The following is a 114,902-nucleotide window of genomic DNA, read 5'->3' as shown; positions in this document are numbered from 1 at the left end:
ATTTATGACAGTGACCGATTTTATGCGGGAGCTCTGGTGCATAGTTGCTCAGCCGGACGTGAAATGCATTTACTGTGTATATTTATAAAATGTGAGAATAATTGGTTACCAGTTCGATGAACATTAAAATGCTGGTCAAAGCAGCTTTGCAAATATATCAACAAATGATCTGTTTAAAAATCTATTACAGTTTCTGTGCATCACAGATATTGGTTGTACTAGTTGCAGTATTTTTCTAGAGGGAATGTTTTGCTGAAGTCTAAGACCTTTGGAAAGAAACCCTCAGATATATATAACATATGTTAACATATTGATATAGATTTGGCCGTAATTGTAGTATAGGCCTATAAGGCCATATGTGACTCTTCAGTGATAAACGTTGGCATTGGATTGAAACGTCTTTCTTGAAATTCACACGCCTGTGTGTATGTATCTGCTTGAAATCGATTCAAATGTTGATGGTACTTCTGTGTAAATACAACTTTGAATGATCTATTACATTTTCCACTGGAGAGAAATGTCTGTTGTATAATAAACTGGTTTAGGAGAAAGAATTGAACACTACTGATCAATGTAATTCTTTGTCATTATTATTATTAGAGATTTTTGGTCTCTCTTTAATTCCCTTTAATTCCCAACCCCATCTTATCCTCTACATTTTCAGATACTGTAAAAAATCTGTACTGAAACATGTTTTTTTTAAATAGATCCTGCATTATGAAATGTCTTTATATTCTGATGTTTAAAACCCAATGGGATTCTTTAGTCTTTATATAATTCAAATTAGACCTTCGCACTATTCTTCAAAGAATATGAAAGTTATCCTGAATGTTCCCTAGAATGTGGGCCGTCCCTTGTCTCCCTTCTATTTGTCGCATATCACTGACTTAATATCCGGTGCTCCGCAATACCCTCAGTTTCCTGTTGGAGACACTACGGCAACACGCAACTGCGTAAGTGGTTATGGCCAAACCTTGCAATAACCACCGTATACAACATACGTAGCATTACATTCCACGTTTCTTGGACGCTAATTCATTACGATGACATAAAATAAAATTCATTCATTACCTCGTCCGTGAACATGATGGCCGGTCTCCAGACGCCTCTGGATGGTGAAAACGTGTCCCATAATTCCACTCTCCTACATAACATCATTTATCATTGCTTTTTGTTGTTGTTCTGAAAGTGTGCCATCTAGCAGTCAAAATCTACATATTATGGCTTTAATACGTTCGTATGATGATTTCATTTTGTATTAAGGACACTTTTCGTCATGTTCGCAACACAATGTAAAGATAACTTCACATAAACGTAAATTCGTGACGTAAATGATATTAATAGAATATATAGCTATTTGTTTTTAGTGTAAATCACAACTGTTGCTTTTTGCACTTAGTGCATAGTCAGTGCCTAATTCAACTGGAAAAATGTAGGCTGTATTTGGTGTTAATGTATGCATTTTTAGTGGAATTTCACAGTTCTGATGAAAATGTGATATGACTGTGAAATTCTACTGTGAAAAATATACAGGAATGTTTTTTTAAGGACATGTCAGGATAACAATAGACAACAATTACTGTTATTTAAAGGAAAATGTAATTTTTTTGCAGTAACATATTTAAATAGTTAAAAAGCAGGGAAAATGTAAATTGGATGTCAAAGTTAGCATTTTTATGGAATTTCACAGTTCTGATCAAAATGTCACAATACTGTTAAATTCTACCGTTTTTTTTCTGTAAAAATACATTTATTTTTTCAATGTATGGTTATTGAATAATGTACAGATCTGGTTTCTTTTTTTATTTTAACTAATGCATTTAGTTAATGTTACGAATGGGACCTTATTAAGTGTTAGCATACAGTCCATAATTGAAATGATACTGAATAGGAAAAGCATTTTAACAGTAAACACTTCCCCTTTGATCTGAATAAACAAACCAAAGATAACTGAATGCAAAAGTAGGCCACTTTTTTCCATCTTCATCAGTATGCATAACAAATAGGATGTTTAGGAACACTACAAGATAAGACGACTACACTTGACTGCGATACAAAATGAGAGCGCGATTGTATCACAGACTCTGAGAAGCATCTCAAAATTGAATCTGTATTCCAGAACCGCTAGCTCTCGAGTGCTCCCCTACTTCTGTTAGCCTTTGGACAAAATGCCACTCAGGAGCATGAATGATCAAATCAGCACTAATGACTGTTTCTGCTCAAGTGAGAAGCACTGAGGAGATACAAATGTCAGGCAGGAAATTGAATGGGACATGGAGGAGAAATGCATAAAGTAATTCAATTGGCCATGAAAACATAACTTTTTCAACCTTTGAATGTGAAACACAGACAGAAAATGACCGTTGCCATTTTATGTAGTGTTCAGCATAAATGCATGATCGATGGTTTGATGGAGGGATTCTGAAATTCATCACATGTGCTGCATGTTTAGATGTTAAGTCTAATTCTTTTTTGTGTTGAAGTGCTTCGTGGTTGTTCGCACAATACTGCCAAAGCATCAACACACAACAGCAAGGTCACTCTCTACCTATATGCATCCATGTGTCAACGAATAGGTTGTATGCATAACATCTGTGATAGTACAAATGATGCTTGTGTGTCATACAGTGCTGGATCTTAGCAAGCCAAATATTGACATTACATGTTCACATAAAATGCATGTTTCAAAATAACACTGAAGACAATGGAAAAAGTTTGTTTTATCCAAAGATGATTTCTGTGGCGGAGATACCATGATAGTAGAACATTGCACTGGAATTGTGACCTTGACAAGCTATTTCAACCACAGTTAGATAAACACATGGTGCTATAGATCAGTGACAGAAAATGCTTCAACAATACATGAAGTAAAGATTAGAAAAAGACGTTGGTTCCTATGGGAATACAGTCAAATCAATCACACCGGCCGAATAACGGTGCAAAACGGGAAACTGGAGGCAAATTGGACTGTTGTACGCTTAAAGACTTGCTGTGATGCTATGACCTTAGAAGAATTCATAAATATCATATACGGTCAGTCAAAGTAATCCAAGCCATAGATTGTTTGCTTTGAGTAATGCTTCACAAATATCTGAGATCAATAGGATATCTTCATAGCAGCGGCGTGTTCATGTTGAATGACACATCAAGGACTTTCAAACAAAGACACAGGGGGCGGATACGCTTTCCTAGATCCTATAACTAATGATGGGAGTACCCGATATTAGCATGTTTCAAGGACCAAGTAAATACTACTATCATATTCATATAGTGTAATTTCATAGCTCTGTGTGATAAACAGATTCTCCCGTGAATCAGAAATTGCTAGTTGCAAGTTCAGTTATTTCTTTTAGATTCACAAACATGGTTACTGTGAGTTGTCATTGTGTGGAATAGAGGTAACACTTCAGAACAGGGACCAATTCTCACTATTAACTAGCTGCTTATTAGCATGCATATTATTTGCATATTAGCTGTCTATTAGTACTTATAAAGCACATATTCTGCATGACCATATTCTACATTCCTAATCCTACCCAATACCTAAACCTCAAAAACTACATTACTAACTATAAGTAAGCAACACATTGGAAGTTTATTGAGCCAAAAGTCGTAGTTAGAATTGGACCTAAAAATGAAGTGTGACCGATCTGTTTTTGGGTGAACTATTTATTTTAAGGAAGTAGTTCACCTTCAAAATGGAAATTCTGTCATTATTTGCTAACACTCTTGCCATTTCAAACCTGTATGACTTTCTTTATTCTGCAGAACACAAAAGAAGATATTTTGAAGAATGTTGTTGACAGCCCTCCTTTCACTTGCATAGGTTACAATAGAAGTAAATGGGGGGCCGTGCTGTTCTGTTAGCATCATTTTTCAAAATACATTAATATGGTGTTCCGCAGAAGAAAGAAAGTCATACAGGTTTGAAATGACAAGGGGGCGTATTAATAATGACGCAATTTTTTTTTTGTTTGGAAGGTGAACTATTCCTTTAAAGAAAGAAAAAGGAAATTCTGACATTCGTAGTTGCGTTCTAATTCACTCTATGCATGGTCACTTCCGCGTTTGGGCTCAGTTGTTATCTAGCTTCTGGGGTGCTTACCAATGCGTGCTTACAACCAATGCTTGAACTCATTACTAAAATGATGTATTGATAAAATATATAAAACAGGTATGCAACAAAAGTTAGTATATAATGTAAATATAATATAATTCAACGAAATCGCTAGTTAATCAAAATATGCGAATATGTGAAAAAAGACCAAGCTTGGACGTCGTTTTGTTAGGGGAAAATGCTATTCCAGAAGCCCGCGTAAACCTGAGATATGGGCGGAAATATGTAAGTAGAAGGGTGAATTCGCCCTTAATAAATAGATTTATGAGAAGAATGAGACATACAGGTCTCCATCACTATTATGTTACAGAAAATCTCCTGAAGGGCGAGCGAGACCCACAATGGAGCTCAGGGGACATCTGATGTCAGCCTGTGTTTCTTACAATATCTAAGTACACAACTGCATGAAATATATTACACTGTGCAAGAGATATTTGCATATCTCATGTCAAAATGTTTCCATGTTGTGGCTTTAAGACGAGCCATTCGTTTTGCTTTAGCAATACTATAAACAATAAAGCATACTTTTTCATACAAAATGACAAGCACGTTTTCTGTTGGTTCAAATGAATTAACTACTTATTTGGTCTGGTGTATTCAGAGTTTAAACAGTCTCATTAGTTTGCCCTTAAAGCTTCTCTCTAAGTGCTGCCTCTTTTTGAATGATGAGCAAAACCAAACCACTGTCACCTGCAGTTAAATGCATAGACGGGTAGTATTTTAGAACTATTTTAATACATTTACATATATTAACATTTCTGTACAAAATACAAATGTAAACGCATTTAAAACTGTTTCACATAAGTGAGTAAATATGACATTACTCAATGCCAGGGACATGCGGAATCTTCAGACTTTTTTGTTAATCCTGTGCTAACATTTATGTCCCTGGTATTGAGTGATGTCATATCCCTCTGAAATGGAAATAAAACTTCATCATAATTTCTGTGAGTTGAGTCTATTTATTATCAATGTATTAGTCCATTATATAGGTATTTTTGGGAAAAATGTCAACAATGTCTTTGCCTAAATGTTCAGCTTGCGCTCTTAAACCCAGTGCTACTAGTGAAGAAAGTTAGTCTGGAGCCCTGTAACACAATCTTAAAATGGATAGTTGTATCTGTCAGTTTATGTACAGTGAACAATTGCTATAATACACAATCCATGAGTGCTGTTGAATGTTTTTGTTTATTGTTACTCTAACACAGCTGCGGAAAAAAATAAGAGACCATTTCAAAATTATTTTCAGTTTTCTGAATTTACTATTTATAGGTATGTTTAGGTAAAATTATAATTTTTGTTTCATCCTATGAACTACTAACAACATTCCCCCCAAATATTAAAATAAAATATTGTTTCTATTTGCATTTATTTGCAGAAAATGAAAACCGGAGAAAAAGATCAAAATAACAGAAAAGATGCATGTATAAAAGATGTATTTTTCAGACCTCAAATACTGCAAAGAAAACAAGTTGATATTCACTTTTAAGCAAAACGGCAGTAATATTTGTACACGGATTTAGGAAAAGTTCAAAAACAATATTTGTAGGTATATGATCAGCTTCACACATTTTGTATGTGTCTTGTCATAAGTACTTTACATTGATGTTGGATCCAGACTGGAATGGCCACAATACGTCTAGAAATGTTGAATAAATGAAAACTTAGAATGGTCTCTTAATGTTTTCCGTGGCCACATAAGTAAAAGTGAGTAGAATGATGTTGCATGAGTTGCTCCTATTTGTGAGAATCTTTATTCATTCAGCCCGACCTGAGCAGATGGTGTTTGTGTGTGTCACCGGATGCTTGCTTTTCATTAAAGAACAAGAGGTCAGTGTTCATTCAATTCAGGCTTTAAACGTGGACAGAGTGAAATTTATCTCGAGTCAAGCTTCTTAATTAGAGCTGGGTCAGAGATGTGTGGCCACAGAGGTTGAGCTTTGAGTTTCTTTCACAACTGATGTGTTCAGCTTGACTCGGCTCCAAATATGAGAACCAACTGTGGATGATTAAAAGACATCATTTATGAGCATATTCCATATGTTGAATGCAATCAATTTTTTATTTAATCTACAAAAATACATGTTATAAAGAGAAATGTAATTCATTAATTGAAAGTCGTTATTTCTGAGTTGTAAGTAAAAAGTTTATTATGCTGAATTCGAAAAACACATACTTTTTTAACCATTAAACTCACAAAAAATGTAAAAGATTTACACACATTTATAAATATCGGTTTTATTACATGTACGCAGAAATGACAAGTTACTGGCACAACACAGAGCTCAAAACAGCAGTTTAACATTACAGTTACTAAAAATGTGTCTTCCAAAACTTCAGAGGTTTACATCTTTTATGACTAACCCATCATTGCTTCATCCCACCTTTCCTGTGCTTCTGAAACTTCTAAAAAAAATTGTGTGAACATTTTAACAGTTTTTCTTCATTTGCAATATCGTAATTAATGCTTAAACTTTACTTGAGCTAAATATATAAAGTCATTTATGCTACATGAAAAGTTTTCAAAATGAGATGAATAATAAATATAATTTTTCAAAAATCATGTTTTAATGATGTTATCATGTTTTCATATCGCGGCTTAAATCAAAACAAACCGATAACAAAAAAAACTATTTAAATCTCAGTTTGGAAATAAACTCTTTAAATATTACCACAATAATTATCCCCACAGAATTGTGCAAGATTGTTTTAAAAGGTGGGGGGAAACAAAAATGGTAGCTGCGTTATCAATTATATTTCTCTGGATTATTCACTTTTTACAAACAAACATCTGATTGTATTACAATGCAGCAAAAGTACAATTAAGACAAATTGCATGCAAAACTAGATTAGGGTTAAAACATAGCAGTGTGCACTTGATTTATAGCCTTATGTTTAGATGCATGAAGCCTTCCCATGGGACTACGTGATTAATAGACTCGTCCTCAGAAGATTCACATCAACCCTGCCTACTTTCAGTACTCTCTTCCCACACTGTATTTGATTAAAGTTACTGATATACTACTCCTATTTCATCTAGACTGACAACAGCGGAAGTTTCTAATGTTTGGTTATAAGATTCAGTGCACAACTGGTCAGAAGGACAATGGCTGACTGCTTATCAATATTATATACGTATATAGATAATTCAATATTAAAGTCGGTGGTCTTATTGTTAGACCATGTGAGTTTTTTTATATGCACTCCTGCTACATTTTTTTTCTACTGTTGAGACGTTTTCCTGACAAGATACTCAGTAGTACAGTTTTGTTCTGTTCTCAATGAGCAGATCGCCTCTCACCTGAACGTGCCGTGTTTTTTTGTTCATACACAGTCACACATCGCCACGGGCAGGTTATCAGCTGCGATCTCTTGTTTTCTCTGAGAGAAGTGGTTTATTGTAGGGTCAGTGAGAATGAAATATTGCCGGATCCTGTACATCTGTGACACGTGATTCGATCCGTGATACTGCTTTAAATTGCCCAACATACAGACAGAAAGAGAGAGAGAGATAAAGAATTATATAGTGAAAGAGAGTGAATTCATGTAAGATTCATAGATTCATGTATTATAGAGAATGCCCTGTTGTAGATCAAAAATATAACTTCCAGGACTGATGTTGTTAGTGAGAGCAAATCTTTTACTGGAAACTATGTTCTGTAACGTTAGCAACAATTCCAGCATCACATTAATACAATGCTTCACGTGTAATGTTCTTATCGTGAATGCTTATTATGTTGTTTGAATTATGTGTACAAGTTTCCAAACAGACTTTCGTTTTTATCATTCCATTATTTAACATCGCTTTTATGTGATTATTAAAGTGGCCAGAATATTTTATTGTCTCTATGAAGTCTCAACTGTGATTTGTGAGATTCACTTCAGAGATGGATAATTGATGAGTGGATTATTTTGGGTAATGGATGTATGAATTATTGACATAATTCTCTCGGTCTGTAATAAAAGCTGTCAGAACTCTCTCTATACTACATCAGGTCACGTCCTCGATAGAAACTTTGATTTTATTGAGTTAAGGGACAGAACTTGGAGCGATACATTACATGATAATGCCAGACCTAATTAGATGAACTGGGGTAAAGAGATTTTATAATGAAGCCTTCTGGCTTTTATTTGTCCTTTATCTTACAAAAAGCTCAAATATGTCAGTCTGTACTTGTAAGTAACACCATTTAGGATTCAAGGTCACAAAATTGTTAAAGGTCCAGTGTATTGCTTTAGCGACATCTAGAGGTGAGGTTGTGAATCGCAACCAACGGCTCACTCCACCTCTCCCTTTCGAAGCATTATATGGCAGCTGACACAGCACTTCGATTCCGTAACGTTTACGCTTCTTTGCCGAAGGAGATAACGTAGTTACGAAACGTGCAGTTTGTAGGGTTACTATAGAAACAACAACATGGTGAATTCCATGCAAGGGGTGTATGTAAAATAGCTCATTCTAAGGTAATAAGAACATAACACTTCATTATGTAAGGTCTTTATACACCTCTGAAGACATAATTAAGTTATATATTAAATAGCATTTCTGTCAATAGATCATCCAAAAAATACACATTGGGCCTTTAAAGATTCATTAAAAGTTTAAATAATCACTGCATTAGAATATACACATTTATAATAAAGAAAGCACGATCCACAAATCCAAGCTGCTGCATGATGGGAAAGTTTGCAGCGCTCGTCCAATGCATAAGCAACACAAAGCTTTCCGCTGTCCTTCGTGATTACAGATGAGCGAAGGACAGACTGGTTTTCGCCTCATTCCCAGAATTCTCTCTCCCGCTATCTTTTTCTCCGGCAACAAACGTGTAGCTCAGAAAACGCTTCTGCTTTCCACTCCGTGATTGGATTTTGAGTCACAGCAGACGTTGCTGTCACTGCCCTCAGTCTGGCGCTTTACTTACCTTCTGGAGCAGCGTCTCATTTTAGCAGTTTCTCTGTTCTCTTTGTTTTTGGATGATGATCAGTTTAAAGGGCTTGGATGACTAATGTTATTTTATCGTATATTGGCCATTTGAAAGTTTTGATTGTTACTTCGAAATCATGTTTGATTGAGGAGGAAGCATAAAATGCCAAAATCTTAGGCCACCATTAGCGTTGGTTGTTGTAGCATGTTGTTTTTATGACCATGCTTCCTGCCATTGCTGAAGTTTTAGTGGAGGAAACTAAAAATATTTGCATATAGAAACTAAATAGATAAGTAGATACAAAAATTATGAAACCATTTATGAAAAAGATTGCAGAGCCGGTTTTCTGTTATTTTGACCTGTTTCTGCAGTTTTCATTTTCTGCAAATAAATGCAAATAGAAACAATATTTTTATTTGAAATTCTGGAGAAATATTGTTACACCGTGTCTACACCGGACGCAACCTGTGTGACGCGACATTAGAAAAGCACTAGAAACCATTATCATTTTTTATTCTGTCCACAATGGATGCAGTGCGGCACGTTTCCACTTCTTTGCCGAAGACAAACCCATTAGAACAAACCCTGTGTCGTGTTACGCCGGTCGTCTCCGGTGTAGACAATTTAGAAAATTTTCATTTTATCTAAATACATACCTGCAAATAGTAAAATCAGAAAATAATTTTGATATGGTCTTCCACAGATGTATTTTTTAATAGTGCATATGAATTAATTATTTTAATTTAACTATATGTATTAAAACATTTGTACTCATGTTGCATTGTTTTACTTGGGGTATGAACTGAAGCAAAACATTACAACACATGATGTTTATAAAGACATTGCTCAGGAAAATTACTACAAAATATTACCACAGAGGACGATCAACAAATATTTATTTCCTGCAAGCTTTTAATTTCCTATGCATTTTTCTGCATATTTGAATTAGATGTATATTGCCTGATTTACTGTAACTGTACTTTTTGCCAAAAAAGTCTTAAAAAAAGTTAAGTGTTTTGTCTCATATTTTGATCGTTTAATCAAAATCGAATTGAATAAAAACATATGTTGTACAAATATAACCACTATTGTGTATAAACATTTTAGATTAAGAGTCAAGAGGCATTTGCTCGGAAAACTACCTTTAGGAATTCCTATACATTCTCATAGAAAACATTGTATAATTCACATCAATCAGCATGGCTGGAGGTAAAGGTAAGTATACAAAGAGCGCCTGGTTTGCATTGGAGATTAAAAGACAATTGAGGTATTAGCTTTTGTCTACACTAATTCTTGGGTGGTTTATACCTATTACCATCGGAAAGCTAGACAAATAGAGATAGATGTTGGCATATTTCTTCACGGATATTTAATTCGATTGTGTATTGTAATGACCTGCACCCCTGCACTGTGGTCTTTGGCTTGTACCTTCTCACTGTTATCCTTGTCTTTGGCCAAATTGTCTCTCATATCCAGTGTGTTCATTGGTTGGCAGAACATTAGAGGGACGTTGAAGATCGCTGAAATCTTTCCAGAGGACCCGCCTGCTGTCCTGCCATCCCTCCGGCCAATGGGACGCCCTGGGACAATCTGTTCTGCCGGGTCAGATTTGGCACAGACACCCAAGTGTGGTTGTGTTGATACAGCTTGGTCATCGTCCTGATGGCTATTTATATCTTCTCCCCAGTCACTCTGGTTTTCAGAAAAAAAGGACATTGTAAGGTCAAAACGTCTTTCAGCAGATTTTCTGAACAGCTGCTGTATTTCTAAAACATGACGAAACATCCGTCCTTGGCCTGGTTTCTATGTGTCTATGCGTCATAGATTTACGGAGATTCGATGAACTAAGGCTCTCCATTCACAGACTTCCATTCAAGAATGCTTTGGAGAGGCTGTGCACTTAAATGGTGAAGATTAAAGTTCTGTGTGCATTAGTGGGTCAAGATCCTGGCATCCACGTATGTTTTCAATTACATGTCAAAAGCCTGCTTGATACACTTATTCAGTGTGAGATGTTTTCAATGGACACAGTATATACAATACCCAGAAATGTTTGGTCCTGATCCTGTAAATTAGTCTGGGCTTCATTGTTCCTCAGTGATCAGTGATGGGAGGAATATGGATGGGAGGTCTGGTTATTGTGGGATCCCACTGGATCTGTGGTCAGGAGCACAGATAGCATCAGGAAGATTCTTCTATATTATGTGTCAGCTCAACTCGCACCATAAATCATTAAAATGCTCTTGAACAATACATTACAGTTTAATTATACATCAACATAACATCAGATGCCAACAAATGTGCATTAAAAATGGTAGAGTGCTGCCAAGTGTAATGATAATGAGTCTACGCATAAAGAGCCAACACTTCAATGTCATGTTTGGTTAGATGATCTGGTCACATGTCATTTAGAAGTGTTTCCTCTCACAACATGAGCTCTGGATGTTACACTTTAGTTCCTGGTTGAGCATGCGTAAAATCGCTGATTATAAGTTGAGTTTGTGGACAGTATTGGCTAAGGAAAGCTAATTACGCTGCTCGGGCAGACAGAGAAGAATAATAGCAGGCTTGATAAAGTGGCTTTTAATGACTTTGGCACAAGAACCCTTGAACGCTAAGTTGCACTGCAGGGCCTCTCCACCAAACCTGCTCTGTGTTGAAGTACATCCCATACCCATAATTCTTAACTATTGTTTGAGTCATTTAGTGAAATATAACTAGCTGAAGTTAATCTGTCAGATGTATTTTCATCCAGGAAACAAGAGTGGGTTTCCGTCGTTAATCTCATGAATGATTTTTTACAGCATGCGTGACAACAGCGTATGTTATTATAATGAGGTTGTGCCTTTAGAATTGTCTTGTGTCTTTAGAGAACATTTTTACATGAATGTGGCACATGTCCATTTAGTAAAATTGTATGATTTATAACAAAAATTAGGACCCCTTAGCCTTAGGGCCGCATTTCAAATTTTGAATAGAAAATATATGTAAAGTTGTGCTTGCCCCAGTGGTGACAACATTGAATAACATGCCACAAAGAATGGCTTGTTATCTAGTACTGTTTCATAGGATTCGTTGTGTAAATGCATCAAAAGTGAAATGCACCAAACGTGTTTTATTAAATAAACGGAGCAAACAAAAATCCTTTCTCCTGACCCGATGGACAGCTCTATCAGCAAGTGTTCAATATTCCTGTATTTGCTTCAGAAGCCTGCAAATACACCCAATTGAAGCTGTGACTCGGGGAAAGCAGTTTTCATTGATTTTGATACAGGGCCACAGCTGACCGTGCACTTTTCCAGGACAGCCAAAGGCCAAGCCCGCAGCGTAAATATGCCACAGACAGCTCAGGGCTAGTTTCCTCTTTTCCGAAAGGTGCTTTGAGAGCGCAAAACGTGAAATGCTCAGCAACTCAGTGCCGTCAGTGGTTGTATTTCAAGTTCATTTTGAAAATATGTAAAACGGAAAACTTAACAAAACTAAGGATGGTACCAAAAGATGGTGCCCATAAAGTAAAACAAATAAGAAAGTTTGAACTGAGCATCTGGCATATCTAGCGGGGCAACAAAAGGTATCTAGTATGTTAACACTTTTCCCTCTCTGTCTCTAGATCTCTCTCTGCCCCTCAGCATTGCTTGTTTACATGCCGACTTGCTACCGTTGTTTTTTTGTGGTCTGATTTGACACAGAATTTTCTGTTCTCATTATGTATTAATGAGCATCTGGAGTTGTATTGGAGAGCATGGCACGCGTGACTGTGGACATTATGCTTTAATGAAAAACACTGTTCCTGCATCGGAAATGAGAACAAGTCTGGCCATGACCACCGCTACTGTTTTTGGGCTACAGAAGTCAATGTGCAGATTGTTCCAGCAATCTTTAAATGGTGTTGTATGGCTGGGCATGAAGACAATTCTACAGGATCTGATGTGAGGATGTGTCTGAAGTGGGCATGTAAAAAAGAAATACGTTTTGACGGAAATTACCATTTTTAGTCTGGATGGATCTCTACGCATTATGTGGATGCAAGGGCACATTGGTTATGCTGCCAGGGTTCGGTTACCAGCATTCTTCAACATATCGTCTTTGTGTTCAGAATTTTCAGAATTTTACTGTTTTGGACTGGTTTTTATGTATTTTTAAAATGCAATGCTGCGACTCATCTGCCAGAAATGTTTGTTTTTTTAACCAGATTTCTTCTTTAACAGTTTATTTTTGAATTACGATCAAACAAATTACAGAAAAAGACAAAACATTTACCAGAAAAATGGGGGAAATTATTTAATATCTCCTCTATTTTTACAGGGGAAAAATATTTTACAGTGTATTTCCGTTTTTTTACATATTTGTTTTATTACAGTGAACCTGTATATAAGTCATTCATCTGTAGAACACAAAGATGTTTTAAGCCAATGTTGTTTACAGTAGGCACTAACATTCTTCAATTGACTGACTGTTAACATCAATACCAACCACTGTGTTGCAGGAGCTGTCTACTCAGAAAATCAGACTTGTGTGGATGATCCCTCTGACTTTCCAAGCACATATCTATGCGTCTGTGTCTTCATCTCTGGAGAAGAGATTATTCAGATGTAACATTTGTCCAGGCCGATGTGACGGCGCCGGCGATCGATGTATCGTCTCAGTCGAGGCTGCAGTCTCTCTTGGCACCTGGTCAAAAGGCGGAAAATAACCTTTCACTTTAAGTGAGGGTCAGGTACACTCCTTCATGACAGAAAAGCACGTCTGTGTCTCATCTCCTGCTCTCCCAGTAAAAAAGAGATTGAAGAAATTACAACCGACCGCTCTGATTCAATAGACTTGTTGAGAAAGTAATACAATAAGCACTTTTTAAATAGATATCGTAAAATTAAGATTTAACAAAATTTGTTTTAATCTAGTTTCGCCAAATATAGCCAAACAGCAAATCTTATCATGTAAATTACAGATGTTTAAGAACATCTTTCGGCTTTATGAGTTTTGAATAATAAGATCACATTGATCATCTGGTTTTGTTGTACTTGCATTTCTTATTTATGATTCGCATTAACAGGGATTAAATGCACTGCCTCGCTTTGTGTCCCCCATGATAAACTGATATTTACCATCCTCACCGGACACTGCTGCGTTTCCTCAAAAATGAATTGCATAAGTAATGAACAATATTAAACCCTCTGTGCTTCCACAATTAAGAGTAATGACGTTTAAAGGCATGTTCATGCTCTTGAAGACGAATTGAATTACTTCCACTTCCTCCTACTGCCTGAGGTGAGGGCCAGGATGTTTCCAAGGAGATGATGATTAGCATTAGCAGTAGTAGACTCGCAGGTCTCGGGCCTTTACGCAGATGGGACCTGACGCAAATGACTTCAATTACATGATAAATGTATCGTGTCTGAGCGTCACAAGTGCCTTACATTACACAGAGACAGGCAAGCAGAAGAAATGCTCTCGGAAATATTTTATTATAATAGAAATGAAATGATTGAATAACGAAATTATTCAAATGACAAACTATTTCATTATTAAAAATCTGTGTTGAGAATCTGCACCATAATTGTCAGCTAACCACTCAGTGCCCAATATAAGAAATGTCGGTTAAAAACAAACAACTTTCATTTTTGACTTTTAGTATTAAAGGATAAAAATGGAGTGAATGTATACACCATACACCTTTCTTGTGGCTTTTTCGGCTTTCAGTATGTATATTGCTGGCAGAAATGTGACAAAAAGCCTTAAAAGCCAGTACATATCCGCAGACTTTCCTCTAAATAAATACCTGATAAATAACTTATATAAATATGCAAAGAAATATATTTTGCCCCGGTTTCACAGACAAGGCTTAAGACTAGTCCCAGACTAAAATGAATTTTTAGCTGTCTTAACTGAAAATAACTTGCCCTGACATATCTTAAAATATATCATTGCCATTGTTTTGTTTCAAGATGCACTTCAGTAATGTTTTTTTCTACAGCATTTTAATAAAAGCAACATAAATAGCCTAAATTAACTAAGGCATAGTCCCGGTTTAGGCTAAGCCTTGTCTATGAAACTAGGCCTTTGTGTTTATAATTCCTTAAAGGTGCTTAACTTCTATTGACTGTTTCATCAATACTGTATAGGCTTATTTCAATTCAGATTAACCTCAGAATGTCTAAAATGCTCAAGTTGAGGCTAAAGCGATGATTTTTGACAAGAGACACAGCTCTTTCATAAGCTCAAAGAGAAAGAATCTAGTCCCTTATAAATAAATAAATATTCTTTAAATGATTACATTATTTTAAGAGCCATCTCTCAATGTTCATCCCAGATCTGTTCAGTGATCTGCATTCATTCTTCGTAATTTTGGTGGGAGGTTGTCCTCCGGTCGTCCACTGGACATGGGTAATGCGTTGAGGTTTGGCCCTGGAACCGAAGCAGGCGTTAGGAGCAGTCTATGATGCTCCAGTTCTCCTGTTGACCGGGTGTGGGCTTCTGAACCCATCTTTAGAGCCTTTAACTGGAGCAGATTTTCCGGCTCCTCTCGGCCCAACAATGATCCGAGTCTCTGAACCCTGAGAGGCAGGTCTCCCGTGCTTGAGGCCTTTTCCGTTGGCTGAGTGATTCCAGGTTTGAGGACCTCTTTTCCATTCTTGGAGCTCATCCGCTGGAGCTTGTTGGGAAATTTGGACCCCGCCTCTTCAGCATGAGGATTCCCATCTAAAGAGAAGATCCGTTCTCGCCGACTGCGCCCGTCGATCATCGCAGGGGAGAGAAGAGGGCCAGGGGAGGGGAGGGATGACTTCTCATCTTGCTCTTTTACACTGTATGGGGGCGTGGGCACCTCAAACGTATTGTGGAACTGCGAGTAGTCAACCCTGAAGAAACCCTCCTCTAGTGACATGACAGGGAGGAAGCGGTGACCCCACAGCACCTCGTCCTCTGTGTAAGATGTTCGTGCCTGACACGTCATGCCTGAAAAAGGTGGACAGAATGATTTTACAGTGATGGAAAAACTTGAAATTCTTGCTTTAACCCTTTAACGTTGCACACATCATACTGTAAAAGTACTAACTCAAATCTAATCACATATATGTATAAAATAGAACTCATTGATGAAAGAAAAATATTTTATTTTATTAGTTATTTTATTAAACATCTTTAAACGGACTTTCATAAAACAAATAGTAGAGCAAAAAGCAAAAATGTTGTGAAATGTTCTAGTTTTCACAAGATTCTTCTTAAAAGAATCACACCTTTTACGGTCTTGATTTAATCTCTATATGATACTAACCTGTAGTTTCCACAATGCCTTCCAAAATTACAACAATCTCAAACTGCTCGTTCATGAGGGAGCGCTGGGACAGGTCGAAAAATGGGCTCTTGGAATTGATCTCATGACATATCGTCAGGGGTGAGACAAGAAAGAGCTGGTCGGCACCTGTTCCAAATCCCACATCCAATTCCCTCTGATCCAGTGGGAGAAATTCTCCTTCGGGGGTTTGACGGGACTAAAGCAAACAGAGAAGTTGTTAAATTGATCACAAAATTACATTTAGTCACACTTACAATTTAGTTCTTAATTTATATGAATTCAGTCTAATTCATTTCAAGAGGACGGTATCAGACTGTGTAGTTTTATATAAAGTCTGCCTTGAACCAGGAATTGAAAAACTTACTTAAACCTGAAAATAAACTAAAATCTACTTGTTCAACTAAAAATTTTGAGATTATCAGTATAACATTTTACTTTGGGTTGTACATGTATATAAATATATATATATATATATATATATATATATATATATATATATGTGACGAATAAATGCTTAAAACAAAAGAACATCATTTACAATGGATTCAAAACTTTTAATGTTATGTGGCCCAAACTTAACATCCAGTAGACCTCCACAATGAATCAATAACTGTTGAATAGTTGTATTTAATGTAATACAGTTAATATACAATAAAAAAATTTTTATTAATATTAATATAAATTTTATATCAAATAAATTGTTATTTATCTCACAGGACAAATATGTTGTCATGTTTTTGCTTCTTTGGCGAAGGAGATAACATATTTATAAAACACGCTCTGTAGAGGAGTTTGTCTGTTTAGGGCTATTGTAGAAACAACATGTCGAATTCCATGCAGAGGGTGTATGTAGATAGAAATAGCTCATTCTAAGGTCATAAAAACATAATGCTTCATTATGTAAGGTCTTTATACATCTCTGAACACATAATTATGTATATTATATTAATTTATTATTAATAATATTAATGTCATTTCTGTCAATAGATCCTCCAAAAAACTTACACAACGGCCGACGTGTTTTTTCAATTGTTTTCAACGGAAACACAGCGCTTTAAAAAAAAGCCAAGTTGATGGTGCTATACGTTTTTCACACGATCAGCGCCGGCGTTCGACCTGAACAATGCTCAACTTTGGGCAGAACGCTGTGTAAATGGGCAGAAAGCTGTGTAAATGCCTCGGAGGACACTAAAAGTTTAACTAGAATTGGCAAATAAAACGCCACTATACTTCTAAGTTCAGCTGTTTACATAAAGCACACATTTTAACCAATAAAAAACATTCTAATTCTTCTTTCAAAACTTCTAATATTCCATGAAGTCGCAGATGAAGAGTATCATGTCACACCATAGACCAGTGCCATCACTGCCTGACATAACATGTCACCCACCCGCCCACAGACTGATGTAGGGTCATCTGGACACATTTACGCAACATATCCCACTGAGGAATGATGTTGACTTTTTATGTGTAATATACATACCAAAATCATTTAAAGACCATTTTTATTATCGCAATGCTGTATCTGCCTTACACCCATGCTTGTGTTTCTATACTAACATTAAAGATCGGTGTTGTCAGAGCCGGGTTTTCCGTGTGTGCCCAAGGCTACAGATGGTGAAACAGACTGAGAGCTTCTATCACAGTGGTGTTCCCAGCAAAAGGGTGAGATTCTTCACAAGTAGATGTAGTGCTCGCGTGCTGCCACCATCACACACACAAATCTTCTTATTCTAAGAAAATTTTAAAAACCCCCAGTGTAAAACCGGTGCTTTTGACTTTTTCTTGCATGCAAGATTTAACTACTACAGTTCTACTTCATACAAAAATTAAAGCCCAGTTTGAAAATCCATTTTCACTGATATTCAGCCAAAAAACGATAAATGGGAAAATCTTGCAAATGTAATTTCGACATGAGCCCGATCAGATCTACTAAAGGCAAAGTGTGTCAAACTTAGCAACAGCAGGCATATCAAAGCCAACGGCATGAGTTTAAAAAACAGTGTTTTTTGACAGTAAAACAAAACTGCTCTTTTCCATACCACAGCTGACCACTTTCAATGTTGCTTAAAGAGCAGCGTTGATATTTGATCTTATTTTGTGTTACACAGATGAATGTCATATGGTTTTATACAGATAGTGTTAAGTGCCTGTTCTCAATTGGAAAGTTATGGGGGAAGAGGAGGCTTTAGAAACCCTGGAGTTCTGGGGAAAAACAGAAAGCTAAGAGATTAATATTAATATAATCATTCCCACGGCTCAGCGTGAAAAATCCCTTGTGATGTTTGACCATTCCTGTCAAAGCCTTATAGAAAAAGCTATAGAAAGCTCTGTCATTATGTCCATGAAGTTCCAGGGATCACATGCGCAATACAGTTTTAAAATTTGACTAAAAATGTGTCGAATAAAATATGCCAGAACAACAAAAACATAAAGTTGCATATATTTTAAAGCTTGTGTTTTGCATGTATAAATGAACATGGCTGTGACTGTTAACAACAATTTAAACGTTTCTGGCGTTCTGTATTGGACAGTAACAGATAAGCGGCAGAGAGGAGAGGAAGGTGCGTCCGTAGTAAACCATCCGTCATTCTGCGCTCGCTGCAATGCGCCTGCTGAGTTCCACTGCTGTCAGTGGTGCATGGTGAGAACCATGTGTCAATCATGATCTCCCTTTCTCAGAACACAACCATCACACTTTTGCTGTGATCAGCCCTATAAATCCCAACCTTTCTTCACAATTCCAGAAGTACTCTCTCCATTTAACCTGAGCATCTATTTCCTTTCTTTCCTACCTATACTGTGAATTATTCGTCTCTTATGTTATGGTTACTGGTGAACTGCTGGTGACTATTGATATTTTTCAGACTGTTTCATTTGAGATTCTTCTGTTTAGACTCACAATCTTGTACTTAAATTAATTGCAAAATGAAATACATTCTAATGGGATAACGCCTTTTTAAATATGTTGCTTTCTTTTAAAACTGGATTCAGATAATGGATAGATATCCTGAGATTGTAAATGACACATATATACGCACAGAACATATGAACATCTTTGCTCTTTTAATGGCCAGGCAATGTGACATTGGACCTTAAAAGTGCCAAAAAGTCTCTTATGTTATCTTTGAACTATAACACTCCACTTCTTTGTGCATCCACAATCGAAGAGTTGATTCTGACAGTTCAGAACAATTGGAAATCTGCTTTGTGTCCAAGAAGCATACACTTTACCACAAGGCTTCCCGTGGGAATCCATTAAATGAGAATGGGAATCTTTCCAAATTATTTATGCAGGTCCTTAGTTCTTTGTTCAAGGAGCAGATAAGATCTCTATGCAAATCAGAGTTTGCTGAGATCGCATTGTGTCATATGAGCAAAGGCATTGACCAGTTGCCTGGTTTATAGTATTCTGTGCTTTGTATAAATCAATGACCCCCCCCCCTTCCTTGTGAAGCATCAGTAAATCTACTATTGCCTGTCCCGCTGAGAATCGGTTAACTTGACTGAAATTTTTAACAGAGGGAACAATGTTTTAGATGGGATCTTCTCATAAAGCACCTTCGTTTCTGTTTTTCTCGTATTGTCTCTACTGGGATTTAAATATGCCGTGTTGTTTAAAGTGAGCTACCTTGATGAGCTTGCACCTGATTTGTGCCGAAACCATGTGGCTGTTCCTGAGATTCCCGATCCTAAACATGAGGCACAGCTTCCCGTCCCGTTGTGAGATGACCGCGTCCTGGCTGAACATGAGCGTCTCTGCGCGCTTCTTGGGCTGTGACATCTTTATGAACATACAGCCGATGAGAAACGCGTCCACGATCGAGCCCAAGAGGGACTGGAACAGGAAAAGTATGATGCCCTCTGGGCACTTCTCCGTTATGTATCTGTACCCGTAGCCTATGGTCGCCTCGGTCTCAATGAAGAACAGAAAAGCGGAGGGGAAGTTGTAAACGTTGGCGACGCACGGCGTGTACGACTCGTCGTGGCCATTCCCGAGGTCTCCGCGGATGTACGCGATGATCCACCACATAGATGCCATTATGAGCCAAGCGACCGTATACGTTAAGAGAAAAATGAGCAGGTTCCAACGCCACTTTAAGTCCACGAGCGTGGTGAAGAGGTCGGAGAGGTACCTGCTGGTCTCCCCGCCAAGGTTACCGTGCTGGACGTTGCAGCGTCCGTTTTTCTCCACAAATCGCTGGCGCTTTCTTTTAGCCGGGGCAGAAAACGACATATCCCGGTTGGTGTTCACCACCTGATAGTCATCGCCGAATTTCCTTCTGATCGTAGACATGACGAGACAAACGCAATTGTCAGATAAACGCACGCGTAAAATGTCTTGATTTTCACGCCAGTCTATTTACGCATTGCATTAAATAATCCACGCGTTCCATAGATGTTGCGAGAACTTCCTTGATCGGTAACTTCACTTGCAGCATTTGAGTTTAGATTATTTCTGTTGTGCGCAAATTATTCCGACGCAGGGATGTAAAAAAAGTAAAAAAATAATAAGTGCTCCAATGCATTTCCCGCAACTTCTGTGACGCGCACCAGCCTCCTCAGCATCTCCAGCTTGAGGTTACATCTCTACCCAGCTCCATAGATTCTAGTGTAGATAAACTGCGGCACTGTCTGTACATCTCTAAGGACGCTTGTACTGCCTATACGCTGTGTGAGAAAGGCAGGGGTTGGGCAAATGTGCTTGTGCGTCTCCGACACATTGCATAGCAGTAGTGTGGGGGAAAACGTGTATTGTTGGTGTGAAAACTTGCACTACAGTGCCATCTGCTGAAGGCCTATCGATCGTAACACCAGCTCCAGGTGATATAATATTGGCTAAGAAAAGACACACCCCTCAAAATCAAATACAGAAAGGTATAAAACAATAACGTGTATAAGGCACAAAAACAACATATAGAGAATAATTAAATGCCATAACAATTATTAATGCTAAATTATTAAACAATGTAATATCAACCTATAATTTTCTAACTAGTTTAGGGTTTGTTTTCGATTTGAAATCTAAAAGGAAATCAGGGAAGTTTAATTCAAGTATTAAAGCATGTTTTTAAACAAATAGATCTAGATTGGATGTACGGAGGATTGCTTTTTGAGGCATTTCTTATGGTCTTTTTTGAAAAATCACAAGTAATGACAGGAGTCATTGGATATATTGGCATTTTAAATTATGATGGTTAAACCTTTCAAAGAGTTTCTTTGAAAATGCACTGTTAAATTTTTTGTTTTATTTTAAAGTTCCATATTGTGTATTTTCAATAATTGTTCTAATTAAGATCAATGTACACTTAAGAATTTTTACTATAGTAAAGAGACAGCAATGTGTGTTAAAGGGTTAATACATTACCGAACCGGGTCCAACTATTATGTTTAATGGTTACTGTGACTGATGTTTCCATATTGTAGAAATCATGTTTGTTTAGATGTGACCGATATGATATTTTGCATATTTGAGTCGATTCGGGTCTATTGACAGGTATTGACATTTAAGGTTATCGACAAGCATGCCAATAAGAGTTAACCTATTAATTAAAATAGGTAGAAACAACATCTTGATGAGTCTTTGCGTTTGTATTTATTGTTTGTTGAGTAATTAATTTTTTTTTAGGTAAAATATTTATTTCCATTATATGAACGAGCCTATAGCCCGGGGGAAATAAGCAATGGCCTACATAAAAGATGTGCTAGCAATTCAAAAAGATCGCAGATGCTCAGGCACAATCCGCATTTGCATAGTGGCCCCCTGCTTGACTAGTCCTGCTTGTATCCGTCTGTCTCCTCTCACGACCCGTCCGCTCTCAACCCATAATTCCCAGCGTCGACACAACATGGAAGAAGCCAACAGCTGCAAGAGAACAATGTTTTGGCTGTAAAATAACTTAAGGACCCGAACGCCGGAATTCATTTGAACGCTACGAGTGGGCCGTGGTCATGTACAGGTAAGTGCTATTGTATTTTGTCGTATCTTTTTCTTTCAAGAGTTTGCAAAGAAACGCGTTTATGCCCGACTGAAAGCTCCAAAGAAATCACAGCCGCTGGAGCGAGAGATGCGTTCACCGTGAGCATCATTGTTTCAGGGGCACGCACCATTGCTTAAGAACGGAGCGTTTAGAGGCACTTTGACCGCATCGTTTTCTTTCTCTTATATGACTTACACGTATAGTAGTCTCAGCGTGCTTGCTACATCGCATTTATCGTCGTATATTCTCGGCGGATTGTGTTACTGTGCGCGGGCTATAATTAGTGATGGTGTGCGCAATGAATGGTAACAATATATCACCCCGTGTTCAGTGCAAGCACGGGACGCGAGAAACCACAACGCCGCAGTCGTGATCAAAAACTACGTTTACGCGTCTACGGAGCTCGAATTGTATCCGACGTGTTGTAATGTTAGCGCACAAGAGCGTCGCGTGCGGGCTGTTAGCTGTGGCTCTTTCATCTGCATGCTACCGCTGGCTAGCACCGCGCATCACTCCGTTCAATAAACCACTTTTCGTACGAGTTTTACTTTGATTTACATTTACGCCGCGCGGACGCGCAGTCGTTTCCACGTTTAACTTTACGTCGATACGTTGGTTTTGAAATCTGATTTAAGTGTTCTTGCCCCGCTGCTTGGCGAGTTAGCCGTTAGCCGCTAATGGAGTCATTTAGACGGAGATGTGTTTGGTAATTGTGATGAACGACTAGATTAGCCGGATTTGGTAAAACGGGATCAATTTTACCTAGTTTAGGCCCCAGATAAGCGGAAAGGGCGGGCGTGAAGAGTTAGAACTCGAGTATAAACGTGCCCGAACTTGATTTTATTGGGTAAAACAACACTTATCAAAAGATTGAGACATATCAACACGACCAAGCAGCTTGCCAATAACGTTAGCTGATCACAATAGAGAACAATGCTGCGGGACCAACAAAACCAGGGCCGTCTTTATCCCACATGAGGGCTATTTTAACTGTATTTTAAGAGTGTGCATCGCAAATGAACAGTTTTTGTGTTTACTAAACGCACAACCTCAATTATTACTATTTTTGCAAGTCCTAGTAATCGAATGTTGCTAAGGTTAGCTAGTTCATCGAAAAGGATTGATGCAGTTTCCCGTAAGTTAATGATTTATTTGTTTTCTTTCAGTCGTTTTTTAAAACGTATAAATAAAGCCAAACCTATTTTGTGTTATTTTAGCCATTTGTGTTAGTTCTGTCTTTGACTGGAATATGCTGAAATGTTGTTCTGATGTTTAAACTTGTGTTAGCATCATCCTTTAAAAACAACTTTAGTATTTTAGTGTGATTTCGGAGAGTCTGTGATTTTCAGAGTCTAGAAAGATTTTATTTTGTAAATAGGCCAAGGCTTGTTATAGTGTTGACTATTGAATCTGTGATAGACCTTAATTATCATGACAAAGCTTGCCAAGATAATGTATGAACTCCTGCCATTTTGGAAGATATCTGCATATACTAGTGACTTAAAATGAGTGGCAGAGTGTTTTTAAGGTTATCAGTAAGGAGGGTAAACTGTCTTTATGACCCAAGAAGTGTTGAAACGTGCTTTTTTTATCCTTTACGATAACCATCGAAATGCAAGAATTGTGGTATATGTACACAGTGTAAATCGTAGTAGCATTGCAATCGAAATGACACAATTAGCTGGTTTTAATACATCAATTGTAGGAATGAATTATATTTGTTCATCATTTAAAACGAACAATTACCGTAATTTATAATGTTTTTGTTCTTGAATAAACACTCATATTTTCTTCTTCATAGCTTATTTCGTCATCTGAGCTGAACAAACTTTGGCCTTGAAGACCCAAGCATGAGTATTATCCAGGACAAGCTAGGCAATGAGTTTTTGCGGAACGGAGGCATGGACCCCAATTTCCCCCCAAACATGATTATGTTTAGCCATTTACCTCCGGTGACCAGTTTCACGCGGCTGACTTCTCAGGCCTCCATGGCCGATCTGCCCCAGGAGATGGTCCTGAAGAAAGAGCGTGACTCTCCTGATCATGGTGGCTTTCTCCATAGTATGGGTATCAAACAGGAGAAGCTCAGCGAGCTGGACTACCGCCTCCCGATGTATGCGACAGGAACAGGAACAACAGGAGGGAAAAGCACTGATATGCTGGACATGTCACTTGGCAACCACCAAAATATGCTTCTGCATGACCTAAGCCTTACCAATGTAAGTTTAGTCAAATTAGAAATGTGTTCATTTTAATGTATACTATAATCTAAAAAGGTGATTCTCAAACGTTTTTGTTGTAAGGCCCCCTTTTGTAGGGTGCATCGCTTTGCGGCCCCCCACATAAAGACATAATCATAAACAGAATTTTTGTTAAACTAAAAACACATTTTTTGGAATACAATGCCTCAACGTCTGTTCTTTTGGTTGGTGGGTTTTATTTTTCTATGTTTGATGCATAACATTTATTAATATTTCATTAAATACCATCAAATCTGTGGCCCCCTGGATCAATCTTGGGGCCTCCAGTTTGAGAACCACTGCACTTAAACATATTGTAGTCTTACACAGTGTCTACACCGGATGCGACTCAACGCACGACTTGTTCTAACGGGATTGTTCGTTGCATCCAGTGTGGACAAAATTAAATATTATAATGGGTTCTAATGCGTTCTTTTATATTTTTATTACGTTGCATCGCACCGCGCCACATCCATTGTAGACACGGTGTAACAAATGCAGAATCTTACTGAATTTCCATTATTATTTTTAAATGCCATTTGCATTAAAATAATTTATTAAATGGTCTTGGTTTTCTCAGCTTGCCTCTAATCCGTCTTTAGTTTCATCGAAAGTTTAATTTAATTCTTCTTTAGCAGTTCTCTGGCAGACTGGGGAAAGACCCAAAAGAATCTGGAACTAGAAGAGGGAGGAAGACAAATGGAGAAGGACTAGAGGGCAAATCCAGAAGGAAACAGGGAGACTCCGCAAAGGTTTTTTTATTTGTTTTTATTGGTAACTTCGTTGTTAAAAAATATATTATATTTAAAATGAAAAAAAAAAACGAATTTATTATTAAGCTAGATTGTTTTGTCATAGTTGGCATCATAAATGAGATCTTGGGATATTAACCATAATGATTACATTTTTTTCTAGTGAATGCAGATGTTTTAACGTCTCTGTATTTTTCTTTACTGTTTTAGTCACTCATGCTGGATGGGGATCCTGGGCCTCTTTCTCCCAACTCTAAACCACACATTTGCGAGCACTGCAATGCAGCCTTTCGCAGTTCTTATCACCTGCGCAGACACGTGCTCATTCACACAGGTGAGAAGCTTTTACTGCCTGCTGCATTACAGCAGAGAGATTTAATCCAGGAGCATCTCGTAAACTCAGGCTTCAATCTAATGTGGTAAATGCTGTATTTGTTTTTTGATCACGCAGGTGAAAGGCCTTTCAGGTGTAGTCAGTGTAACATGAGCTTCATTCAGAAGTATCTGCTGCAGCGGCATGAGAAAATCCACAGTGGTAAGACTTAAGTTTGTGTTCATGGTGACGAAAATGGAAGTTTGCTTTAAATATGTAGATGGTGCTGAAATGTTTTTCCATTGCGTTACAGGAGAGAAACCATTCAGCTGCGACCAGTGCAACATGCGCTTTATTCAGAAGTATCACATGGAGAGACACAAAAGGACACACAGTGGGGAAAAGCCATATAAATGTGACACCTGTCTACAGGTAAGTCCTAGCAGATGAGCCATATTTACAGCAATACTGGGCTGTAATAACACCAATTCACAATATGATATGAAACAAAAGTGAGCTAAATGTTTATGCACTATGCAAGGAATGCTGTGTTGTGCTCTCTGTGTATTTCTTTTTAACGTCACAGCAAAGGAATAATATACACCTACAATTAACAGCTTTCTACAACTTTTACAAACTAATATTCTTAAAGGGTCATATGGTGTGAATATGTGTTTTTCTGTGTCTTTGGTGTGTTATAAGTTGCCCATGCATGTATTAGACACGTAAAATTCCCCAAATGAAAATGTCGGAATAAAAGATGCATTCTATCCAAATGTGAATGCACACGCAGACTTCATTGAAACGCATCGTGTAACCACACTCCTACAAATCTACGTCAGGTTGTGGTATGATTTGACAAATACCTCCTAAATGTTTGCGCAAGTAAGGTGTGCGTACCTGTCAGTACAATTGCTTTCGAACCTGGTTTTCCAAATATGGTAAGAACAGTACATTTCCTTTACACACTTGCAGTATTCAACCAATCACTACGCACTGGTTAACTGGCCAATCATAGCACACCTTGCTTTTCACAGCAAGGAGCTTTGTAAAAGATCTGAGCGTTTCAGAGAGGCGGGACAACGGGGAGACACAAAAATACACAGTGTGTGCAATATACAGCGTTTTAAACCTAAAATCGTGTATACACATTGCATTAAATCTAAAACAAATGATAATATTTGTTTTGCCTCTGGTGTCTGTCGCACCTCTTGAGATTAGAGAGTAAGATTGTACACTTCACAGCTCTTTCTAGCTAATATCCGTTATGGCTCTGTTTTTTGTAATTTCTGCCTTGACTGCACCAAACAGCTAACACCAAACAGTCACAGTGTGCCGCTTTGTCTTATTTGATGCATTTATACAGGCTTGTCGTTAAAGCATGCTTAGATATTTTTGAATTGTCAACTGTGTACAAGACAATAGACAAAGAAAAACCAAAACTACAAATCATCTCTACTGTTATACTGTCAGCATAACAATTTTTTTCTCCTGAGCTCTGCATGCACAGGAGACAAAAGGGTCCACTAGGTAACAACACTGTTGGCTGTACTTTGAACATGCGTCGAACGTCTTGGTTTCAATGTCAAATGTGATTTAAAAAACTTGCATGAACACTTGCTTGATGGGATAAAGCGGCTACTTACCCACTTAGGGAAACACCAGTGCCCCACCACGCAAGAGGGGCAAGTCCAAAAGCATGTTTAAGCTTTCTATTAAATATGGAACTTACCTGTGTTGGTAATGATAATCAATATTGTTGTGTACACAGTGTGATGAGAAATGTAAACATTTGACTAGAGAAAATAAAGAATCGGTTAAGCTGCTAGCCATTTGGCAAGACCTGGAAGATGTTACTTCAAACAGAATCAAGCGTAATGTAAAGGTCTATTTGCGTTTAAACAATTCAAATTTTGTGTCAACTTTTTTTGTCATTTCAGACCATCTAGTAGAACACACAATTGTTTTTTCAGAATATTTAATTTTTTGCCAATACCAGTACATGTAACGGTAATGAGCTTTAGCAGAAAATGCAGTAAAATACAAAAATTATATTTTTTGTTATTCTTTGCTTGAGGTAAAGAACAGTTTTCTTTCTCATTTGTTATGTTACTAAATTGTTTTATATTTAAAATCATTATTGCCATGATGTTTCAGTATTCTCGAGAAAATGACCCACCTATGCCATGAGACGGAAAATGCATGAAAAAAAAACGTGATCTGACCTGAAACTTCTCTTTCTTGACCTGCAGTATTTCTCACGAACGGATCGATTACTGAAGCACAAGAGAACTTGTGGAGAAGCCATAAAGAAAGGTCTGGACCCAGATATGCTAGATCTTGGAGATGGAGACATGGGAGAAAGCAGCTACTTACTCACTCAGGGAAACACCAGTGCACCACCACGCAAGAGGGGCAAGTCCAAAAGCGCCAATGAGGGTGGAGAGCGACGAAGAAAGAAAGCTGCGGGAGGAGGAGGGGCGCAGATGACGCGAGGACTCGGCCCACAGGACTATGCGGTGGACATCTCAGGTGGATCAGGGCCGTCTTCGTCAGGTGGTCTGGCTGAGACCAGCAATGACCATCAAGATGGACACACACCCAAGCTTGTCTTCAAGAAAGGTGGACGCAAGGGAATGGGCAAGGGTCCGACGTCTATGGATGAGGCCCATCAAGCCTCTGGTCTTCATGAACAGAAGCCAGGCACTCTGGACATGTCTGGATCTGGAAGTATGGACAGTCTTGGCATTCTCCAAAATGCCGGTGGCCCCAAACAGGGAGGCACCAGCAGCAACTATGATGATGCCATGCAGTTTTTGAAAAAGAGGCGCTACTTGAATGCTGCTAACAGCGGTGGTGCTGGAATCGACTTCAGCTCCATCCACCTTCCACAGCCAACGGTCATCCAAGGAGGTATAGGAGAACCCACGTTGGCCTTGCTTGACACGTCACCGTTGGTAAGTATCGACAAGCATGACAAGTCAGGGATCCCAGATGAAGTGCTGCAGAGCTTGCTGGACCACTACACCCACAAATCCGATAGCTCACACCATGATGTGACGTTTGATCTGCAAGATTCACACCATGTGGAATTGCAGCCGGCCTCAGCAACACCTGAACTGGTACAGGATGACTGTTCCCCCGGTGGCCCTGGTGACAAGAGTGGGGTGATGAACGAGTACTCAAAGTTTTTGCTGCAGACCCTGGAGAGAACAAGCCATAGCAGTAGCTTCGTTTTGGGTCCATCTGGCCCCTTCCCAACCCTTCTGTCATCTAGTAACAGCCCTGCAAGCACTCTCTTCACAGATAAGAACATCTACACCGCCTCCCCGCTGGACTGTGGATATGGACAGCCTGTATCCTCTCCTCTTGCACCTTCCTCCTCGTCACTAACCAAGTCTCATTTTGCAATGCTGGTAGGCTCTCCGTCACCATCCCACGCCTCACCCTCCTCCCAACAAGGCTTTCATCTCAGTAGCCTCGAACCAGCAACACACCAGCAGCTTACCCCATCTCAAGAGCTTACTGACCAGCTAGAGAAGCAGCACTCCCCGCAATACCCTCTCACAACTCAGGAGCTAACCAATGGCGGCAGCCAGAAAGACCAGCAGTCCAAGAACGGCACCTCTTCGGCCAACAGAAACGGCACCGGTGGCAGCTCTTCCAACGGCTCCATCTACTCCATGGCCCAACCTCATAACCTTACCACGTTGGAGTCCTCTAAGGAAGTAGACATGCGTGCCACCTACCAGATCGAGAACTTCGCCCAAGCCTTCGGCTCCCAATTCAAGTCCGGTCACCGGACCCCGCTAGGCTACGGCGGGGAAGTCGACCACAGAATACAACGGACTCCCGTTTCAGAATTCTCAGGGTATACTAGTCTGCTAGCAGATGTCAGTGAGCCAGCTAGCTCAGGATCCAAAACCCCCACAAGCCAAAGCTACAGGTAAGGGTATAGGTAGCTCGCCTAACCCTGTTTTGTGGAATGAGGACTTCAATGCTTCCTCCTCCTCACCGAGTATAACTTTAATTATTACACTGCCATTAAATGTTAATAGAGGACTTTACCAGGGAAGGTCTGCAAGACCTCTAATGCAATTTCTCTTATTCTTTTTAATGTATTTTAGTCATTTGTTTTATTAGTGTAGTGGATGTAAGAATAGATTTGAAAGGAACTTTTAGACCGAATTAGGCTAGCTAAAGGACTCGACTTTTCCGAAACCTGTATGTCTTAGCCATCATAATCCAGTTGTAAGATTAAGTTAATAATGAACGTCAGGGAGCGGCCCAGTATTCAATGGCAAAAAATGTATTGTCTGTTACAAAAATCAAAAGTATTACTCAGGAAAAAACAGTAACTTTTTTTAATGTGGTGTTCGAGCACCCTTTTTTTACATGTGTACTTTGAAACGACAGCTTTGTTTTTGAAATTCCTTGAAGACAATTTGGAATTCAGCTTTTGACACTGGTTACTCTTTCCACTACTTTGCGGAGCTAACGGTACTTCTTAATGTGAAAACACTTGCATACTTTCACTAACGGCCATGTAAAGAAAACGTACTGGTAGTCAAGTAGGCAAATAGGAACATTTGAGAATCTGTAGATATTTATTTGTAGCTACATGGAACTACATAACTATTGTCTCAGGGTGAGCAGTAATTCTTAATACCCTTTAAACTTTCCTTTTTGTCCGCTGATATGGTTTTTATGTCTCAAGGAATCAAATAAGCACTTTGATACACCATGAAAAGCAAGAATTCAGATTCAGGACACATAAAACTGTTATTTTTTGATGAAGAAAGCTGTGATTTTAAAAAGCGGGGGAGGGAACGGCGGGTTTGCCGATCAATAAAGGGCATTGGATCCTTTGGATGTTCATTGGGGATATAGTCTTGTTCCTGTAATTGAAAATACTGTTATTGAATGCCACTTTTTATTGTTGTGGTCCTCAGGCTAACAAAAGTACCCTTCCAGAGCATAATAGTGCTTTGGAAGTGTTATTACAACTGTTTGGATCGAGTAGCAACAATTGGACTTCTACCTCTTACCGCGTCATTTTGAATTAATGCCAGTGAAAATTGCAAGCTTCCCTTTTAAATTGTTGCAGGGAGCAGAGCCCACTTCTGAAACGGACGAAAGGACCTGAACCTGTGGTGTTTTAAGTTTTAAATATTGTTTGATTTCGATTGAGGAACGAAGCCGATTACAGAGACTTCACGATGAAACGAGGTGTTTTCCTCTCAATGCAATTTTGATGCCCTTGGAAAGTGGTGGGCAGCTATGTCTTCCACTTGCTGTGGATTGTGGCCCAATGTGAGGTCCTTCAGTGGTCCTACCCTGTTTTTTCCCCTTTGCCTTTACAGAGTCCTGTCACAGAGAAATGCCGTTGCTGTGACTGTCATATGAACAAAGTCTGAATGCTGCACTCCAAACTCGTTCCATGCTTTTATAGAAAAGAAAAAAAAAAGAGAGAGAGTGGTGTGAAGAATAGGATTGACCTTAATATACCTCATATCATTGTAAAAATGAGAAACCAGGGACGTGTGTATCATGTAGTGGGAATATTGTAGTTTATTGTATTGTATTGTGTCAGCTTATTGTGTAGTCATATAATACCACCTTAGTTTACAGTTTAAGCTGATATGATGGAATACAGGCGTAATGCTTTTTTGTCTGTTAAGCGGTGATGCCAAGCAGTGTTTCTTTGTAGAATAATCCCTAGAATTTCATGATTTTGTCCGTTTTCCTATTTGTTTTTGTTACATACCATGTGTTTTGATATGATTTCTAGGAAGACATTGTTTACAATAATCTACAAAAACACTACAATGTTTTTGTTATGTTTTTTGTTTCTGATATGCATGACATGAAGTTGTTTTGTTTTGTTTATGGCTTTCCCCTGATCACCATTGCACCAAAAGTTTGTAGCATATGCATCCCCGACTTCAGTCTCGTTTCTGTGACAGGGCTGTACATGTCAGATGACTTTATAAATGATTAGGTAAGCCAATAAAAACCTTTTGTTATAAAAAAATCTCATTTGGTATTCTTTTGCATTGTTTGTAAAGGGCTCGCATTGGGTTCAATGGCAACTTAAGTGAAACTTTAGTTATTTTTAAGAAAATGCAGTATAAGAAATTATGCCATTATGATTATTAGCCAAACTTTTTAATGTAAATCTGAAGTCACCTTCAGAATTCAAAAAGACATTGGAACTATTGTGGAGATGACAAATTGAAAACAGTCCTGTTAAGCGTTATGTAGATTTGCTTCCTAAAAAACATATATTTCTTTCTCTACTATTGCCAATGTATCAATTAAAGCCAATGCATTCCACTTCCATGGATATCTGATGTAATGGTATTTACTGAACCTTTGTGTTCTGTTTACCACCAGGTGGCCACATCGAGTCATGTTTCACACAATATAAGGACCACCATATTCCACATTATTTATCACAAGTTGTCAGATATCGATGTATAAACGAGAACCCCAAACACGGATTTTAACATAAATACTGAGTGTAGTTTGATTTATCGATTATTTAATACTGTATCCTATCTGAACGTACATTGTTTTATTTCGTACAGCTTGCACTGGAATTAACGTTTCAACCTGTGTACTTATAGGCCGGGTTTCAGACACCGCTTGGCCTTGGCTAGAACTATGCCTTAGTTACATTAAGATTTTGTGTGTCCCTTTATAAAAATACCCAATAAGAATACATAACTAAATAACCACAAAACAATGGCTCGGATATATTTTTAAGTTATATTCAGTTAAGACGTGTCATACATTTTAGTCTGGGACTAGCCTTGAGTCTGTGAATTCTGGCAATACTGTACTAACTCTATGACGAAGTTGTAGTGACCTGTTCGTGTTTCCGTTGACACATTTATTGAAACAAATGGTGGTACAAAGTGCTTTGTTTGATAAGTCAACACAGGGACTTTTTATTGTTGCTTGGAAACGGAGAGAGAAGTTCCTTATTTAGCAGAAATGATTAATCTAAATCAATTGTTTTGTTAATTTTTCTTATTTCTATTTCATGTCAAATGTAAATGTAGACTAAATCTTTTGTATTACGACCAATTATCTACATTAACATCGACCCATACAACTTTTGGCTATAAACAAATGTTCCTTGTTGTCTGTACAAAAATGCGTAGGGTATTTATGTCAGGTAACTGGAGTCAGTGACTGCCGGAACTTCAAGCAACAGGACACTGTATTTCCAGTAAGTCATGCTCGTGGACTGGTCACAAGGATGACTTTAAACCCTTATTTAATCACATTTAATTTGACTGACTTGGTTTTTATTGAAAATTACAACAAAACTTGTGTTGATTAAAAAATGACTATTTAAGATACTAAGTATACTACATGGATACATTCTATTCTGATTTCCGGCTTGATCTTAAACAAAAACTAAAATCTCATTGAACTACTGTTGCTGATGCCAGTTTTCAGGGTTGGCATCCTCAAGGCCATGATCGATTGTGACATCAGACTCAACCAAGATTAGGAGATAATGTCCTTGTGATGCACATTGACCATTCAGAGGAGGGACAAAGTGCATTCAAATGTATACGAATAAACCACTCAATCTTTTATGATTTCTGCCCTGCCTTTTGTGACTTAAGCTGTCATATGGCTTTATTTGAATAGCCTATCACCATAGAACTTGAAGCAAACAAGAAGGACATTTTTTGTGTTTATTTTGTACAATATAACCCCTAAATATCTGTTTTCATAAAAAATATATTTTGTATTGCCACATTATGTTGTTTCCAATACTGCCCCCAACATAATAACGTAATGTTATATTAAAGCAAATAGTTATTGTTGTCTCTTAGATCTAATGTTTAATTTGATGGTGGTGCTAACGACTTATTGACTATAGTAAATTAATGGGTAATGGAATAAGTGATTTATCAGGTGCTGTCCGGTTCATGTTTAACTCTTAACAAAAGAATTTGGTATCAAAGTTCCCCAAATTAAGCTGTAATATCTTTATCTCATGCAGCCTAAAGTGTTTATTTTTAGAATTGAAGGGCATGACAATAATATAATAATAATAAAATGTTACCTCTGCATTTTTAAATATGTATTTTAAATTGTCTTAATGTTTTATGTGTACTTCTATATATCAAAATATGATATTTATAATTCAATAATAACATTGATTCCGGGTTCAGTAGATTTCTATCTTACCTGTATGATCTGTCCTGGAGGCGTGGCTTTGAGCTTTGTTATTAAGCTTTGCGAAATTCTAAAGCAGACAGAGGGCAACGAGAAACAAGCCTTCAACTACCCCTTATTTCTTTTTTACCACTTACCACGCAAAATAATCTAAGGACTATCTGAAAATCCCAAAATGCGCATACTTTTGTGTTTTTGCTTGGTGGCTGTGTCGGCTGGACAACTGGGTGAGTTTCTCACGTCTAATATTTAAAATAACATGTAACATTAATCTAAACAAAAAAAAAAACATTAGCCTACAGTTCGTTGTGAATGTTTTTTTGACATCTGTGAATGTTTTTTGACAACATTGATGTTTTAGGTGGTCCATTTAGAAATTGTTAATTACTAAACCAACATTACACAACAATGTGGCATAGGGTGTGGATTTAGGCCTGCTAGTGTTGATTTTACAGTATTGTGAAGATGAGCAGATGTTCGGTTATTATTTTATTGGGTCTTTGACATAAGTCATGAGAACCCTCTCTGTTTATCCAGAAGGTGGCATTAAAGGACCCACGTGTACTGTGGGAACTAGCGTGTCCAAAGGCTCAGACTTCCCAAAGAAAGATTAACCATGGTTTATTACAGTCAAAGTGTAGTAACCGTTTGAAGAGTTCATTAGAAAAAAAACAATGTCTTTTACTGTGCTTTCCAGTTCGTGGTTACAATGTATGGTCTTTTTTACACTGAAGACGGCTTATTTTTTATCTTTCTTTGTATTTTTAAGAGAAATAAAATTATACTTTTTACTAAACTCAACCTTCATGTAATGCTGACTGCTGTGTAACACAGAAGGTACATTTCTGAAGAAAGTTGACCATACTTTCCATATAATGAAAGATGATTAAGGACAGATTTGAGGCCTCATTTATAAAGCGTGCACGATTTGGATCGTGGAGGGAGTGTACGCAAAAACAGTCTTGACGTGGAAAAGTGCGAGTACCACGTCAGGATCTGCGCAGATGTGCCACGGGTTTATTTATCTTTTATATCAACTAGACATCTGTACACAATTTCAAGATCCTTTGCGATTTCACAACTAAAAGAGAAAAGTACAACCGCTTTCTGTGAATCACACGTACGTTGGCCTACTTTGAGAAATGATCGTAATATCTAATTTACGACGATATCTACACAACATTTTATAAATGAGCCCCCTGGTTCCGGCACTGTGGTTGACATCCTTAGGAGATTATCAACAACTGGAATATTGCTCTGTTTTACATAAATATCACATGAGTTTTTGCACCAGTTGTCTGGGCTTCTTTTACAATACTGTCATGGTGCTTCTTTAAACATTTTTAATACTTGGAGTACATTATATGAAACGGATAACAACAATAGCTGATCTGGAAAAGAATGTAATCCAGTAAACTGTTTGAACAGCCACAGTACGGAAAAATCATTACAGTTTCGGCAATACCTGTTTTATTACAGGTGTCGGTTAACCTTGTGAGTGGGAAATGACATGATGTACTTTGTTATCTTCGTCATGAGACATCATATTAAACATTTATTGCTTTCAAAGTCCTTAGGCCTTATTTCCTCATCAACAATTTGCCTACTGCCAACTGAAATGACTTGGACATAGCATCGTAATTATGTCCTTAAATTCTACAACTTTCTCGACTAAATTGTCTGTAGGATCAAGTTTTCCATGTTTATTCTGTCACTCATAAATAATGGTGTGGTTTATGACCATCCCTTCTTGGAAATAAACTTTTGGGAAAGTAAGAGATAACGTCAGAAAAACAACATCGGTGTATTTGATATTTTGTTTGTCCAGATTTGGCAGTGGGAATGTTCCCTGCTGTTTAAGTGATAGTAAATTAGAGCATGCTTATTTTACACTTCCCGTACCTACAATCTGTATTTATTTTTGATAGTTCTTTTTGGTATCAACCTGAATTAAGATTGATATTTTCTTATTGTTTAATTGTTTAATAAGTGGATATGGATTGCCACATACTTGCAACGTTCCATAACAAAAAGTTTTCGTTACAGCTAATGATCAGAACAGCACGGCCACTATCCCTCCTTCCACCATAACTGTCACCACAACTACAGCAACTACAGTTGCCAGTACGCCTCCCACCACAGCTGCCAGTACGCCTACCATGACCACAGCTGCCAGTACGGCTGCCACCACAGCTGCCAGTACGCCTCCCACCACAGCTGCCAGTACGCCTACCATGACCACAGCTGCCAGTACGGCTGCCACCACAGCTGCCAGTACGGCTGCCACCACAGCTGCCAGTACGGCTGCCACCACAGCTGCCAGTACGCCTACCATGACCACAGCTGCCAGTACGCCTCCCACCACAGCTGCCAGTACGCCTACCATGACCACAGCTGCCAGTACGGCTGCCACCACAGCTGCCAGTACACCTGTAACCACACCTGCCTCCACGCCTGTAGCCACACCTGCCACTACACCTGTAACCACTCCTGCCACCACGCCTGTAACCACACCTGTTACCACTCCTGCCACCACAAAAGGTACCAAAACATCAAAATCAACAACTTCTTTTACTTTATGAAGTACAGACTAAAGGTCTATGATTGCATTTAATTCATTATTTTGACGTCTACATTTTTTGAAAATATGTTTCATCATCGACTTAAGCAGAATTACAATTTATTAAACACCAGGTACAACATTCCCCCACAACCTCACTCATTCTCTTTAAGTAAATTAGATCCTTCCATCTATCATGACCAAATAATATATAAGTAAACACTCAAAACTTTAGCTGGAGAGGATCCTGTAATGACTCCTGTAGTTTTAACATAAGGGATGTTTTAATAACCAGATTGCTTATTGATTGTGAAGGACCATGCACTCCAAATCCTTGTATTGGAAACGGAATCTGTGAAAAGCGCGATGGGGAAAATTTCGTTTGCACCTGTCAGTTTGGGCTCACTTACGATAACACCAGCGGCTGTATTCCAGGTATGACCAGTCCACATTTGTGACATCAATGCATCAGCAATAAAACACAGACTACATGAATATGCATAAAACAAGCACAATGCGATATCACATAAATCAATAACATGTATATATGTATCCTTTGCAGCAAAGGTATTCCCTGGTAATTTAATTTTTAATAAAGATTTTCAAGATGATATGGCTGACAAGACATCTAAATTGTTTAGAGAAACAGCTGAAAATATCCAGAAACAGGTGAGATTAAATTTCCTTTCAAGTGTTATTAGTACATCTGTACAAAAAAAGCACATTATTGCATGGGTAATAGTTTATGTTGTTTTTTGTTCCTGACTGAAATATAGCTCCGTGATGTTCTCCAAGCTGATGCTAGCTACCTTTATTCGATTGTATTGAGTTTGAAGTGAGTCACAGTTTTTCGAATTAGACAATATTTCTTATGAAATGAATTGTGCTGTATACGTGTAATTTTCCTTTATATAATGTCCACCCATACAGACGGGGCAGTATTGTTGCAGAAGTGCAGAATTTCTACAGCGTTTTATCAGATGCCACAACAGAATCCGTTGGAAACCTGATTACACAAGCAACAGAAGATGGCAAAATAGCAGATGCATCATATGAAAGTACGCACTAGTTACGAGCTTTTACACCACGTCTTGCTTTCACAGTTTCCTTTTAGGCAATATAAAGAATCATCTAATGTAAAATCGACTCGTTTTCTCAATTCACAGAAAAGTCGGTGTGTGATTTAGGTTCCTGTGATAATACCACCACTACTTGTAACGGTGATGGTATTGCAGAATGTACCTGCCGTGACGGGTACATCAAGTCAGAATTCACAACTCGGATCTGCGTTTGTAAGTGTTCTAAATGTTACTCATTTTCCCTTGTATTCTTTTTACTGTATTGTCCAGACATTCAGTGATTCTCATCACTTGTCTGTTGCTTTACAGCTTGTCCCTATGGGGAAAAATTTGTTGGTCCAGACACCTGTAAAAAGTAAGCAAATGCATTATTCCTCACATGGATTCTTTATATTTTTACGTAAAATAAGGTCTTGTGAGAAATATTTGCTAAAATGATCATGAAAAATGTATAAATAATAAGAACTGTGTGATATGTCTTGCAAAATGCCCTTGTACATAGTGAATCTACTTTTGAGTACACTAAAAAAATGTCTAACATCCTAGGTTTCCCTAATATAACAACTTTGTCCCACAACCTGTGATGTGGCCCAATAGGGTCCTCGGTGGTATAACTTAATTTTCATATACGTTATCTTCTTCGGCGAAGAAGTGAAAATGTGACATCCTCTTAGCTCTGTGTCAGCCGCCATAGTGCTTCGAAAGGGGGGGTGGAGTGAGCCGTTGGTTGCAATTCGCGATCTCACTGCAAGATGCTGCTAAATTTCATACACTGGACCCTTAAAGACTTTTTTGTTACTAAAATACAATAAATGTAATATATTGTACTGTAAGAATATTGCACATTTACAGTCAAACAGCATGTCAGTTTAGTGGTTGCACAGCGTCAATTACAGTGATGTGGTTTCTTTCAGGTGTGATTTTGGCTTTTCAGGACTCAACTGCAAGGACCGTAAGTAGCCACGAACTGTTATGTCTTCATCATCATCTGAGTCAGTCTACATTTAGTTTCTTATATCTAAGATGCAGGTTCTCATTACAGCTTACCTGTTGGTTGTGGTTGTGGTGTCCTGCGTGTTGGGCACATTGATGATCGCATTTGGTGTGGCACTCATAGTCGTGAGCAGCAGGTAAAAATCCACCATATGTATCTTATTTATGTCAAGTGACATCCATATACACACACACTTTGGATACATGTAATACACATATTTGTTTCTAAATCTATGTATTTTTCAAGGAAACAAAAAGTCAACAGCTCCCAGTCCAAGGAAGATTTCAGTGTTGAAATGCATAAACCTGCTGGAGTTCCCAGGATCCCCCGGGTCAACCCTACTTCAGACTGGCAGCCTGCAAATATGGAAGTTTTCAATAGTGGGAGCACTGAGGCACTGGTGACCAAAAGCCTGCGAGACAACAAAGCGGTATGATTACAGCTAAAATTCGACTGCAGTTGTGGTTCAGCTGTTGGCTTGCTAAAAATTCTGAATTGTTTCGATTGTTAGTAATCAAATATATCTATGTATGTTTTTTAGCGCTACGCTACCTATGATAATGACAGTGATGACGGGAGGCAGAAGAATCATGAACCTTCAGTGTACGGCGGGGTCAGAGTTATGGAAAATGGTTTAAGAGGCAACCAAAACCCATACGATCGGCAAGATGAGAACAGAATGCGCAGATATTAGCTGCATGGGTTAGATCCTTGTTCCTCTACCTTTTTCACACAAAAGGCTGAATTGCATTTATGTCAATTATGAAACACACATTACACTTTAATAAATGTTTTTTCATATTAATGATTTAGAAACATAATTCAGATTTTCTCTGTATATTTACATGTACACTTATGGTATTAACAACTCATGGCCCGGTTTCACAGAAAAGGCTTAGCTTAAGCCAGGACTAGACCTTAGTTAAACTAGGATATTTATGGCACATTACTGGTGTGAATCTTGAGACAAAACAATGGCACTGACATATTTTAAGATATGTCAAGGCAAGTTATTTTCAGGTTAGACAGGTCAAGCATTCATTTTAGTCTGGGATTAGTCTCAAGCCTTGTCTGTGAAACCGGGAAGTGAAGTTTAGCTCATGTGTATTGCCTTTGTATATATGTTTTTGTTTGAAATATTTAAGTATCATTGAGCGGTGAGCGGTTTAAAAATGAATCACAGCTAATTTTCTGTCTTTTGATACAGACCTACAAATGTGCAAGCAGTGATTTTTGTTTGTTTATTACATTAACACAACCATTAAAAATAGTTTTTTCTTATTTGTGAAATGTGTTTGGATTTTATTTGTTTTTGAATGTGCTCAAAAACAAGTGCTTTGGCTGAAACTCAGGTTGGCTATAGATTCAACTCATAATCATACATTTTCATAATTATTGTTCTTGGTAAGAAGTCAAATGTAGTTAAAATATTGAAACTGTTTGTAATTTTAAATTTAGTTTTTGCTATCTCTATGCAACATTATCTTTTATCAATAAACTAAAGTTTACCCAAAATAACAAAGTTGTAATCATTTACTCACCCTCATGAAGTTCCAAACATACGTGACATTCTTTCATTGATACAAAAGACAAAATGATCAAAATGCCGATTGCATCTTGCACTTTTTGGTAGGTGAATTCCAGGAGAATGTGTAAAATTGTATACACTTGATCAGGAATTAACACAATTTCCGTAATGTTTTATAGTAGTAATCTAAGTGTGTGGAGTTTGGTTTATTTATGTTTAGCAGAAGTTCAATTCTTTCAAAAAACACAATTTAAAGAATCTTGCTGTATAATATATTAGCAAAGAAAAGCAAAGTAAAAATATAAGCAACACAAAATAAAAATAAAATTGCTTTTATTTTTACTTTGAATATATATGTAAATACAATGTGTCAAAATTATTCAACCCCTAGGTAAATACGATCAAGGAAGGCTTTGAAAATTAATTCCAACTTCCAGGGTTCAGCATGGAAAAAGAGTGGAGAAAACTGAAGAGGAGAAGCACCAACATGTAGCCGAGAATCTGAAGGGTCTTGAATAATTCTCTATTAAGAAATTGTCAGGGTCCAAACATATTAGGCATTAAAGGTGAAGACTCAGAGCTGTTCTCTTGGCAAAAATAAGAGGTTGTAAAAGAGGTTGAACAATTATGAGCAAACTGTATTAGAGAAAAAAACTTTTATTTCACAATGACATGCCACTATTTTAAATTCTTATCCTACAGTGAAAAGTTAGATTTTTGTAACATTTTTCAAGAAAAGATTCGAAGGATTAACAATGCAGATTTATTTTAACATCCTTCCTTGATCATATTTACGTTAATTTAATAAATTAAGAGATCATTCCAAATTCCATTGTGTCCATTCCAGTCCAGTGTCGGATGAATTTCAACAAAGTCAAACCCAAGAAGTGTCAAAGTCATCCAACAGCAATGTGAAAGACTGACGGCATGACAAAAACTTTGATAAGATAAGTCAAGGTTATCAAATAATATTGTTATGTAACTTTTCCTTAATACATGTATAAATATTACTGTTGCTTAACAGTGAATATAAACGTTTGCATATAAACTTTTCTTTGCAGTATTTAAGGTCTGAAAAAATATAGAACAACTTTTTCTCCGATCTTGACCTGTTTCTCAAGTTTTTATTTTCTGCAAATAAATGTAAACAGGAACATAATTTAAAATTTGGGAGACATATTGGTTGTAGTTTACAGAATGAAACAAAAATGAGAAGTTTACCTAAACACATACTGTGCCTAGCAAATGCAGAAAAAGCTAATTGGAAATGGGTTTGAAATATTCTTTCACGGCTGTGTAGTGAAACAAACATTTTGGCATCCAATACAAAGCCAACAAAGAGCTTTATGATGTTAAATAGATCTTTAGCTGTGACATTACAGTCTGTAGCAACTGAGACAACTTAATAATTTTGTCAAATTTAAACCTGTCTAGTTTAAGCACTTGGTTGTGTTCCTCTAACAGTTACAAGACCTTACCAATAAAAAACAAAAAGGATGGTTCGCAGTTACATGAACATGACATTGAAGTATTTTTTGCTGATGTTGACAGGTTTAACTAGTAAAAGTTAATCTTAGATGAAATTCATAAGGAAACAGGGCTCATAAAGGGCTGTGCCTTAGTGTCCTACATCCAGTCGCTGTTTATTTTAAGAGAGAAGCCCATCATAGAGCTTTTGGGTCCAGAGTCAATCTCACTGCGGATGGAACGCTGAAACTCAAGAAACAAAGGAAGAGATTTATTCCCTTTCCATGGCCAGTTTTCATAGACTGTGCAAGAATTGTGATAAAAACACAAAAATGGACCGATTAAATGTCTATGTTGTGGCAGTGCTATGTTTAATCTGTGGACCCTGCTTTGTTCAAGGTATGTGTTCTTTTTTCTCTTTTTTATCAAGTTTTACGCTTGAGAATTGGGAGTCATAGTTTAGTTTAACATTATCATGTGCATTGATGCATTGAGTTTTTTTAATGCCAATAATTTTATTTATACAATATTCAATGGTCTGAGATTTCTTACATCGTTTACCTTACATTAAAGAAATGATTTGGTCTTGATGATTATATACTATCCAAGTGTAAAATAAACAACCGAAAGTAGAGGGATGCTCTCATTTAGAACAATGTCATTCAGTGAGTATTAGCCCATTTTGGATCAATCATATTCATTCAATACAAATGAAAAATGGTTACTGAGTAAGAAATATCTCTGCAGAAACTAAAAATGTAGAAAAAGAATCTCAAAAAATGTGAAGTTTTATGCTAAACATTTTATTAGTGATCACATGAGGAAAGTTCAGGTCTTCTACACAGTAGCTCCCAAAAGTCATAAACAAAGTAACTTATTGATGATTATTTCTTGCAGAAGTGAAAATTATTTCTTAACAGCCCAATAAACTCGGCTCATTTGAGTCATTAGGATTTACTGGAAAAACCAACCTGTAATCTGTTATACTACCACATTTAAAAAACACAATCACAATCCTCCGTAAATGGTTTCTAATAATGAACACTGTCTTTAAACACTGCATTATCTTGACATTGGGCACACAGCTCATTTGTCAAAAAACGAGAACAAGCTATGTTTTGTCAAATGAAAACAATGTCAAATGAAACTGATCATTTTCTGAACAGGTCGGTGTGCCAGTGATCAGTTCCAGTGCAATAACGGCCAATGTATCGATCGAGATTGGAGGTGTGATGGAACAAAGGATTGTGCAGATGACTCTGATGAACTAAACTGTCGTAAGTAGCTCTCATGACTGACCGCTGACTCACTGGATCGACCAAGAAATCTTAAAAATTCTTCTCCACATTGGATTTTTAGCACTGTCCACCTGTAGCTCTCAGCAGTTCAAGTGCTTGACGGGTGGAGAGTGTGTCCCTCTGGCATTTGTATGTGATGGGGAGGCAGACTGCACTGACGGTTCAGATGAGCAAAGAGCATGTGGTACGTCTTAATGTCATAAAGGACCCTATTTATTCATTTAGGGGATAGTTATTTGTAGCATGACCCTGCTGTTTGCTTTTTTAGGCGGTCAGACGTGCAGCTCAGACCAGTTCACCTGTCAAGAAGGGCAGTGCATTCCCAGACAATACAGATGTGACCACGTATCAGACTGTGTGGACAACTCGGATGAGAATAACTGCCGTAAGATCATCTTTCTATTGTTAAAAAGGGTCATTTATAATGTATGTGTTTTTATTATAAATAAATGATCATCATTCCGTGGGGTTTGCATTTTCAATGTGTTCGAAACTGTTACATTTCACGGCAGATTACTTTTATTACATCAGATAAAATAAAAAATGTACATATTTAATAGGTCTCAAAACAACAAATAAGGGATTTGTGTCACTTATACTTTTAAAAATGGCCATGGGATTGCATTGTTCGATTTTGGCAGTATTATTTGAACTATAATCTAAATTTCAAAAACTAAAATTGATTGCAAACAGCCATGTAATGAATGCCATAAAAGCCTTAAGCAATATTATCTTTACAAGACCAAAAATGCATGACTTCAACATTTATTCAGCATGAATCAGGATGAATCAGTAACAGAATGACAAGTAATAACCACTTGGGAACATTCTGTAAAGATCTCGAATCATCAGGGTTTGCCAATAAAACACCAGTGTATGACATTTCCTGCTCTTGAATCCAGATTACCCATCATGCACAGAGAAGACGTGTGCTAATGGTGCGTGCTACAACAACTCTCAGCATTGTGATGGGACGCTAGATTGTAGAGACGGTTCTGATGAATCCAACTGTAGTGAGTGCAAAGATTTTTTCATTTTTCAAATAATTCTTGACACTTCTTGTCACATTCTATGTGGTTTGCTTCTGAAACAGCAAGCTATTGTCAGCCGCACCACTTTCAATGCACGAATGGATACTGTATCCCGATGACCTTCATCTGTGATCACTGGGATGATTGTGGGGACAACAGTGATGAGAAAGACTGTGGTGGGTCTTCTTTATCTCACTTAATTTACTGATATTGTACTTTTACAGTATTTGCTTTTGTACAGGGTTGCATCTACCTTAAAGGAACAGTTCACCCAACAAATCTTAATTTTCTCACCCTCAAGTTGTTTCTAAATCTGTATAAACGTCTTTGTTCTGATGAACACAGGGAAATATATTTGATATGAAAATGCTTGTAAGCCACCAGTTCTTGGCCACCATTGACTACCATAGTAGGTACATTTGCTTTATTCATTTCTTTGTTCCGTTGAACACAAAAGAAGATATTTTGAAGAATGCAGGAAAGCATTTTTCCCTCTTTGGTAGTCAATGGTGTCCAAGAACTGATTGGTTACAACATTCTTCCAAATATCTTTCATTAAACAGATATGAAACATTGGGTTAGTAAGGGTGAGTAAATTATGAGATTTTTGGTGAGGTGAAATGTGTTTTTAAAAATAAAATGGGTATTTCAATTCAAAATTAAATAATTTAACCCAGGTTTCCCAAGATGGTGAAGTTTTTGAACTTTTTTGAAACTTTTTGAAAGTTTGCAAAGAAAAACAGGGCATCACACAATGCGATAAAATCTGCAGACTAATAATCTGGGCAAAAACTTTGCAAAAGTCTTGTAGTGTGTTCAAGCCTGAAAGAGTGACATTTAACAGGTTGACGCCACATTACTGTGTTGTCTTGTTTCTCAGAGTATCGGACCTGTGGCGGGTCAGAGTTCTCCTGCAGTAATGGACGCTGCATGCCTCAGGAATGGGTGTGTGATGGCATCAACGACTGTGGAGACTTTAGTGATGAGAACGGTTGTGGTGAGATATCGATGCCTATCAAAGACAAACCAATCAAGTGCAAATACAGATTCAGTAAAAATCGGATTGTGAGAATTGTTGGACTTGTTTATGCTAAGGGTTTGTCATTCTTTCAGACCCAAGTGTCCGAGATTGTTATCCTGGAGAGTGGCCCTGTCCTGGCTCTTCAATGTGTGTGCCCATAAACAAAGTGTGTGACACTAAACCTGACTGCCCTGGTGGAACAGATGAGACTAACACTACAGCACAGCTAACCTGCGGTAAAAGTTGATTTTCACTCACTAATAAATAATAATAACAAACTTTAACCATGAATGAAAAATAACCATTTTCAAAAGTGTATATTTGATGATAATGAATGGTTCGTCAAATCAATCCTGATCAAATTTTACTAGACACTCACGTGTAATGCGTTCGATTTTTTATGGTTTCATGTTCTAAACTTCAGCTGCTTGTGTCTGAGTTACATTTTATTGCAGCAAAAAATGTGCTGATGATGTTTGATGATACTCTCATATCATGTTTTGCATGTGACCATGTCAACTTAACTGCCTCACCTGCAGGTTTAAACCAATGCTCTGCTCTCAGCTGTGAGTACCGCTGTCATCCCAGCCCCCAGGGCGGAGCCTGCTACTGTCCCGATGGCTTTACAGTGGCCAATGACAGCCGTTCCTGTGTGGGTGGGTAAAGATCAGGTGTTCCTTTAAAACATTAAAGCACAATTCAGATGACTTTTTATTACAAAATCATAAAGTTTTGGCATACGATATAACTAGGTCAATACGGTGTTTTATTCACAAGTTTATGTTCTGTTAAATGTTGAATATAACAAAAATGGCATTTAGTGACTTTATCGTTTTAATTATCAAATATTTTGGTCAACATTTGTGTTGTTATACAGTATTACTTATTATATTTAAACAATAAAAAACTCCAAGCTGCAATTTTCCAAAAAGAATTTCAGATATTCACTATAACAATAATGTGTCTTCTTGCATATACAGAAAATTACCTTGCATTTATTAGATTGGAATAAATCTAGCCTTCTGACAGATGTAGCACATATATGGTTTATCCTCAGACTATGATGACTGTAATATTTGGGGAATCTGTGATCACTTCTGTGAGGATCGACCAGGCACACATCACTGCAGCTGTGCTGATGGATATTTCCTAGAGCGAGGCCATGTTTGCAAAGCCAATATCTCCGGTAAAAAGAAACCTAAATGCTTGTTATGTGCTCAATGTGTCAGAGGTGTTTTATCCTTTATATCTGAATGTATTTTATAAGTGCCTTAAACTGTTTGAGTTTAATATTTATATACAGACATACAAGTTCCTTTAAAGAGAAAAGTGACATTTCTGTCATCATTTACTCACCCTCTTGTCATTTCAAACCTAAACTTTCTTCTGCACAATACAATAGACAATATTTTGAAGAATGTTGGCAACCAAACATGGCACCCATTGACTTGCATTGGTTTTGTGTCCATACAATAGAAGTGAATGGGTACCACCGTTGTTCACCGTTGTACATTCTTCAAAATATCTTCTTTTGTTTTCTGCCGAAGAAAGATATTCATAACAGTTTGAAATGACATGAGGGTGAACTTTCGCTTCAACATCGCAATGAATTAAATTCAAACCATACTCTAAACATGTTTTTTTGTGAATGAGACGTTTGTAAAAAGTGTTCCCAGTTGTTTTTGTAATAACTATTATTTAATTAGAAAAAATATAATGATGTGTAAAGGCAGACATTTTAGTTTTTCAGTAATGCACCTTTGTTGTAACATGTCTCGCTTGCTCCTCATAGTGGGTTTACCACAGTTGATCTTCACTGATGGACGTGATATTAAGATGGCAGACATACACGGGAGGTTTGTTAGACTTTTGGTCCAATCAGATGGCAAAGGTTACGCTGTGGGCGTCGGTTACAACTGGCACAGTCAACGGATCTTCTGGACAGACACCAATTCTCAGAAGGTGTCCTTTGGTTTATGTGCAAAATGACTACAGACATGCATGGGAATAAAAAGATATTCACAAAAATATCTTTATTCAGATTTACTCCATAAACTACAATGGTGAGGATAAGAAGGAGGTTCTCTCTGAAGCCGTGCACAGTGCGCAGAACCTGGCTGTGGACTGGGTCAACTTCAAGCTCTACTTTGTGGAGCAACGGGTCGAGAGGATTGAAGCTTGTGATTATGAAGGGGGGAACCGTGTCACCCTGATTGCAGAAAATCTGGTGAGCCCTCATGGGCTCGCTCTGGACCCAACAGTGGGGTGAGTATGTGTGTCTATGTAAAGGATAATAGGGCATTTCCGTGTTTTCTGTCCTGAGACTGATTTATAATCAATGTCATTCTCCAGGTATATGTTCTTCACAGACTCTGGCTTTAACACGGATGATGTTAAACTGGAACGTGCCTTCATGGATGGAAGTAACCGGTTTGACCTGGTTAAGACCCGACTTGGTTCTCCTACCGGAATTACCCTGGATTTGGTTACTAAGAGGGTTTATTGGACAGACAACCATTTTAACCTAGTCGAGACAGTCACTTATAGTGGCCTGGACAGGTATTCTGCCAATAGGATGCTTTAAAAATATTTTGATAGGTTAAACCAAATCAGTTGTTTTTAGAAGAGATTTACATTAATGATTTTATATATATCAAATCCGCTACTAGGAAAGTAGTGCTGAATGGAGGTCACCAGGTTCCCCACCCCTTTGGGATTTCAGTATTTGAGGACCATGCCTTTTTCACCGACTGGGTCAAGATGGGTGTGATTCGGACCAATCGCTTTAATGGCAGTGACCCCACTTTTCTCTACCGCTCTACTAATAGACCTGGACAAATTGTGGTCTCGCATCCGGTCCTGCAGCCCACTGGTAAAGTTTTATGATAAAAGCAAAATATACAAATATCCCCTAACACAATTTGACTTATCTGGTTTGGCCCAAAACTTCTCTAAAATCAGACAACAAATGCGTTTAACTAGCCTTGGAGAACATCTGAATTTAGGCTGGTTTAAGATGGCTATTACTTTACCAAAAGTTTTAACTAAGTTTTCCTTTTTCTTATATTCTGTAAATTACTTCATAGTAGTGAGTATTATGTAAGTATACTTAATAAATACAGTATATCATAACTGCTCATTCTTCTGACTGTAGTGAGAAGTCCATGTGGCAAACACAATGGCGGGTGTGAGCAAATTTGCCTTCTGAGTCATCGCACAGACAACGATGGGCTGGGTTACCGTTGCAAGTGTCGCCTTGGATACGACCTGCAGTCTGACGACCACAGCTGCTTTAGTGAGTTTCAGAGCTGGCCAGCACCACATACAGTAGTGAGCAAAAGTGATGTCTGGTGTCCCTATTCTGAACCATGTTTGTTTTAAATGCTTTTAAATTCTTTCTAAAAGACCTTACACAATGAAGTGTTTTGTTTTGAAAACCTTATATTTCTATATACATACAACGCGGCTCCCCTTGCATGGAATTCACCATGTTGTTTCTACAGTAGCCCTAAATAGACAAATTGCTCTAGAACATGTTTCCTAAATATATTAACACCTTCGGCAAAGAAGCAAAAACGTGACAACATTTTAGTTCTGTCTGTGTCAACTACGGTCAAAAGGGAGGGGTGGAGTGAACCATTGCTTGCATTTTGCAACCTCACCACTAGATGCCCCAAATTTCATATACTGGACCTTTAACTTTACATAGTTGGATATCACTTTTGGCCAGGACTGCATATTGTTTGTTTGTTAGTTTACTATAACTGTCAAATGTGTATAATTTAATGAATCTATTCAAACATATCCTCTGTATCTCTCACTTTCAGAGATCACAGATTATTTACTGGTGTCTAGTGCCACAGCAGTTAGAGGGATCCCTCTTAATGTGTCCTCTCAGGAGGATGTAACACTGCCATTGGCTGGTCTGTCCGGAAGCTTCTCTGGCTCTGCTGTGGAGTATGACGGGTCTGAAGAGACCGTGTTCTACAATGACCGCACGCGACAACTCATTTACCAATCACCCATCGATGGCACCAGTGAGTTATTTTTCTCTAAAAATACAAAACAACTATTGAACTGATTACTTCTCTCACTTATCAAAGTGAGAGTAGTACAGATGTGTTTATAAATTGTCCTTAAAACAACCTCTATTTTATTCTGTGATATTTTAGATCAAAAGATTATCACAGGTTACAGAGTAGGCTCTGTGGAATCAATGGCATATGACTGGACTTCAAAGATCCTCTTCTGGACATCCAGCTCGTATCGCACCGTCTCAGCTTTTAAAATAAGTGATGGATCCAGAAGAGACATTGTTAAGAACCTGATTTATCCCCGGGGTATTGCTGTGCATCCTAGTGCAGGGTAAGAAAGATCAAGGGCATGATCAGGAATTCATAACACCGTTGATTCCAAACCATTATCTCTCTCAAAAAAGTATTGATGACACTACAGTTTAATGCACCACACAGGTATTGTACAGGTTTTGGTCCCTTCCAATCCTAGGATGAATACAATCTCTCAATACCGCCAACTAACAACCATGGCTTGTGGCTATGATGCAAATAAAGCTATTGGCTATTTAAATCTACGCCTTTGATATGCCAGCTAGAACTCAGTTTCAATATAAAAATGTCAGCGCAGGGAATAAGACTGTCCTTGTGGTTTCCCCAATGGCATGCCAGTGAATTGGAGATGCTAAATTGCCCTTAAGTGTGTATGGGTGTGGGTATAACTGTGATCATTACTAAATACTGATTCTCACATATACCCAGGGAAGGTAAATGTTTTTTTGTATGCCAAATATATGAAGTAATAAAAAAAGTTATTGGTCAAATTCATCTTTAACGTCGTTTATTTGTGATCCTCTTATTTGGCCAATAAATAACATTCAAAATATAACTGTAGGGAGGCAGAAGATTTTGTAACCATTGTGGATCTTAAGGCAAACTTGTAAATGGTGCTGAATTGTTTAAATTATCATTTGTGTAGTATCAACATGATATTGATAATCATGGATGTTTAAAATAACGGTTATTGTCAATACCGGCATATTGTGACACCCCAACTTTAGATGCGAGTCAGCATTTGTTTTAGATTTGCAGTACTACACATCTCTATTATGTTCTTTCAGATACCTCTTTTGGTCGGATTGGTATCGTCCAGCTGTGATCACCAGGGCATATACAGACGGAAGCAATGCTGTTCCTCTGATCAACACTACACTTGGGTGGCCTAATGGACTTGCCGTAGATTACCTGTAAGGAAGACCTCCCGCATTATCATCTTCTAGTATTATAATCTCAATTATGCATTTTTGTTACTTAATTTTGACACATCAAGAGAGTTAGTTTGGTTTTCAGAAATGAGCTTGTGAAGAAAGTTTTGTTCATGCTCTACAGAATGGATAGGTTGTATTGGGTTGATGCACAGCTGGATCGGATCGAACACGTGAGCATTGATGGCATGGATCGCCAGGCATTTTCCAGTGTCGGACAAATCACTCACCCGTTCTCGCTTACGATACACTCAGGTCAGCCTCATTACGGTGCTCATTGGTTATCGGATAAATGTGGAAAGAAATGTGATTCTAAGACAAATGGATTATGTTTATATATGAAGATATGTAATGTTTTACTCTATTTACTTGTCAATGATTGATCTGTTTCTGCTGTTTGTTAGATCATCTATTTGTGTCAGACTGGAGGACAAATGCTGTGTTCCGTATGAGGAAGAGGGATGGTGGAGAAAATATCATACTCAGAAAGGGCATTACGGGCATAATGAATATCAAGGCTTATTCAGCAAATATTCAGGGCTGTAAGTGTTAGAATGCCCCTCCTAAACTAATGTGTTTGTTTAACTTTATTAAACTCAGGAAAGTTTCAATGTTTTTCATTCCTGAATAAATTGATGAAAAACGATTTAAGTTTGATATCTGACTAAATCTGAGCACAGTTTGGATCATTGTTGTGATCTATGTATGTAGTGTAAGTAATGTATGTAAATATCAATGTTCTCTATTTCTGTCTTGATAAAACTATAGGTTGCAAGCTCAAATAATTTTTGCTTTGTTTACCTCTATTGCATCAGTATTCAAAAGCAGATGCAACTTAATTCCAAACGGCCGCTGCAGTCACTTCTGTTTCCCAACACCCGCGTCCAACCGTGTGTGCGGCTGTCCCTACGGCATGAAGCTGCAGGAAAACCATCAAGACTGTGAAAAAGATGACAATGAGCCTCCACCAGATAATAACTGTGGAGATTACTCCTTTCCCTGTGATGAGGGCCACTGTGTACCTAATTCATATCGCTGTGATGGTGTTAATGACTGCATCGACAAGACAGATGAATCCAACTGCACAGAGCCAGGTGTGTGTATAGTACATAGAGGGGTTAGGACCACTAGAACACAGTGGACCATATTTGGGGAGGCATGCATCACAAAATTTTTAACAAAAGTGCAAATGTAGGAATAAGCTAAGACATTTGTGGATGAGAGTGGGATCGTCCTTTGATAAAACATTGGAATATGATTGGCTACACGAGAAAACTCTACAGAATGAAAAAATTCTTGCATTTAGACTGTTGTTTTAAAACAAGCTAAATGTATGTATGTACATCTTTGAAATGTTCTTTTGATCAAATAAAATCTTATTAGGGGCAACCTGCTCCCCATATGCCTTCACCTGTGGAAACAAGCACTGCATCCCAGCTAGATGGCGCTGTGATGGACATGACGATTGTGGTGATGGGTCGGATGAAGATAACTGCCCCACACGTGGACCAACCACCTGCTCATCACACCTCTTCCCTTGCACCAATGGAAACTGTATCCCAAAAGCATGGGTGTGCGATGCCTTCAATGACTGTGGTGATGGGTCTGACGAGAGAGACTGCAGTAAGTTATGCACTTTAACATTTTGAAATAAAATCTAATATACAAATCTCAACAGCACATACTTAATCAAATCATTACTTAGGCCTGGGACACACTAGACAATTTGCACATCTTAACATTAATATTTAACTTTTATTTAACAATTTAAACGTTATTATATTCAGAACGAACACACTTGACAGTTTGACCGTTGTTCTGACAATTTATGCTACCCTATCAAATTTTGCTACCGCCATACAAAAAGGACTAACGCTGAAGTTACCCCTCCGCCAACCCCATAACAACACGAGGGTTGCAAAATTAGATGGGTAGCATAAATCGACAAAACACCAGATCGCGATTTCACAGTGGCGTGAGAAACTCGTGTGATTAAATGTGACTTCTGAAGAAAAAAAAAAATATGGAGGATGATCAACGTTATATAGGAACATTAAAAACATTATAGGACATTCATTGTGAGGAGACTCGTACCTTTTGCTATTTTTTTATTTAATTTCTCAATATACTCCACTTTCAAAAAGTTTGAAACAGCATTACTGTTGCTTTAAAGTGATAACGTTAGTTCACCCTAAAAGGAAAATTCTTTCATGAATAACTCGCGTTCTAGTTGTTCCAAACATGTATTCATTTCTTTGTGAACGTTTGGATGAATGCTTTTTTTAAAACAGTTCTTGGACCCCATTGACAACTACAGTAGAAAAAATGACAATGGTAGTCAAAAGTGCCCCAAAACCGTTTGCTGTCCTAGCTTCTTCAAAATAATCTTGTTTTGTGTTCAACAGAACAAAAATATATTTTTTCCATGCTAGTCTGGGTAGTCAACGGGGTCCAAGAACTGTTTTTTAAAAAGCATTCTTCCAAATATTTTCTTTGTGTTCATCAGAACCAACAAATTAATACATTTTTGCAACAACTTGAAGGTGAGTAATTGATGACAGAATTTTTTGTTTTGGGTGAACTATGCCTAGTGTCATTAGTTGATCGATGATATGTTAATAACCACGGCTCTGCTACCACTGGCTTATCTAGATGCAACTACAACCTGCCAGCCTGGCTTCTTTCTTTGTCCTGATCATCGCTGTATTTATGGGTCATATGTTTGTGATGGAGACCAGGACTGTTTGGATGGCTCTGATGAGAAAGACTGTGGTAAGATGTGGAAACATTCACATCTAATGTATTGGTATTTTCTCTAGACATCTACTTAATCAGCAAATTGTTTTTTGTTCTGGGTAGAATACTCATGTGGTAACTGGGAGTTTGCATGTGCCAGTGGAGACCAGTGTGTGAGTCAGAACTACCGCTGTGATGGTGTTTATGACTGCAGGGACCACTCAGATGAAAGTGGCTGTCGTAAGTCACATGTGTCCCCTTTCAGTCTTGAATTTAAGATTTTCCTAATATAAAAATTAAGATTTTTTTGTGTCTGACCAAGGGTCTCTCAGGGGTTTAACCTTTTTTTTTAAATAAGGGCTATCTGAAGGTATAATAGATAGATTCATCTTTGTGTGTATATTAGCCACTATGTTATGAATTCATTTAGAGTTAATTTAGGTGAACACTAATAGTTTATCACATACACAGCCACACGTGGGCCCGGCCTCTGCCATGACAATGAGTTCCAGTGCCAGGTCGACGGATTCTGTATTCCAAAAGTGTGGGAATGTGATGGCCATCCGGACTGTGAAGACGGCTCTGACGAACACAATGGCTGCCCGCCACGCACCTGCAGATCCACAGACTTCCAGTGTGCCAATGGAAACTGCATTCCACAGAGCTGGGTTTGTGACAGTGATGACGATTGCAGGGATTTGAGCGATGAAACAAACTGTCCCAATCCTCCATTCAGCTGCCCGTCTGGTAAGTGGTTGTGTCCCACAGACCAGGTGTGTATCACCGAGGCTCAGGTGTGCGATGGCCAGAGAGACTGTCCCAATGGAGCCGACGAATCTCCCCTTTGCAGTGAGTTCTGATGCTGGAGAATCAGATTTGTTCAATAAGCTTTATTCTAAACATCTTCCATTTAACATCTGTCTTACTTTAAAAACGTTTAGATGGAGATGACTGTCAGGTGAATAACGGGGGCTGCAGTCACGGTTGTATTCAGGGTCCGTTTGGAGCTCTGTGCACCTGTGAACCAGGATTCCAGCTGTTGAATGACTCAAAGACCTGCGATGACATAAACGAGTGTCTGATCCCTGGTTTCTGTAGCCAAACCTGCTACAATGAACGCGGCTCTTTCCGATGCTCATGTCACCACGGATATCAGCTGGAGCCTGATGGACGTACATGTAAAGCCATCTGTAAGCGACATCCCCATCACTTATATTTTAAATATTTAAAAGTATATTGCTCGTATGAATTTTTATTCATGTAGCCAAGAACCTAATGTCTCTGTTTATGAATGGAATCCGCTGCAGTCCCAGGTGACGCTTTACTTCTGGTGGCCAGACGCAGCCAGCTTATCGCTAACCGCATCAAGTTTAGGCCACAAATCATCCAGCCCATAGCCAGCGGTGTGAGCATCGTCACTGTAGATTTTGACAGTGTCACCAAGAGGGTCTACTGGGGTGATGCATACTACAACATGATCTACAGTTCATTCCAGAATGGCACAGACATAAAACAGGTAAGTAGTAAAAAGAAACATAGATTGCCTTTTGGAGTCTCTGTCTATTTTTAAAGATATCCTTGGTTAACTCATTCTTTGATGCTGGTATATTAGGTGTTTCCATCAGGTCGTATGGTACCTGAAACTATAGCAGTGGATTGGGTGGGTCGAAACATTTACTGGACCGACTCTGTCATGGAGAACATTGAAGTATCCACTCTAGACGGTCGCTTCCGGAAAGTCCTGATCGCACAGAATATCACCAGGCCACGAGGATTAGCTCTAGACCCCCGCAACCAGTAGGAAAATCATTTGTGTTTATATAATATGTGGCATGTATATTGAAATATTCAAACATACATTCATATATTTAGGAAATATGTGTATTATATATTAATCTTAATATAAGTTATATTATATATATAAATGTATATACAAATGTATACATTTTTATGTAAATTGTTGTTATATATACACATGAATATACACATGAGTGTGTTGCATATATATATATAGATATAGATAGATAGATAGATAGATAGATAGATAGATAGATAGATAGATAGATAGATCATGGTCACGGTTAATTGCAACTAATCACGTTTTTTTATCATCTTACAAATTAAGTGGATAGTAATGAATGATTTTAGTGAGTTTTGTATTATATCTTACCACAAAATGCAACGCACTGTAACACAAATAACAACATTTTCCAATGTTTTCTTCTCAGTACAAATCTTTTGTTCTGGTCGGATTGGGGTCAGAACCCCCGTATAGAACAGGCTAGTATGGATGGGTTTGGAAGAAGAGCTATTGTGACTAGTAAGATTTACTGGCCTAATGGCCTTACCCTGGATTACCCAACTAGAAGAATATACTTTGCTGATGCCTACTTGAAATATATTGACTACTGCGACTATGATGGCAAAAACCGGCAACAGGTCTTTGCAAGTGACTTGGTAAGCGTTCCCAGCTACAGGCTGTTTCAAGTCATATGAGTAATTTATGACATGCTTCACATTTTCACGTTTAGTCATAGGATTTATTTAAAGATTTATTTAAATCTATATTTTACTTAATAATAAATTATTAAAATATCAATCATATTAAATGGTTTTCTTATATACCCATAACAGAAACATGTAGTGAAAAGGGAGCAGACATTAAGTTTTCATTTCTGTGTTTGCAGGTTCTTCAGCAACCACACGGGATAACCATCTTTGAGGACAATGTCTACTGGACTGACCGTTACACAAGTCAAATCATGATGACTAACAAATTTCATGGAGGAAACACCACCATCCTTATGTCCGGTGTATACCAGGGCATGGGCATCACCATAGATCACGCTGTAAAGCAGCCTTCAGGTCAGATCTCCAAATGGATTGCTGATAAAACAAACACGTTGCTTTTCATGACTGTAAATAAAGAGTGTTGTCTTCTATACAGCCCTGAACCCCTGTGAAAACCATCCGTGTAGTCAGCTGTGTCTGCTGTCAACCTTAAGACCTCGATACTACAACTGCGCCTGCCAGTCTGGATGGAACCTTGATAGTGATGGCCGCACTTGTACTAAAGGTCATGACAAGCTTCAAAATGTAGTGTTTAATCATAGTGTGCTATTGTAGTATATTTGAAGCTAATATTTTGAGCCATGAGAACATTCATGTCAATCTCCTGATTTCTCATATATTTGTCATTTGATGTCATTTTTAATCCTAGATGAAACACCTTTCCTGATGGTTGTTAGGGATACAGTCATCATGGGAATCCCTCTTAACCCCAATGACACAACCAACAATGCAATGGCACCAATTTCAGGCATTACACAGGGTCGAGATATTGATTTTGATGACCAAGAGCAGTTTGTCTATTGGGTGCAAGGCACAGTGAGTAAACCCATCGTTATGTTATTTTTGAATAAGCCTATAATATAATTCAAGTTAGAAAGAACATACAGTAAGGGAGTGTGAATTTGGAATGTTGTGCATCGCCAATACAAATTGTACAAACTGGTCAAAAGTTTCTGTTTCTGTTAATTATGAAATTAAGGGCTAAATTTGTGTTTTTAGGGTTCTATTTATAGGACTAAGACAGATGGGACAAACCGAACTCAGTTTGCACCAGCTGCTATCATTGGTTCCCCCTCTGGTCTCGCATTTGATTGGATTACTCGAATCATGTATTACACCAATCCTTCTACCAATAGCATTGAGGTGAGAACAATTTGTCAAGTCAAATAAAATCCTATTTAGTATATGAATTACAGTTTGAAGAAGCATTTTGTTTTTATTCTCCTTTAGGTTATTAGGGTTGATGGATCGCAACATTACAGGAAAACTATCATCACGAATACAGGAAAACCAGAGGGAGCTGGAGAACCAATAGGAATCACTCTTGATCCAGCCAGAGGGTACAAATTATTTATTCTTGTACCGTATGTTTGTCCTTTGACAACTGTCTTTGTATAATAACGAATGGTCATCTACAGGAAACTGTTCTGGACAGACAGAGGAACAGGCAGTGGTGTTCCACCGAAGGTGGCGAGTGCAGACATGGATGGTAGTAACCTTAAAAACCTCTACACAGGAAACATGGGCAACATTGAGTTCCTCGCTGCAGATATTGCTGCCAGGAAGCTCTACTGGGGTGTCCCTCAAACTGGGATGGTGAGAACTGTACACTTACAGTACATATAAGATGTTCCACATGCGGTCAAATCAAATGTATACCTTCCCACATTTGCTTTGTTCTTGTAGACACCAAACCCAACCACACTGGCATTTGATACAAATATGTCTTGCTTTATTAATATGTCTTACTTTTTATAGCCAATATGGTCACTCACATTTTACTTTTTGATTGTCAGATTGAGTGTGGAACCATGGATGGAGTGAGCAGGGTGACTGTTGTAAGTGGGTTATCTCACCCCTGGGGAATTACTGTCTACCAAAACTTCCTCTACTACACTGATCTTGACTATGAAGTCATTGAGAGAGTGGACAAGAACACTGGCGCAGACATGGTGGTGATGAGGAGTGGCATGGCTGGGGTGCGGGCACTTAAAGTCCATGCCAGAGATAGTGAGTGAATCATTGCAGTACTTAATTTAATGCCTACAGGAAAGAAAAATCACACGAGAAAAATTTGAAACGTATTTGAGAAATACAAATTTCTTAAAGGCAAATTTGAAGAAAAGTCTGAAGTTGAATCCTCTAGATTTTCCTGTTTTAATATAAACATGTTCTATTCACCATTAATCCATAAACTCCAGACTCTGGTGGAACCACTAATGCTTGCAGCACAAACAACGGTGGCTGTCCCCACCTGTGTCTCCCTAAACCTGATGGACAGAAGACGTGTGCCTGCACCACAGGTTTTTTCCCATCTCAGGACGGCTCCCAATGTGAGCAGTATGAATCTTACGCTGTGGTGTCCTCTTCGAAATTTATCCGCGGATTCCACATCAACAGCTCTGACCACTCTGAGGCCATGGTTCCTGTGGGAGCCAGTGAGTATTTCTTTTAATGTTCAACTGCTTGATCCTCAATCAATATTTCATATAGCATGAAAGAACCTACACAATACCAGGCATGAAATAAAATTCCTGGCAAGCATTTCTCCCTGTTATTATAGTTACCCATTTTGATTTCCATTTATGTAATTTGAATAGCCATAAGATAATAGAAATAATATATATTTTTAATAATAATAATAATATGAAATAATTCCTAATATAATAACACTAAAACATGTGATTCTTTTTAACATTCTGTTGATCATTTATGGGGGCGGGATTAAAATAAATAAAAACTAGGCTTATTCTTCATAAATCCCCCTTCTGGAAATCCAGTTTAAATGTGCATTTTTGTCGAAGACTAGTGTTAATCCCTGTGTGGGAAACTGCACCATTGTAACACTGTCACACGAAACTGGAGTAGGGTGAATGAATGTAATATAAAAAGTGAACTCAGGAACGATCTTCCAAACATGATAGGGTGAAAACGAATAAATCCAAAACATCCAGGGAACAAACAGAGAACAGCAAAAAAAAATCCATGGAACAAAACAGGCTAATTCAATGGGTAACAAATCTTCCACGGAAATATACGTACAACCAGACCAAGAACAATAGTCAAGTGAGAATACATATAGTGTCCTTGTTATAGTGTGCAGGTGTTACAGTCAATGATGACTGACATGAGGGATCATGGGAAAAGGACCCACAACACCCATAATGTATTATGTGCTATTATTTCTTAGGTACTTACTCCATTATTGGCCCGTTGGACATGCATATTGCCTCTGGGTTTCTGTACTGGATTGATAACAGCACCTACTCATCCTACAGAGGAATTTACAGGGCCAAAACAGACGGTTCCCGCTATTCTTCCATCATATCTCAAGTGGGCACAGGAACGATTCAGGGCTTGGCCATAGATTGGATCGCAGGTAAATTACTCAATCAATCAAATTAATTGATTGATTTTATAACTGGAGTGCTTTCAAATTTTTGAGTGTGTATATATGATATATATCATTTTTTCCGTCAGGGAACTTGTATTTCACTAATGCATTCACAACTCAGACATACCTCGAGGTGTTATGCTTGAACACCAGCAATCGACTTATCCTGCTCAAGAGTTCAGATAATCGTCCGCAAGATCTTGCTGTCAGCCCCAAACTGCGTCTCCTGTTTTGGACTGATGCTGGCCAATCACCCAAGATCGAGCGTGCTCTTTTAGATGGTACTAATCGTACTATTCTTGCCTCTGAAAGCCTTTCATCCCCCCGAGGGCTTACAGTTGACTACACCAATGACTTCCTGTACTGGGTGGATGACACACTGGACATGTTCTCCCGCATGGCACCCGATGGTACTCAGCGCGAGATTGTGCGGTATGGCAGTCGCTACCCAGCCCCATACAGTGTTGCCATCTTTGGCAACTTCATGTTATGGGTCGATCGCAAGCTTGGCAAATTATTCCAAGCCAGCAAGCTCCCTGGAAACACAGACACTCCTGAAGTCATCCGTGATGGCATTGCAGATCTGACAGATGTTGCAGTGTTTGACAGTCATGTTCAGCCCACCAGTGCCAACCAAGTGGGTTTCAACCCATGCCAGGAGGACAATGGGCGATGTGCTCAGATATGCTTTGCGATACCAGAACAGCAGCAGGCCAAATGTGCCTGTGCCCATGGATCTCTGCTCAACAATGGAGTCTCTTGTGGCTTTGGCCTTGATGAGTTCCTCTTTTTCACCACGGATTACACCCTTGACAGCATCAGGCTAGACCCGGAGGACCACAGCACCCCATTTCCTACATTCTTCCTCGGCTATGGTGTCGTGGCCACAGAGTTTGATTTCCAGGACAAGAGAGTGTTCTTTACCCAGCATGTGGGCATTGGAAGGAGCAAAATTGGATACATCACAACCACCAGCACCACAAGCCCTCCAATCACCATAGCCAGTGGTAGAGTGGTCTCAAGTTTTTACATCTTCTGAGTTATGCTTTAACAAGCCAACAGAATTTTGTTTTAGTTTTTCCGTGTTTTTCACAGATCTGGATGATCCTGAAGGTCTAGCCTATGACTGGATCCACAAGCGTCTTTATTTCACCGATTATTATAATCGGAGCGTACAGGCTATCAGTATAGATGGTCAAAACCGCTCCTTCATTGCTCATGCTGACCGCCCCAGAGCTATTGTAGTGGATCCCTGCTATGGGTAACCTTTTGAAGTTTTTTTTACCCTTTTGTATCTAAAAATAAGTTTCAGAAGTAAAAAAAACTGAATTTTCTTTCTTAGATACTTTTACTGGACAGACTGGGGATACCCTGCTAAAATTGAACGAGCCACACTTGGTGGAAACTTCCGGATCCCTATTGTAAACACAAGCCTTTCACAACCTAATGCTCTGTCTTTGGATTACGAGGAGCGACTGCTGTATTGGGCTGATTCAACACTGTGAGTTTAGACTTAAAATTTTGATATACGTGTTTTACATATCACAGTATCAGTTCTGATATTGAAAATCCACTCACATTTGATTTTCTCTGTTCCACAGGGACAGGATTGAGCGTGTTTCTTTGACCGGAGCAAACAGGGAGGTCATTATTACTCTGACGCAGTACCCCTTTTCTGTGACCGTATTCCAGCAGGACATCTATTGGACAGACTGGAACACCCAGGCCGTATACCGTGCAAACAAGGATGACGGCTCTGTGGTGTTAATGATGACTACTGATATGCAATATAGACCCAATGACATCCACGTCTTCTCTGGAAGCAAGCAGGAGAGCTGCTCCAGCCCCTGTCAGCTTTTTAACGGAGGCTGCAGTCATGTTTGTGTACCAGGTCAGTCTGAGACCCAAGTGTACGAACTAGTCATCAGTTATATAATTCAAGTTATAGATATCAATTGACTGCCAAGAAACTTACAGTGACAATTATGGATTTGTCGAATAAGTGTTAATTATAAAACCAAATAAAAATGGCAGAGAATGAAAACAATTTTAAAACAACATCTGTTACAAAAGTAATGCGAAACCATTTTTCCAGGTCCAGTTGGCCCGGAGTGTCAGTGTCCCAGCACTGGTAACTGGTATCTGGCCAACAACGGAAAAGACTGTATCCATGACAATGGGCAGCGCTGCCATCCGGACCAGTTCACCTGTCTGGACGGAGACTGCTTGTCCCAGCGCTGGAAGTGTGATGGCTATAAAGACTGCAAGGATGGGTCAGATGAGCTCGAAAGAGTTTGTGGTGAGCATTTTATTATATGTATAGTTTTTTCCCTTTATAGATAAAGAATAATGATTTTACACTGAAGTAATTACACCAAATGCAATGTGGTAATACAATAAAAATTATAGAAATTAAATAAAATATTAAAGTAATTCATTGCAGGTTTGTCCTTGTGACATTTCTGTACATTATACTCTACTACATATGTTTACATAGAGAGAAAAAAAATAAGTTGGTTTGATGACCTAATTGTAAAACTACTAAATACCCTATATGTCCCTTATAGCTTTCCATACTTGCTCACCCACTGATTTCACCTGTGATAATGGTGGCTGTGTGCCTCTGCACTATGTGTGTGACTACACAAATGACTGTGGAGATAACAGCGACGAGGTCGGCTGTCCCTTCCCCACCTGTAACCCCATCACAGAGTTTACCTGTGCTAACGGACGCTGCATCAGCGCTGCGTTTGTGTGTGATGGATTCAATGACTGCAGAGACAACGGCACCACTGATGAGATTAACTGCCGTGAGTGACAACAACATCTACATCAATGATCTGTAAAAGATTCTCTTAAACGAATAGTATAACCCAATTTTTTTTTCATTTATCCATCCTCATGATTGTTCCAAATCCATATGACTTGCTTACATATGTGAAGTAAAGATGTTTTGGGTAATAAAATTGGGCACAGATCTCATTCTCAGCAGCCTACTTCAATTTTAAAACATTTTTCTTTATTTTTAGCGGACAGAACCTGTGCGCCTGGCTGGATAAAATGTGACAACACCAACATCTGCATTCATCCATCCAACTTGTGTGATGGCTATAACAACTGTGGGGATAACAGCGATGAAAATCCACTTTTCTGTGGTGAGTCTCACAGGAGTCAAATGTTGCCTCCAGATTTGCTTCAATGATGTGTAGTAATAGTTATGCTTGATACCGTGAAATGCTTGAAATGTGGAATAACATGATGATATGATTTTCTGTTCTGTTTATGGTCAATAGGTGGCCGGACTTGCTCTCCAAATGAATTCGGCTGTGACGATGGCAAATGCATTCCTCAGTCATGGGTGTGTGATCGCATCCCAGATTGTTTGGATGATAGAGATGAGCCCCCCACATGTGGTAGGTATCGAACCCCTTTAAGGCCGTGTTCACACTTGACTTCTTTTTGAAAAGAAAAAGTAGACAATGACGCTTAAAAAAAGAAAAAACTCACAGCGGTGTGGCTACAAATAGCAGCTGGCAATGTTTAAAGTTAGCGTTTGTGCACCAATGCAGCCTAGAGAGACAGGTTTCATTGGCAGCGCAACAGAAGTCTATTTGAATTATAACCAGAGAGCGTCTTTGCAATAACCATATTTAAAAACTACAATACAAATTTCTCTCTAGAAATTAATTCAGAAGTTATTGAAAGTGAAAATTAAACTTACATTTATACCAAACTATGCTCCAACAGGGCGTTTCGGCATCCATTAAATTTTTTCGAGCTTGAGCCTTCTCAACCGATCACGTTCCTCCCATGTTGTCATGGAAACGACAGGTCTCTATCATTGGTTAACTTTGAAATTGGTCATTGGTTAACTTGACGTAGCATGTTTTTCTTTTAAGATCTTTTTCAACCTCAAAAGAAACTGGCATTTTTATTTTAAAACACGGTTTACTCCATAGGATTAAAATGTAAAACAGACGCTAGAAGCTTCAAGAAAGAATTCAAGAGTGAACATGGAGACAGAATCGGATTTTCATGAAATTCATGTATTTCTCTATTTATTTATTTATTGCTTAAGATTATGGGACAAGTATACCAGGTGTAAAGGAAACTTTCTTTTTTTTACAGACTATCATGCTTCAACATGTAGCCCACAGCAGTTCGGATGTGCAAATGGACACTGCATACAGAAATCTTTGATATGTGATGGCAACAATGACTGTGGAGACAACAGTGATGAGGCCCCAGAACTACAATGCGGTAAGAGCTGACATTCATTTTCTAGGTATGCAGTATACAATACCACAATACTTTCCCTTAATGAAATGAATGTATTTTGGTATTATTTGAAAGCGTACTATAATTTTGAATATTTTAGGAACGAGGACCTGCAGCCCCGGTGAGTTCACGTGTCCCATTTGGAATCCCGGTTCTCCACGTTGTGTCCCGCTGAGCTTTGTGTGTGACAGTGAGAAGGACTGCGTAGATGCTGCAGATGAGCTACAGAACTGCCCAAATCGCACCTGCCACATGAACGAGTTTGCATGTGCCAATGGTCTCTGCATTCTGGTACCCTTTCAGTACGTCCCTCCTACTCAAACCATACAAAATAATGACACATCTGTGTTTTCTCAGTGTTGGAATTGTGTTGGGGAAGAGAAGTGTCATAAACACTCTTAGTTTTGAGAATCAATAATTTGCAAATTTGCTCAATTAGGTAAAATTAGAAATTCAAATTCGAGGAAAATGTTTTGTTCCTTTGGCTCCTTTTTATGCATATACGGGAGCACCAGACAGCTTTCCTCAATTTAAACACAGATTTCAACCAGACAACCAATCAATTCAACCAGTTAACTGTGCATCTAACATTACAGCTGTGACCGTGTGAATGACTGCGGAGACGGCAGCGATGAGATCGGCTGTGTGTATGACACCTGCTCCAGTCATGAGTTCACCTGCCAGAATGGAGTGTGTATCCCATCTGCGTTTGTATGCGACGGAGACGCAGACTGTCGGGACGGCTCCGATGAACTGGAAGGACTGTGCAGTAGCCCTGAACCCACCTGCGCACCCGGACAATTCCGGTGCCAATCTGGGGAATGCATAGAGAATTCCAAGGTCTGCGACCAGCAGAGGGATTGTTCGGACAACAGTGATGAGAAGGGCTGTGGTAAGATATGTTTGAATAAGATATTTTGAGTAAGATATGTTAGGTAAGATATTTTGAGGAATGTTGGTACCCGAACAACGGTGGTCCCTATTGACTTGCATTGGTTTTGTGTCCGTTCAGGAATAAATGAGTGCATCAATCCAGCCCTGCACCAGTGTGCTCACAGCTGCACAGACACTCCGACGGGTTACTACTGCTCCTGCAGAGACGGCTACCGACTCATGCCAGATGGCAAGGCCTGCGAAGACATTGACGAATGCAAAGAGACGCCGCAAGTATGCAGTCAGGTGTGCGAGAATGCAGTGGGCTCCTTCTACTGCAAGTGCGCCCCGGGATACCTGCGTGAGCCCGACGGTCGTACCTGCAGGCAGAACAGCGGGATCTCCCCGTACCTCCTCTATAGCAACCGCTACTACATCCGTAACCTGACTGCAGATGGATCTTCATTGTCAGTGGTGCTGCAGGGTCTTTCTAACGCCGTAGCTCTCGATTTTGATACCTATGAGAAGCGTTTATACTGGCTGGATGTCGGCATGATGCGCATCGAGGGGATGAATTTAGATGGAACGGGAAGGGAGGTCATCATAAAGCATGACCTGACTGGAGCAGAGGGTCTGGCTGTGGACTGGGTGGGCCGGTAAGTTCATCAGGATCATAAAATCATCCATTTCACAGGCGATTAGGCTTCCTGAATGCTCAAAGGTCTATTGATTTTTTTTGTCAGAGCAGAGTCTCCCAACGTATATGCCTTGGGTCATGACCCCTGTGAGCCATACGTTCTATTGACAGGATTTATAGCTGATGCTTAGATCTACACATAAAATATAATTTTTATCTGGGTCTTAAAATTTTAAGTAAAATGTTGGCAATGGATGCAAAGCTGGGCTTAATTTAAGCCAGTTGCCACCAAAAAAAAAACTAAAAGCATCACTAACTAAACTGTCTGCTTGCACATATTTGTGTAACGTTTACATTTAGTATAATTACTTAAATAATTAAATCAAATAAAAAATTTATTTGATTTTTTAAAAATAAAAATACAGTATAACATATTACAGGTTAATGTATGGATTCATGTTTCATCTCCTGCAGGAAGCTGTATTGGGCGGATGGAAATATTGGTGCCATTCATGTTTCTGAACTTGACGGACGTTACCGGAAGAAGCTCCTTAAAGATTGTGTTGACGCCAACTCTACATACTGCTTTGCCAATCCTCGGGCTGTTGCTGTTAACCCTAAATACGGGTATGCAAAGCAACATGTGTTTGTTGGGTTGTACATGTAGTATTTTACAGACGCAATTCCTAAATGTTCTCTTTTTGTCCGGGTCAGATGGCTGTATTGGACAGACTGGGGTCGGGCACCTTTCATTGGCAGGGCTGGCATGGATGGAACTAGTGCATCAGCAATAATCACTGCAAAACTAGTGTGGCCAAATGCCCTGACTATCGACTACACCACCAACAAGATCTTCTTTGCTGATGCCCACCTTAATTTCCTCGAGTAAGATTGTATCCTCGAGTTATAAATGTTAATTTTTTATTTCTATTTTACTCTTTAGTTTCAATTAGTTTTTCACTTCAAATGTCTATTTTATACACTTTTTAGTGCTTTGTAACAACACTGGTAATATCAAATACTGCTATCACCCGTTTCCTGCAAAATCAGACTCTCCACATCATTCAGAACTCAATATGAAGCAAAATACATTTTTCAGCAAAGGCTTAGTGTCTGAAAGATACAATTCCACTACTGTCATTCAGATGATTGTTTTCTGATTCTAATAGTTACGCCGATATGGATGGACAAAACCGACACAGGGCCATTCCTGGCTCCCTGCCTCATGTTTTCGCTTTGACCTTGTTTGAAGATTCAGTGTTCTGGACCGATTGGAACACTCATACAGTAGAAAAGGCCCACAAGTACAGTGGCGCTGACCGCGTTATCATGAGCAACAACACACACCGCCCTAATGACATCCACATCTACCATCCCTACAGACAGCCGCGCAGTAAGGCGATGTATCATCATATGATTACAGTTTCCTGTAGTTGCATGGTGCTAGCCATGCGTCATCGATTTTTAAAGATGATAAAATGTGTATACATTTCTTGATTTTAAAAATACATACAAATCTTTCTTTAGGTGAGAATCCCTGCAATGGGCATGACCTGACCTGCAGTCACCTATGTCTGATTGGGCCGGGCGGCACAAGTGCCAGATGTGAGTGTCCCGATCATTTTATTGGTTTGGCTATTGGCTTTAGGATCCAGTGTGTGGCCGACTGCTCCAGCACCCAGTTCCGCTGTGGCGACAATGAGAAGTACGTTCTTTTATTATCTTTGAGTGATGAATTTGATGTGGATGAACTTGTGTATAAGAATCTTCCTCTGTCGTGTGTCTTCTCACTCTGTCCGTTCATCACCAGGTGTATTCCCATATGGTGGAAGTGTGACGGTCAGTCAGACTGTGGGGATGGCTCTGATGAGCCTCAGACCTGTCCTCAGCGTAACTGCCCGATCGGACGCTTCCAGTGTCAGGATGGGAACTGCACTTACCCGTTCTTACTGTGTGACGGACACATGGACTGCCATGATGGATCTGATGAAGACGCAGCACTCTGCAGTATGCCACACTTATATCAGCTGTATCAAATGCGTTCTATAAAATGGGTGAAATTTAGTTTTTAAAACAAGACATGAATTTGTATCCTCAGATTATCCATCAGTCCTGTTAAGCATCATATTATTCTCTTTTTAAAAGAAAAATGTAGTAGAGTTAAAATCACGTTATCCATTAAAACAACTAGATTTTATTCTTTACATTCTTTACATCCTACACATCTTGTAATCCAGGTGACTACCGTTGCTCTGAGAATCAGTTCCAGTGTAAAAACAAGCTCTGCATCCCTATATCCTGGCACTGTGACGGTATACAGGACTGTGCAGACGGCAGCGATGAGGAAGCCGAGAGCTGCGCAGCGAAGACCTGCAAACCCGGACAGTTCCAGTGTAAAAACGGGCGCTGCATTCCACCGAGCTACGTGTGCGATGCTCAGGATGACTGTGGGGATAATTCAGATGAGCCGTACGATGTGTGCAGTGAGTTCTCCAAGAGATCACTTATAATAAACATTTAGCCTCATGAATGCACTCTAGAACAGGCACTTTTGTGTTCTGGGGAAGAAAAAGTCATACAGTAAATGAGCGATCAATGTCAGAACTGTTTGATACATTCCGTTAAGACTATCTCAAACTTTAGATGTTGGACATTTTTCTCCTTTTTTAGTGGGTCCAGACCATAAGTGTGATGCCGATACAGAGTTCTCCTGCAAGACAAACTATCGCTGTATACCTCAGTGGGCTGTATGTGACGGTACCAATGACTGCATAGACAACAGTGATGAGCAGGGCTGCCGTAAGTCCTCTCTAATGTTTATTAATAAAGGATTCACATGAGGTTTTGAAGCAAACCCCGCTCCTATAAGATGCAATCTTGTTCTCCGGTATTGAATAGTGAGTGGGAAATATGACTTTGTAACTTCTGTTGCATACTTCAAAGTGATAGTTCACCCAAAAATGACAATTCTATCATCATTAACTCACCCTCTTGTCATTTCAAACCTCTACGACTTTCTTTCCTCCGCAGAACACAAAAGAAGATATTTTGAAGAAAGTTGGTAACTAAACAGCACTGGCCCCCATTCACTTCTGTAGAGGGTATGCATTGACGTCACTTTCCCACGTGAACATGTCGGGACACACCCTGGGACACGCTCCCCTGGGTGGCAAAACACCCAGCAAAATGGCTGAGGAGAATAGGAAAAACAAAGAAACCGGGACTAAAACACGATTTATTTTGCTGAAATTACAAGCAGCTGTTATCCTTACGATTTCCCTACGACTTACAAAGGAATCAGGTGCGCCTGGAAACTGAAATGTTGCACGGAATTGCGTTTCCTGATGTTGTAAGCAGTCATTTTTCGGAGTGTTTTGCGCCCCCGCATGCTCATGAGGTAAAGTGACAATACGTCCATACCCTCTATTGTATACCCTACCAATGCGAAGTGAATGGGGGCCAGTTATCTACATTCTTCAAAATATCTTCTTTTGTGTTCTGTGGAGGAAAGAAAGGTTTGAAATGACAAGAGGGCGAGTAAATAATGACAGAATTTGTATTTTGGGGTGAACTATCCCTTTAATGTCATTTGTAAATAGATGCAGTGCAGTGGATTACAAATACAATATATTGTTTTATCATACCTCCAGAATATGATTAGCAATATTTGACCACATAAAAATACTGTATTAGAATACTACTATATTAACTGTAGCTTACTGCAGTATATTATTCTGTAATGCTGTAGTAAATTGATCAATTGTGGTAAATGTATTATTTCGTATACTTACTTATACATATTTACCATAGTAACTATACCACTACTGTAGTAAGTGGGTTATTGTAGAATGTGCAGTAACCCTCACAATATTCTGAATGTAGATGAGTTGACCTGTGACCCTCTGGGTGATTTCCGCTGCGATAATCACCGCTGTGTGCCCATTCGCTGGCGTTGTGATGGCAACGATGACTGCGGAGATGGTTCTGATGAGCGAAACTGTGGTGAGTAATACTTTTTCAACATTCAATATCTCTCAATAATGTCCAAATCTCTTCTCATAGTCAGGCAAGACATATTTAGTGAGGGTGTTCATTTCTTGCAGAACCCAGACCCTGTTCAGAGAGCGAGTATCGCTGTGACAACCAGCAGTGCATTACAGGAGCTTGGGTTTGTGATCATGACAACGACTGCGGAGACAACTCAGATGAGCGGGACTGCGGTGAGTTATCGTGAAATCAGATCATTTAACCTGTGAGAACTTGTGACAATGAGAATTCAAATGGATGTATTGTCATTCTAGATTTGCTTACCTGTCGTCCTGGGACATTCCAGTGTACATCTGGACATTGTATTCCAGAAGCTCTTAGATGTGATGGCCTTCCCGACTGCTTGGACTTCTCTGATGAGTCCACATGCCGTGAGTATGCTGGGCTCGAACTATATGACTGTTTAAAATTCTTATTGAAGTTGTTTCTGACTTTCTGTATGCCCAACAGCAACCCGCTATCCCGGAGGACGATGGTGTCCATCATACCAGTTTCAGTGTGACAACAAAGTGTGCGTGAACCAGCAGTGGGTGTGTGATGGCTTCAACGATTGTGGAGACAGTTCAGATGAACAACTCAACCTATGCTGTAAGACACTATTGCAAAAACACATTGAAATCATTAGACTCTATATGATACATTATCAGTCATTAGGTCTTAAAGTGATGGGTCACCCAAAAATTGAATTCCTTCATCTTTTACTCGCTTTCAAGTCATTTACTGTAAATATTGTATATGACTCTTTATTCTGTGGAACACAAAAGAAGTTCTTTTTAGAAATGTCTCTGTGGGTTTGTGTCCATACAATGGAAGTCAATGGGGTTCAATATTGTTAGGTGACCAGCGTTCTTCAAAATGTATTTTTAGGGGTTGTACAAAAGAAAGGTAGTCATACAGGTTTGGAATGACATGAATGTAAATGAAATGTCATTTTTGGTATTTTCAGCAGTTAAACAATCGAACTATCAATGTTATTACTGCATGTACCGTATATCAATGCAAAGCTGTTTTGTGAACAGGGAACATCACATGTGAGATGCCGACCAAGTTCCGCTGCGACAATGGCCACTGCATTTACAGCGGTCTCATGTGCAACAAGAAAGACGACTGTAGAGATGGAAGTGATGAAAAAGAGGACCTCTGTAAGAGATTTATACATTACTTTAAACTACAACAGAAATTGAACTCTTGAATTCATAAACTATAGAATTTGACTTAAAGGCATTCAGTTCAGGCAAATGTGTCTATAACCAGGTCAAGAGCCCACCCTTGCTCCCTGCACACCCAATGAGTTTAAATGCAGTAATGGCCACTGTGTGCCTCTGCCTTACGTCTGTGACCACAACAACAACTGTGGAGATCTTACTGATGAGCTGGGCTGCAGTAAGTCTAACCAATGCTACATTGTAACCTTCACTTTGCTGATGTGGATTGTTGTGCTATGTGCTCATGAAACTTGCAGTACTTTTAAGTGTCACGTAGTTGATCGGTGATTGTTTTCAGATTTTGGCCATGACCGCAACTGCGATGAGAAGTTATGCCAGCATGAGTGTACAAACCTAAATGGCACAGGATTCATCTGCTCTTGTAGACCAGGATATGCTGTGGATCAGGACAACACCTTCCGCTGCAATGGTAAAGCACTCCATGTTGGCTAAACAATTTAACAACTTTAACATAACAATAGAGAACATTGTCTGATGGGTGTTCTGTTGCTTGGCACAATTCTTGTTTACTTCTGAAATAATGTCATCTGTTGAGCAGAAACGTGTATCTCCAAAACCTCAACCTTGCGGGAAATTGATTTTGTAATAATTGTGCTATTTGTTGTCGAAGTTGTCAAGCTATTTTTGACAATGTTCCGTGGTTATATATTTGCAAATCCCACAAATACGTGAAGACTGGCCAATAGTAATAATGATTCATGATACATTTAAATAATGTAATATGGAGATACAAGGTTAAAATAATTAAAGGTAAAAACTATTTATGAGCATACAAATCATTTTTTTTATTTCTATGGGTCAGGGGTTATTCTACAGTATATCCTATTCTATTTTCTACATCATGAGAGCCCTGAAATACAATTAACAGAAAATTGGATGTGAATGTGAATAACTCTCTCTACAGTACATTAGACATCAGCAATTTCAATGTGACCCATGCATGCTGGAATATTAATAAACCTTTATGTCTACTATTCTAATATTGTGACTCTTATTGAGTTCCTGTGTTTTTTCTCTCTTCAGATATAGATGAGTGTTTAGAGTATGGCACATGTCCACAGGTCTGCAAGAACACCAAAGGCAGCTATGACTGCGAATGTGCTCAGGGCTACAGGAAAGTGGGCTCAGGAAGTCAGTGTGAGGCTGAAGGTAGGAACAAACAATTGCTAAGCATGCATTTTGCACAGTTCATAAGAAATAATTCACCCACAAATGAAAATTGTGTTTTCCAAACCCGTATGACTGACGAATGTACTAGCCACTCTTTCTTGTAAAAGTTTATAGGAACTTGGACTGTCAAGATCAAAAAAATGAAATGTTTTTCTAAATATTTTATACATATGTTATTATAAAACATTAAAAAACTTGTGTGCTCTGTTAAAGGTTTGAAGGTGTACAATCTTTGTGTAAACTTGACAGGGGAGAGCGTGATTTTAACTAAAGATGGACGTTGATTCGTTCCCTAAACAAAGCTACAGAAAACTGCTTTTAACATGCTTTTCCTTTAGTGTTTATTCACTTTCATTATATATACACCTGTGCATATACAGTCATAAGTATTCAATAAAAAGTTCAATATTTCTTCTTTTGAATAAGAAAGTTAAAATGGTTTGAAAAGACATGAAGATAATTTGTCATGTGAGTCTGGAAAGAGTAAATTGTGACAGAATGTATAAATGAAAAGTACACATATTTTTTCTGCTCTTGTCTTCGAGGTCCTGGACCGCTGCTTGTGTTGCCAGAGAACATCCGTATCCGTCGCTTTAACCTCCAGACAGAGGAGTATCATGACTTTCTGCAGGAAGAGGAACGCATCGTGGCTCTGGACTATGACTGGGACCATAACAACACTGGACTCAGTGAGTGCTCTCTATCAACAAATATTATTAAGCTATCATTCATTAGAAAATCACAAATCAGTGACGTATTATAAATGCCGTTGGTATATTTCAAGTAATGTATCTTTTGTTCTTAATGTGGTATCTGTCTGTGTGTGTTAGGTGTGGTGTATTTTACAGTAGAAGGAAAGGGTGCGACACCTGGTGCTATCAAAAGAGCATATCTGCCAGCTGTGGACGATCACAGTAATAACATTGCTGCTGCTGTGAACCTGGACATCAAGTACATCACTAAGCCTTATGGGATTGCAGTGGACTGGGTTGGCAGGTAGAGCATTATTTTTATGGGTAAATTTCTACTGGACCTTAATGAGTCACCCTAAAAAAAACCTGTCATAATATTTTTGCAGAAATCTTTACTGGGCCGATGCCCAGCTCAAACGTCTGGAGGTGGCTATGCTAGATGGACGTTACAGGAAGCATCTAATTAAAACTGATCTTGGAGAACCAAATTCTGTGGCCGTTAACCCACGACTGGGGTGCGTCTTATTTGTTTGTGGTATGTTTTAGTTGGCCTACATAGACATGTGCTGCAGATCATAAGCTTGTGTGCTGTGGTGCAGAATGCTCTACTGGAGTGACAATGGTCCCACGCCCCGCATCGAGGCCTCCTGGCTGGATGGCCAGCAGAGGAGGGTTCTGGTGGAAAATGCTTTGGGTTGGCCTACAGGTTTATCCATCGACTACACTAACAACGACCGCATCTATTGGTCGGATGCGAAAGAGAGTCATATCGAGTCTGTGCTGCCAGATGGACAGGGCAGACGCACCGCAGTTTACATAGGTGAGGTTTTGATTGGTTTAGCAAAATGGTTAGTCCAATCAGAATGTCTAATGGGACCGTTACAGAATTCCAGATTAACCAGCCTAACTAGCTACATGATCAGTTTATAAGTTAATAATTAAAAAAACATTTGTACCTTTTATCAATTTCCTGTCTCAGATGTGAGAAACCCTTTCAGTGTGGATGTGTTCGAGGACCACGTCTACTGGAGCACACAGGAAAAAGGCGAAGTGTTCAGACAGGACAAATTTGGCAAAGGTGCCAAAACCAAACTTCTGATAGCAGGACCCTGGCTCACCCAGATCAATGTCTACCAGCAGCAGAAATACAACTCCATAGCCAGTGGGTAACCCCAGTTAACCAAAACATTAGGACCTCCATATGAATCCAGTCAATATTCAAACTTAACTTTTCACGGATGAAGTAAAGATAATATATAAATAATATTTTATACATATGAATATATGTATATATACTGTGTATATATATATATACACATACATATACACACACACAAAACACACATATAGTATATATAAAAATACAATGTAACATTATTTCAACCAAATGTTGACATTTTATTCTTGGTTGAAACCATAAAGACATTTTACTTACATTAAATGTGTTTTCTATGGTTATAAAATAATTTTGATAGGGACATCTTAACGTCTTTCATACACACACACACACACACACACACACAGACAGACAGACAGACAGATAGATATGTACACACACACACACATATATACGTACTTGTGTGTGTATATGTATATGCGTTTGTATTATAAGGGTATTCTGACTGGTAGTAACTGTTTCTCCCTTCACAGTGAAGAACCCTTGTAAGGGCACATGCAGTCACCTGTGTTTGCTGAGGCCGGGAGGCTACACCTGTGCCTGCCCAGAAGGCACCAACTTATATCCCGGTAGCAGCACTGAATGTGACGCAGGTGCCTTTAATATCTTTTATCTCTGTATTTATAACACATCTTAAGATATGACCATGGGTATTTGATCTATTGAAACATTACTGACATCAGATTCCTGGTTTCAGTAATAAGAGTCCAGGGCAGTTCGATTCCATACATTGATAAGGTGCCTTCAATTGAGTGTTTATTCATACCTTTTGTTTTGTTTAGGGGTTGAGCCTGAACCCACCATGCCCCCTCCGTGCCAATGTGTGAATGGCGGAACATGTTATTTTGATGACAATAAGGCGCTCTGCATGTAAGCTTGTGATGATATATTGTTATGTGTTCGTACCACACGTGTTCAAAGGTTACAAGGATGAGTGTACGGATGGATGCATTTATGGATATCGTAATGTTTACTCTTAATTCCTACCCCATAGTTGCCCCTCTGACTGGAAAGGAGATTTCTGTGAAACCAGTGTTTATGGTGTGGTGTCAACCTCAGGTATAATAATGCCAACAGCCAATCACCTGCAATATACCTGAACATTGTACTTACTATGTAACTTCTGCATGAGTTTTAAGGTTTCTTTGTATGTAAGGCCAAACAAACATTAGCATGTGGTTTTACTGTAAGTCAGCTAGTAGTACATGGCACTTGCAAAAGCAATGTCATTGGTTTTGTTTCCTAGGAAATGCACACACTGTTCAAACTATAGGTGGCTTTGGATCAAAAGCAATAATGTAAATGTCCATGTTATTCTTTTTTCATCCACAGTGGCTATTGCTCTTGGAGTGACAGCGGCTGTGGCGGTTTTCCTTGGATGTTTAATATATTCTGCCCAGAAGAAATCAAAAATAATAAATGTTCTTTATAACATCAACCTACCTGTCAGAATGCCAAACTTCAGTAGACCTAGTTTCTGGTGAGATTAAAGAATTTTACTTAACCCTGGTGTGGTGTTCAGGAAGGTGGGACCCTTTTTTCAAATTACATATTTTTTATTTTATTCTCACACATTTATTATTATTTATTAAAATGTTTCACACATATTATAGATTTTTCTTTTGAACACATTTTAACAAAAAATGGTTGGCATCAAATATCAAATAATAATATAACATATTAAAATATAATGTTTGTTGTAATTGGGAAAAGTAAACGTCTGTAAAGTATTTTTACACCATTTGTATCAACATGATAACTGAATAATGCTGTGGGTCCACTGGACTTGCAAACATTGGCTAAGTAAGAAATCCTGAAACACCATACAAGGGTTAAACAGAAGACACAATCTGCAGTGAAACACATGAAGAGTAGAGCATGTTAAACCTGTTACTGTTGTTTAATATAATTAGGGCCAAATTCTCCGACTCACCTGAATCCGAACAACATAACTTCACAAAAGAGGTTTGTATTTACCATGTCGTTCATATGTTATAATGGCTATATGTTATGTTATTGCATAAATAAAGTGAACAATCCGATATTATTATGCATTGCAGGTATATGCGCATTACAATATACAGTATAGGCATATTAATGCAATGTTTTTCTTTTGACACGTCAGAATGTGTCACACCTATTCGAAGGTCTGCGATTCTTAATAAGTCCAGCTTTTGTTCTGTGGTCAACTGCAGGAGTCCAGCACATCGATAGAAGTAGAGGGAGCAGGAAAGAGTTTTGAGAATCCAGCATACAACACTGAAGAGGGAACACAAGACTCTCCTGCTGCTCCAACTGCTGTTGCAACTACATTCAGTAACGGCCCCGCCAATGTATGTCTGTCACTGCTCTCTAGTGGAAAGAACGTGTCATGCCTTTTCATTTGTATTTAGAGAAATAGTGTACAACAGTTTTTTTATTATTTAAACTCAAAAAAAGACAGTGCTGCTCTTTTTAATATAACAAAAGTCAACAAGCGATAGTGTCATGTAAGCAAGAGTGAGTGCAGTGTTGTACGTATGGATACACTTTTTGGGAAAAACTTTTTTTTGTGTTTATTGAACGTGTGCATTAAATATTTTCTTCTAGTTGTCATTTCTCAAAAAGTGTTTTTTTATATTTCAGGAGAGTGTTGAAAACCCAGTCTATGTTGCTAAGATGAGCTCTGTGACTCGGCCAAACGATTCTGTAACCTCTGTCAAAGCAGATGTCACCCCAGTCAACAGTGAGCCTGATAAGGTTAGCCATGGTCACACTCAGCCAATGACACATGATTTCTTTTCCTGGAAATGATATGACTTGCTGTATGAAGACCTTTCAATTCAGCCTATCAGTCAGATAGCACAGGGAACACTGGTGACCATCATCTTTTATCATCATCTTCACATTCACACATATGACTCTTTCTTCTGTCGAAACACAAAATACATTTTTTTCAAAAATGTCTTTGTAGATTTTTGTCAAATAATGGAAGCGGGGGAGAGGTTTGGTTTCCAGCATCTATTTAAATGTCTTTTCTTGTGTTCTGCAGAAGAAATTCACACATGTTTGGAATAACATGAGGGTGAATACATTTATTTCTTAATACAATTCTTATTTGGGTGAACTATCCTAAGTTTAATTCTTACAAAATCCTTATTAGAATCTCTTAAGAATGTCAGTTCAGTGCAAATGCTATAATAAAAGAACTCCCTAAACACACCCACACACCAGTAGTTATTGCTCACTACATAAGATGTGACAGAAAAAGAGATGTACAGTACAATATGTGGGAGAGGAAGACACAGAGGAGTAAGAGAGACATCAGTAACAAGCTTACACAGTACATAGGTGTGTTGTGTGGTTGTGATCTGATCAATAAACTGATTATGATGCTTTCGTTATTCTTTTACACAGGTTGATAGTTCACAGCTACAGTCTGACGTGGGTACAGATGATACATTTACTAACCCCTTGTACATGGTAAGATAATCATTGATTGTAAAAGAGGCTTGATTGAATGTGTCAAACAGTGTCACTTCCATTTTTATAATATATTATACTATAATATGAATATATATATATATATATATATATATATATATATATATATATATACACACACATACACACACACACACACATATATATAGCTAATTTTTAGTAACTGTTACAGCGTCCAGTGCGGACAACATTTTTTATCATAATGGGTTCTAATGTCTTTTGTGGCATTGCGCCAGTCGCGTCCGGTGTTATTTTAAACTGTTGTTTTGAGCTCAGTGTTATTATGACCTTGTCATTTCTTCATACTAGTGATAACAAATTTATAAATTTATAAAAGTTTATTGTAGGCTAAGCAATATTTACCTCCTGGAACGGATTTCTTAGGATCATTATTATAAGTTATTATTTATGAAAGCATTTTTAACCTTAAACAAGTCGTCCATTTTTTATCAAAATAATCCAATTAACATGTCCAATTGTAGTTATACATGCTATTTCACATTACATTCGACAACGCATGTATCTCTTTAGTCCCGCGATTTCAATGTCTGAAAAGGCTGATCAGCGCCCTATTTTGGTTTCATTTTGAAAAGTGGGGGAGCAGTTGTCCTAAAATGTATTTGGCGCTTGGCCAGCCATGTTGACATCTCTTAAAAAGCAAGAGATGAATGTTGCCACACAATGAAAGCTATAACAGTGTACAGCGAAGGAGGGGCTGCTTTTAAAGGCTCATCCATGGCACCCTCAAGGCCTTAGATTGAAGAGAAATGGTGGACAGGGAATAAAGGACTAGAGAGACCTTGAAACCTTGATGAAATGATCGAGTGATTTGGAGAGGTGGAGTCACCTATTCAGTTGAACACACTGTAGGCATAAAGGGAATTGTTCGTGTCCTCAATGGAATACATCAATTGTATGCACAAAAAGGAAATCAAATTTGTTTTGATTGTTGCAATTTGCTGTGGTTATGTTCTTTGAATATGATACTGTAAGCTATCAGAGTTTTTTCATAACATATCGGTTCACCTATTTTCTGTGGTTCAGATATGTCAGTTGAGACATGAGCTGTCATTATCAAAATACATTGCATTAGACTAATGAAAGGTCAGGCCCTCGGCTGCTTAAAATATAACATTGACACAGATCTAGGTGTGTTTTGCTCCATCGAGGCCTGAGAGTAGATTGATTTTTGCAAATGCAGATTCACACTGCGGTTCGGTCTGTGTAAGGTGACATGGCGATTTCTTCCCCTTGGCTCAATTTACTCAATTAATAGCACCGAAGCTTGTTACAATGCCGTTTATGTAGTGATAGATGCAAAAGTGTGGCACTGTATACATTTAAGGAAGGAAAAGTGTTTCGTTTCCTAAAAGTGTCTTAATGTAAAGAAAGGCAGCTAATACAGATTTCTTGTGTTGCTTCTTTGCAGGATTCATCAGGCACAGGCAGTCAGGGAGAGTCTACAATCTGAAGACCATTTGAGATCATTTTACAGGACTGGGTCTGTCGCTTTAGCAGCTGAGACGTATGGCTGGTAAAGGATGGCTGCAGCATATTCTTTGTTGGCAAACACTCAAACATTCATCCTGTGATACTTCAGATGTATTCTCAATTGTTTTCAAATTGTTATATAATGTCATATATACATATATATATATATATATATATTTACGTTTATGATGAATTTGATATTCTTCTATTTCTATTTTGTTTATATTAATGAAGTATAATTGTAAAGTGGGTGAATTTCATAGGTTCTTTATAAAAATTCTGAAAATGACAATCGCACTGACCCTGCTATAGTTCAGATTTAAAACCCTCAACCTAAACTTGGATATTCAGATTTTTCTTGCTTTGTTTCATGAATATTCTTGTGTAAATGCCTGTTATACTGTTATACTATGTTGTACTTTGTGTTGTCGCTTTTTGTTGTTCCTTTATCATTTAAAAAAACAATAAAACATTTGAAAATACGAACCTAAGACCCTGTTTTCTTTGCGCAGATACAGAAGGTGCTTCCAAATCGCGCACTTAAAGTGATAATAATAAAAAATTAACAATTCTGTCATCATTCACATCATTTCTCTTTTGTTGTTTCAAGCCTGTATGACTTTCTTGCTTCAGCAGGACACAAAAGTTAAAAATGTTAACTGGAGCCCATTCACTTGGTTTTGTCTCTATACAATAGAAGTGAATAATATCGACTTTCTTCAAAATATCTTTTGAAATGACAAGAGGGTGAGTAAACGATTACATAATTTTCAGTTCTGTATGAACTGTCACTTTAAGCACTATTCCTACACCATTTTCTAGTGTGTAGTTGTAGTTTGTAGAAGTATGTTCACACTCACTTTCAAGTCCAAAACAAAGTGCACCTTAAGTACTTGGATGATGCACGTATTCAACCGAAAATATGAAGTCTGGAACACTGGACACTTCACGCACTCAATGGACTTGGGAGTGATGGGCTATTAGCTGCTGCACGAGCAAAGTTCTCCTGTGGAATCTTATGGTGACTGAGGTCATTTGGACAACGTACAAATAGATTTTTATTGAAACACATTATGTTGTCATAATTTACATTTGCCCTGGTCTAGGAATCCACTTCTAAGTGAATGGGTACCGCCATCATTGGGTAACCAGCATTCTTCAAAATATCTTTTGCGTTCTGCAGAAGAAAGTCGTACAGGTTTGGGTGAGTAAATTGTGACAGAATTTACATTTCTAGATGAACTATGCCTTTGCATAGTGTATAGTATGTCATTTGAGATCCCAATGTGCATCATTTTATGAGGCTAAAACTTCTATTCATCCAAAAGAACTGTGGTAAAGTTTCCAACTGCATTTATGTTTATTTTCTGGTGTCCATGCTCAGTTTGCCCACTCAAGACATCCTACTTCTATTGTCTTGTAAAGGTTAAGAAAGCCATAGGACAGAAAACACAACTTGTGTTTGATTCACGCATTTGATGGAACCGAAGCAGTATACTTTATAGAGCCAAGCTGAAACTGCCTATCAGCTCCTGGCATATCCGAGCAAGCATCATTAGATGAGAGAGAGAGGAAGAGGAGCAGTGGGGGATGGTGATCGAGCAAGGGATTGAGGGAGGGCTGAAGATTGTGTGTGTATGTGAGCGAGAGAGAGAGAGAGGGAGAGGGAGAGAGGGAGAGAGGGGGAAGGGAGTGAACGAGACATACTAGCAGAGAATCGAGTCAGTGTAGCAGGTATTGCCACAGAGATGCCAAGGGTATCTCCGTGTAAGCGGAAATACTCTCTCGCTCACACACATGCACAGTGAAAGGTAAGCGATCCAGGGGCGTTCTCTTGTTTGCATGGGTTGATGTGTAAGGGGGGTTGGGGGCCGGGTGATGTGGGGCGTTGGGGTGAAGGATTCGATACTTGAAGGGTTTCAGCATCCAGTAATGCTTTTTCTTTTGGCCACGTCCAGTGCCAGACCCCTTGGGGGAGACTCTGGGATGCACATCTACTGGGATAAGATAGATACAGATGCTGGGTATCACTTAACATTCCTCAGATCCCCTTTAGTTTCTCACAGTGATGTTGCTGTTTTATTTGAGATTGATGAAGATGTGATGCTGTGTTTTAGAGTTCTGCAGACAGCTTCTTTTTATCCCTCAGGAGCTTCTCTTTCTTCTGAGTCTTGGGGAGTCTTGAACGTCTTGCTGTGCACCTGTGATTTGTCTTATGTCATGACTGCGTGCATGTCATTTTCTGAATACCCTGTGAGGACCAGCCAAATATGTCTGAATGCACAACATTTTAAGTAAATATTCGGGGATATAAAACATAATTTTCTCTTCAAGAGTCAATTGAAACTTTCAAAGAAAAGCAAACAAGTGTACATGCATGCATGCTTCTATACGTCAACTAATCATTCGGCTTGTATGCATATATTATGACTCATATTGTGATGAGCTTTGTTTTGATGTGTAGTTTTCCGATAATCTGAAGTTGGTTGCATTTGGCGGTATCCCTTAGATCTCACTGACTGCTGCTAATGCCATTTACAAAATTATGCTCCCAACAGATTTTTATTTGATGTCAATGCTTGCATTCAACCATCTACAGTATGTATCCTATACACACATACACAAAAGGTAAAGATAGAGGCAGAGTTGTTATTACTAATGGTGGTGTTTAGCAGTGTATGATGGTAGAGAGGACAGATGGTGGCAGAAGGATGGCCAAATGACCTTGTCCCCAGCGGGGCATGTTTTCAGCCTTACATGAATTACTCTGTGAGGGCAAGGACTGGGTAGAAGACCCACTGTTTTATTAAAAAGAGAGGGGATGAAATTCGCACAAAGAGCTGATTAAAATGTCTAGTTTGACACATCCGGACGCGTGAAGACACTCGCTGTCATGCAATGTTTTTCAAGTAATCCCACGAGTATTGTAGAGTGAGGAAGGCTATGCCTCACATTGTTGTGAACACACAACCCAGTCTCAAGGCAGTTCGTGGCATAGGCACGACATTTGGCATCTATTGATTCAAATTTCCTCCTTTCTTTCGTGTCACTCAGCACCTATGAAAGATACCGCATATTAAAATAAGGTAGACTGTAAGTCGTGCTGACTGACACGAACAAAAGGGGGAAATTCGTGTCACGAACACAAATGAATCGATTATAATTCGGGACAATGTTTTGGAACACAGCTTTAGTCTCTGACGATGAATGCATTGTTTTTAGTTGGTTTGTGCCTGGCTGCTCGCATTCATAACCGTTGAGTTTTGTGTGTTAGACATGACCAGTTTATGGCCAGTCTTACTGTCCTCAAGGGTTATTTTTTAGCTCTAGGATTTAGTGTGAACATAAACTGCCCGTATAAAGTGCCCGTCGAAAGATACGTGTCCAGCAGATTTGCTATATTCGTGTTTGTTTTGTTTTTTTGGTTGCATAAACATTTTTGTAGCTTTGTTATGTCTGACCCAGATCGCAATCCATCTGGCTTACGTCTGCAAGACATAGTTTGCTCATCTGCAATACGTCTCAGAGACGTCTGAACGTCTGTATTACGTCTGCTAAAGATCTGGAGATCTGGAAGCATCTGCTGTGTAAAAACATCTGCTAAACATCTTAGAAAGAGCAACTTTACATCCATTCTAAATCATAAACATCTTACAGACATCTTCTAGATGTCTATATGACGTCTGACAGCTGACATCTCCGAGACGTATTGCTGAACAAGTATTTTTGTATGGAAAACCCTGCATAGCGTGCCTTAAACCGAATTTCTTTGTGCCATTACCATATGTTAAACAAGTGTGTCCAAGTGTGGAGATGTAGCTGAGGTGAACTTCTGAAATTCTCAAGGTGACCGTTAACCGCTTAACTCGAATGACTGTAATGTGATTCCTTTTCTTATGTGGGTGCAGGTGAGATAGATGACATTTCAAACAGCAAGCTGGGCTGTAAAGTAGCAGTGAGAGACGCCTGATCTGAGCATATGTCTGGTGAGAATCCTCCCAACGCATCTGCAGAATGAGATGAAGAGAGACAAAATCCTGTGTAATCTTTCCATGTAGCACGTCATAATCAGAGAGAAAGAGAAAATGAGAGATGCTTCTGTATTTTTTCGAGAGAATCAGGATGGATTAAACGGCTTTCAGAAAACCAAAAGTCCTGGTAAGGCTGCAGCTGGTCTGGTACAAGCTGTACCAAATTTGAACACCATAACACCCTTCAAAAATGTACCACACATACGGTATCAGGGTTTAAACTCCATGTGTGAAATTTGCCAACTTTAGAACGCATCTCTGTTTCACAGAATGTACGCCATTTTTAAAAAGCTAAGATCTAAACTTTGGGCCTGTATATGAATGAAAAATCTTCCGCCGGCTTTGAATTACACCTAGAATATTTTCTTCATATATATTCTTTGTTTTTAAGTTTCCAAAATAAAATTACAAATGTTTTTCATAATGTTCTCCTTTTTCAAGTGTTGACAGATGCTTTTTCTAAATATTCACAGTTAAGGGAATCACATTGCATTATGTGCAGTGTTTATGGCCATTTGGCTGTATTGATGTGCAGACAGGAAGAATTATTACATTAGCTCCACACAATACTAACAGTCCTACTGAAAAAGCATCACTTTCAGATGGACAAAGTCTGACCAAAAAAGAAACAGGTTCAAAGGAATTTATAAATAACTGTCCTGTCATTTTGCTCCATCTCTTGGGATGAAAGGATGTGACAAAGTATTGATTGTTGTTGCCATGAGATTAGTTTCCGCGGGACTCTTTTAGGGGGTTAGGTGATCATGTTTCTACTTACTTCACTAATTTTCTCAGATCTAGTGCCTATACCCTATTGAAGACGGATGTTTTCTTTTTATCTACTTGATATTGATGCAACATTTTATACTGTGATCTAACATTAATAAATGATGTGAAATGAATTGCCATTTTTAAGATGTCTTTAATTTTCTTTTGATAACGTTTTATTAATGAACCTCACTATACTGTACAACCAGAAATATAATATGTAATGTAAATATGAAATGTAAATAAATGCATTTTAATGAAAGTTTTTTACATGATTTGCCAAATGAATTTAGTGTGGACCATTACTATTAAATTAATATTTGTTATTTACTACACTTGCAGATGATTAAAAAAGAATCAGCCAAGGGGGTTCCTAATGCCGTTTTGTGCAAAAACATTTTTACTTTTTTTGTGGATAACAGGTCTTTCAGAAGAACCTGCATTCTGAGTGACCTAAGAGAAAAGAATCATTTTCCAGCATCTCCGACTGTCTCATGAGCAGCCATGCCTGTTCTATCACCTGTCACAGGTGGGTACTTCATACAGCAGTCTTGATGCTATCATTTAATCCCTTTCAGCATAACACTACAACCTCAAGACTGCATTATTCTACTTGCTGCAGGTTTACATGAGATGCTAGCGCTCCTCACCTCTCAGCTTCACCCAGAAGCAAACCATAAGGAGGACCTGGTCTTTCTCAGAGAGGCCTTCAGTGAAAGGAGCCTCAGCTATTTAATGAAAGTATGTAATGCATGATGACTATATATACAGTGCCCTCCACAATTATTGGCACCCGTGATGTTAATACTTTGTACAACCCCCTTTTGCCAACAAGACAGCACTTAATCTCCTGTCTGCAACATTTCACAAGATTGGAGAACACAGAGAGAGGGATCTTTGACCATTCTTCTTTGCACAATCTTTCTAGATCATCCAGTGTCCTGGGTCCTCTCTTCTGCACTCTCCTCTTTAGCTCGCCCCACAGGTTTTCGATTGGGTTGAGTTCTGGGGACTGAGATGGCCATGGGAGGACCTTGAGTTTGTGACTGCTGAACCATTTTTGTGTAGATTTTGCCGCATGTTTTGGATCATTATCCTGCTGAAAGACCCAATACCGTCCCATCTTCAGCTTTCTGGCAGAGGCCATCAGGTTTTTAGCAGTTTTTACCTGGTAGTTCAAAGCGTTCATAATGCCATGCACCCTAACAAGGTTCCCAGGGCCTTTGGAAGAGAAAGAGGCCCACAGCATCACTGATCCTCCACCATACTTTACGGTGGACATGAGGTGCTTTTCGGCATACTCATCTTTTGTTTTACGCCAGACCAACTTAGTGTTTGTTGCCAAAAAGCTCAATCTTAGTCTCATCTGACCAAAGCATGTTTGTTGCCATGTTTGTTGTTTGTTGCCAAAAAGCTCAATCTTAGTCTCATCTGACCAAAGCACACGATCCCAGTTGAAGTCCCAGTGCCGCTTAGCAAACTCCAGACGTTTACGTTTGTGAGTGTTAGTGAGAAAAGGCTTTTTCCTTGCATGCCTCCCAAACAGCTTGTTGGCATGTAGAGAGCGTCTGATGGTTGTTTTGATGACTTTGTGACCACAAGATGCCACTCTTTGATGCAATTCTGTGACAGTGAGCTTAGGACTTTTTTTACTTCTCTTACCATCCACCTCACTGTGCGTTGTGGCAAGATAAACTTGGGACCTCTTCCAGCCTTGTTTGTCACTGTTCCAGTTGTTTAAAACTTCTTAATGATTCCTCTGAAACGGGGAAGTTAAAGCGAGTGGCTATTTTCTTGTAGCCATTGCCTGACTTATGAAGGTCGACACACATCTGCCTTACTTGAATGGTGTATTCTCTTGTCTTTGCCATGTTGACAAATGGGTAAGAGAATTAGGCCTCAGTGTCACGTCATATTTATACCCCAGGGAAACAGGAAGTCATGAATTACTAATTAAAAGTTCCTAGATACCCTGACCAACTTCAGCAAATACAGAAAAATATATATTTAAAAAAACAGTTACATTTTTCAGCGGAATTGTTAGAGGTGCCAATAATTGTGGGACACATAATTTCATGTTTTTTTTTCTAAATGTGTGATTTTGTTTTTACCACCAAAGTAATGTACTTATATGAAAGGTTGGATGTTTATCTTTTTTTTGCATACGGTTTCTATGTTGTAGACGTCCACGACCACATCTTAAACAGGGGTGCCAATAATTGTGGAGGGCACTGTAGCTGCTGTCATTCTGAAACCTTGTATCTCCATATTTCATGATTGTTTTTCTAGAAATCCTTATTATTCATGTTTGTGACTAACCGTGTGTCCGAAATCACCTTCTTCCCTACTATATAGTGGGCGAAAATGAGTATGAGTCACAAGTAGTATGTCCGAAACCGCAGTATCCACAAACAATAGGCGAGAAATATCCGTCGAGATTTGTGAGTGTGCATCAGATGGACACTTCTCTGTCCCATGATGCCACGGGAGCTGAGCAATGGTCAAATTTCAAATAAAAAATCAGAAATCCAGCATATCTAAAGTAAACAAATATGTGATTTTCTCTTTTAACTACTAGTTTCTGATGGCATATTGCACACGGTCATGTCTTTATTTAAAACGTGAACACTTCAATTTTCTAAACAATTCTGATATTCTGGCCGTTTTTCGCAGATCCATGAACGATTGAGGCAGTTTCAGCTCCAAAGCCCGATCCCCGTGCTCCACAGCGCCTCCTGTTTAGCGGAGGACGTAAGTGTGTTTGCCCTCTTACTGCAAACGTTGACAATTTATTTGACATGTATAATTGAAAGTATTGTTACTGATAATTCTTGCTGTGGTGACACCAAATCTTTGGTCGTCACAACATTGATCTTGTGGTTTGATTGACAGGTTTCAGAGGAGCTACAGAATGGACCACTGGATGAAGATGAGAGAGAATTATTAACACTTCTGACCGCTCCACATGTGAAGGTTCAAATCTCACATAGTTTATAAAAACATAATTTACATAATATTTTTTTAATTAATCAACATTTGTAGAAATGACTAAATGCAATCCGTAAAAGATTTTGTTCATTGTTCCTGTACAAAGTTCCTGATAGCTAACTAAGCAACTGTAAAATGTTACATTCATTTGAAATATGTATTTTTATCTGTATTTAATTGATAGCATGACTAGACAGAGTCAAAAGCCTATATTAGACATGTATTAGATTTTTTTATATATTTTTCAGCAGAAATGCATACATTTTACACACATATACAGTATGTACAGCTTTTCTTCCACATCACTAATAAAGTAGTGTGACAACTATTGTTGTAACTTTTCTCCTCTTATGACCCACCAGGCAGTGCTAACGGTACATGACACTGTGGCACAGAAAAACTTTGACCCTGTGCTCCCCCCACTGCCAGATGATCTAGATGATGAATTAGAGGAAGAATCTGTGAAAATTGTCCGGTTGGTGAAGAACAAGGAGCCTCTTGTGAGTTTCATCATAAGACATTGGTTTCTGCAGTAGTTCACCCAAAATATAAAATTCTGTCATCATTTACATACATTTTCCTATTGCACTAATATTTTCATAATCTTTTGATTTGCAGTTTTATTAAGTCATTGACTGTGATAAATGTAGTCTGCTGTAGCATGTTGTTTTGTGTTTTTAGGGTGCGACTATCCGCAGGGATGAGGTTACTGGAGCGGTGGTAGTTGCTAGAATCATGAGGGGCGGGGCAGCAGACCGCAGTGGTAAGTGACAGCCTGGACACTCCCCCTTTCCGCATAATCGTCTCATGTGAGTTTTTTCACTGTGGTTAGACAGAAAAGACAGATTTGGTGTAACATAATCTGTGATGACACAGATAGAGAGCATGTAAGTCAAAAACTGTGAAAGATAATGTCATTCTTTATTGTATGAGAAGGAAAACATGGGAGATATAGTGACTAGTGTCACACAAATATTGATTCTTTAAGAATCGCTAAAAATATACAAAACAAAAAATACATTTTAAAAAGCAATGAGCGAGACTGTACTCAGAGCAGAATCATGATTTTGTTGATATTAATAGCGTTGTCCAGCAGGATATTTAATAACAAGCAAAATATTGACTAAAATCCTTGAGATAATGCTTTGCTGGGGATTACAGATTACACTGGAAATATACAAAGATGGATTTTATGTTGCAATGGAAATCTGACTCTTTATGAAAACTGATTTATGATTGTATTGAATGACACTTAAAGGGATAGTTCACCCAAAACATGACATCATCAAAAAAGACATAGTTTACTCACCCTTTAGTTGTTCCAAACTTCTATACATTTATTTGTGTGGTTGAACACTAAGAAAGATATTTGGAAGAATGTTAGCAACTGACAGTTCTGGGACACCATTGACTACCATAGTAGGAAACATAATTGTGTTATATTTTTGTTCTGTGGAAATTTGTTGAACACAATAGAAGATTTAGGAAAGCATTTAGGAATTTAGGAAAGCAAAGCATGTGAAATGGATGCTGGACCCCAATATGTTTTGAATACACTGTGATTTATGTTGCCTGAACGCTCCTTTAGGTCTGGTGCATGTTGGAGATGAGCTCAGGGAAGTCAATGGAAATCTAATCATACACAAACGTCCTGAGGAGATCAGCCAGATTCTGGTGTGTGCACGATTCGTCCTTACTTTCACAAAAGCTGAGTCATTCCCGAACATACTTTATCAACAAAAAGAACTTTTGTGATTAAATGTCCTTGCTGTTTATTGTCTCGCTGGGATGCAGTCTCAATCTCAAGGCTCGATCACCCTGAAGATAATCCCTGCCATTAAAGAGGAGGACAAATTCAAAGAGAGTAAGGTGAATACAATTCCAGTTTTCAGTCCATTGGAGAGACAAAAAATAGATAAATAATTAGCACAGTGACTAAAATTGTGAAGCAACAGCATTTGCAAATTATTTTATGTTTATATTAAGGTCTATTTAAGAGCCTTGTTTGATTACACACCATTTGAAGACAAAGCCACGCCGTGTCAGGAGGCGGGACTACCTTTCGAGCGTGGAGACATCCTGCAGGTGGTTAGCCAGGATGACCCAACATGGTGGCAGGCCAAACGGGTGGGAGACAGCAACCTGCGTGCTGGACTTATTCCTTCAAAACAGTTCCAGGAGAGGTACGATAATGTCAACATGGTCATCAACAATTATTGTTTGGTTACTGTCACCAGCCCATTGACACACACATCTCAACGTGTGTCCAGATCTTGGAAGATAGATACTTACATTAACATGTTTTGTCACTACCTCTTACATCTTCAGGCGACTGCTGTATAGAATGAAAATGGGAACTTACCAGAGCCCAAAATCACCCAGAGCAGCACCATGTAAGTTCTCAGAAGCTACTGCTTGAGGTCACCCACTACCTACAGTAGCTAATGATACGTTTGAGTTAAAACACATTATATGCAAATGCAGCTATTATTGACCAGACAACTAGAAAATAACACAGTGTGATAAACCTTTCGAAAGAGAAATCAGGAAATGGGGGAACTTGTTGGTAGTTGGTACATCTTAAAACAACAATTCCCTGCGTTTTAGGTTTTGACGTAATCTAACAATAAAAAACTATTTAAATGTGCTTGTCAAGTTTATATTCATTAAGATTAGATTTAGTTTTTCTGAAAAACAGCAAATTTGTACAAACAAGGTTTCAAAATGACAGTGATGATATTTTACTGTACTCACTAATGACAATAGGCTACTTGTTGCAGAATTCCTTATTTATTCGCCTTTCATATATATTAGTGTTTCAGCTGTTGTGTTTGTTTCCTCATTATGCTTTCCCCAGGTGATCAGACTTGTGATAAAGGTTAGTGATTTTGACAAAATGCAGTCGAAAAAAATTATCGAGTCATAGGTTCTCAAATGTATCTGTAAATGGGTCAATGCCATGACATTTTCTTTATTTCTGATGCTTCTATCTAGAAATACATTAGAATGTGTTTCATACATTTTTTTCAGACAAGGTTTGTTGATTAGAATAACTTAGTTTTTTGTTCATTATTCTTTACTATATACTCATGCACTGTGTATATATTTCTTTATTTTGAATTATTTTGAATTGTCCCAAAGCAAAAATGTCTAGATGGTGTAAACGATCAACTTAAGAAGTAAATCCTTTATTATTATTTATTATTCTTATATTATTTATGCTTTTTGACTTTTGTTTACAAATATTCTCACATTTTAAAAAGTTTTTGTTTATCAAATTTAAGTCATTGTTAAAATGACTGTTGTGTTACGTTAAAAAGTAACACAACATGTTGTCCCAGAAATAAGACGAAATAAAAGATGTATTCAGTTAAGGACAACACATTAATGAATGAAATGTGTTGTTTAAACACACCTGTTTATAGAGTGGTACAGCTTATCCTAAAAATATCAGATATATTGACCTTATTTTTAAGACAACGAAAGAAGTCGCCTTTGAATTTTTTATGTATTTATTTATTCAAATGTACATTTATTAAAGGATGTGTTCATATACTTTTATTATACACAAATACACATAAAACCAACATCAAAAATGAGGATTTTCAGCATTCATTGCCATTGACCAAATGCACTTGCTGGGTGACCATCCTAAAATCATGACTAGAAAATGAATGAAACCAGTACAGTGTTTAAACTGCCTGCATACAGTAAAAAAGAAGAATACAAGAGTTCAAGACTTGTGATTGCCGTTGTGGTTTGGCTGCGCTTTCTAGTAATTCTGACCCCTCCTGTAAAATATCCTTGTGAAATATTTCCCACCACCCCACTGATTGTCCTCTCCTTGCTGTACCCCTTCCTGCCATCTCTTCTGTTCTCCCTGACCCAACCCACCCACCAGAAGACTGTAATAGTGAGGGCAGTGGAAGTGGACACCACATCGGTGAGAGCGTGCTTTAAATGTCTCTTGGTTTTATTGTGCACTTGACTGCGTAACACATGGGCTTGGCGCATCGTAAGATGCCATGGGTCATTCTCATAGTGACAGCTCGTTGCTCTGCTGCTGGCCTCCGACATTTTTTTTATGCGTGCTTTAGGTCTTTTGGGTTTTAAAAGAGTGATGCTCTTTTATGTTTGTGGAACTTATTGTATTACTGCTGTAGTCAGGGGACTATTGCATCAGGCGAATGGCTTATGAAGGCTTTGGCATGGCTGACTGCTTGCAATGCTCTTTGTAGAGTAATGTTGGATGTGTGATGGTCTAACATTAGTTGTAGTTTCTCCAAAGTGGAAGGCGGTGGCACCATCCTGTGGCCATGCTTTTTCCTGGGAATTTTACTCAGGTACCACATTTTTTGCTTTATTTATAGATGCTGCTTTATTTACGCTTTGGATACAATGCAAAAATCAGATATACAGTATTTTTTGTACACTGCAGAAAAATCCAGCTGGGGTGCCAGAAATTAGCCATAAAATAATATGTTTTCCCTGTTGATCTTGTAAATTTGCTATCTTTTTCTGTAATTTTAAGTTTTTTGACTGTATTTTAAAAAATACAAAATAGTTTTTTAAAAGGCGCTAAAATTCCATAAAATATATTTTCTTCCATTATACGTGGGAACACATCTCGGTTACGACTGTAATCTCCGTTCCCTGATGGAGGGAACAGGACTGACTGGGGTTTGATCTTGAGAACCTATCATCTCAGAGAGGAATTTAAAAACGCCAATGGGCTTGGCATATGGCACATGCAAGGCAGTCTCCACCCTTTACATATGGGTATAAAAGATGGCGGCGGTCATCCATTCACCCTTTGGGCTGAGGAACCAGCGAGGTATCTCTCGGTCGCTGCAGCGGGTCGGGAAAGTGTTGTGGAATGAAGACCTTCAGTCGGTCTCTCGACTTTGTGCTGAGAGACTGACTAGGGATCTACCTCTACACGCCACGGCGCAGAGCCGTGTCACGACCTCAAGCGAAGCGACAGTGACTAGACTAGTGAGTCACAAGTGAGCGCTACTGCGAGACGTAATCTCCCAGTGGAATCAGTAGTGGTCATACTGAGAAGCCTGTATTGACAGACACGTAAAACTGGGTAAACACTGCTCTCCTCGTTGAAGAGTGTGTTACGGAGGCCACAACCTACTACAAGGGGAGGTTACATGTGGAGACACTAACATGGTCTCACCAGTGGGGTAATAACATGTGAGAAAATGTGTCTGCGAATAGGGTGACAAACCCAGGTGGGATAACCACCGGCGGGGAGGTCTCAGATTCACTATTAGGGAAATCAGGAGTGAGGAATACAATGGGGCAATATCCCTAGTATCGGGGTCCACCTGAGCAGGGGTGATTCTACCAATACTGGACTCGGTTTCAACAGAACGCAACGCCGGTCTGTTTACCAAAAATGCCAATGCTAGTGATGGATGGGATGCCTGAACTTTGCCCTAAGGGGGGGGTAGTAGGGAGGCTATATAGCGCGCTAGACTCACTGGAAAAGGGGAGAAGGCACTTTCGCAGACGTACCGCAGATTACACCTGTTGATGATGCCATGTGCCCCAGGAGTCTGTCTGATCAACCTCAGACAGTTCAGCACTGACTGTGCATGCTCGTGGGTGAGACGTGCTGACATACGGACAGAGTCTAGTTCCATACCGAGATAAGAGGAACTCTGCGTAGGGGAGAGCCTGCTCTTTTCCATGTTAACCCGAAGGGAGGATAGAGACGTGAAAGTACGTGTCCTTCAGGTCGATTGCCACGGACCAATCCTGGTGACGAACTGACATCCTGAACGGCTGCTTGTGCAGGTGCTTGTTCAGGAGGCGCAGATCCAAAATGGGGCGCAGCAAAACCCAGAAGACATCTCGGTTAGGAGGACGGGTTCGATTGCACCTTTCCCTGGAAGGGCGACAACCTCCTCACAAAACACGGGGGCATTCTTTCCTTATACCATGGTGTAGAGAATGCCCCAAAACTTGGGCGGGTGCCTGGCGAACTGGGTCGCGTAACCGAGACGGAACTTCCTCTCTAGCCTGTGTGACGGGCTGTTGCGCTGCCAAGTGCCCATGAACCGTGACAGCGGAACCAGAGGGACTATCTGCTTCATTGTGCCCTGGGGGGCTGGTTTGGTGGCTGACAGTGCGGTGCTGGGAAGCAGGTTCCGAAGAACCAAGGATGAATGAATGACCGCCGCCAACTTCCTTTTATTACCGTATGTACGGAGCAGAGACTGGCATGCGTGTGCCATTCGCCAAGCCCATTGTCGTTTTTAAATTCCTCTCTGAGATGATGAGGTTCTCAAGATCAAACCCCAGTCAGTCTTTCAACACAACGTCGAGAGGCCGACGGAAGGGGAACTACAGTATACTTTTAGTAATATTTTGAATAGCATTTATTTTATATTTTTTGTTTTATATATGAAGAGTTTGCTTCCAAAATGAAATAACTAAAATCATGTTTTTTTTGTGCAGTCCAATTAATATCAATCCAACTGAAGTTGGTTTGTTTTGATTTGAGCCATAATAAAGAAAATACCTTTGGATGACCCTAACATACACAATAAAACATGATAATAAAAGAAATTCATCTCATTTTGGAACCAAACACTTCATATGTTTTTTGTTAATTTAAGTTTAATTTAAAACAATTTTACAACACTTGGAATTTTATTATTATTTATCACATTATTTTTATGTTGATATTTATATGCTATTTAAGTTTTATTAAGCTTTTTAATTTATTTTAGGTATTTTTTTCACTTAATAATTTAAGTTCCATCTACTTAAACTCATTTTAGATTGTATATGTACAGTATTTGGTGTCAATAAACAGAAATGTTGGGAAAGTCTTAATTCAGTAAACTTAAATAACTTTTGCTTACAGTGTGTGGTTAATTGCTTGATTTTTATATAAAATCAGCAACCAAAAGATTCTTTTTGTGTCTTGGTTCAGTATGAGGCATTTCAATTCTGGAGGACCCATCACTTTCCACTTTTGCTTATGTGATTCTGTCATCCTCTGTATTTCCACTGTATTTTCTGTTCACATGAATCTATCTAATCTTTCACAGCTGGTCTCAGGAGAAGTTTCAGGCTAAGCCGCAAGGATCATCAGGGTTCAACAGCAGAGTCTCGTCCAGAGTCAGGAGAGACTGAGTTTTTCATATATGAAGAGGTGACTTTATATCAGATGAGACCTCACGATAAACCGAGACTTGTGGTGCTAATAGGTAAGCTCAACACAGCACAATATACATCTTCATTTTGTTTGCCTTTGTGCTTCAGTTTTGCTTTCTTCCCCTACTGCAGGTTCTCTTGGTGCTCGAATCAATGAGCTGAAGCAGAAGGTGGTTGCTGAGAATCCTCATCGGTATGGCGTTGCTGTCCCACGTGAGTTACATTTCTCTCTGTTTATGTTAGAGAAATCTTTCATCAGCTTTTATTCTCTCCCTTTGTGCCTTCTGCAAGGTTAGTCATGATCAAAGGAATAAAGCAATGTTTAAATTTAGTGTAGTACTAGTATATTATATATTTTTTGTTCCATGGGATAGGGATTAGTAAGAGGTCAGAAATACTGATCTAACATATAATTTTTTAATAAAAGTATAAGTAAACCCATTGATCACCATGCATTTTGAGCAAGACGAGGACGGGTGTTTTATTGCACTCTAAACATTTTTGCCGTAGTTATGCAGCTAGTTGCCAGTAACTTACTGTAGATTTATATTTATCTAATTTATTGGCAACAGTTTGTTCAAAGATAAATAAATATTAAACATGAACAAGTCTTTATCATTTCAGAAAAAACTATCAAATAACAGCCTCATGCAAAGCATTCTGGGAACCAAATATCCACATAACCTTTTTCTGTTTTCTTTTCAAATTTTGATTCTGCTTTGCATGAGGCTATTATTTATATTTGTTTTCTGTAAGGATAAAGACTTGTTAGTGTTTAATGATAATTTATCTTTGAACACACTGTTGCCAGTAAATTACATAACTGTCAAGCTACAGTAAGGTACTGTAAAACAGCTGCCTGTAATACTGTCATTTCTACAGAAATTATTTTCAATTTTGTTCAAAATGTTTGATGAAACCGTCTTATATTCCCTGATACTATCCAATATGAATCTTTTTTTATAGTTTTTTTATTGCTGTAAATCGCTTTGGATAACAGCTTCAGCTAAATGCATATCTGTAAAGAAACGCACTTTAAAGTCTGAACTGCATGTCATATATCAAATATCAAAAATCACTACAGTACTGTAGATTTTTTTCACAAAACTGCACTGCTTATTGGTATAATACTTACTGTTTTTAACAGATACAACAAGATCCAGGAAGAGCCACGAGAAGGAGGGCATTGAATATCACTTCATCTCTAAGCAGGCCTTTGAGGCTGACGTCCAATCTAACACGTGGGTTACATTTATAAAGAAAATGTTTTTATCTAATGCCTAATGCACCATTTTTTTTAATGCTTATCGATTCATATACGCCATACATTTTCATGGCTGTTATTGTGACTTGATTTACAACCACATACGTGTAACAACCACATACTCTGCATATTCAGGTTTATTGAATATGGTGAATATAAGAATAATCAATATGGGACGAGTCTTGGGGCGATACGGAGTGTCCTGGCGAGAAATAAAGTGTGTCTGGTGGACGTTCAACCTGAGGTAAATGTTACACTTCTGTTATTTACAATTCTCTTGCGGTTATTATCTATATATGTTTTTCTGAATGGGGAGCCTTGGCCTGTTAGCGGGCCTTCAGTTGACTGATATTTTAAAATTAGACAAAAGATTTGTGTTGAAGATATTGCTTTCTTGAGAGAGGCTTTAATGAAACAGCAGATAAAGTACTAGATAAACCAGCGGAGAATATAAGCAAAAATGTAAGATATCGGTGTTGGTGTGGTCTCTCTTCTTGGTTCTTTGTTGTGAACATATTTGATAACTTTTACACTTTGGCTATTTTATGAACTTCATTCCCAGGCCCTGAAAATTCTCCGTACACCAGAGTTTAAGCCCTACGTAATCTTTGTAAAGCCTTATGTTCCCGAGACTCGCCAACAACGCACCACATCACCTGGAAGGGATGACAGCCGACACATCATAGTGAGACAAATATTACCAATAGTACAGTACACCTATGTAATTAATATTGTATAAAATCGCACATTAAACAACATTCTGTTTTTGTGTTTTACTTCCTGTCCTGTTGTTAAAAGGATGAAGACCTGCAGGATATGAGGCAGTCAGCCGAACAGATGGACCAACAATATGGCCATCTAGTGGACAGGGTCCTGATAAAACAGGACTCCGCCAGTGCCTGTGTGAAGCTGAGGAATATTCTGGAACGACTTGAGAGGGAGTCACAGTGGGTGCCTGTCAGCTGGGTCCGATCTTGATCTTCATCGCTTCCCGTAATTATTCTTGCATATGGTGTAATGGAACTATAAAAAGTACCTCTCTGCCTCTATCTGAGTTTGTTGTTTGTCTGTTATTGTTTCATTCTCTTCAACTGAAGTAAGAAAAAGCGAGATAAAAGTGTCAAAGTGGGACGTCCTGGCGGTTTGTTGTTCTGCTGTACTAGTGAAGACTTCAATTTATATTTTGCATGGAAGAAGCTTGACAGGAAATCCAATAGGTTTTGCTTCTAAATGATGGAAAAATGTAGCTGGTCTGGCAGACGTCCTTATTTTTATATAAATATCATGATGCAAGACTGCTCGGCGGCAGGTGTCCAAGCTGAGGTTATGTTTACATCAGGCAAACCGTCTAGTGTGAAGGTCTTTTGTTTTGTTGTCTTATGCTGACTGTGTATATTTAGATGAGGTAGATGAGGAAAGTATTGTAAAATAGCATTCTGTATATTTGCAAATAATTTCAGTGTTTTTTCCCCCGTGTAAAATAAAAGGCAATATTTCATATTTGGACACAGCCTCTCATTATATGGTTGTAATTGTCAGTGTTTTGTATATCAAGTTGACGACTGATGTATGTCTGTATGATGGAGTTCATTACGCAATTGCTACATTGATGTCAAAAAGCATAAAGGCATGATAACATCAGTAGGCCCATATAAAGTGTTGTTCAAAATATTATGAATGTTGTTTGAAATGTAAGGAATGTGTACCATTTAGAATATATGGAATATTTTTGAATGTAAATTGTTATAATAAACGATACTTTAACACTGTGTTTATTGTTTTCAAATAAGTTAGTAAATAATATATAGTAAAACATTTATACTTGTATGACTGCATACAGTTAAATTACTTTTTAGTCGTCCGGTTAGATTACATGCTGCTAATACAGCCACCCAGCAGCAGATGGTAGTAGTAGTCTACATGACTCATTAGTAGGTGATTGTTTAAACCTCTCATGTGTCACCAATATCTAATCCTGTGATCAATTCACAAATCATTACAAAAATATATTTGTCAATTTATCGTTGGATTTAAAAGAAAGATGAAAGCAAGATATAAGGATATTTTGTTTGTGATTTTTTTCACCCTCCCATTAAATAGTTCAAAGATGTGTAATTTTCCCACCCTGTCATGACTGACATGTGTTATATATGTCAAGCCATGACAGGGTGGGAAAATTACAGTTGAATCAGGAAAAATGAAGAACTCTTTGCAAGCTCTTGCATGTTTTGCACTCTGTTTTACTTAAGACATGTTAGCATATCTGCAGATATGAAGCAAAAAACACTCACACCCTCTTTTGTTTAAACCGCATCAGGAAATCATCCATAATCAACTCCGCTCACTAAAAAAACAATAGCTATTGAAAAACATTCCAAAGTTCATCAAAAATAACAAAATCTTTACAAGCATTATACATAAGCATGTTTATCAGTCTCGTGCATTTTAATAAAAACATATTTTTAGGGTTACAAAACACCTGACTTTAATGAAAAGCAAGGATTTTATTATGGAGATGAAAGAATTGCCCAACCCTTCTATTAGCATGTTGATAATATAAACATGATTTGTGTGATGTAGGCCTGTTATAGCCTTCTGCTGCTAGAGACATCTGTGGCTAAACTGCAACCTTTACTTCCTGTTTTGCAAGTGGCGTTAATGGACCAACAGTTACCACTCAAGAAATGTCCACTCTTGAGAGTGTTCTGTATGTTTAGATTTAGACAGATTTAGCAAGCTACCTCAAGGGAGAGGGGGCATTATAAAAAGGTGAGACATAATTTGTCCAGACCTCAATTATATGCGTATCTTGACATTGAACACAATGCATTTTTTATTTTTGGTCATTTTAATTCAAGAATCAAGAAAAGATTTTAGTTAACATATGCTAAAATAAACATGTGCTATAACATATGTTGCTCATTGTTAGTTCGCTAATGCATTAATGTTAATAAATGACACCTTAAAGTTATACTGTATATTATTAGCATCTTTTTATTAGCCTCTAGTCTAGTCTGGTCTAGTCTAGTTCATAGCAAACCCATACAGTTATCCAAAATATATGACCAACCATCCTTGCCTTTGACCCAAGATACGCTGGGATAGGCTCCAGCACTCCCTTATATTACACAGGATAAGAAGTACAGATAATATATAGGATTAACCATACAGTAATTGTATTTTGCAGATGCAAATTGCTTTTAAAAATTATATAACAGTATTTGCCATGAATAGAATATCATAAAGTTTGAAGTTAGCTGGATCAAAATAAAGTTTCAAATGTTCGGGACAGGTTCATTTATGGTACATGTCACATTCATTTCATCAGCCATATTTCAGTACATAGCACTAAAATATATTTTTGTAAATAATGGGAAAAGAGTCATTGTGACTATTTAGCAACAAGCATCACATCATGATTAAATTAAGATGTGTATTAGGGTATGTCATTTTTACATGCATTTATATAATATAGCATATTAATAAAATGATTATTATAAGTATTATTATTACTTCTACTATTATTATTATTTGTATTATTAATTAACAATTATTATTATATTGCAATCATATTATTATTATTTATATTATGTAAAAATGACATGCCCTAATACAAATCTTGATTTTATCATGATGTGATGAACAGTCATAATGACTCTTTTCCCAAAATAGTGCCATGTACTATAATATTAATACAAATATTATGATTCATTGGTGAATTGAGTACCCATGAAATTTTCATTAACTTACTGAATAGGAAAACATATTCAATGGAAAATACATTTACAGTTTTACAGATTTCAATTGCTGTACCTTGTTAGACGTTCTAATGGTTAACTGACTAATGTAGGTCACATTACTCAACAGGCGAATGACATTGCAACATGCAATTGATTGTATACTGAAACAGCTGTAGGGTATGACTGCAGAATCATTCATGTTTAATCTCCAAAACGTACGGATAGACATAATCCATATATTTTACAAATATCCTAATATTATTTCTCTGAACATATTTGTTACTGTATATTTAATACTATATTTAGAATCAATAGGTTTTTAACAGTGTGTAAATGTTTATATGCTTGAAAGTGTTTGCTGTCTCCCTACAACAAACACAGGCCTATTTTATGTCTGCATTTGCATGAATATTGACATTATGGCCCATTATGCCACAGTTTTGATAAAGATTTATTTCAGTACATATGTCAGTAGGCATTCAAATAATCATTCAAAGTCATATTTAAAAGCGGATTATAAAAACTACAATGAGACATAAGTCGTTTATCGCAGAAATGACTTTTTGAAACTGTGTTAAACATATGGCAGCTCCTGCAGCGTCTACACACAGGCAGTCCTTCATCGTCTGCCCCGCCTCCCTATGAGCTACTGCTCGCACGCGCTCCACGAATGATCTTGTCCTGTGCACCGATTGGTCGAGGTCCTCACGTTCCTGGCCTCCCATTGGCCGTCACGACGCGTTACCGTTAACCAATGCGCTCAAGGCTTGACGTACCGGCTGGACGCGCTTGACTTTTGCAGAGCAGCTGGACTGCGAAGGGGGCGTGCCGCACGGATCGACTGCTCTTCAACGGGCTTCTCCTTTATGATGTTTGAAACGCGTTTTAAATGACATTTTAAGGCACGTTTGGAAAACCTGCGCTTGTTCCAACTATAGCAGAGCAAACTGTGTCTTTTTGGAAAAAATACAACGTTCTCCCAATGAATTGCACCAGGTAAGATTACTTAGTGCGTCACATTCGAGAGAGAGAGAGAGAGAGAGAGAGCTCTGTAACCGTATAGAAAGATAAATAATGTCTTTTCAATATCAGTTTATATTTAAATGTTCTGAGTTATTATGTAGGCGTGTTTTATATGTGGAAATGTAAGTGTTTGAATGTGGTTGCTTGATAAACAACTATTGCAGAGAATGGAAATCCACGTTTCTTAAAGATTAGAGTTTCAAATAAAAGAAATGGTCAATATTACATATCAAGATCACAAGATGCTATATAGTTATTTATAGTTATCGTTGTCTTAAGAAATGTTGTATATTGCATTTTTGCCTCATAGCTGTTTTGTCCTAGTTCTTAATGCAAGAATAAATTAAGGTTTTCATATAATGGTATTGTTTATTCATTGTGTCAGTTCAAGGCTAAGTCTTTTTAAGGTGCTGTCACCCTATTCTCTTCGCTTCGGTCTAATTGGTCATTACAGTGTTGTTCATTGTTCTCTGTATTACAGGGTTTTCCATATCCTGAACCCAAGGCCAATGCCAGGTCCAATTATGCCTGTTGATGTGGCCATGAGAATCTGTCTGGCACACTCGCCGCCACTTCACAATTTCCTCAGTTCATATGAGGACTACAAGTCCAGGAACCTGGTCAAACAGTACAAACCTCTGAGATCCTGCATCAGCTCCAGGACAGAAGCGGACACCGCCAACTTAGAATGGAAGAGTCCCAAAATCAAAGCTAAGAAAAAAGTGGTTTTTGCCGATTCCAAAGGCTTGTCATTAACGGCCGTCCATATGTTCAAGGAATTTGAGGAAGACGTATTAGACCTGCAGTTTGAGTTATCAGACCTAGAGAATGCCATTGTAGGCATGAAGGTCGAGAAAGATAAGAGTTTTGCTTTGGACTTCCCTCCACCTGCCGCAGACTACTTGGACTTCAGGAATCGTCTAAAGAAAAACCTGGTGTGTTTAGAAAACTGTATAATTCAAGAGCGTTCGCTCACCGGCACAGTGAAAGTTCCCAATGTAAGTTATGAGAAGGACGTCAATGCGCGAATAACATTTGATTCATGGAAAAGTTACACTGACATTCCTTGCACTTATATGAATAACGTTTATGGTTGTGAAGACGTTGACACTTTCTCATTTTCAATTGACCTGCCAAGTTTTGTGCACCAGGATGAGCAGGTAGAGTTCTGCATATCCTACAGAGCTCACGGTATGACTCACTGGGACAATAATGATGGGAAGAATTACAGGTTGGTACACGCTGAGAATGAGCCTGGTCAGTCCAACCAGGTCGCGCAGAATACGAAAGATTTTAAGAACCAAGCTAAACGGTCAGAAATGGAGTTTGATCAGTTTGGAAGCCCGAGGACTTCCAGTGGCTTCTTCCCCGAGTGGCAGAGCTGGGGCCATATTGGGAACAACACCCCCTACTGGTAACAGTTCAAGGCCCAGATGAACTGATGACATTTTGGAAGCACATTATAGTAGAGCACCTGATTGTTTGCAGAGCTGATCTGATTTGTAGTCAGCTGCACATTTAAAAAAAGTCAGACAAGTAAAAATATTAAATAATGTCATCAAAACAAAGGGCCTTTTTGGCCACATCATTTTTGCTGGAAGCTTTCGGAGATACACACTTAGATGTAGGGCTTCAGAATAATGCAAAATTTGAGACTAACTATGTTAACACTAAATGATAGCAATTATTGAAATTAAAAAATATTTTTTTTTATTTTCAAGATAAAACATTTTTCCTAACATAGATGCCTTCCTATGTGATTTTCTGTCATTGTCAGTTTAACTGTAATATAGTGGCATCATTTTTTTTATATTTACAAAAATCCTTGTTTAAAGTGAACAGCTTGCTCCTCTTTATATTCTTCACAGTACTATTTTGATACCTTGAAGGATAATTATTTTGATGGAAAGCATCAGTCTTATTACTGAAGTCACTGAATTTTGGGAATCCTGCTTGAGATATGTGACAAGATATGAATAATTTAAGTCATCCTTAAGAATTGGAGGAACCAGCACTGCATTTATTTTTTCCCAGATTATAAAGTGTAATCTTCTGGTATGATATGAGATTGCTTCATGTTGAAGTTTGTGTATCTCATTTCATACTACCACTTCATTGGTCACTTTCTTGCAAATGTAGTAAGCATGATGCGCTATAAGATAGTCTGTGAGAACTAATAATGCCCATTAAGTGCTTAATTCCTACTCCTGAACTTCCATATTTTCCTACGTCTGTTCTGCAGTGTCTTTTCCTACAACATGTTGCTGCTATGGGTTTGTGAGTGCCTGTGTTTTCTGCTTCGTGGTTTATGACGTGTGAGGAAATTTTCAGTGTGTTTGGATGATAAACAATGAGGGACTTTGGATATAACTTGGCAATGAATAGATGGTGAGGAAATGTGGCAGAGAAATATAGTATAAAACAAGAGTGTTTGTCGGCTTTTTCATGCTTTTTGTGCTGCAATAGAAAAGCAGGTTGAGGTTGATAGTTGAAAGTGATTGTGAACTGTGATGAACTTCGCTAGCTGCTGTAATTGTTGAGAGGGATAATGTAGGTTGAATGTAAAAATGGTTTTGCACAACCATGGTGTGAACATAAATATTTTTTACTTCTGCAAAGATAGCTGTTTGTTCAGAAGAATGTTGTACTTTTTTCTGTGTTCCTTTTAGAAATAAAACCTAATGTTTCTAAAAGAGCGTGATGGTGCATTTTTGTTTTCTGAAAAATGGGAAATATGAATACTGTTGTTAAACTTCACATCAGCACCATCTTATTTCATCTTATCAAAATTAGAATTGGCCATGTCGACAATTATTTTCAATTCTTTATACACAATCAAGTCGTTTAGCAATTCATGCACATGCATTTCCACTAGCAAACAATGCAAGTCCGAAACAGCATCCAGAATTTGGTGTCTGATGTATCTGAATGCATGTTTATTCTTGATGTCAAAAAAGTTAAACTAAGTTCTTAAGCAGATAACAACAAAATGATAGAAGCTATGTCGTCACCCCCAAAAAGTTACTGGATTGAACCAAACTGGAAACAAGAGGCAAACCATTATTCCACAATCAATGTATTGTTTTCAGTGTAATGAACGCTGGATGCAATTCTTCTGAGAGTAAACATTGGCATAAACTAAAAAGAAGTTTAGAAATATCCCAAAGGCCCTTCAGTCCGAAACTGGCAGAATGTGAGGCATTACAACCTCCTTCCATGGAAGAACCACAGCAAGCCTGACCTCTGCTTTTAAACCAAACCAGTTACAGTTCCAAAATGACACACAAAATGTTAAACAAGATGAAAGATTGAGTGTAATGGTTAAATGACAGCTGGGCTGTGCTTTGATGGCATCAACATCTAGCAATATCTAGAGCAATGCAGACCCAACAAAGTCTGTAGATCAGTATAAGCCACCTATCTCAGACGGTCATAGACGGTCACATCGGTTAACCTCAAGGCGCTTAAGGGGTATTATTTTCTAAATCTGTTGTGATTGTGAGTGACTAGAGATCTACTCACTAAATAAACATTACTGAGGTGATCGTATACCTGGTAATATGAAGTGAAAAGTATATGCATAGTCGTAGTTTTTGCGTGCTGATAAAGATATGAAGCAAATGAGTTTTGGAACAACCAATATTTATTTCACATTGTTGTTGGGTAATTTATATCAGACATCATGACATAAAGTTGAAATAAAGCAATGTCAATTTATTTCATTTTTAAATGTATTCAACTTTGAACTTATTCCAAAAAATGCATGTAAAACATTAAGTATTGTCTTGTTTAAACATGAATATGAACTAGTATGTAACGTCATATGTATATATCATTAATTTCTAATATTGCACACTTTCATTGCATGAATAATTTACATGAGATGAACAACAAAAGTCAGATGATTTGCCTTGCAATCGCTTAAAAAGTGTTCTTGTATATGGAAACGTTTTTAGCATTTTGCATTGGCGGGTTTGGTGTAAACACAGAAAACTCATCCAAATATCTCAGAACAGTGTGTGCGAATAGGTGACTAGAACCTAACAAACAAAAATCTTGACCTCTCCCACAATCTTTCTTACCATACATCTGTAGCAGGTCTAAACTCTAAACACTGAATGCTTTCAGATGTTGAGATGCTCAAATATGGAAGCATTGTGCCTCTCTGATTAAACATGACAAATTGGCAGAAAAGCAGCTGATTAAAATTCCAGCTTTTATCAAGCTTTTATGAAATGGTCTACCCCATAATAAATTAAAGAACAAGTTCATTGCTGCAAAGAGAGGATACCATAAAATACCATTTAATTTTCAGATCAATGGCAATGCACAAGTCTATAGCTATGAATTTGGTAACCTCTTTGGTCAGTAAATGGACAATGTGCAAATTTAACTCTTCCAAAAAAATCAGTTGATAAGAAGTAATATTTGTATATTAGTGATCTACAATATTCTGGCATGGGAAGCAATGCATTATATATATATATAAATATAATTTATGTGTACATACATACAGTTTATACACAAAACAACATGTCACACAAATTGAAAGTTGGGTTGGGGGGGCTCTAAAGTAAATGTTTTTCTTCCCATCAGTGATCTAGAATGAGCTTCTCATTAATCTAAAGCAGCATATGACCTTTGGAAAGAACTCAAGAATTTCCACTCCCTGCCAAACTTCACGGATCAAGCCTAGGCTGGAGGATACTGAACCTTATATTACTCTGTACTTAAAATTCCCATACGTATATCATTCACTGATTGGTCTGGATGAGTATTTGCGCAGGAAGAATTGTAGAACAGTGCTATTCTTATCTCCTGAATTCAGTCCTTTTCTGTTTTTCATGTTGGCAAGAGCACTAAATGTCAAGCATAGTTTGTGATGCATAGAGATTCAAATCAAAGAATCCAAATGGATGCTGCACATTGGGGGTGGTTGAGTGCCCCGAAAAGTATATAAATGTAACAAATGATTAGTTATTAGGGCCGACAGTGCCACCAACACAAAACAGAAAGGCCCATGTTTACCCTACATCTCTATATACAGTAGATCATACAGAGGCTTCAAAGTGATTCAAAGAGTGTCTTAGGTCTGAGCAATATTACTTTGATCTGTAATCAGACTAAGAGATTAGCCAGATCTTCAGAAAACTGAGATAGGATTTCTCAGACATAAAGAAAACATATATTTTTTTTGGGAGAAAATTTGTCACAGAATGTTCACAGAAAGAGAAAAGACAATCATCTTTAACATGTACCTAAAAATAGTACAAATAATACATAATGTTTTTCACACAGCTTTATATAGTATATGGAGTACTTTTCATGCACTGGCATGATGTATGCTATAATTTTCTGTTATCAAACCTACATTTATGCATGAAAGTGTATCTAAGTTTAGTTAGTGTGTAAGTTTAAGATTACGCCGGTGATTTCACAGTGAGCAAGTCGTTTCTTCATCTTACACACAAAGTTGATCTAAAAATGCATTGGCCTGTCCTGAATAATGACAGGGTATTATTACATCATGATTTTTAACAATGAAGGGTTATTGTGGAGCAAAACTGAAATTTTACACTAAGTTATATAATAAAGCACATGCATTGCTGAGATCAAATCACATCTATGCAATACAGCCACTTTTGCTTGTGTCACATTGCTCCAGTGTTATTATTTTTCATATATCTTTTTATAAAAGGGATATATTATATATTGTACAATATCAATATTTATTACATTCTCATAGTGTTATTAGTGTTTGTATTCTTAAAATATTTTGAGATACAAGTCATCTTTTACGAACGCTTTAGATTACTGGCCGCTATGTACTGCATAATTAAACACAATTTACAGCGTGACTGTTGTTAATTCTAACAATAATGTACCTCTTCAGTACATATCTGTGGGAATAGAGAATCAGGAATTATTAAGTCAATTAATTAATATTAATTAAGTACGGGGTTCTAATTGTATTATTATAGCAAACATGAAATAATGTGAAATTATGTGTTCAGTTTTTACGCAAGCAAAACCGCACTAATGAAGCAGGCAGACTGTCTGTCAACTAAATTTGACTTTTTATGTTTTGACGCTAGGATACATTTTTATTTGATTGATTTTCGGATTATTGGTCACAATCATTTATTTTAATTAAGAGTATTATGAGTTATTTTGATGAGTTTCAATGTGTAAAATGAGCAAAAGCAATGTTGATCTATTGAGACTATGATCAAGTCTTTCAAGATTGATTTATATGGAATGCAGATACCTCATAAATGTTGTTTTTATTTTCCTTATTCTTACCCCTTTATTCCCCAAACTTTAAATATTGTGCAACTTTATTAACAGATACAGTATTGACGTGAGTGATAGTTGGAATCAGCTATGCGCACCGGTCCCGCATCTCACGGAGGAGATCGGGAGCTTAAGAGGACAAGCGGCAGGACTGTTGATGAGAGAGGACCGGGCCCGGACATGTGTTACGTTGTGTTAATGTTTTATGGCCGGCAGTCTACCGTGAGGTGGCTGCCGGTCTTTTACTTCCATGTTCGTTTATTTGATTTAATTAAAGTTTGTTAAATGTTCACCGGTTCCCGCCTCCTTCCTTCCCTTTTGTGAAACTTCATTACAAGTATGTACTGTAGAGGTACATTATTATTACAATTAGTTACGCCGTAAATCCTGTTTAATTATGCGGTACATTGCGGGTCGTAATGTAAAGTGTTACATCACATTACATTAAAGTCTTATATGTAAAGGATAATGACAGCTTCTTTTGCATGTATTCATTTAGCATCAAGTGAATCTGCACATGAGAGATCAGACACTGCTGTATAGGAAGAGATTAAATATGACACATGACTGTGGGCAGGGCCTGTTGAAGTAGGACATAAACAGAGATTATCATGGCCAGTGTTTATCTCTGTAATGTGAAGCAGGTCTATTGTTGGACACTCAAAACACAGAACAATTCGATGCCGGTCACGTTCTTCACGTAAAAGATTCATGTTGCAGTTAAAGTGAAGTGTTTAATTTTTGCTCATCTGAGATATTGATAACCATTTAAAAGCATACAGATGGTGCCTTTTGACCTAATACACTTTACAGTATGTGTAGCCGATATGAAGGTAGGGTTTTTCCTTTTCTTCCTTTTTTTAATGTATGTCCCTTCCCAGCCTCCTATGGTCAGCCAACTATCGTACCCTTTATATTACAACGTTGTTTACAGCACATGAACCATTCCCTTTACGGGATTTTGTGTGACAGTGAGTTTGGCAAGAAGTATGTTTTGGGGTTTTTGTTTGAAGTGTATCATGAGTTTGGAGCTTGTATTTCATTTACTCTTTGTTTTTGTTTTTTTGAATGGTTATGTGCACAGGCCGAAATTGTGTCTGGGGGGTTGGCAATGGCCAATTGTATCTGTTGAGGGGGGAATCAATTTGTTATAAGTCTGTAACAACATTCAATAAAAGAAAGGAAGGAGGCGGGAACCAGCGAACGTAAAACAAGCTTTAATTAAATAAACAAACAATAAAACAAACTTAAAATGCCGGAAGCTTCATCAGGGTAGACTGCCAGCCATACAAACATAATAAAACACAACATAAACTCCAGGCCTGGTCCTCTCTCACTGACGGTCCGGTTGCTCGTCCTCTTATGCTCCCGATCTCCTCCGTGATACAAGACCGGTCTCGAATCCCGGCTCTCCGTGGCCTACAGTGCCAAATGTGGAACAGTCCTTGAGGAAATCTCTAAAACTTCACCTATCAGCAATATCTGCGCATGGAAATCCCAGAGAAACCTTTATGAAATTGGACTTACAGAATCAAAGTTGATCAAAATCTCTAGGCAGTTTTTACTCTTCTTACTTGAAACCAAATCGACACGATTTAATATAATATTATTTCCCACCCCCCCTATAGAGGATGTATGAAATGAGTTCATAACTCTCATAGCAGGGCATGATGAAAAACAGATTGTTTCTTCACAGGCACAAACGAAAGATTGTGAAAGTGCCGAGCCACAGTAATCTTTCGGAGATGGGACGGAAATTGAAAAATACAGTGTTCAAAGTCTCTCCTGAATTGTCTTTTTAGTGGCACGCTCCATAGATGCTTCACAAATCTTAAGTTTAGGGCTACTAAATCTTTCTCCATCATCTTGGTATTCACACACAGGGCAAGCCACGATGAAAAGCACTTAACAGGACAGGTCGCGGGACAAAATATTTACACACTTGTCCCAAACAGAGCAAAAATGCGGTTAATATTTGACAACTGAAAGCTTTCAAAACAGGAAGGTTCCTCAGTGATGTCATTCAAGCACACTGTGACCCAGTTAGTAGTTAAAGCATGACACGTACGGAATCTGAAGAACGTGACCAACACAAAACGAGTGGGGTAAATGTCTTCGGACTGCATGCTATACAAGGTGAACTGGGCTATAGGCAAAAGCAGCTGATCTCTCATACCTCCTGCATTTAGCACTCGTAGACGGGATCATGTGATAATGTCAATCTATATGTGACCATAACTGACAGGTATGGTGTTTTGACACCTGAATGATCCGATTGATATTTGCTTGTGTATTTTGCGGTCGAGCACTGGTTTCCAGGACACAACAATCCTCCGTCACGTAGTGTTGGGCATATACCTGACCTTTGTCTAAGGTATAATCAATGGAGTAATGTTACAGAATAATTTTTGTATTATTCTATAATATTACGGTAATATTATAAAATGGAAAATAAAAACTATTGTAAAGTAAGACTACACGTATTTACATCAGTTCAACACAAAAGATCGTGAAAAAGGCGAGCCACAGTAATCTTTCGGAAATGGAAACATTTTAAATTAAAAAAGTATGTTACATTGAAAATTAAGAATAATTGTTGTATTGTTTAATTTGTAAGTATTCCTCACACAAAATAGTATTCCGGTGATATTCCATCAGCTGGTTCGCTAGGAAAAAGATAAATATTTTTTTAAATAATGTTGTTATTAATGTTTTTATATAATTTCTTCATTTGCACGAAACTAAAGATATACAAAAAAATTTAACCGAAAAAATAATGTTACTTTACACTGTTAACGATTTGCTTGTATTTTTACAGTACGTTACTGGCAGCACGGTTGCCAGTAAGTTACTGTATTTTGATTTACAGTGCTGTACTGTAATAGATTACTACAGTACAAAAAATATTGCTGTATAGATACAACACAGTACTTTACTGTATTTTTATTATATTTTACTGCAATTTACTGTAATACCTATATTGACAAATTACTATTTAATTCGTATTGGCAATAATTACAAATATTATTATATATTTTAGCTAGTTTGGATATAAATCTGTAGTTATTAATATTATAAAACTGCTATACTTGACATTATGAATCAAAAGGCAATCCAGGCAAATTTTTTATTGAATCATTTCATTGAAACAAAAAGTATTAAAACATTTAAAACAGTATTGAAGAATGATGTATTACATTAACAACATATAATGACTATGTACAGTAGTCAACATTTAAAGTGGATCAAAAAGGCGAGAACAATACCTATTCTTGTAACTTTTTTGACCCACTTCAAATGTTGACTACTATATATATTACAACATTTAAGTGAGCAAAAATATTCATACATTACATATCAAAACAAACAATAGCAACAAAGTGACAGAAAACACTGGTCTGTAGTTAAAATGTTCCATTCAAACTGAGTGTCGTGTGTTAGAGTGTTGTGTGTGGCTGTGTGAGAGTGTTGTGTGTGAGAGTTTTGTGTGTGGCTGTGTGAGAGTGTTGTGTGTGAGAGTTTTGTGTGTGGCTGTGTGAGAGTGTTGTGTGTGAGAGTGAGAGTGTTGTGTGTGAGAGTGTTGTGTGGGGCTGTGTGAGAGTGTTGTGTGTGAGAGTTTTGTGTGTGGCTGTGTGAGAGTGTTGTGTGTGAGAGTTTTGTGTGTGGCTGTGTGAGAGTGTTGTGTGTGAGAGTGTTGTGTGTGGCTGTGTGAGAGTGTTGTGTGTGAGAGTGTTGTGTGGGGCTGTGTGAGAGTGTTGTGTGTGGCTGTGTGAGAGTGTTGTGTGTGAGAGTGTTGTGTGTGGCTGTGTGAGAGTGTTGTGTGGTGCTGTGTGAGAGTGTTGTGTGTGTGAGAGTGTTGTGTGTGGCTGTGTGAGAGTGTTGTGTGGTGCTGTGTGAGAGGGTTGTGTGTGTGTGTGTGTGTGAGAGTGTTGTGTGTGGCTGTGTGAGAGTGTTGTGTGTGGCTGTGTGAGAGGGTTGTGTGTGTGTGAGAGTGTTGTGTGCGGGTGTGTGAGAGTGTTGTGTGGTGCTGTGTGAGAGTGTTGTGTGGTGCTGTGTGAGAGGGTTGTGTGTGTGTGTGTGTGAGAGTGTTGTGTGCGGGTGTGTGAGAGTGTTGTGTGTGTGTGAGAGTGTTGTGTGTGGGTGTGGGTGTGTGAGAGTGTTGTGTGGGGCTGTGTGAGAGGGTTGTGTGTGTGTGTGAGAGTGTTGTGTGCGGGTGTGTGAGAGTGTTGTGTGTGTGTGAGAGTGTTGTGTGTGGGTGTGGGTGTGTGAGAGTGTTGTGTGGGGCTGTGTGAGAGGGTTGTGTGTGTGTGTGAGAGTGTTGTGTGCGGGTGTGTGAGAGTGTTGTCTGGTGCTGTGTGAGAGTGTTGTGTGGGTGTGGGTATTTTTGTCGAGAAACTACATGACTTGCAGTTGTAACTGGACATCCTGGGATGACTTGCTTGGTTTAAAAATGACCAAATCCAGCCAAAATATCAATGGTGAGACTGTAACACAAAAAGCCAAAAATAACAAAATCTGTTAGCCATTGAAATAAGTACAAATTGTGAAGTAAATGGTGAAAGAAAATTCAGTAACACTTTACTATAAGGTTTTATTCCATAACATTTATTAATGGTTTAGATAATATGAACTAACAATGAACAATATATTTTTCAACATTAATAATATTTGAGAATTCATTATGAATTAACTAATGTGAACAGAGATAAATTGATTGATTTAAAAATGTATTGCCAAATGTTAAAATGTATTAACATCCTATGTTAACAAATAGAACCTTATTGTAAGTGTTACTAAAAAGTCAGAAGTAAAACCAGAAACAAATTTGAATAAAAGTTGTATTATATATACATGGTGAATACTTACAGAAACTCATAAGCCCAGGGTGCAAAGTGGACCAAACTGTGACGTTAGAGCTGTAAGAAGAAATATATAATGATATGTTACTTGCTGAAATTTAGAAACCATTCTGTTTATTATATACGCTTAAGATAGTCAATCAAAAATGTAGCAAAATGATCATTTAAATGTTTTCCCCTCTATACGTTAACATTAAGAGTTCAAATATTTGGAATTGCATTTTCTATACCGTTGGTGTAGCGAAAGTCAATGTGTTTTTGGAAATGCGTTTAAAGCTGATCGCGCTCCTCTTTCCGTACAGCGTCATTACGTAAAGGCGGAGTCAGCAGCGCTCTTTAGCAAAGTACGTGCATTGATTTGAGGTGTTGGAAGCAATATCGCTACAAATATATTGTCATACAAAACTTTTTGGCCAACTGAATGTAAAACACTCTAAAGAACATCATATCTGCTTCTGCGGATATACCGTAAATACAGAAATAAGCGCCGCAAACACATTTATAAATCTGTTAGTAATGAAATCTGTATGGATCGCACTCATCGCAGTTAAATATGACGTTTCATTTTGTGTGAAGCAGTTTGGTAGCTGTGTGGGCTACTTTACATTGACTTTGTTATTTCGTATGAGATTTATTTAGGAGGAATCTTAGTTGAATTGGTCAAAGATTATTTTATTTGAACACAAACGCGAGTTTATCTTTTACCAAATACAAGTCGGTTTACCTAGCTTGCCATTATAAACGAACTTCAACTATTCGACAGAAAATAAACTCACCAAAACCCTCATAAATGGTTGAAATAATCCTATTAAGTGAGATGTGTAAAACGGGTTTAAGCAGTGGGCTGACTTAGTTTAATTTCTGAGGTAGAAGCAACGTTTGTTGGCGACCATATCTCTCTCATTCCACGTTTAAAACAACACTGTGACAAACTGTTGTGCAAAATACAAAAACAAAATAATTTTTTTGTATGAAACACATAAAATAAACCAAACTAAAAACTTACCAAACAGCCAGAAATCGATTATCCTCCTCCAGCTGCAGCCAGGATGGGCTCTGTGTGATTTGACGTGATGACGTTGTGGCGCACTTTCGTTACACGTTACAGCAAAGCTACAGCGAGGTTACAGCGAGACCAAAATTTACTGTAAAAGTTTCCCGCTCAATGAAAATTACCCAGAATGCATTATGAGCTGCAGTATTTTACTGTAATATACAGATGCAGTATTGTACTGTGGATTTTTACAGTAATGTGCTGCTAATCTACAGCGACATCTAACAGTGTAGGGCAGCTAAATATTCCTCACACACATTAATATAACGGTAATATCCCGTCAGCTGGTGCGCCATGAAAAATAAAATTGCATGTTTTTTCATCCATATAAGCACAGACAAACGATTTTGAAAAAGGCGAGCCATGTTTCTTTGAGAAAAAAGTACATTTTTGTTGTAAAATAAAAGTTCATGCTATAAATTTTACACCCAACTTGTAAATTTTCAGTCTTTTTCTGTAATTTGCCTTTTTTTTACTTCGTTTGAAAATTCTGAAAAAACTATTTTCAGTTTTTCACATATTCTATTCACATGCCTTCTGGAATCAGTTGGTTGTGGTTAGGTTTTTTGAAGCATCTATGAGAATCAACAGCAATGTTTTGTCCTAATATTTTATTGTATTAATCATATTGTATTTTTAAACTATTAGGGAAAATGAGTAAAAAGCTTAATAATTAAAATAAAGAAATTGACCATATGTGACCCTGGATCACAAAACCAGTCTTACACGGGAACATTTTTAGTAAAAGCCAAAAATACATTGTGTGGGTCAAAATTATAGATTTTTCTTTTATGCCAGAAATCATTAGGATATTAGGTAAAGATCATGTTCCATAAAGATATTTTGTAAATTTTCAAACCAAAATATATAAAAACTTAATTTTTGTGAGTGGATGGCCTGCTACAGTGCCTCGGATTAACAACTTCGAAGGCGATTTTTTGCACCCTTTACTTCCAGAGTTTTACACTCTTGTATCTCCACCAGATATTGCCCCATCTTAACAACCTATATATCAATAAAAAGCTTAACTATTCAGCTTTCAGTTGATGCAAAAATCTCAATTTCGAAGAATTTCCCCATAAGACTGGTTTTGCTGTCCAGGGTCACATATATGAAAACATTTGTGGTGTGGGGTCAATATAAATCATTGCAAACCGTTGAACATGACTGAAAGGGCTAAAACTAATTTTGAAATGTATTTAATTCTGTAATTTCTTACACCACCCATACATCAATTTTAAGATGATGTAAATCTAATGTTATAAAACACACATGGGCAATAGGTTATTTTTAATAATTCATATATGGTTAACTAGCAGTAATAAGTAACTACAACAATAAAAAGGACCCAAGATTTTTTTTAGACATTTAGTAATAAAAACACCCTTAGGTCAAAACGAGGTGTGTTAATTGCTAACAAAATAAATAGAGCATAAATAACACACTGCCCTCTCTCCACCCAATAAACAGAGCTGGCGCGTCTTGGCATGTCTTCAGAAATGTGTGTAAATTCTGCTTCAATCACAATGTGAAATTGTCTCTGCATAATAAACTAGGAGAAAATAAATCAATTTTGTGGTATAGAGAATGGATGGATCAATGAATTAATAATCCAATGAAAACTATAATATAATATATACTTTATATTTTGTGAAGCAACCGTGGAGCATGGTTCAAAAATTGAGATTTTCTTAATTTCCATAGTCACCATTTTTCATTATGGAAACTAAAACAGGATGGGCAGCCACTCTCAATGTTAACAGAGTCACAAAAAAAGTATATTTTAAGAAAGGGTTTTGAGAGACACAGAACCAGCCCAGTGCCCGGAGCTAATAGAGCTCAAATCTGCTGCCTCACTAAACATCAGGGCCTGACTGAGTCTGACTGCAACACAACAGCTCCAAAGAGCCGATGAATGAGGACTGACAATACCATTAACACAAATTGCACTTACTACACTGAGAACTCAAACTGATGCATGCCTTTTTATTTTTTACACTTTTCTTTATCATATAGCATGGGAGTCATTGCTTTCTTAATCATGAGGATGCAAGATAAAAAAAGGATTCTGGTCCACCATTAGATACACTAACATTACACACTTAAAGGAACAGTTGTCCCCAAATAAAAGGTTATTTTTTCAAAAATAAATATAACTTTAAATCTTATTCGTTCTTGCATATCTTGTGAAGAAACACACATATGACAGCTACTCACGAGACATGAGAACCAATGAGATTTGAGGATATTTATGTCTCACCATATTTAAATTTAGAACTTAGATTATATTTCAGTTTCGTTACATACGCTAAAAATAAATCATTTTCTCTTGCGTACCTATGGTTTGACTTTAGAAGACATTAACTCACTGGTGTCATTTGGATTATATCAAACATTAAATCATTTCAAATCTTCAAAATGCCTTTAAAACGGTTAGCTTTTTAATATCCTTCTCGGTTTTATTTGACCTTTGTGCCAAGTATTTGGATGACATTAATATGATCAAGCAGAAAATGTGTTCAAAATCCCCACCTTGCCACAGGCAAATGACAAAGACGTTTTGTGAAGGACATTGCTTTAAAGGAATGTAATTGACAAATCATGCATGAATGTCTATTGAAATCCATCTGTGGTCACATATTGAGGTGAAATCCCATTTGCAGCCAATGCTGCTGTTAAGTTAGTTAAGACCATGAACAAATTGCGGTCAATGAAAGAATAAACAAATGAACCAAAATGGGCGAAAAGCAGCAATCTTTCCCCAGAGTCTCCTGCAGATTTTGAAATTCAGCAAGTGCAAGTGGTGTGAATGGATAGACATAGAATGGCCTTAAATGGATAGACATTGAGCAACGTACAGATTTCCACACAAGTCTCTGCACGTGCTGACTTTGTGGAAACTGGTATGTACCAGAGAAAGAGTATCTACAGTATGTCCAGTCTAATCTTAGACCTGGATGGGGTTAAGTAAGGTGAGCTATCTAATGTGGCGGTAAACCGTAATCTACAGTTAATACACACAAAAACCTAAAAGCCATGAAAGTATATGGAATTAATGTTTGTTTAAAAATCGTGATTTACTCTTCGACCCCTCAGCAAATGATGTACATTATAGTACTAAATGTCTCAATTCAGTCTACAAGCACACTACATCAACTTATGTATCCTCATTCAATTATTCATTTATTTACTATTTACTTATTACTCTGTGCACTTTAATGTATTTTCTAATAAAGTGAGGCAATTGTTATTTCACACTAGCTGTCACAAGTAAACTGGGTATTGACAATAACCGTGATAAAAAAAGATTATTAATAATGTGTTAACAGGACACATATGATAAAATCATACTTATGATTCAGCACACTTTTAAAAATTAGCCTTAAGGGCCACAATGGTTGGAAATGCTCTTTCTGCTTCCTTAGAAAAAAAACTGTTGATATGATTATTTATTCACTTTTCACAACAATATAGTTATCACAAATTTGATAACTATTTTTACATGCACTTCATACATTGTGTGTCACATTTCATATGTTTATATAATCCGACTTTGTAATAATGTCTGCATTTATTTGGGCCTTGATTATGGTGTCCAGTATAGATCTTTTATAGATATTATAGATATAATTTTAATTTTACACATTAAAATTATTATTTTAATGTGTTAAAGAAGTGCAGCCCCTCTTGGTGCTTACAAGAAGTGACTGAAAAGACGGGGAGGGTTAAGCTTTGGCACCTCCCCAGCGCCCAAAGCTGGATGAGCCAAAATCGGCTGATTACAATGGCCACTGAAGATCTTGCTGCTGTGGTCAGAAGTTCAAATCAGAATTGCAAAGCACTATTCTGA

At 38.1% G+C, this 114,902-nt stretch overlaps 6 protein-coding genes across 9 annotated transcripts; 5 read left to right on the top strand and 1 right to left on the bottom strand.

Moving 5' to 3' along the window:
* Positions 1–14,489: 14,489 nt before the first annotated feature.
* Positions 14,490–21,013, bottom strand: kcnj19b (potassium inwardly rectifying channel subfamily J member 19b). Its single transcript, XM_079475959.1, has 3 exons — positions 19,968–21,013; positions 16,316–16,532; positions 14,490–15,996 (listed from the first exon to the last, which is right to left on the bottom strand). Exons 1-3 carry the CDS (start codon positions 20,631–20,633, stop codon positions 15,359–15,361), a joined length of 1,521 nt encoding a protein of 506 aa, XP_079332085.1. The 5' UTR covers positions 20,634–21,013; the 3' UTR covers positions 14,490–15,358.
* Positions 21,014–22,056: 1,043 nt separating this feature from the next.
* znf281b (zinc finger protein 281b) lies at positions 22,057–31,649 on the top strand. Of its 3 annotated transcripts, none has more exons than XM_079476146.1 (7): positions 22,057–22,296; positions 24,119–24,536; positions 25,193–25,309; positions 25,520–25,643; positions 25,761–25,844; positions 25,936–26,054; positions 27,875–31,649. In XM_079476146.1, the coding sequence occupies exons 2-7, from the start codon at positions 24,168–24,170 to the stop codon at positions 29,570–29,572; spliced, it is 2,511 nt and encodes an 836-aa protein (XP_079332272.1). In that variant the 5' UTR covers positions 22,057–22,296; positions 24,119–24,167; the 3' UTR covers positions 29,573–31,649. The 3 variants fall into 3 exon arrangements, with proteins under 3 accessions (XP_079332272.1, XP_079332274.1, XP_079332273.1); XM_079476148.1 differs by having other exon boundaries at positions 22,061–22,296; positions 25,196–25,309; XM_079476147.1 differs by lacking the exon at positions 22,057–22,296 and adding an exon at positions 22,386–23,452.
* Positions 31,650–33,666: 2,017 nt separating this feature from the next.
* Positions 33,667–39,738, top strand: muc13b (mucin 13b, cell surface associated). Of its 2 annotated transcripts, XM_079476471.1 has the most exons (13): positions 33,667–34,051; positions 35,871–36,047; positions 36,124–36,365; positions 36,700–36,819; positions 36,947–37,053; positions 37,161–37,219; positions 37,315–37,442; positions 37,551–37,676; positions 37,773–37,818; positions 38,378–38,415; positions 38,506–38,593; positions 38,704–38,887; positions 38,999–39,738. In XM_079476471.1, exons 3-13 carry the CDS (start codon positions 36,158–36,160, stop codon positions 39,149–39,151), a joined length of 1,257 nt encoding a protein of 418 aa, XP_079332597.1. In that variant the 5' UTR covers positions 33,667–34,051; positions 35,871–36,047; positions 36,124–36,157; the 3' UTR covers positions 39,152–39,738. The 2 variants fall into 2 exon arrangements, with proteins under 2 accessions (XP_079332597.1, XP_079332596.1); XM_079476470.1 differs by having other exon boundaries at positions 33,903–34,051; positions 35,871–36,365.
* A 2,531-nt stretch (positions 39,739–42,269) lies between these two features.
* On the top strand, positions 42,270–77,835 carry lrp2b (low density lipoprotein receptor-related protein 2b; the record flags this gene model as incomplete). Its single annotated transcript, XM_079476917.1, has 78 exons — positions 42,270–42,321; positions 42,619–42,729; positions 42,812–42,934; positions 43,019–43,135; positions 43,653–43,763; positions 43,844–43,957; positions 44,662–44,778; positions 44,895–45,038; positions 45,342–45,458; positions 45,860–45,988; positions 46,595–46,764; positions 46,844–47,067; positions 47,155–47,361; positions 47,472–47,674; positions 47,957–48,097; positions 48,630–48,839; positions 48,975–49,167; positions 49,937–50,062; positions 50,205–50,335; positions 50,485–50,622; positions 50,896–51,174; positions 51,464–51,703; positions 52,733–52,852; positions 52,940–53,056; positions 53,288–53,665; positions 53,758–54,006; positions 54,124–54,332; positions 54,429–54,613; positions 55,045–55,273; positions 55,504–55,681; positions 55,764–55,892; positions 56,037–56,203; positions 56,387–56,530; positions 56,618–56,727; positions 56,806–56,983; positions 57,184–57,397; positions 57,589–57,825; positions 58,578–58,766; positions 58,868–59,788; positions 59,877–60,042; positions 60,124–60,282; positions 60,383–60,672; positions 60,877–61,080; positions 61,349–61,591; positions 61,811–61,936; positions 62,075–62,194; positions 62,910–63,041; positions 63,160–63,361; positions 63,656–63,951; positions 64,072–64,588; positions 65,044–65,196; positions 65,284–65,454; positions 65,739–65,962; positions 66,097–66,274; positions 66,380–66,576; positions 66,807–67,052; positions 67,240–67,368; positions 68,452–68,571; positions 68,673–68,789; positions 68,871–68,987; positions 69,067–69,204; positions 69,636–69,758; positions 69,871–69,999; positions 70,120–70,251; positions 70,866–70,991; positions 71,558–71,701; positions 71,843–72,008; positions 72,091–72,219; positions 72,304–72,524; positions 72,684–72,866; positions 73,355–73,474; positions 73,664–73,751; positions 73,876–73,940; positions 74,214–74,248; positions 75,077–75,214; positions 75,507–75,620; positions 76,278–76,343; positions 77,794–77,835. 78 exons carry the CDS (start codon positions 42,270–42,272, stop codon positions 77,833–77,835), a joined length of 13,617 nt encoding a protein of 4,538 aa, XP_079333043.1.
* Positions 77,836–83,120: 5,285 nt separating this feature from the next.
* Positions 83,121–95,851, top strand: mpp3b (MAGUK p55 scaffold protein 3b). Its single transcript, XM_079475776.1, has 19 exons — positions 83,121–83,183; positions 83,277–83,395; positions 85,328–85,405; positions 85,547–85,627; positions 86,005–86,142; positions 86,324–86,405; positions 87,231–87,316; positions 87,437–87,511; positions 87,629–87,825; positions 87,971–88,035; positions 88,500–88,520; positions 89,544–89,585; positions 89,914–89,985; positions 92,713–92,871; positions 92,951–93,031; positions 93,966–94,059; positions 94,218–94,326; positions 94,645–94,767; positions 94,881–95,851. The coding sequence occupies exons 1-19, from the start codon at positions 83,159–83,161 to the stop codon at positions 95,058–95,060; spliced, it is 1,827 nt and encodes a 608-aa protein (XP_079331902.1). The 5' UTR covers positions 83,121–83,158; the 3' UTR covers positions 95,061–95,851.
* A 2,762-nt stretch (positions 95,852–98,613) lies between these two features.
* On the top strand, positions 98,614–101,535 carry ppp1r3cb (protein phosphatase 1, regulatory subunit 3Cb). Its single transcript, XM_079477062.1, has 2 exons — positions 98,614–98,818; positions 99,327–101,535. Exons 1-2 carry the CDS (start codon positions 98,805–98,807, stop codon positions 100,261–100,263), a joined length of 951 nt encoding a protein of 316 aa, XP_079333188.1. The 5' UTR covers positions 98,614–98,804; the 3' UTR covers positions 100,264–101,535.
* The last annotated feature ends 13,367 nt before the right edge of the window (positions 101,536–114,902 follow it).

This window comes from Barbatula barbatula (assembly GCF_947034865.1).
Source record: "Barbatula barbatula genome assembly, chromosome: 16".
NCBI lineage: Eukaryota > Metazoa > Chordata > Actinopteri > Cypriniformes > Nemacheilidae > Barbatula > Barbatula barbatula.
The sequence above is the reverse complement of the archived record's forward strand: the minus strand, read 5'-3'. Positions and strand labels throughout refer to the sequence as shown.

What these genes read in the sequence shown, in the direction of transcription:
- muc13b (XM_079476470.1), top strand. Translation starts at nt 34,000, where the DNA reads ATGCGCATACTTTTGTGTTTTTGCTTGGTGGCTGTGTCGGCTGGACAA. An exon ending in CTGAAAATATCCAGAAACAG is followed by an intron (nt 37,054 to 37,160) that starts GTGAGATTAAAT and finishes ACTGAAATATAG; the next exon opens with CTCCGTGATGTTCTCCAAGC. An exon ending in GCCTGCGAGACAACAAAGCG is followed by an intron (nt 38,888 to 38,998) that starts GTATGATTACAG and finishes TATGTTTTTTAG; the next exon opens with CGCTACGCTACCTATGATAA.
- mpp3b (XM_079475776.1), top strand. Translation starts at nt 83,159, where the DNA reads ATGCCTGTTCTATCACCTGTCACAG. An exon ending in ATCACCCAGAGCAGCACCAT is followed by an intron (nt 88,036 to 88,499) that starts GTAAGTTCTCAG and finishes TGCTTTCCCCAG; the next exon opens with GTGATCAGACTTGTGATAAA. An exon ending in GTATGGCGTTGCTGTCCCAC is followed by an intron (nt 93,032 to 93,965) that starts GTGAGTTACATT and finishes TGTTTTTAACAG; the next exon opens with ATACAACAAGATCCAGGAAG.
- kcnj19b (XM_079475959.1), bottom strand. Translation starts at nt 20,633, where the DNA reads ATGTCTACGATCAGAAGGAAATTCGGCGATGACTATCAGGTGGTGAAC. An exon ending in TCAGGTGCAAGCTCATCAAG is followed by an intron (nt 16,533 to 19,967) that starts GTAGCTCACTTT and finishes TGTTTGCTTTAG; the next exon opens with TCCCGTCAAACCCCCGAAGG. An exon ending in AGGCATTGTGGAAACTACAG is followed by an intron (nt 15,997 to 16,315) that starts GTTAGTATCATA and finishes CACCTTTTTCAG; the next exon opens with GCATGACGTGTCAGGCACGA.
- znf281b (XM_079476146.1), top strand. Translation starts at nt 24,168, where the DNA reads ATGAGTATTATCCAGGACAAGCTAGGCAATGAGTTTTTGCGGAACGGA. An exon ending in ACACGTGCTCATTCACACAG is followed by an intron (nt 25,644 to 25,760) that starts GTGAGAAGCTTT and finishes TTGATCACGCAG; the next exon opens with GTGAAAGGCCTTTCAGGTGT. An exon ending in AATGTGACACCTGTCTACAG is followed by an intron (nt 26,055 to 27,874) that starts GTAAGTCCTAGC and finishes CTTGACCTGCAG; the next exon opens with TATTTCTCACGAACGGATCG.